Source organism: Anguilla anguilla, chromosome 9, assembly GCF_013347855.1.
Source record: "Anguilla anguilla isolate fAngAng1 chromosome 9, fAngAng1.pri, whole genome shotgun sequence".
Classification (NCBI taxonomy): Eukaryota; Metazoa; Chordata; class Actinopteri; order Anguilliformes; family Anguillidae; genus Anguilla; species Anguilla anguilla.
The window spans coordinates 20,740,093-20,847,592 of NC_049209.1; the positions used below are offsets into that span (position 1 = coordinate 20,740,093).

Sequence of the window (107,500 nt, forward strand, 5' to 3'; positions counted from 1 at the left end):
ACCTCCCACTGGGCCTGAGCATTAGAAGTGCAGGCGTTTCAGTGGCTAATTTAAGGCTGTGGAAGGGCTTTCAGCTTCCACAGTGATTGGAGGTGTTTTATGTTGGGTTATAACGTAATCAGATCAGTAGTCTGATGTACAATTACTATTTGACGTGTCCATCTTTTTTAATGTCTGGAAAAGGCAATACGGTTTCTCCTACGTGTTAACGGTGGTGGTACGATGCCTTTGCTGAATTCACAAGCAACTCCGCAAACATAAGGAAAGAAATCAATAAAACCTCAGACTCAGCCTAAGCAGGGCTGTAAAGTGTGACAATATTGTCACATTTGTGTTTCAAAAAATGTGCTGTGCAAACATGAAAGATAATCCTGCTGCACCCGTGTGACAAGTTGTTTGGTTCAATTGAGTTTTATCTTCTTTATTTCAAACAACCCGTCTATTCTGTTGCCTATGTGAGTTTTATTATTATTAATGTTAAGTCTGCAGGACTCGAGGTTCAGCGTGATTTCTCTCCTAGGACAGACAATTGCCTGCATTGTGGGAGATTTATTTCAAGTTGTCAGCATCATTCCATAACATGCCCCATGAATAGGGATACTTTAGAAGTCTAATTCCCACCTGACAGTGACTTTCAAGCAAATGTTTCTCAGCGAAATCGAAAATATAGCCCTCTCTTTTAAAAAATAATTAATCGTAATTTTGGCTGCTCTGCTTTTTTAAATTAAGTTTATTTTTTGTAATTGAAAATAGTGAATGTTACGATTATGATCATAACACTAAAACTGTGCCCCAGGTCAAAAGTAGTTATAATTAGCCTAAAATGGTCGTGATTTACGTGTTCAAAAACCTGATGCTTCTCTTAAAAACCTGGTAGTAGGAGTAGTATGAGTAGGAGGCCCACCTACAGAGAGTACCCAGCAGAATTTGTGGATGTTAAATTCAGAAAGAGCCACATATACTATCTTATATATACATACTTTCTTTATGCTTGGATACTGATGGCCCAGACATAACTAGATGCAATGATACAGTATAAACTGTGGGTAGACTTTTAATAGAAGAATTTTCAGGCTGATATGCAGACAGATGGTAATATAGCGAAATGGTGTATAGTGAAGTGGTATATGTTAACTCTTGCTGCAGTCAGTAATATGATCTGTGCCCCCCCCTCCCCTCTCCCTTACAGAAATGGCTCATTCCCAGAGCAGCCCGCTGCTGAATGCCTCAGCCTCCACCAAAGTGCTCTACTTCACTGACCGCTCGCTCACACCCTTCATGGTCAACATCCCCAAGAGGTCAGCCCTGTCGCTGTGTGAGTGAGTGTATGCATGTGTGGTGTGGGTGTGCATGGGTGTACAGTATGCACATGCTTGTGGACTCTGTGTGTGTGTAAGTGTATTTGTTATTGCCCCTGGCTGTGTTATGGACTGTGTGTGTGTGTGTAACTGTATTTGTTATTGCCCCTGGCTGTGTGATGGACTCTGTGTGTGTGTGTGTGTGTGTGTGTGTCTGTGTGTCTGTGTGTGTATGTGTGTGTGTGAGTGCATTTGTTATTGAGCCTGGCTGTGTGATGGACTGTGCTCCTGTGGCAGGTTGGGCGAGGTGACGCTGAGAGACTTCAAAGTGGCGGTGGACAGAGAGGGCAGCTTCAGGTACCACTTCAAAGCCCTGGACCCAGAGTTTGGCACAGTGAAGGAGGAGGTGGGTGTGAGGGGCTGGACTTCAGTGCACACACCCTGAGATTAGCCACAGAGGCAGTGACCATAGAGTTCATCTTATTCTTCTCACGTCTGGAGGTTAATGAAAGATTAATAAGAATGTGATGTTATGTATTTGTGTGATATCATGAAGGGAGCAGAGCATCTTTCCATGATGTGTGCAGTATGATGTCATGAGCTGATCTCTGGTGACCTGTGTGCTATGATGTCATGAGCTGATCTCTGTGTGTTTGTGGTGGGTTTTCCAGGTGTTTCAGGATGAAGCGGTAGTACCAGGCTGGGAGGGAAAGATTGTTGCCTGGGTGGAGGAAGACCATGGAGATGGCAGGTACACACAGAGAGACCACACACGCACACAATGATGGATACCATTTATTATGCCACAGACTAGCAAAATGCTACATATTGCTGTGTAGAGTGCTGCAGTGTTCCAGCTTAACACATCTTGCCCAGTGTATGTTGTTTAGCACCAAGTTGATTCACAGTATGTAATGACCTGTAACCTGTACACGAGCTGATCCAAACATAATTCCTTCAATCTAGGCACAGCAGAAGGAGACTAATGGGGGATATGCAATGTAGTTTGAGGTTTTTAAATTCATTAATGAAAAGAACTGCAAGACTTTTCATATTGTTCAGCAATCACACCCTGAACAAAAACACACACTCACAAATCACACACACACATACACAAAAATACAGACGCGCACACACACACACACGCGCAGACTCACAGCTCTGTCCCCTCTCCACAGGACCTAGGCCCAGGCTTTGGAAGGGCCTGCCTCCAGTCACACGAGACAGCAGCGAGAGGGGAGAGGAGGAGCGGAGGCCGTGGACAGGGCGGTGCTCAGTGCGCAGACAGTACACTGTGCTGCCGCGGAGCTGCCTGCCTTCCGCTTGACCCGCACCGGGGCAGCGCCTTTCCCCCAGCTTTGCCCACACCGGGCGCCTCAGGCCCCGCCCCTCCGTCCGCACCAACCAGGGGAGAGCGCTCGCGGTCAGGATACCGGAGGACTTCCTGTCCGCCCGTGCGCAGTTACATCACCTCCTGGAGGACCTGGCTTTACAATGAAGGAAAAACACGGAGAACAAGAGAAAATAACGTGCTCTCATTTTCTGAGATTGTGCCAAATCTTGTAAAGCTACTCACAGCCCATTCTATTCCAGCAAGGTCCATCGGTCTTACTGTATGTTGTGGTGACGAAATGTTTTTTATTTTCGTAGCTCCTGATTACGTGAACGTATTTTTTGTGATGAGCTTCACCTCACATATCAGCGACGACCACTTTCAGAATGTCTTTAAACTGTATCATCACTCCTCCACTGAAGCCTATGGGCACTTTTGACCAAACAGATGTGAACTGACTTCAAACTGTCATTGCAGATGGCCATATAAGTATAACTCCATAAGTGGTAAAGCACAGGCTTTGGGTAAGCAACAAAGATCTGTCTGAGAGACATAAACCCAGCTCTGCCACAGTGTTCATGTAGAGAGGCTTAGTGAGACGGGAAGAAATCCACAAAGATCATTATCTAACCAAGAACAGTGATCATTATCTAACCAAGAACAGTGCTTATATGCCAAACAGGGCTGGGGTTAGTTCTAAACGACAATTGAAAAAAAAAATTTTCAGTATAAATGAATGTACTCGAATGCAATGAAGTATGGTGAGTTAAAGCACTCAGTTCAGGGTTGATTCTTTTTTGTTGTTGTTTAACTGATGGTTTTACAATCCCAATGGAGCTAGATACGAAGCCCAAGAACTTGAAAAACCGAACAAAGGGTTATGTTGAAACACAGAACTGACCCCAACTTTGTAGCCAAAACACAAAATGGCATTAACACCTGACGCAAGGTAACTGAAGAGCCGCTGTATCACTCTGTATAAAATGGAGAAATGAACCCCAGCACTTACAGTGAAGAACAGGTATAATACTGTACTGCCCTCTAAGAAGAACACACTCTCATAATGCACTGTTGTACAGCCAGCCCAAAAAGTCACATGGGTTAAGTTCCAACATTCCAATGGGTACTCTGAAGTACTAAGGTGGAACAGGTCACCTTCAAGAATGTCTGAACTGTTGAATGTTTTTATTTATTTTTAAAGGATGTTTTTAAGGTTTATTTGCACACATCTTCAATTGTGAGTCTTCACTCAACTATGAAGTAATCAAGTGACAGAAAATTGCCATGTTAACCTGCCACGTTCATAGAGTGTTTGCTGTGGTTTCTGTGTGTGCAATTCTATCAGGAGTGTGACTGCAGTAGAGGAAGAGAGGTGCAGTGGGAGTTTACTTTTCAAAGGCATGTACTCTGCTGAGCATTTCCTCCCCACAAGTCACCAGTGTTTCATATCAAATTTGTGACTGACGTTTTTGTCTATTACTGTAAATAAGGTTTATACTGTATATTCTTAAAAAGAGAGGCATGGTGTTTCCTTTTTATTTTGAATGTTTAAGCTGGTACATTGTTATCCTCACAATACTTTTAATGAGGAAATTGCATTATTGGGTATTTAACTACAAGGGATCAATACCCCAGCCATGCTGTACAGTCTTTTCCGTACTGCAGTTGTATTCCAATGTAGGTGCTTGATTAAAAACCCAAGGGACCAATACACATGGTGGCTAGATTCCACATACCCCTGTCTGAAATCGAGACTGTGACTGGAATCACAGCTGGGAGAAACACACAGGACACTGAGAGAGTTTCTTGTTCAGCATCAAATGGAGTGTGATGACGAAATACAGCCTCCCACCCTGCTGGTGGCAAAAGGCTCACATAGCCAAATACCCAGGGCCCAGTATTTTATGTCCCTCAGAGAGGAAGAGACCAAGAGTTGCATGATAGCTGGGGGAAGTGGGACCAATTTATTTGGAACCTGTGCGGTGTTCATAGGCTGACTGCCATACTTTAAAATCTACTGTTTCCTATGGACATTTGATGCATTTAACTGTTGTTTTTTACAGTATGTATTCGAGCCGTTTAATAGATTGTCTCACGTTTAAAAACGTGTTTTATTCCTGAATTATCTTTCCCATTAAACGATGGTTACTGGCTATTGTTAATGTTTTTGTGTGCATTATTATGTAAAAGATTTTCAGTTGTGCGTTTCATTTTAGATGTTCATCTTAATTTAGACAGGAAGTAATGATAATCATTCGGATCCACAGAACACATAACACTTTTACTTTAACTGTCGTTTTCCTAAATCAACGGATTGGACCACAATGACACACTGAAGAATTATCAAGTGACCGGCGGAAATGGCTTCACAACAAATAGGAAGCGTGACAGGTTGCTTCAGTATCCACTGGAGCTATCGAACGACTTCAAATACATGCTAGCTACAGCAGGTTAGCTAGACAAGCTGCTTAAACCATGCAGCCAGTGGCCATTTAAAACGCAAACGTGGAATTACTAAATAGGTAGCAAGCATAAGAAATGTCGGCATAGTGTCGCATGTTATTAGCCAAGACTTAGCTAATACTAAACGTTATGAGAAAAATTTTACAGATGCTAATATTTACACGCTGACGTCTGCCACTTCAGTTACAGACGAGACTTTAGCCTGCCAGCCCATTCAAGAGCTGCAGCGCGAGCTTGTTTTACGATCTTGTTTTACGACAGTGGGCGTTGCCTTATTGTTGAGGTTGCCAGCTAAGTTAATTAAGTTGGTAAATGTTAATCGGAATTCTTGTTGTTTAACTGTAACCAGGCTGCCAAGAATATATTTCTTGCGTGTCAACTGTCCGAGGTTCAGTTACTAAACTGCCACATCCACAACCACTTCCCCCAAATCAGGGGTGTCAGACTCCACTCCTTGACCTAGGAACAATGGAACAATGAGCAACCAATTTTTCTTTTGCAAACCCAAAATGTGTGCATCCGTTAACCAATATAGCGAACATCAATAAGCGCTTAAACACACCGAGCCTTTAGAACACACTGCGCCTGTAGCTCGACTCGACCGTAATGCTGAAGTCGGATTGTGGAAATCTGGCAACCTAGCAAACGGCTTGGAGGGCGAGTGGAAGGAGAGCCGTAAAGTGGCAGGGAGGTCATTGGAAAGTGAGGGTCCTTGATCAACACGGGGGGATAGATTTGCGGTAGCTTCACATAGTTAGCTACTGATAAAAAGAAAACCGGAAATCGCCCGTTTTTAGTACAGGATCGCTTCCCGTATAGATCCTATTGCAACTACGCTTTGTTTAGAAATTGCCAGGTAGTCAGGATGCTACGTTTGGTGGTGCGGTTGAGACAGTCTGCATGTCTCAAACGGTCCGGTCTGCACTCGGGCCCTACTCTGAGCTCGCGAGCCGAACCGGCCACAAGACACCTGAATCGGTACCACACTGGTGGCTACTGTAGGATTAGACCTTTGTCTCATGTCACGAAATTCAGCAACTTTACCAACAGAAATGGTTTCGTGCCACGCGGTCAGGTTGCAAGTATCCACCAGAGCCAACGGTACTACAGTATACCGCCTCATCAAAAGGTAATGATTGCTTGAATGATTCGCAGAGTCTGACAAGCTGGTTGCACTTGACTTTATTTTGCTAGCAGCAACATTGATGCAAAAATAATAATTAACAGCATTATGTAGTGAGCAGGTCATTGCTACTGGCAGAACAGTGAGTACTGTTAGTTCCGACCAACCGAATAAAATTAGCGACGACTATCTCTGCTGTTCTGCTTTTTCGAACCTGCTGTTAGTATTCGAGCTGGTCTATTGGTCTCGGTTTGGTAGATGTCACCTTCAAGATGGCACAGAATTGAGTACAACAGAAAGATATTTTTGTACACACGACTGTCACTGACAGGCTTCTCCAGTCGGTTCAGTTGTTTCTTGCACGCGTTGCATACCCCCAGCACAAGTAGGCGTTTTCGGCCTGCACGAGACCTGTTCACTGTCTTGCCCAGAGTGATTGATTTGCACGGAGTGATATCGCAGAGCTGCTGGATGTTTTCATTATGAAATATGTCGTATTTGAAGGTCCCTAACAAGCTAGTTGCAGCATAAATCATATTATACATTCCCTTATTATGCTGTAGTTCTAAATGCACTCATGTCAGTGTTTTCAAAAGGAAATGGAGGAGATGGGTGTATGGATGTAAATAACAGCCCTAATGTAGAGCACGTTTCAGAGCCAGTTAAATAGTTTAGCTGGCGCTGGTAGGGACACTAACTGAAATCCATTTGTTGGTGATATGCTGACCTGCTTATACTAAAACGAGAAATAGTTGAACTTCTATGCATTACACAAAGTATTTCCTTCTCTGTATGTCCAAATCTAGTTTTAATGTATTAATTTAGAATATATTTCAAAATAGATTGGTAACACTTGTATCTTATTTTGGGTTCCCCTAGCATGTGGTTTTGTTGTAGGTAAATAATTAATGACATTACTGTGCAGTTTACAACAATGCTGAACAATTTGGCGGACGGGCTTCCTTGGTCCCACCCAGTTCTCTAATGGAATAGAATAGAATAATTTATAATTTGTCCCAGCGGGAACTTCATGTGAAGTATCTGGCATACAACTAATTCAGTAATACCTAAATTACAGTAATAAATAAAATTAAAGAAATGGCATTTAGGGGTTTTTAAATTACATTACCATTGGCACAAATGAGAAATGCCGGGCTCATGGGTAACAGTAGCCCCTGTTGCTGCCAGCTTTGAGTTTGGGGAAATTTTTAGTCCTACCTGGTCGTCTGACAGATAGCAGCAGGGGCCACTGTCATATATAAACCAGTTGGTGCATGCTGTTGTGCAGATTACGCTAACCTTGTGCAGGGAGATATGCTAGCCTGTGCAGTCGCTGTTTTTCCATAATCTCTTCTCTGAGTGTTTCCTACCTTAGTGTTTACTGTGGAGGTTCTGAGTTCAGCTGGACATAATAAAACAGTAGGGGTTGTTGAGGCCACCTTGAAATGTAACATGGCCAATCTCAGAATTACAATAATGTCGGCTATAGGCTACCATAGTAGTATATTATAGTATAGCTGTGTGTGTATATGTAGTCGACCATGATGGAGGGTTTGTACTTCAGACGAAAATCTCTGTTTAAAAAAGGCTTTTAAAAGTTTTATTTCCACGCTGTTCATGCTGTAGTCTACAGTGTATAGGGACATGTCTGCTGTGTACTTTGCCACTGTACATCTACTGTGTAGTTTGTGCTGTACTGTTTCGCTAGGACCACTGGATTACTGCTATGTGTGTGATTGTGTTTCATCGTGATTGCTTTGTGCATTGACTGTCAGTGATTGCAATTGATGCATTTGCTGTGCTGTGTCTTATGAAGTGACTGGTGCATAGTTAATGGCCACATTTGATGGTGGATGTTGAAGAGGGAAAGTTTAGAAAAAGTTGACTGGGAATACCAAGATCCTTATGGCTGCTTTAGTAGCCTTCCCTTATATCTCCTAAAAATCAACTGGAGACAAACTTGCATCATTAGGAGCATTTTGCTAATTCTGTGTTCTAACAGGTGCAGCTACCCGCTCTGTCCCCCACAATGCAAACGGGCACCATTGCTCGTTGGGAGAAGAAAGAAGGGGAGAAGATTGCAGAAGGAGACCTGATTGCAGAGGTGAGGAGCCACCTGCCATTGCCCCTCTGATGAATCATGTTCCCACATCACCCCCCTAGACAGCTGAAGTTAAGTTAGCCCTTTTCCTCAACAAAGACTTGCATAAATTAGATAATATAAATGAGATAATAAAGATATTGTATGTAAACCTATGAGTATAAATGAGATTGCCTACTTTTTTCACTTTTGTTCATATAACATCCCGCATTCCGCCATGTTGCCGTGAACTGAGACTGCCGTGGTTACTGTATCCAGGTGGAGACGGACAAAGCGACCGTGGGATTTGAGATGATGGATGAGTGCTACCTGGCCAAGATCCTGGTTGCCGAGGGAACGAGGGATGTGCCCATCGGTTCGGTCATCTGTATCACGGTGGACAGGTCAGCTTATTGGTGCAGTTTGGAGCGCTCCCATTGCCTAAAACGATTGTTATCTCACTGGAAGGACAGATTCACAAGAAGCTACAAAGAGCATTACAGTAGAAGTTTGTTGTCTTCTTGATTCCTTGTTCTAATACCACTCAGCACCACAGATAAGCATTCAGTAATTTAATGGAGGAATTAAAGTTGATTGTGGAGATGTGCTTTTGTGGATCTTGGTCGTAACTGCTGCTTTCTCTTAGCCCCGACCTCATCCCTGCATTTAAGGATTACTCTCTGGAAATGGCTACCGCTTCCTCCACCCCAGCCGCTGCTGCGACCCCTCCCCCTCCCCCGCCCACTCCTGCCGCAGCCCCCCCGCAGGCCCCAGGCAGCTCGTACCCCCCTCACATGAAGGTAGGTGTTGCAGTGCGTGAAGATGGACTGTGCTGTATCAAAGGGATTAGAGTTCATTCCCAATCTTAAACTTGATCCAGCCGTTGGCTGGATTCTTCTCTGATTCTCAGCAGCCTGTCAATTCAGTTGAATTAAATCCAGTTCAATTCAGTTCAATTGAACTTTATTGTTCACTTGGTTTTAACATGGATATAGTCTTTGGCTCTCACAGTACACGTTGAAAATTCAAGGACAAGCCACACTGTGAATAAATAAATGCTGTGTGCCCTCATCAGATCTTGCTGCCCGCGCTCTCGCCCACCATGACCATGGGCACTGTGCAGCGCTGGGAGAAGAAGGTGGGCGAGAAGTTGAGCGAGGGAGACCTGCTGGCCGAGATCGAGACCGATAAGGCCACAATCGGTGAGTCCTGGGCCCCCTGATAACCAGACGGTCGCCGGTTCAAATTCCCACGAGAGGATTGAACCCTTTGAGAATGTAATTTAGCACAATTGCTCCAGTAAGCATCCAGCCATTTTAACAGACAGTGTACGAAGTGCAAAATGACTAAGTCGCTCTGGGTAAGGCCGTTTTTAATCAAATCCACAGCTGATGTAATGCAAGTTGTGATGATGGATTGGCAGCTGCGTGGAGTGGGACTTTGCGGTTCCCCCTCGCTCCTCTGACCCCATTGTGTGCTGGTGTGCGCCGCCAGGGTTTGAGGTGCAGGAGGAGGGATACCTGGCCAAGATCATGATCGCTGAGGGCACCCGGGATGTCCCCCTGGGAACTCCGCTCTGCATCATCGTGGAGAAGGAGGCCGACATCAAGGCCTTCGCGGATTACGTGGAGACGGGCGTGGCAGAGATCATGACTCCTCCTCCCCCACCAGCCCCGGTAGGCCTGCCCTCCCCCCTTCTCTTATCTCTGAAAACGGGATTCTGCTTCTCCTGCTCGCTAGGGAATTTACTGTAAACCAGGGACTGGCCACAGTTTAACAGGGTGTTGTGAGCATTTTTTGCTTAAAGGGACAATCCGCTTGAAATGGCTTTCAAAGTTTTGCAAAGTACAGGCAGTGTATATTCAATCCATGGGTGTTTCAACATAGAGAAGATGTTTAAAAGTGTTTTTTTCTAAGTGGCAGTGTGATGTCACTGTCATGTATAATTGCAGCCAGCTGTAAAAGGGAATTGTTTTCCTTCTGCCAGTGGTGACTGAGGGCAACCAGGGCTGGGGTCAGTTCCATTCCAGTTGAGTCCGTTCAGGAAATGTACTGCAAATCAATTCATATTCATTCATGTTCCATTCCCCCATAGAATATTGTGGCCATTTTCAATTCATGAACTAAACAAATAATTTTCTGAATTGACTGATTTGAAAGGTAACTGACTGCGACCCTGGGGGTGCACATGTACAGGTCGCTTTGGCTGGATAGGTTATGATGTCTTGTTGATCTAAGATTAAGGTGGATTTTCATGTGTGATAATTTGATTGGCTAGCCACCGTCATGTGTGAGCACCATGTAGAAGCAGCAGGTGCGTTTTACCTTCCGATATGATTATGACAATTTGTGCACATAAATTCTCAAATTAGTAGAAATTTAATTGTTGCTTATTATATTTGTACATTTAATTTGTATTTCATTACAAAACCAGGTACAAGATGCTCTACAGGGACAGCATTTCAGGCAGCATGTTTTTTTTTTTTAAATGTCTGTAACAAACAGTTTTGTGGATAGTCCATATCTTTGCAGCAGATAGGTGATATGCTTCTGTCTGTGGTGCCTCTATCTCTTTGTGATTTTGCAGTACAGCACAATGCAGTCAGAAACATCAAATTCAGCAAGCTTTAATCTCTTCTGGGGTAAAAAAAAAAAACGCCATGGGAAAAAAAGGAAAAGGGATTGACTGGTCTAAAAAAAAAAAAAGCTTTTCAAGATCTAAGGTTGAATGTTCAGAACAGCCTAGAATGCTGTTTGATTAAGTTAGAACACTTAACCTTGGGGTCGTGTACACATACCTAGTCTTCTAAAAATCCTAATATTTTTCAGTCATTTCGCATAATATATATTAAACATTCATGGCATAATAAAGTGCAGATGGTCGCTATAGCAGAGCAAACACAAGTGATACGAGGATGCTCTGACATTAGCATGACTCTGTTGCAGGGTCATGTTGGAGTCGAGCAGCACCAGGAATGCGATGCTGGTTGTGAGGTTGTGCCACCTGAATCCCTTTGTTTCGTGTTCCAGGTAGCAGCCCCCACTCCCCCCCCTGCTCCCGCCGTGGCCCCTGGTGCGCCCCCCGCGGCGGCCCCTAAGGACAGGGTGTTCGCCAGCCCTCTGGCAAAGAAGCTGGCTGCTGAGAAGGGCATCAGCCTGGCTCAAGTCAAGGGTAGGTAGAGGCAGATACGTTCTGGAATTGGTATATGTATGGCTCAAGGGGACAAAACTCGTAATTTCATTATTATTCAAAGAAGTCGATATTAATTTGTTATTTTGAGTTTTTTGGTTTTGGCCACCTCCACCCCATACTTCTCAGGATTAGACTTTAAATGAGTGTTTAAATTTTATTTTCATGCGTCCTTTCTTATTGTAGTAAGAGAAAATTATGTGGCACACATTTCTGGAAAAATGGTAATTTTAATTTAAGACATTTCCTCTAAATGACAACATAAAAATAGGTTAAAAAAAAGTGAAAACCTCCAATAAAAGTTGACTTAGTACAGACCTTAGAATGATGAAATACTTCTAGAGCAAGTCTCCAAGTTGTGCAAAGGTCACTTTATATGTAACTTGAAAATTATTGCATAACTAAATACATTTTTGGTTAGAAGAAATTACAGCATTCGCAACGCAATATTTTCAGGGTACAAAAAACACAATTCTACAAATAATTTTACTGTTGAAATAATAATAATTGCTTGATGAACTCACAGAACAATATGGAAATTTAAGTTATGCACATACTTTACTGTTCACCATATTTTGAACTAATATTATTACATATTATTACACGTACAGTATACTGTGCGTAAGTGTTGGGTGTCACTTCAAGCAGTCCCACTGATCTTGCAGTATCCTGCGCCACCTTGTGGTGATGTTTCCCTGCCTCCTTATTGATTTTTCAATTTGTTCTGAAACGGTTTACTTGAGCCTGAATCTACATATCAATGTTTACACAGGATGAGGATTTCTGTATATGTGGTAGCGGGAAAAAAACACCCTCCCCATCAGTGACTCTGACTTTTTATATTGCAGGATGTTTTAGCTCTTTATTGGGGTAATTAAGTAATTAATGGCACTCTGTGCTGTTTAAGGGCATGGTTTAATTTGTTCTTATCAGTCTAAAGCCGTACAGCTTGTAATGTCTGAACAGATAAAGAGAAAATGTGTGAAGTGACTCGGGGGTCAGACAGTAGGTTCCGCTGCTATCTCAGTAGCCATAAATAGTCTGTATAAAGAAACGAATGGCTCGGGAGCTTGGGTTGTCACTGCGATTGTTGGTTGTTGTTCTGTTGTTGGGTTGTCCTCTGCTTCTGTGCCATAACCTGTACTGCCCTATGTTTTATTGTACCTGCTGTGGAAAAACATCCTCTTTCAAGGCCAATAGGCCCCTGTAGAGGTGTTCTTTTAGAGATACTGTTTTCAGCATGTTCCAAGAAGGCAGAAGCTGATTGGCCAGTAGGTGAGAATGATCCTTCCTTTCCTCTTCCCACAGGGACGGGCCCAGACGGAAGGGTCACCCGGAAGGACATCGAGAGCTTTGTCCCACCCAAGGCTGCACCCGTAGGTCTCCATCTGCCTCAAGCCAAATAACTGTCCTTTCGTTCCAAAAATTGTGTGAAATCTTATGATTTATGAGTTTATGATTTGTGTCACCTGCGAAGCAACCCACACCTCTGCCATTTTGACTGTACTTTATAGATGCGTTTATCTGGGTTTTCACTATTTTGTAACAAGATACATTAGGGTATATGCTTTGCTAAAAGGATGATAACAGTGTAGCCACCAGGAAATTGAACCTGAAACCTTTGACTAGCTTTTTTATGTGGTGTATGGATGTCACCACAGACGTTCTGTCTGTGCGGTATTCTGCTGTGTTGGTGTTAGAAGTGAATGGAAACCCTGTACTGGGTTTGACTGTGCTGCCCTCCCTCTGTTCCTCCAGGTCCCACCTGTGGCACCCGCAGCAGCCCCTGCCGCCCCTGCTGCCCCTGTCGCCGCCGCCCCTTCTGCCCCTGCCCCCACGCCCGTCCCTGCAGTGGCCGCCGTGCCCACGGGCACCTTCACAGACATCCCCATCAGCAACGTTCGCAGGGTGAGTGCAATGGTCCTGTGGTTTCACAGACCCCATTTGTCACCTCTGTTCCGAGTCCAGTCTGGTGTAGTTTCACTCTTCTCTCCTCCCTCCCTAACTCCCTGTCTGTCTCTCTCCTTCCTCTTCCCCCCTTCTCTTGCAGATAATAGCACAGAGGTTGATGCAGTCCAAACAGACGATCCCTCACTATTACCTCTCTGTGGATGTTAATATGGACCAAGTTCTGGAACTGAGGAAGGAACTCAATCAGGTGAGGATCCACTGAATGAATGAATGAATGAATGAATGTATGTATGATGCTTGGTTAACGCCTACACACACCTCACTTACCTGCAGAATTGACATACACACACCTCACTCGTTCACTTTCCAGCCTCACACACACACATACACACACACACAGCACTAGAACATGTATTTGACAGTATTACTTGATGTGATTTTTTTTTCTTTATTCTTTTTTTGAGTGTCACTCATCCTACAATTTGTATGTGTTCTCTCTCTTTCTCCCCCTCTTTAAGGAGGTAAAAGTAGACAACATCAAGCTCTCGGTGAATGACTTCATCATCAAAGCCTCGGCCCTGGCCTGTCTGAAGGTCCCTGAGGCAAACTCCTCCTGGATGGACACCGTGATCCGCCAGTAAGTCACACTCAGTGGGCTTAATAACAGTCAGTCATGCAATAGCTTTTATGTGTACTGGTATGCATTGTAAATCCAGCTATGTACATTTGGGCTATGTTATGCCCAGTAATAGCCAACACGTCAGAGGTATTGCCTGCTGGCTATTACTGGTATTCATTGTAAGTCCAGTAAGGTATATTTAGATTTATGTCCAGTATTTTTCATTTGATGTCAAATCGAATGAGTGCTTTTAGTGCTTATATCGCTATGAAATCGGCTGTTTAAATTTAAACCGCTAAATTTAGCTTAATTAAAAGGCTCCGTGCAACTTTGAGGGTATTCGCCATAAATCCCAGACTTGTACTTTGATTTTGAAATGTTGGTTTTAGAATTTAGCTACATTGTTTTATCCATTTCAGAATGACTGAGTTAGTGGAATCTTTGTTAAGGGTATGTTATACATGGCTGTCATTATTTGTTTGCTTTTTTTAATGTAGGGGACCGTGCTTTGATATTTTATATGCACTCTTTTCCCTCCTTCCTGCAGGAACCACGTGGTTGACGTCAGCGTTGCAGTCAGCACCGACAACGGCCTGATCACGCCCATCGTGTTCAACGCCCACGTCAAGGGCCTGGCGGCCATCTGCAAAGACGTGAGCTCGCTGGCCGCCAAGGCGCGCGAAGGCAAGCTGCAGCCGCACGAATTCCAGGTGAGTGACCGCACCCGAAAAACCCAGGTTCCGACTCTTGTGTGCATGCTCCATGCTTTTCGCGTGCGATGTGTTTCATACCAGGCTCGTGTGTTCGTAACGCAGACGCGTGCTGCGTTAACGCGACTGCGTCTGTAGTCTGTGTTCAGGGTCCCAGCGGCGGTTGCTCAGTGCTGTGTTCTGTGCTCTTAGGGCGGCACCTTCACCATCTCCAACCTGGGCATGTTCGGCATCAAGAACTTCTCAGCCATCATCAACCCTCCACAGGCCTGCATTCTGGCTGTGGGGGGCTCAGAGAGGAGACTACTGCCCGCAGACAACGAGAAAGGGTGAGAGAGGGAGGGAGGAGTGTGGAGGGAGAGAGGGGAAAGGGGGATGACAGAGATGAGGGAGAAGAGGAAGGCTGGATGAGGATGAGTGAGAGAAAGGAGTGAGCAAAGACAGAATGAGGATGGTTATCTGTCCCCTTCCTGAAGCTTTTGTCTCCGCCCCCTTTCTTGCACAGGTTCGACGTGGCCAACATCATGTCCGTCACCCTGAGCTGTGACCACCGGGTGGTTGACGGGGCAGTGGGGGCCCAGTGGCTGGCAGAGTTTCGCAAGTTCCTGGAGAAGCCCGTCACCATGCTGCTGTGATCACTCCGGGCAACCACCCCCCCCATTCCCAAAATACTCAGATCAGGGCAACCTACTCCCAGGATTCACACTCCAGCCCCAAAACCCCCAAAAATATACCCACCTCTCTCTTTTCTCCCGGTCTTTCTCTGTCTCACACTCTCACATGCGACTACATGAAGTTTCATTTCAACCATGCCGAGGCTATGTTTAGGGGTTCTCCCATCTGTTGAGGTTTTGAAAACTCCAGGATGGGACAAGCAGAGGCTCCACAGTCAGTGTTGTGCTTTATGTTCCAGGTCTGTCGTAGTTTCTTCTGCAGTAGTCTGCCTGGCTCTGAGATATGAAGCAGATGTTTGTTGTAGTGAGGACAGGGCCAGGTAGGTCATTGACAAGCAAAGCTATCATTTCCATCGCCTCAGTTTTGTGAGGCATTAGCATTTAAATGGTCACAGGACAGGGACTTGTGTGCCAAACCATCAGGGGTCCTCTGTGAAAGTCGTCTTGGCGCATTTCGGGGACCTTCTCTACCTCTACCTGTTCTTTAGCGTTCCTCCAAACCCATCAGACAGGTGTGACTCTCTCGGTTGCTGTTTCCATGGACACATGATGAGTTGTGTTACGGGGCCTTCAAACATGGTGTCTGTTAAATGTACTGTACTTGAATACAAGAACACGGTTTATTTATTTATCTTGGTTAACTTTCACTCCTGACAATTCTTTGCATGACTGTTCTTTATTTTCTAATGGGAAGTGGGGAGTTTTCAAAAAAGAAAAAGGATTTATGTCTTTAATGTCAAAGATACATAACAAATAGGCCTGCGGGGAGCCTTCATTAAGGAACTGTCACAGAACTGAGGGAATGGGCTTTAAAAACTAGGGAAACTTTGCATGTTTGTCAGAGAGGTGTTCCACTACAGACAAACAGGAAGTCCCTGGTCAGTACTTCCTGTGGGTAGGAATTCTGAAAAGATGGCTATTACAAGTAGCAGGACTGGTAATAAATATATTTTACCTTAAGGGAGGTGTAATTATGATACGAACAAAGTGTATGACATTCTGTACATGACAGAAAACTTCACAAGTATTTGCAAATATGTACTAGTTTGTTACAAGTGGGACTGAAAAAAGCAAGGAATGTTCTATATATGTATGTTGCTTAGCCTTAAGTGCATTTGTCCCACAGCTGACCTCATATGTTGGTTTTTGAATGAGAGGTAGGAGGCGTATGAGAGTTTTAGACTGTTTGATGAAGTGAACATGTCCAGGCTCCAAGTTCTCTCTTTACACCCCAAAACTTAGGTCTTATTGGAATTCTCATCTGTAAAATGATGTACTTTGATCTACAGAAAAGACATAGCACTTCCAAGCCATAGTATACTGTATGTATTAGTTTAAAGGCAGACATGTCAGAAAACTAAATAAATTATTTGATATTTTCTCCAGTACCTTTTGAAAATGGTCTGATCCTTTTAATGTTTTCGATTTTTTTTGGACTGATCTCTACACGTGTCAAGCAAAAGTGTGGTTTGAATTTGTAATCAATAGCTCTGTAGTGGAAAAAGGAATTTTACACGGACATAGAGCTGAAGAATGTCTGGTGCTTACATTACCATCCCTCAAGGGTTCAGGATTGATTCAAAGCAGGAGGGACATTCAACTATTTTGCAGCTTGTATGCACGCAAATTCTGTTTTTTTTTTTCCTCCTTTTTTGGTAGAGGGACCCCTGAGCTCTATATTATATATGCGTAGAGCATGTGCTCAAAACTGGTTTGAGAATATAGTTTAGGCTCAGTTCAGCACACAGGATATTGTAGCTCTGGGTTTGGTCTGGAATAGCACAGTTTATATTAAGTCTGCCTGCTTGTCACCTTGCTCAGTCACCCAGCTGTGAACCTGAACGTAAAGCTGAAAAAAAGGCAACAGACCCATTTTTACGTGGATGGTTCCCCCTCTCCTTCCTTTCTTTTCGGTTAACGCCCCATCAGACACAGCCTCTCATCACCCATTATTCAGCCAAAGTTCTGTTTTGTGCACTTTAAAACGCACAGTGTGTTCTTAAGTAATAAAGAAGCAATATTTATTTTGGTCCACACATGCAGCCCTGTGGTTATTTTAACAGCATCAATGGCATGGGTTTGATAATCACGACACCATTTACTGTATGGCAGTCCACCTGTCATATTGCATAATTACTATGAAACTGAATGTACAAGTAATTAATTCATCCATTCACAGCTCAATTGTATCTGCCTTTTTGTATTCAGCGTCCTGTAATGTCAAGGAAGGGCTCCCTCTGGTGGTGGGAGGTAAGCTCATTTGTGAGGAAAACATGAAATCAAAAAAAAAAAAAACAATACAAAATCGATGCGAAATGAAAAGGGTTTATTTTATTTATTTTTTTTAGAATACTGCATAAGAAAAATAGGCTTGAACAAACAGAACCGAAGTATATATGAATGTTGCTCTTCCGTTTCTGAGAAAGAGCTCTGTACATAAATAGTGTATTTCATGAGGTTTCATTTTATTTTGGTGAGGGCGATTGCCCTCCTCTCAGTGTTCTGAAACAAGGCTCGGATTAGACTCTTCACTTCATTGGTGGAGAACTCTAGCGCCAGGGGCCCCTTACCATCCGCCCACCTGCATGGAAACCAAAACAACCAATCAAAACCAAGAACCACAAATCACAAATAGCCCGTTCCTGGTTGTTTCCAGGCACTATAGATTTGCATAAATCTGCAACAAGCACACCCTTCAGCAATCATGGTGCAAAAACCTGTTCAAAATTTTCCAGATACAGTTCATATTTTTCCATAAAACTAGTTTTATAAAATAAAACAACCACTCAGGATTTTAAAATCACAACTTCACTTTGTGTGAGGAACACTGTGTTCCGTCAGTGATATATATATAAATATAATAAAATAATAACTGAAAAAAATAAGTCAGATAAAACCTTATATAATATTATAACGGTGCAGGTTACCTGTCCACTATATCCTGAAGATTAGCCTGCAGCACAACTGACAGCTCCTTAAAGGTCATCCACTTCCTGACGTAGACGGGCACCTCTTCCTGGTACTTCCTATTCTTATTTTCCTCAGGCAGAGGAATGAACACCAGGGGTCCTTCATCAATGACGGTCTGACAGAGCGTGTGCAGGTGGTCACCATCCTCTGTTGAGATGTCCTGAAGAAAGAGACCATGGACATTAGGGAAATCTCCCTAGCAACTACATAAACCTATTAGACCGTTCAAACAGTTATAACATTTATTATTGTAACACAAATTTGAGCCTACCTCCAACATCATGATTTTGGTGATGATCTCAGAAATGGCAGTGTTTAATAGGGTCCCCATTGCTTTGCAGTATATGTTGACTGGCAGTACATCTTGCCAAACCGTGCCCAACCTCTTCAGCTGATGTATGACCTGAAAAAGAAAGAAACCGGACCCAGTAAATAACCTACGAGGCTCGTCCAATTTCACCAAAACGCATGCAAAGACCAGAGAGCCCCAGGCCTCCCCTCCGTCACTCGCCTGTCTCACGGCCTTGCTGGCCGCGGAGTAGTTCTCCTCCACGTCCAGGTTGGCGAAGTTCCTGGCGGTGGACAACCTTTCCAGCATCTCTGCTTTCTGGGCCCTCATCTGGGCCAGAAAACACTCAGTGCCTGGGAGACACACCCACAGAGTCAGTGAGCGGGGACTGTGTCCAACACAGCCTGCGTCCACCTCACCAGAAGATGGAGTTAGTGGCTTAAAAAGATCATCACTTTCTGGGTTTTTAAATATTATTCTTGATATTATATCAGCCAGCTGGTCGTTTTAAGAATAACTGCAACAAATAAATGACTAGCATGGAACTGCCAACCAATAGCAATATGAGCCATTCCAGGTTTTACTTGAATGCAGAAGTCTTCTGTGTGGATGCCACCTGCTGGTGGATTACACTCACTGCACCAACCTGATTCTCTCAAGACCTAGAACGGTTCACGCTGCTACACACCGGGGACTGCCATTTCCATCCCAGAAAAAGCAGAGCCACGTTCACTTTTATCTGTTCTGTCTCCAGCAGCCCGTACCTAGCCTCCGGAAGCCAGGCACCAGGTCGACGAAGGTAGCGGTTCCGTCGCTAAGCGGCTTCGGCAGGTGGTGTCTGAACTGGTGGCCCAGAGTGAGGAGGTGGTGGGCGATGAACATGCAGTTGTTATGGTGGATGGCCGCCAGGTGAGGGAACTTGAGCAGATTTTCTCTAGGTGAAGGAAAGACTGACATCAGCCGGAGCTAATCATTGCTATGAGATGCAAAGTCCATCGTCCATCGTTTTCCGTTTTTTCCCCTCACTTATACATCAGGTTTTCTTCATGGAAATTATTCAACTTCATAGATAGACGGGGGGAATTTGGTACATGTTATACTTGGAAATTTTTCCAAATAGTGTAATATTGCTGGCAAAAAATTTTTGCCTGAAGTTTTTTTTGCCTGAAGACAAAGCACTTGGCCTTAAAAAGTGTTTGATAAAATAAAATGCATAATGTTGCTGTAAAACTTAAAAGGAAGGACTTACTTGTGATATGTTGGTACGACATCATAGAACAGCTGGAAAATATTTCGCACTGTGTAGAAAAGTTGGGTGGCACTGAAAAGGAAAACAGACCATGTATTTACAATATTTAACTTTAACCACTGAAAGTTCATAAGTGTCAGGAGAGAGGGTTCCAAAATGGGGGGAGCCATCAAGGGTAATCAGCTATTCATTCATGAGGACCAATTTGTTTCAACAAATCTTTGATTGACAGCCCACAGTGGCTCCACCCATAATGGGGCTGATGGTGCTTCATTTTTCTATCATCGTCAACTGGTTTCATCACTCCAGCAATTCTTCCTTCTGTGTATCAATAAGCCAACCATCCCCAAAATTAAAACAACTAGACGAAGAACAGCTAATTCACAGAATGGTATTAACGGCAGAGGTATGTAACTTATTTCTATACATTTAGAACTGAATTGTTCAAGAAAGCACAAATTAATAGGCAATTGGTCCAAATTTACCTACATGGCTCTTGTAAAATATAACGTAGGGTGGCTCCATAAAAAATGAAATAAATCCTAGGGAATGTGTTTGGCTGGTCTGTAGAACAGCCTGGTGAAAGCCTTTTACTTGATGCAGCACTGAACAGGCCAAATTTACCCTTAAGCTGGCACCATTTATTTGATTAATGTTGTTTTTCGTTTCTTCAACTGCAGAGTATTTTTTGCGGTTCAGTGCCTGTGCTTGCCCTGAGACCTGAACGCAGGACAATCTGTTGCCCGGCGTCTGTCGCCTAGCAGCAGGGCGTTGCCATAGGGGGGCCTACCATTGGTTGGAGCTTCCCACAGCCTCGGACAGCGTCTGCAGGGCCAGCTCCATCAGCTGCTCCACCGACCGGCTGATGCGGCAGACGGGCAGGCAGAGTGTGCGGCGGCCCAGGTTCTTCTCGTTCTCCAGGGTGGCCGGGGCCTCCGAGCGGGACGCCTTGCGCACGCCCGCCTCCTGCTGCTGGGCGGTCCTGTCCGCCGCCGGGTTTGGGAGCTTGGGGAGGGTCAGTTTGGAGTCGGGCGAAATCTGCGAGGGTAAAGCGGGAGTGGCGTTAATGCACCTCCAGTCCGGGGAAGCAGCCAGAGGAAGTCGACTCCGCCCTGGTCCCATGAGGCAGCGCTGTCCGCAGGCTTTGGTTCTGGCCACGCCCTTCTCGACCCATTTGCCTTTGTATACACTATTAGAGAGACCTCTTCCACATTTCATAAGCAAGGTTGCCTTCCCATGTAAAAGTCTGTGGTGAGGCCTAGTTAAAGTAACTAGGAAAAGCTCATATAACGATGTCTGAAAAATAAAAAGGATGCAATGAGTTTCGTAAGTTGTCCACCCTCTGTGCGCTGACTGAAGGCCTCACCTTCACGGTATTGTGGATCTCTGAGGTCATGAGGTTCCGAGCCGCTACGATCACGTCTTGGCATTTTTTGCTGGCGAAGTGGCAGTTGACGTTCCTGGCGTACTTCAGGAGGTCCGTGGAGTCGCCAGTGAGGTACTGCATGTCTCTTAGAGTCTTCTCAAATGCTTCTGTCTCCTTAATCACCTTCAGGACAAACACAGGAAACTCAAATCAACTTTTTTTTAAACCAGTTTTTTTTTTTTTTTTAAACCCCAATTTTTAAAATGAGTTCTGCTTCCCTCCTCCCTTTTCTCCCTTGTGGAGCAACAATCTGAATTAACAGAATTAACCACGTAACAGTCCCAGAAAAAATCCTGGTGTTGTGTTGAGTATTTGTATTTGAGTAAATGCCCCACACTTACCACACTGTACTGTTCAAGCTGGCTGCTGTTGGCTGGTACTGAGTGCAACAAGCACTCGCGAATAATGCAGTCTGACATTTCCTCCCACATCATGTCCCCCAGAATAAGGGAAACCTTCTTCTCGCCCACTGAAACATCTGTGGAACAGGATTGAAGAAGACCTCGTGAGCCAGGGGTTCCCAACCTATTTAATCTCTTTAAATGACATGAATCTGGCTTGACCCTCAACCCCAATAAAGCATTTAACTTTTGATACCTTCATCCAAAAGGCACCTACAGGCTACAATAGTTTATCATTAACATAATGGCACATTTAATATTGTCTAAACCTTGATGCAAACATGTAACTGGCTATTTTATGAATGTTAACTATTACAATGATTACAATATTGCCAAGGATGAGAAAAAGATTTATTTTATCTGCAAGTGTAAACTATGTAATTTATGAAATATGGAAAAAGCTGAATATTTTATTCCCCATTTTCCTGTGGACTGCCAGAAAACTATTTACCCACAGGGGTCCCTGGATCTCAGTTTTGGAACCACAATCTGTAGGCAACTCCCTTCCAACTTCAACCCTCAACCATCCACCAGGTCAGCACTAGTACCAATGTGACTGTTCTGTCATAACTGGAGGCGGGGCCTACCGAGCAGGTGGGCGTGCAGGGCCTTCAGGACGGTCAGAACTTTGGTGTAGACCTGGGAGGGGGACGGGTGCTCTGCTGAGGTCTGCGCGCTCAGGAAGGAGAGCACGGTGCCCTGTCCTGGGACGTCCGTCAGATCCACGTGCAGGGAGGGGTAGGTTATCAGGGGTTTCAGGATGTACTTCAGGAGGGCCTGACCTGGAGCCAGGGAGGAAGTGGTAGGCTCAGTCTGCGTCGTTCTCTAACACACACAGCTCAAATGACAGTCACATGCGCTCTGTGCTTCTGAATCAGACAAACTCAACTCATAGCCTGTATTAACTCCTAAATTTTTATCTACCCTCAGAAAGACAGGCAAAAAGGCAGAGAGAGAGAGAGAGGCGGTAGGGAGGGGCTTCCACACCGAAGAGTTTAATTCTGTTCTGGAGTTGCCCCTGGATGGCGAGGGCCTGCAGGACGTTGGCCAACAGCGGGAGGGCTCCACCCTCCTCGGCCTCCTCCTTCTGCCCCCTGCTGTTCAGGTGGAGCTCTGTCTTCAGGAAGGCCTCTACACTGGTCAGCTCTGTGGATACACACACACACCCTTACTGCACAGACAGACAAACAGAGAGACAGACATAACCACTGCACACACACATTATCTGCTGCTATGTCATCAATATTTGCCACAATGGCAGTATTTAGCCGTTGACCTGAACTCGAGGCATGCAGACAGCTGAGTGGGTTTATCTAGAATGTGCTGGCATATAGCCCCGGTACATTCCTCTAAGGAACAAATACAAAGATAGTACCGTGAAAAGAAGAGATTACCAACAGCCTATGGCAGTGAAGCCAGGGGTCTGCTGCACCAGCTACAGTATCATATGACTTCTATTACCACGCTTACTGTAAATACCACTGACTAGCACACCATAAAGCCACTGAATGCCTTACTTAACAAACATTTTTCACTTTTTCCCCTTTAGTTTTATTCCATTACTTTGGCATTTCCCATTCTGAGGGAGGGGTCTCACCTTTTGCGGGGGGTAGTTTCCAGATGGCCAGCCTCTGCCACTCCTCGCTGAGGTGGTAGATGAGGTTTTCCCTCTGGATGGTCAGTTCCGCGCTCAGAGCCCGCAGGAGCTGGAGTTCACAACCTTTCCAGGCCTTAAGCGCGTCCACGCTCCCCCGAGCCTGCAGGGGGAGCAAGAGAACAGCTTAATTATTTAATCACCTCCCACCCCCATGTGCCACTCAAACCCCTGCAGAATCCACACCTTCCCCTCTTTAGTGTGCAACAACAAAAGCCAGGGATGGAACCAACAAGCCTAAGGCACAGTACTTATCCCAGGTTGTGACAGGGGCTAACTGTTGAGTGGAAACTGCTTGTTTGTGGTATACTAACTTACTGTAAAATCTGGAATGTCTCATAATCTAATCATCTCAGTTTTGCAGTGGTACCCATGGTGTTGCCTCAAGAGCTAACAAGTAATGTTTGAACAAGTTCTATTAATACTTGTTCTTTTATTTGTGATTTATTTTCGTGGGTACTTGACATTCTGACATCTGTTTCAGTTTTGTGAAGGTTTTCCTCTTGCATGCAAGTTGCTGTTGTGATCACTACTGTGTGAACTGAGGGGGATGACCATTTTTCAAGCTCCTCGCACCTTTTCAAGCTGAGTGGCTGCAACTGTGTACTTCTTTTCCAGTAGGGCTCTGTGATATTCTTCCATGGCAGTGTCAAACTAAACCCACAGCAAATTACAGAGAGAAAAGCAGAAATGAACAAATACAAATACACATACACATTAATTATCATTTACAGTACATCCAATAACAGCATTCAAGAAGAAAAAGTGCATGTGCTTTCTGGGAAAGCAGAGTGGAGTGCTGTAAATATGGGTAATGAAATAGCACAGCCTGCACAAATATTACATTTTTTTAAAGGCTTTTTTGTTGAGACACAAAAAGCCAGCCATTTGATTCCATAACCAGGAACATCACTCAATTCTTCAAAGACAACATGTGACAACCATACAGAAATTTCAATTGATAGGAGATTGCTTCAGTACACAATGGGTAGAGCTCTCTCACACTCCACATCGTGCTGATTTTAACCAATCAGTCTTTTCCTATAGAGGGTAAAGCACTTTGATTGGTTGGAGATAGTGCATCCATCGTAGGGTTTGCCCAATTCCTCCAGAACCGTGTGCAACTCTAAGAACACAGAATTCCACAAGTGTTCCCACCCAAAGTTAAAGAGCCCAAGTGTTAAAAGCATGTCCATTTTTTATACAGCACTTGTGTGATGGTGGTGAAAGTAGCCACTGCAAGATATCACATTTGCAACCGCAGAAGTGAATGTTTCTATACCTCCTGCAACCTCCGGAGCACCCCAATTATAGTAGTGTTCTTCTCTAGCTGCTGCTTCAGCTCAGTATATTCAGTCACAGCCACGTGCAGGTTCTGCTGAACCTAGAGAGCAGAGAGGATCATTGACGTTAGCACTGGGTTAAGGTCATAGCTGTGGTGTCGATCAGTAATTCTTTCCACCTAGTCCAACACTCCTAAACACACAGTAAATTAATAAATACGTACAGTACGTAGGTAGTTGTGATGGCAAAAAGTGACACAAGTCAAAACTGATACTACGGTTTGCTAGTCCAGGGCATGTTGGCGGCCCAGAAAAGAAAAGGGTTTCTCCCCCTGTAACCAATACACACCTCCTTCTCGATGCAGTTTGTAAGGATGTTGATATCTTTGGACACATCCTCAACCTGTCCCATGAGCTCCTCCGCCCCCTGCATGCTGGGCAGGAATTCGCTGTACCTCTTATTGATCATGTTGCATACCTCTTCCTGTGGGAAGGAATGCCAGATTGGTCATAAAAAATGTAGAAAATGCAGCATTTTCCAGTCACGGATTCCGTCCTGAAATAAAGCCTTGCTGTTGGAGATGACAACGAATCACACATAGCGAATGTTTTCATGGGTATCATAATCACGAAGTTCTGTACGGTATATTTATGGGGTTGCAGAGTCATGAGGGAAGGGGCATGAAACTCAGATAGATCCACTGAAAGGGTAACTATTCGAGAGTAAAACCAAGCCCACAGATTGGATAGTACCTATTTTTATAGCCACAAGCCTATTTGGTAAATTAACACTGTGCACCTGATACCCAGTTCAGTCCAAGCACGTGAAAAAGTGTGGTAAGACAAAGATGGCCATGAACTAGCATTAGCCGTCTACCCTACACTGCAAGCTACAAAGGCTTTTATAGCTGTCAAACCACTCTTATTTATTTAGTTATTTTTAGAACCAGCTAATAGTAGTAATAAATAACATCTAACGTACACAGTTAATCAGTTCGCTAATTGCAATCTAGCTGACAACGTATTCCCCTAATGTGGCACTTGTAAAGTTAGTGCAAGCAAGCTGAAACAGAATAACCTCAGTTTTAAGAAAATTACATTAGCTAGCAAACCAGCTCGCTTAGTCCGTGAGGAAACATAACATAATGGCTCTAAGTTTAAAAAGTAAAATATTTCACATTCCACCGCTATTTTAAAATGTCTAAGAAACTTATCTAGCTAGGTGCTAGCTGCAGCAGACAAACAACTCAAACATAAAACCACTCTATGACACGTCATTTCCACCGCTAGCTAGCTAGTCACGCTCAAGACAACTGCTTGATACAAAATTTACTAGTCCGAAGTCTACGATCAAGCCAGACGTCAAGTTTAAGGCAACTAACTAACGTATCAAGTAGCTATAACAGTAAACTAGTCAGACAACTGCCTCTAGGGCACTCAGCTAGCTTGCTACCAAACTTCGTCACGGCTAGCTGACTACTGGTGGCTAGATTGCAATATTGCGATATGGCCAGCGACCTACCTTAGTCTCTTCCACTTTCCGTGACAACTTGCTGATTTTACCACTGAGATCTTCTTTTTCCAACTTTCCAGAGGTTGCAAGCACCTCTGTTACGAAGGAAGCCATATTCTGGTTTTAATTTTCCTCCCCAAGAATATGTGCTTCTGTGCAATCCCCGCCAATATCTACATGAAATAATATAGCCCACTCCTTTCGCCCGCTTTCAAATCTGACAGAACACGAACGACTACTTCCTGTGACAAACGGGGTGTGTCCTGCTTGGATCATGGGATTTGTTGTTTGCTGGGGAATCAGTATCACTTTATCACAACTTCACTGTAAGCGCGTCAAACGAAGACTTCTGACCAAGCAGAATAGCAGATCTATCAAATATTTATCGAAGGAGCGAGTATAGTGGCCACGATGCATGAAAGGATATAAATATTAGTGAATCCGTACATAATTTTGCAGACCATTTCGCTCTCAAACCTTCACTTCATACCTTTCAAGAAAAGTACAAATTGCCTTCAAGGAACACGAAACTGACATCAAAACTGTTAGATAGTAAACTGCATTGCAGCAGTTTTCTGGTGTAAACGAGACCTAAGATATAATGCTGAACTGAATTATACTATTTATCAAATATTCATCCTCCAGTGGGCTTTTTATTTAAAATAAACTGTTTTATAATGGCCTACAATTCAAGCAACATTTGCTGTTGCAAATACAGTTACAGTAATACAGTAAATAAGTAATACAGTAAATAAGTAAGTAAATAAATAAGTAATACAGTAAATAAGATCAATGTTCCTGAAATATCAGATAAAAGTCCATGGTTGTTCACAAAAGACCAAAGGCCTTTCTAAGGTTAAAACTACACCACACTGACTCAGAATTTACTAGAACAATGTGTAGCATTTACTTGAATTAGTTACATATAACTTGCAAAAACACTGCAACCTTTAAATTCAGTTTAATGCAGGCAAAAACCATAGAACGCAATGTGGTGCTTCAAATTTAACTGTACAAGGGCATGACTGCAGGCCATTGAGGATTCAGCATTCCAAGTATGGAGAATATTGATTAAGACATCAAAAATGTCTGATTCAGTGTGACATCTGCACAACTTTTATTTATCTGACCAGGAGCAACTATCTCAATATATTTTCCACAAATCTTGTCAGCTTTATAAGGCACACATGGTTACAGGGCTACACTCAGTAATATAAATACCCTAAGACACCATAAATGACACTATCGTGACACTTACAGATAGGTAAAACACATCATTGCAACACATGTAACTGTTTTATTTATTTAATTTTGAATACATACACTTTATTACACTCTTTTTAATCATTGAACTGACTTCACCAACATAGATAACTGAATGTTGCTGTAATAAGACTCCCACAATCCATGTAGAAATCCTCAAAATTCATCCAGCAGGGGGAGCTAAAGCAAAACTGTTTTGGTTGTCATCACAGCAGGTGGCAAGGTCATGGAATTAACACCGATCCTCTCTAATCACACAGTTCCTTTTGACTGCTGGCTGGATGCAGAATAAAAAAAATGGGTGAGGTGTACATGAGTAAAGCTCCTGAATATCTACACTTCAAAATGTATTTCTGGGAAATTAATGAATTTCTTTAACTTCCCTCCTTGTTTTCTCCCAGATATCCAGATGTGACTCCATGCCTGCCTCAACCCAACCCTCTGTGACTGGATAACTGGATAAGTTCACACAGGCAGACAATGCCACAGGGGAATCCTGTAAAGATGATAAAAATGATCTCTGGGCATTGCTACAGCAAAATTGTGTGTAGCCCTGTACAATTGTCCGTCACAGTTAACACAATCAATTAATCAATTTTTGAAAGCAGACCTAGCAAGCCTAGAAATGAATATAGTCTCTAAAATCACTTAATGTCATTGCTCTCAAAAATTTGGTGCTCTCTCACATCATTGGCACCAGGTGGCAGGAGGAAAGGGTTACATCAACAGGTACAGGAGCCAGCTAAAAAAGCTCTTGAACCTTTCCTTCACTCTTTTCTTTCGCACTGAGGGCCGAGGTCTGGACTTCAAAGGTCTTGTCAAACGCACTGTAGTCCACCCGAAAAGCTCCCTTTTCCAGGGACATGCAGGACTCGAAGCGGTGTCCCCACAGGATCTCGTCCTCCGTGTACGAGGTCCTGGCCTGGCATGTCATTCCTGTCTCAGAGGTAAAGCAACATTTAACATTTCACATGTTTATACCGCTTTAAAATACATTTTTATCTTTTTTTTATTTTATATTTTTTACTTTTATCTCCATGTGGAACATCTTATTGTATTTGTAGGCTGGACTCATAATTAAAACATTCCCAATCCACTTGTTAGAGTGCAGGCAGGCAGTGGCTCTGCTTTGAAACACATGTTGTCAGTCACTGCTTCTCCTTCTGCAGCCCACCAGCAGAGCAGTGCAGTCATTGCAAAAACACTGAATTTCACTCATTAATGCTAACATGTCCAAACAAATACATGTTGTGCAAATGATCTCAATAATAAAAATAACAATATTACAACAGAAACTTTTTTTTATTTTGCTGGAAAACTGGGAAATTAAGCTGCAAATTATGAAAATCTGAAATTGATTCGGATTTTTTAATGTACTTTCTATCTTTTTGTGGGTGGGCTCAAGGAGAAATTCAAAAGGGGTGAATTCCAATGTGAAACACAATGAACACTCAAGACACACAAACCTGATGCCTCAACTATTCCCTCCAGGATGACGATGATCTCGAACCTCTCCCTCTTCAGGGCCATCGCCCCGATATCCCAGAAGGGGCTGCTCTCATTGATGATGTGGGTGATGGTCTGGGGCTCCACCAGGAAGAGTCTATCCCCACCCGTGTCGTACCCCAAGTTTATCTCCGACTGCTCCAGCGGGATGAACTCCCCTTCCTTGGTCTGCCTGGACTTTATGAGCTTGGCCCGGATCTTGGCGTCCACCATGTGGCTCTCCCGCAGGTCTCCGATACGGAAGAGCAGGCACAGCTGCTCGTCCCGCTCTGAGATCACGCAGTGCTTGCTGAAAATTAGGGTCTGCGCCCTCTTCTGGGGCCGGGAGATCTTCACAAACATGCAGCCGACCATGAGCGCGTCGATGATGGAGCCGACGATGGACTGCGCCATGATCAGGACCACCCCCTCCATGCAGTTGGCCGTCACCATCCGGGAACCGTAGCCGATGGTCCTCTGGCTCTCCACGGAGAGGAGGAGGGCGGCCAAGAAGCCGTCCACGTTCTCGAAGCAGGGCCGCCACTCCGGATCGTGGGCGTGGGCCACGTCGTCCCGCAGCCAGGCGTCCAGGAAGTAGATCTCGGCGAAGGCCACCCACGTCACGATGTAGCACATGGTGAAAACGAACAGGAACCACCGGTACTTGAGGTCCACCAGGGTGGTGAAGATGTCCGAGAGGAAGCGGCTCTTGTCCTGGATGTGGCCCAGGTTGACCCGGCACTTGCCGTCCTTGGTGACGTAGCGCTGCCGCTGCTTGCCGGAAGCGAAGCAGGCCTGCGCTTCGTCCCCAATCAGCTTGCACCTCTGCCTCTTGCCCTTTTCGGACGTCGGGGGAGGGGGCCCCGGAGCACCAGCCCTCTTACGTTCGGTGCCGGAGTTCCCGGGGTACCACTTGGAGCTGAGGCGTTTCAGGTGACGCCCTCGGTTAGAGCGGCGGCGCTTCGGCGGCTCTGGGCTGTGGTCCTGGGCGCACGGAATGGGGCCCAGCTCCGGGTCGCTCAGGCGCTCCTGTGCGCTCTGCCGCTGAATGGGGGTCGCTCTGAGCGGGGGAGGGGGGAGGGGCCCGCCGTCGCACTCGCCGCTCTTGCTGGAAATGGTGGAAACCCTTCTGGAGTTCATCACCGCCACCGCCATGATGGCATTGGCTCCTGCCTAGACATCGCAACCAAAACAGTTGACTATGTATGACCAAAAATGGAGTAAGGGAGTCAAACTCGGTTTTAAGCTTCATTTTGGGCCACTGTACCTCAGTGTTTTTTGTGTGTGTGTGTGCAATGCTGGTACTAGAATATGTCTCCCAAATTCTTTCATGTGTACATGGTTTTATTTGTTATCAAACAAACATATTTTCCTGACAAGAAAAATGTCAAATTGACTGAAATCAGTGCACGCACATTCTTGGGGCAGGGAGAGAGAGACAGTACCTTCCTTGGGTTGGGGGTGTACCGGGGCGAGTCTGGGGGTGGCCTAGGGAGGTAGGCCAGGAGGTGCTTGGCGATGAGTGTCTGCACTGGCGGGATGGAGTTCCTCCGAGGGTCTCGCCCGACAGGACTCCTGCGCTGCACATAGGTCTTCCGCAGCACCACTCTGCTGCAGACTGCAGTGGTGCTCATCACCAAATCTTCTCAGTGTGGGGAGGAGGGTTCGATGGGCAAACAGGACCACCAGTTAAGGACCCTGTAGACCACCAGACTGAACCACAGAAAACAGTCATAGACAGTTACTCAATCATCTACTGGATAGCACAGTCTCACTCCCACAATAACAATGCAGTAATAAACGTATTAAATTTGAACTTTAAAGTTTTTTAACTTTTTAATTTTTAACATCAGGGTCAAACACAGCAGCTTATACATCTGTAAGAAGGCACAGTTTCACTCCCACAATAAATATCAAAGTCATTTTTTTATAGGCTAGAAGAAAACAGTCCATTGTCATTCTAAGGCTAGTAAAAGGCAATAATGGCACCTCCAATCCCATAGGAAATAGACTGTTATACAGGCAAATGTAAACTGGGAAACCCAAAGAATGCAGTATTCCTAGTGCATGGCTTAGTTTGGGGCTGAATCCTGATGAGGATGGATGGCTAACGAACAGCTGTCTGACAGACAGGAAGGTGCTGCAGCAGATGGCTATTATTTCACCCTAGTCCTTATCAGGCCTCTCTGTGCTTTGTGACATCATCACCATCCAGGACATCTCATTTCCTGTGATATCATCGCATTTCCCTAAAGCATGCTGGGTCTAATTAAACTCAAGAGATTAGGCTGCCTTCCAAAATTAATCTGAAAAAAAAAAACACACACACACACACATACACACGCACACACACGCACACACACGCACACACACGCACACACACAAACATACACGTTTGGATCCTGCACAGCATGCTGATGGATTTGCAGAGATTACGGCTCTACAAGGGTTTGGGATAATTATTTTGCGCAGATGTAAGTAAATAAATCTATCATCTTCTGTTTCTCATCCACAACGCACGGTCGTTGTCGCTCTCATTTTGCTGTACAGTTTGCCGTACACAACAGTTTGGCAGACGTACAAGTTCCTCATTACTGTCCCAGTGCTGCTGAGGAATTCTGCATGTTGCAATTTATATTTATGCACATTTGCAAAGGAATGGTGTCTCACCTCATCAAACTGATTCACAGAACAGAAACAAATCTACAGTTTCTGAATTTCACAGCTGGCAAAAAAAACAATCTCTCACTCCCAGGAGTGCCAGGAAAAAGGATTCCACAAGGTTTTGCGGCTTTTTGCCAAAAGGAACTGTAGTAAATCTAGAGCTATAAAGCAATTCATGTGGCAGAAACATACTGATTTTCTTCATAATACTGCAACTGAGACAGCGTCATTTGAAATATGAGCGTACCTACATTTCACATTCTCACGCAAATAAGTTCAGTAAGGATCACTTTGATATTTACAGTATAACAATTCCAGGAAAAATTGACCAAAAGAAAAAACAACAACAAAAATCTCAAAATAAATATAATTAAAGACTACGTTAATTAAATTAAGAAGCACTTCACTAAAACACCTACGCTGCCATTACTATTATCTAGCATTACTGATGAAATATAAAAAGCAAAAGACAAGCCCACATCTATGAAGTAAGCATATATAGGGGCAGTAAATATTAAGAATTAACCAACCAGAACAGAGAACCTCCTGTACCTGTGGCTGTCAGTTGCCTTTGCGCTCAGATGAGTGATGGGTGAGTGGAGGGTGTGCCGTGAGCTTGGCGTGCACCCCGACCTCTCCAGCGTGAGAGAACAGGCGTGGACCTGGGAGCGTTGCTGTGGACAACAGGGCTGTCTTCATCTGCTCCAATCCCACGGAAGCAAGGGTCTGCCACTAATCTGGCTCCTGTGTCTCCAAGGTTCAATATGGGACCGAGAAAGTGGGGTCTTTCTGGAGGGATCGCTGAGCAGATGTGATGGATAGACAGATAACACGGGACCGGCTCAGATGAACACATTCTGCCTTCCCTCCATGTTTGTGTTAGAATCAGGATTGTGTAGGAGTGTGTGTGCATGTGTGTGTGTGCGCACGCGTGTGTGTGTGTGTGTGTATGAGAGAGAGGGAGAAAGAGAGAGAGGGAGAATACACACATGCAATGTTCTTGCATGTGTGTGCCCTGAAGAAGGATTAAATCTCAGCCATCTTCCTCAGAGCAATCCAGAAAATAAAGTCTTAACTACAAACCAACAACAAATGTTTAATTACATGCTGGGCAAAAGAAAGGAAATGCTACAGGTATTTTATTCACTGTAAAAATTGAAATGCTGAGAAAAGAAACTAAAAGAGAAAAGAATGTAGACAAAGAATGAAAGGACCAGAAGCAGAAAGAAAGAAAAGACAAGAACTGAAAGAAAAGGGTGAACGTTTATTGATGTTTCAGGTCATGGGTAGATTCCACTGTAGAACAGTGAAACAATTTTACAAATTTGAATGAACAAATTTTGAATTAACAAACGTGAAGGCTGCTGTGACTTTGAATCTCTATAGTCACATTTAAATTCAGACCTAATTTTATATCATTGGTGAATGGCTATGGAAGGTGAAATAAAAGATAAAAATAAACTCGTGGTTTGACTTTCATCCTGAGGCACTTTGGCTACTCCCAGTTTAATCTCTTCAGTACCCAAAACAACAAGAAACAGTAAAAAACAGTACCTCAGCTCTTTAACTACTTTGAGCATGATTTAGCAATGTGAGCCTCAGGAAGTTTACACCTGATTTAATTCCACAATGCACAGACTTATAAAAGAAAATAAACCAGCAAAAAAATACAAGATTAAAACAGGTGCTTGAACACTGGAATAATCCAGTGAGATTCGGGAAACCTTCCTGAGAGGAAGGTTGCCCGACAGGTGGCATCCACGCGGTGTGAGAGGTCAAATGAGTGGATCTGTCTTACTTGACCGTGACGACGGAGGCGTTGTGAATGGACTCCATGACTGCGGCTAGTCTGCTGCACAGCTCATGCAGCGACTTGGGCCGGACCCTGGGAGGCTCTTTCAGGATGACCATCTCTGCGGAACAGTCCAAGATTCTGGGCAGGAACTCGCTCAGCTTCTCCTGCAGGATGTCTTCAGTGCCCAAACCGCAAGGTGGTGAACAGTTACAGGAAAAGACAGAGAAACGCGCATTTGCATGTTTGTAGATTTGTTCATGTGTTTGGTACATTTTTCATTCTCAGTTTTTCACATGCCAAACCATAAGCAGCAAGCATTTTCCATAGTTCTTATTGTTTGGTCCGTGCCCTTATTCAGGGCAGCAGAGTGTACATATTATATTTACAACATAATTATACTGAACATTTTCTGCTAATACCTGAATGCAGCTAATTACATAGGTGCTAAACTAAATTTAGGTACTGCCGATTGTTTAGGTAGAAGATTTTGCACTAGTGTTCTGCATATGATGCTGAATTCCTAAGCATCTCACAAAGGACATCCCACAGGGACAAGTGTGAGGTCAGCTCACCATCCATGTCCTGGCCCAAGTAGGAGCACCAGCGACTCCTCATCACCTCGATGGCGTCCAGGTCGTCCTGGCTGATGTCGTCGCGGATCATGAGGTGCATGCAGGGGATCACCGTGTCGTTCATGATGCCCACGCCCTCCTCCACGTCGCTCTCCTCTCCGCTCCGGAACAGCGTCGCCGCGTTCTCGTTCAGCTCCTGGAGCAAAGGTGGCACATGACTCGTAGGGCACATGACAAAACCACAGGTAAACAGCTCCACCCCATTCGCTAGCAAAGGCACTCAGGGGTGTGCACACAACTTTTAGAGTGCAGGGTGCAATCAAGGCCATCAAGAGAAGCGCTCACCAACCGCAAATGTACAGAGCAGCCATGTTCGAGCAGTTGTTTGGTAGCTCGATCTGCTAATACACTGGGTTCTGGGGTAGTGGTGCGCCACATTGTCTGCTATTAAATCCTTACTTTGTGTGTGCCAACTGCAGTTGGCGGCCATGCAGGATGGCCCATGATTGCCCACAGACTGGAACATTTCGGTTAGCTATATTAGGGTACAAGGCATTAATGGAGGATGCTGCTTCATAACATCATAATTAGGGCCCTACTAAAAATCGCATCATAGACATTGAAATTGAGGCTTTGCCATAAAATTCACAAACTACAGTGAAATATAACCACTGTGCTGTGAACTAAACTTTTTTAAAAACAGAAATGGAATAAACATTAATTTGGTAATGGCCCGACTTTTGATTTTTTTTTATATAGGAGGGAGTCAGATTTTGTCACCTTCAGAATTTGACTCCACCCCCCACACCACCCCCCCATACCCTCCCCTGTCACTACCAGTAATAAAAGCTTGTAAATACTGAAAGCTTATTAAGAGATGATTATGACTGGTGAATTTGGTGATAACCAGGCTTTGCATTTTTAATATAAGAGGGGAGTCCAATCTTGGCAGCTTAAGAATTGCATCTACCAATATTTGACTTCATCCCCTTAAACCTTCCCCTGACACTACTGGTAACAAATGGTTGTAAAAGTTGACAGCATACAAAGAGATAATCATGCATGGCGACTTTGATGATTGTCAGACTGCATTCTTAATATAGGTGGGGAGTCTGATTTTTGCAGGTGTAAAACTGCCTCTATTAGAATTGGACTCCCCCCCCCACACCCTCCCCTGTCATTACTGGTCACAAAAAGTTGTAATTGCAAACAGTACATGATTTTTCATTATGAATTTGGTGATTGTCAGGCTTTGCCTTTTTTTAATATAGGAAGGGAGTCAAATATTGGCAACTTCAAAATTGCACCAACCAAGATTTTACTTCCCCCTCATACTACCAACATTAGTAATAAAAGTCTGTAAATACTGACAGTGTATTAAAATACTAATCTGAGAAAATCACACCTACCAGAATTTGACACATTTTTTCATCCAATTTTATCTGGATGATTCTAATAATTATTGCCATTATAGTACATATAGGATACAAGCTGTCCAAACTTGAAAGATATATGCCTCAAAAATATTTTTACTTCATAGCAATAATTGTTTGGCCTATGAGCACTTACTCATTCAGGACAATTTTTCTTGCATTTTGGAACTATTTGACTGCATTATGGGACTTTTTCCACAGTATTTTCCAGGACAAAAATTGTTTTGAACGATTACTTTTCAAGAATGTTCTAGGATTGTCATGGCTCGTGGGAATTCTGTGCAAGCGATGGGTCACACAGCTTTTAAATAGGCGCGTTTATGGCACGGGCGTACTCACCACCAGACATTTCCTCCTGTAAAGTGCAATAAGTGACTGCTCCACGCCCCTCCTCTCCCCACGCCTCAGCAGCTCCATGTTATTCTGATAGGTGTACGCCAGGTAGTTCAGCGCCTCTCTTATCCTGCAAACAGACGAGAGCACACTGAAGGACAGGCCGTACGTCTGAGGAGATTGGAGGGGGGAAGTGTTGTGGGGGTGGGTGGGTAACGGGTGGTGTTTCATGGGGGTGGGAGGGTGTTTCACTTAGGGAAATGGTTGGGGGAGGTGGGGGAAATGGCGGTTGGTGGGGATTGGGGGGGATGTCATAGCTGACATGTCCAGAGGTTCTTGCATACTTTCCGTTCTGGTAGAGCTCCAGGCCCGTCAGCAGGTACAAGAACACGGTCCGAAACAGGCTGTAATCCTCGTGCCATTTCTACACCCCCCAAAAGAAGCACAAGACTCAGTCAAAGCCAACCTCAAACAGCAGTGCACATTTCAGCATGTTCACCTGCACAGCCTGGGCCCTCTCCTGCATTAAATGTAGCAAACGGAAAGCACTATCCGAAATGTGTGACTTTAACCCCACACCATGTTCAGAGGGAACCAAAGGGTGCGTTTCAGCCACACGTCTTATTCTGGACGCTGTGTATCACCAGGTCCCAGAGAGGCCACACTGCCACACTGGGGCCTTTCACTCTGACCTAGCGTCTGATCACCTGATTTTTCCTACTAACTGACCGGATTTAAGATGCTTTTTACTCAGCTGACACCTCCCAGACTTAATAGTAGCAGTTCAGCAATTCTCCTCAGAAAGTAACAGATTACAAAGCAATAATGCATCATTACACAACATAATAAATTAGAAAAATGCATCATATAACAATTATCATAAGTGCAATAATTGTTATATGGCACTGCTAATTAATTTTACTGCACTACATTAGCAATTACATTAGCATACTTAGTCATTATTACTAAATGAGTTAGGACTAATAATGGCGCAGAGCTGCTCTCTGAGGCCTCACCGTGTACTCCTCCATGTCCATGTCCTCTGGCCTGATCAGCCTCAGTTTCGCCCGAGCCTCCCTCATGATGCTGATTGACCTGGAATATCACGGAGAAAAATACGATCGATGTTTATCGTGTCACCAGCAGGACACCACGGCCGTACATTGTCTTTAAGACTACAGGAAACCCGCAGCATTCATAAGGGTTACGGTTAGGGTTATTTCATTGTTGAAACTCCGCAAATACTGTACTGTACTATGCGGATATGAGGAAAGGAGATTTCTTTTGCCGACCAAAACACAACTACATTTTGAGAAGGAACCAATATAATATTATTGATTCATGTGCAGATTTGTATAATGGGATGTATAAACTGAGTGAAGAGCACTCAGTATTACTCAGGGCATAATAGGCATATGTGAGATTTAGAAAGATTATTTTTTTCTATCACTGTTTTAGTCAAATTACTATAAAATACTTTCACAAGTCCCCAATAACTTTTTAACAGACTGATTTAATGGACTTTTAGGTTATAAGCAACAATTGAAGTAAATTGTATTACTGTATCATCATTTCCTACTGAAATACTAATTAAGGAATGCTAGTCAGAGAAATGGGCCAGTGTGGAAGAGGGCGCGTGCCTTTCATCAAAGCTGAGGTTGCGGTCTGTGAACTGCTCCAGCAGAGTCCTCTCTATCACGCGGTTAGGAGCGTCATTCTGGAAGAAGTAGACCAGCACATGCTGTAGACGGGGGTCCTGCTGGGGCGTGGTTTCTTCCAGGGACAGCTCGTGCAGGCGGGAGTACTCCTCGTGGAAAGCCTGGTGAGAGAGAGAGACAGAGAGAGAGAGAGAGTGAGTGAGTGAGCGAGTGAGTGAGTGAGAGAGAGAAGACATGGAAGAAGGAGAGAGCGAGGAAGGGAAGCTACAGACCTATAGAAACCACAGGGAGAAGCAGGCACATACACTCCAGTTTTTGTCCAGTGTCATTAACTAATCAGTTTACAACATTTGTTTATGAAATCATTGCTAATATCATGACTGATTTACGCATTTCTATTATTACAGTATGGCAGTTATTTGAATAATGATCATTTATATACCTTACTGCTGTAGTTTAAAATGCATTTTTCGCTGGAATTATTATTCAGTTTCTGGAGGAAAATGACAAAGTATTGAAAATTAACCCAAGGAAAAGTTATTCACTGGAACTGCTGACCCTCATTCTTTATAAGATTTTTTTCCAAGGCACATCCACTCAGACACTTTCCTTGGAATTTTCGCCCAAAACAACCAAGTCCAGCAATGTTTGCATGCTTATGTGATGCTGCCATAGACAGACTGTTGTAGCAGGTGTGTTATGGGTGTTGAAGTACCTTTATGAGTCCAGCCTCGGGCCCATCTTTGTCAAAAACCTGCCTGGCTTTGGCAATGGCCATGATAATTCCCTGCATGGCTGGTGTGAGCATCATCTGCCACAAGGGGGAGCAATGCAGCACAGACATAAAAGCAAAAGCCAGAAACAGAGTTGGTGGCATGTCAGAATACATAGCAAACGCAATGTGTAAAATGCAGTTTCCAGACTGAGAACATTCAGTTGCTGCCCTGTCCTGTTCTATATGTTGGATATTCCACTCAAAATCTAAATTTCTGGATTTTACTAGGTTGAGTGCTAGTAATCCACCCCTTGTTTGTCCCCAAGTAAAGTTTCAACATAAGCCTTCAATCAGGGCAAATACAATGGAATCCAAAGGTCAAAACTACAGATTAAAATCACCTTACATTAACTTTCATATTGTTTAACCCTGTAAATTATAAGGTAACAAATGTTGATGAAGTCTGAGAAATCTGAGTGTGCAGTTACTTTGTTATTTTGTCTCCCATCTATTTGGACAAATGCTCTCACTGGACATTGGAACATACAGACTATATGAAAAGCGAATATGAACGTAGAATATCATAGAAATTTTGGATATTTGGGTGTAATAACCCTCTAATATAAGTTTTTCTGAGGTATCAAAACCAGCAGTCCAATACGCAGAATCAGACAAGAATCATCATTCAGAATCATCCAATACTGAATCATCCTATATTGTGTATATATTATTTCGTTAACAATGCAGTATATGCACAATATGACCTTTTCTCTCTAGGGGAAGTACTCTCCAGTACAAAGTCAGTACGTACCTCTTCATTGTATCCATCTGCATCGGAGCGGACCAGAATTCTACCCACGTTGGGGATTTCCACCTCAGACACCTGGTTCTCAGGCTGCCTTTCACTCTCCTCGGGGGGCGTGTCTGTAGATTCTGCAGGCGAATCCGAGGCCTCTGGCTCAGGTTCTGGCTCCGCCTCCTCCTCCTTAGGTTCAGTCTCCATGCCACTGCCCTTGGCTTCCACCTCATTCTCCACCTCCACCTCTGCCTCCACCTGTATGTCCGGCTCGGGCTTTGCCACAGGCTCGGGCTTTGCCACTGGCTCTGGTTCAGGCCCTGGCTCAGATTTCGGCTCTGGTTTCGGCTCTGGCTCCTGCTCTGTCTGGGCTACCTGGGACACCTAAAGTGTGAAAGAGAGAGATAGGTGGAACCATAAAATAGCAGGAGTTATTTTCTGCATGGCCACCCGTGTTTGGAGAAAAGCTTAAGTTTGCACACAATACATTTACAAAGCTGATAATTTATGGAAACAATTCAGGATGAGCTTCCTCAAGGGCACAACTGCAGTGTCCCACCTGAGACATGAAGTTAAAGCCTTCTGGTTCAAGCATAGTTTGGATTCAAGCCCTCCTCACTGGCCTGCTATTTAGGAGGGAAATTCAGGACTATATTTGAGTATGGGGGGGGGGGGGGGGGGGAGAGGGGTCACGGAAGTTGATGTGACAGGAGCTGAATATGTTACCATTATGTACCACATACTAAAATAGCTGCAGATAGCGAACAGCCTTTCAAGGCCGCCCGCTGTGTTTCCTTTCTTTTTTATCCTGGGTGAATGGAGCCACTTCAGCACCAGTTATGTTTAAGTGGATAAAAACACTCCACAGGAACATCTCGCCACAAAGAATCCAATATTCTGACTCTTTCTTAAAGGAAAAGGAAAACATTGTACAGAACTGAAACAGCGAAACACGACAAACCGTTCCACCACCAGAGGGAACCTTCTCTTCAGCTACGGTATAATGGTAAACAAAGATATTTTGTCGTCGTTGTAAAAATGTTATTTGAATGTCATCAATGAGAAAACACATACTTTCCCAGACAGAAACATGAAATTAGATGTTTTAGGTTTTTAAAAAATCAGATTTAAAAAGTCATTTTTATCCCTCCGTGTTTTCTTTCCTCCCCATCTCACAATGACGGTTTTTCAATTTGTATGCCTGTCTCATCCTGCGTCAATTCAGGAGAGCACAGGCTGGAGCGCTCGCGTTCTCTGAAGCATGTGATGGCAGCCGCTGCTTCCCTCACTCTGCAGTCCACTAGCAGAGCCCGGCACTCATTGTGTCAGACAACTACACTTAATGCGCAGCTGGCGCAGGCAGACTGCGGGCGCCAAATCGATCAGAGGAGAGACCCTTTCACAATGAAGATGAAACCCTGCCAACTGAACCCCCCCCCCTCCCCCTCCCCCTCCCCCTCCCCATCTCCCCACAAAAGTGTACACATGGGACCCCCAGCCACAGCTGACACTGGCACAGGCAGCATTGGATTCTAAAGCGTGGATCACATCACCGCACCAAGGATTACAAACAGGGGGCAGGCGAAGGCAACCCTGGTTCAGGGGCGCCAGCGATGTTTCTGGTTTTTTGTTCCATCTAATGCTTGATCACAGGAGATGAATTGATTATTAAAGCTACAGTTCTCTTATGGAATTTTAGTTTTAGTGTATGTTTTTGGTACAGACAGATTTTGTATGCAGTGAAGGATGGCTAGAGGCATTTCTGGTGACTTGATGGCCTCGATTTTCTTTATTTAATTCAAGTAACGCTGAAGCAGTTGTAAGTGTCATCATGTTGGAGGCCCATATTAATTAATTTCATAGCATTTATTCACAATCATCAGTTTTTATATTGCAGCAATACTTGTTTCTTTGACCGTAACATTCTTAGGTTCATGTGTCATAGAAAATAGTTTCGGTCAAAAATAAAATTAAATGTGCTTATCTGAAGAACAGTAGGGCAATAAACATATGTACAACCACTGGAACCATAAATTCACTGTACAAGTTGCTTTGGAGTTACCTGCAGTGTAATTTCTTGTTTTAGACCACAAACCCCTGAATCCCCGAGAACTGCAATTGCAAAGCTGGCAAGCCATCAGAAAATTCTCTAAATACATTAAATATCCTTCATCACACACAAGAACTATCTGGGCCAACTGGTATTCTAAAATTGATATAGAGCCTGGATGGTTAAATGCCGAGAAACTCCACCACATGGTCATTTGAATTCATTAAACCAGATAATTCGGTAGTTTTAGGTTTGAATGGACTGAACCAGAACTTTAGCTGGACTGGCCTTCCAGCTCGCCATTGTTCTGCTGTATTTTTTTACCACTCACCTTTCCTCTTGACTTGAACATCTTTGGTCATAATTGCTTTAAGACTCCCATGACTAAACTAGGCATGTAGGACACACGCCAGAAAATCCACTGTTTTCTTAGTCAGATGAGTCACTGGCCCATTCCTGAGCGACCTCTCTCTTCTTGTAACATGAGGAATAACGGACTCAGGTTCTATATAAAACCTGGCTCGTCACTCGCAACAGCCCCCATCCCTGACAGCCACCGCCGTCAATCAGGGAATGCCCGGAATGTTCCAGAGGGCAGAGGTGTCTAGTGTCTTACTGCTGATAGGCTGGGGTAGGGGGATATAGACACATTGTTCTGCTGTAGCTCATAATTCCAGCAGGGCAAGCCAACTCTGCCCACTAGCCCAAACGACGTCTATACAGTCTATAATGTGTCTACACAGTATAATACTTGACAGCAGCATAGCTAGAAAATGGCTGAATCTTTCAGGCTGAAATCCCAGGTTGGGGTACATCTGTTGTCTCCTTTAGCAAGATATTATCAATCTGAAATACCCAGGTAAATATGTACTTGTGCAAATGGGTAACAGTCAAAATACATTGTCAGTCAATCTGAATAAGGGCATTTGTATATCACATAAACAAAATGAATATATTTTGAACTCTTTTTTTAAAACCATTTTTCTTGTCAATTTTACTAGTTCTCACTTACAAGAACTCAACATATTAAAATAGACCAACGGGCTGCAGAAGTACTAAATCACAGGTGGAGCACTTGCACTCCTGGGTCCAGTTAAACAGTTAACCTGAACTACTTCAAGTAAATATTCAATTTGCAAACATCATGTTCAATGTCACCAGGGGAAGCCAGGAAACATATTAGTAAATACGTCAGTTACTGGGTAGGTCTTGCATACCCTGTGACTGCCTGTACTGATGAAGTAGCAACCGGACCTTTGCTGCTCTGGGCTCTCAGGTGATTGCTGTCTTCCCTTCGTTTACCTGAGTGGGTGCCTCTTGCACCTCGTTAACGGGGTAAGTGGGCGCCTCTTGCACCTCGTCTGGGGCATCACTGATGACTGGAGCCGATTCTACTTCAGTGAGACCAGCCTCCTCTGCTGGCAGCGAAGTGGGCGTCGGCTGTCTTGGGGCAGGCTCTGAGAGGACACAGCCAATTAGAAGGGAGGACTGCTCTGAGGATTTCTCAAACAATAACACCTGATAATTTCAGTGAGGCACTGAATTTCAGTGTGTCCACTGTTTCATACTGAAGAGGTGTGAGGTTAAGTCCAAGATCGAGACTTGCAGTACCTCCAGCTTTGGACTACAGTTCCCATAAGTCCAACCACAAGGTGTTGAAGAACACATAGCCCCTTAAATCATGCAGTTGGATCCATAACCATTCTCTAGGACCTCAGTCCACAGTACGTTGTCTGTATTTGCCGTTCTCTAGCAGGTTCTGACCTTCTGCCGCTGGTCCTGGCTCCGGATTCTCTGTGTTCTCTGTTGGGGGAGCGGCCGGTTCCTCTTGCGGGACCTTGCAGAACTGTTCTTCCCACTCGCGCAGCTCCTGCTGGAACCAGCGGTTGTCCTCCCGCACGTAGTGTCGGAGGATCCGGGGCAGGGAGTCCGTGCCTTGCAGGACTTGCCCTGTCTCGTCGTCTGTGTCCTCTGGGTGGCACGGAGGGGACTAAGTTACAGCTATGTGTATCTGAATCACTCATATCATTCATATCTACTCATGGTCACAACAGTGGGGAACACTGCAACATTTTTAGCTTGGGTACATCATTATTATTATTACATGAGTATGGTGATGGTGATGAATAATATTATTATTAATATTCTTATAATCATATCAACATTTGCGTAATAATAATAATCATCATCGTAACAGGAATCTCCTTTACTACATTTTCTCCTTTACTAAGATATTTATAAATATATATAAAATTATGACCACAAGAATTTACCTGTTATTTGACCATCAACAAATAAAATATTAGTTACATTAAAATGATATATTTTAAAAATATTCTATATAAAATATTCTACTAATATGTTAATATTGATGTTTCAGTGCTGTCCTAAACTAGCCACTAATTGCACTCTATAATGTGCACTCTATAAATGACTTGAATGCTTAGTGTTTAAGCTAAAAAGAGCAGTCAAAGCAGAAAGCACTATGCCTGCCCTAGAGTCACATTCATGGAGTTTCTGAGTGATGCCATTGCAATACATGGCTATAATGTTCTAACTAATGTCTATGTAATGGTTAAATAATGGCACCTTAATATAAAGTAATATTCAAAAGCACTATTTCTAAAAGGCACCTTGGGGAGTAATATGAGAAAATAAATCACCAGGGAAAGTCTTGGGATGGATAAACCAAGCATTTACTAACGTGCCTTGTCAGGCCTGGTTTACTGTTTTTTCCCCCCTTCCCTAGGGTTAATTCTCCCACGGCTTGTGGTTCAAATTAATTTCAAGGTCTGGTGGTTTACATGAAAACAGTATCATAAACTACCACAATTGTATTTTTCAGGGAACATTTGAGGTTCCTTTTGATATATTTTATATACAGTTAAAGGCAAAAGTAGTGGGACAGCGACACCATTTTTGTTGTTTTGGCTCTGTGCTCCAGCACACTGGATTTCAAATACAACAATGAATATGAGGTTAAAGTGTGGACTTCTGTGTGAACTATTGACGCATAGACACACAGCTGACCAAGACACAGCTGAGCAGCCAATTATCCATTTAATTTCGCTCCCCGAAAACGGGGGGATTATGTATGAATCACCGGATATGGATATAAATACCCTCAAATTAAAGCTGGCACCCAGCATATTAACCTCACATTCATTATTTTATTTCAAATCCAATATGCTGTAGTACAGAGCCAAAACAACAGAAAATGTTTAATTGTCCCAATACTTTTGCATTTATGTAACTCTATATATGTAATATATATGATAAACATAATAATATGAAATGCAGCAAGAATATTATCCCTTTCAATCAATTTCAGCACCTAGTTTTTTTCTCCCAACAGCATCCCCAGTTCTGGGGCAGTTTCATTGCTGCCAGATCCATAGTCAATTCAGGAGAGATCAAGGTGCTCTCTTCCAAAGAGCATGATAATGGCCCTCCTCTCTCTGCAATCCACCAGCTGAGCTGCAGGGTATGAGCAGTGAACCAGACTGGGCCAGGGGAGCAACCAAAAATCAGGCCGCAAGACTCAAACCCAATCTGGGGGTCACTTACGACACTGGAAACACAGTGGACACAGTGTCTTAGCTGGATAAGCCCACCCAACCTCGGTCCTTTGAGAAGGACTGCCTTTTTGGAGACAGAGGCGGGTGCAGAGGAGCGGTAGACAGACGTTACCGGCGATGAGGTGGGGCATCTTGTCGTCGATGTACATGAGGCAGTAGGCACTGGCGTTCGTCATGCCGCCGTACGAGTCCCTCTGCAGCTCCTCCCAGGACGACTCGGTCACCGAGATGTCGTTGTACTTGAGCCAGCGCTTGCGGGAGTGGTCGAAGATGTAGGCCCAGTAGTGGCCCGCTGAGGCCTGGCCCTCGTGGACTAGCACTGCATGAAGCCGGTAGGGCACCTGCAACGAACCGTTCCTTCAGCTTCAGGCAATTTAAGTGTTCTGTGTGCAATCAGATCTGTTTACTGTGCATCCGTGGTGAGCAAAGCCATGCCTGACAAAAACCACTTGTTGATAAAAATGTCTCCCTGTGCGCCAGAAATAAAATCAACAATATCCAATTCGGTTCAATTTTATTTCTGTGGGGCTTTTTACCGTCACAAAGATGCTTTACGAGGAAATGGGAAAAACAGGAAGGACTGGGCCTGAATCCCCAAAAAGTGCATGTAAAGCGAGGGTAAAAAACTGCCAGGAGGATGAAGAAGCACGCAAACAGACCCAAGAAGAAACCTCTGGCTATAGGGAGTAGTATGTGCAAACCCGCATTCGTCCTGCTAGCCTGCTCACTGGACATTTGTCGATACAGGACGACACACCTGAGGCGGACAGGTTACCTGGCATAAGCTACGGTCAGCGTACATTCCCTCCAGAGTCTGGCTGGCCCTCTCGATGCTGCTCTTCAGCTCTACACACAGGAAGGAGGAATATACATCGGTCACAGGAAAATAGTGAGTGGGGGCTGGCAAAGAGACATTCAAAACTGCATACAACGTATGCACTGTACACCAACTAAAACGCCCATTCCATGATAAAAAGAAATTGTGAGAAAATACACCCATTAATTTAGATTCAGTAACCACACCATCCTGTAGAGGGCGGTGGTGAGCCTGAGCACGGACCGCACGGAGGGACCACGCCCAGTCGAAGGAGGGCACACGTAACTGAAAACCCTCAGAGAACCCACACAGAGCACAACATGCAAATCACTGACATTTCAACCCAGACCCCTGCAGCAGGTATCACCCCAATGCAGTTTGCTGCTGAGTGACTATAACATTACCGCTAATTCCAAACACTCTGACTTCCCTTCACACGGGCGAGCTGAATGCGAGCTAATGGGGAGGTGGTGGCCATGGCAACAGGTGTACCGTTAATGTCGTTCTCCACCTCTGTCCTCCAGCGCTGCAGACAGCCCTTGACAAAGTGCAGCTCCTCCTCCGTGACACCGTGGGGGGCTGGGTGCATGGGGGTATCCGCGGGGGGTCTGCATTGGGTGAAGGGCTTGTATATGGGGGTTCTCTGTGTTGTGAGTTGTGGGCAGCTGGAACCATCAGATGGGCCTGCATCTCCTGGTTCTGACGGACTAGGGACCAAAACAATCTCTTAACCTCACGCTGGAATAAGGGGAGTACAAAGTGCTTTAACATGCAATTACAGCTTGGTACTACTTAAATAATTTAGGTACAATGCAGCATATGGCAAGAGTAAAACTGAAACATTAACATGAAAATAAGTACATGCCAACCTTTGAGAGAATCTGTGAAAGCCATATAAAAAAGCATATGTTTTATATGGAATGAGCCTGGTGGAAATATTTTGGATGCGAAACGGTTGCGGTGAGAGAAAGCAAGGCTTTTAGAACACCAAAATAGGCCTGGAGTTAATAAACATTTCCTTAACTGTGCATCACGTATGAAAGACAGTAGTAACCAAAATTAACTTGCCATATAGTGTCAAGTTAATTGAGTTCAGACAGTAGCACATGAATAAAAAAAACCACTCCATTTGTTCACAAAAGCCTGAGACTGGCAGGGCATGGTAGGTCCGCCCCATTACGGTGCTCACTCTTCCATCGCTACCAATCAGCAGCAGTGAAAGCCGGCGGTTCCTTGCCTGGAGCCTTCATGGGCGGGGTCTGTGTGCAGGGGGGTGTCGGAGGAGGCTGGGGCAGGTGAGGGCGCGGTCCTCAGGTCCTCGATGGGCGAAATGCTCGTAGGCTTGGTGGTGGCAAACTCCAGCACATACTGCAACATGTCTGCCAGGGGGTATTTGGTGGGCCCCGAGCCATAATTCTTATAGCTGTGGAGAAGGGAAATGCTCAACTGTACCTGGGCACCAAATATTTACTATAAATATGTATTCACACCAGTCATATGTCACACAAGCACCTCCAAACCCTGAGTAGCCCCAATGAAAAGAAACTGAAACGGATACGCAAGGTAATGTAATGATATGAATCTAAGGGATGGCTGGTATTTCAAATACATACATTTTAAATACATATCCTCCTGAGACACAGCAGACAGTATTTTTTTTTTTACATAATACAAGTATATTGAATGACAAAAACATGTTGCGGTGAAAATATATTCAAACATGTACATTTTTATACCCTCTACACAAAACAACAGAATAGTAGAATATATGGTTCCTGAGATTAAAACCAGGGAGACATGTCCCCTGGTTTTAAAAAAAAATTAATTGCTGAGTTTTAGGAGGATATTGGCACATATGTCTGTATTTTATAATGCATGTAAAAGTGGTTTCTCTTTCTCTGCATGATTTATACCTCTCTGCCACCCACTAAGCATCATACGTGTCCCTTATTCTCTGCAGCTTATACCCCCCCCCCCTAATTTTAACTGTTGATACATTTATTTGGGGAAGTACTTAGCAACACAATACATTTTAGTGTATTTTCGACCACTATCCATCAGAATACACAGCATGCAGTGAGGCACATTTCAGAATGTGTAAATTGGCACTTTGTGCAGTACATTCATCATCATGCACATGCAGTACAACAGATTCTGCATAATGTGTACATTTGAATGGAAAACCTGAGAGCTGGAGAATTACCGGGTTCTCACTCGGTATTTTTGTCAAAATGTGTTATCAACACAGCAAGAATGCAATTTGTTCTGGCCTTCTACAATGCAAAAGGCGAAATGCAGGAAATGTCTTTGTGGCCATGCTAACATTAAATACATGAGATTGTATGAGAAAGTATAATATCTCAGAATGGTACTTTTTGAGTACCGAGTGATTTCTGATCCATTTCTAAGGCATATATAAAACACAAACATGAATCTTTTCTTGATGGTCACCAGAGTCTTGCAAAAAATCTAATCAAATTTAAGTTCAAGTGCATCTGCCATAACATTACCTTCAAGAAATTTATAGTCCAGGGGCCTTATTTAAAAAATGTTCATACACACAAATTAGATCTAAATTCAATATTTGATGTCATGTGAAAATTGATGTAGAAGATGTGTGCATATTTTACTTTTTAAAAATATGCATTATGACGATTGACATACAAAAACATTATACAATTGAGAGTGAGCAAAAGAAGGCTTGTATTGAGAGCTGACAATTAAAAATAAATTTAAATTAATTGTAACAAATATTGAGCTATGCAATACTAAAATGTATAACATTAATATTGCTGTAAGCTATCAAAACGTAAAGAAAAAGAACGACGTAAAATGGCTATATATCAATTTTATATCATGTGACAATGGCTTTGTAGGGAGCATATAAGGATATTTGAGGGTGGAATTGATAAGCTTGTTCACTTGCACACAATTTTACGATGATTTCTGATTTATAAACAAATTGTGCGTGGAAGCATTTATTTGTGGGTATGGAGACTTTATAAATTTTTCATAGGAACATTTTAGGAAATAATCACCAATCGCATTCAGGATGAATTCCAAGATTATATTACAAATGAGGCCCACAAATGAGGCAAATGCCTGGACTTTACTTTTTTAAAAGAACTGGAAGGAGTTTGGGACCCTGTTATGTGTTCGGTTGTTTTGGATGATGGCAGGCTGTCCCTCGCACCCCTCCACTCCACTCACCTCTCCAGCTTCTGCTGCAGGACCACCAGCTGCTCCTTCAGCCTCTTCACCTCCTCCCTCCTGCTCTGCATCTGGCCAATGTTCTTATGGAGGTACCTGTGCACACAGAGCAGCAACCTCCTGAGTTTCTCCATTTTTACCTCTGTAACCCGCTTCAGTGTCAGAGGAGCCATTTCAACAACTGCCCATTACATAATGCGAGGCTCCATCTGAACATACTATATATACATGCATGACATGCCAATGCTATACATAGCATTGTGATTTAATGTTTTTCTTTCTATGATGCCTTATGTATACGTATACACACAACAACAAAATGTGAATATCACGCGCACACAGCTCACCTGTCCATGTATATAATTTGTGGGAACTCCAGTTTTTTATGTATTTTCTCTGGACGTCCCAAAGACTGATTGAACTCAAACCGGGACAGTTCAAAGGTCAGCACTGGTGGCAACTTTGAAAACCATCGCTGCAAACAGATAGAATTTGTGTTAATTTTCAGATCAGATGAAAAGTAGCACAGCATATTTTAATTTGTGAGATTTTTCTTCTGCATTCGGTTAGAGTTGGTGGGTGTCCGTATGCAACACAAAACAGAATTTCCAGTGGATTTTTTTCCTGCAAGTGTGAATTCCCTGTTAGTTGGTAAAAGATGTTGCAATATCTTTAAAAATCCTAAGGCTTACTTCTCGCCCTGAGGAAATGGTTTGATCCGAGTGCAGAGCTTCGATCTCCCCCTCCACCATGGCGCCTTCCAGACACTCATCCAAATTGTTGAATCCATTCACTTGCAAAGGGTACTGACCAAACTGTTCAATATTGGAGAGGGTTTTTCCTTGAAATTAGGAAAAAAAAAAAAAAGATGTGTATTGGCTACGTATTGGATAAAATGCGCTTTGGCATAAATTTTGATAAATGCACTTATGTTTGTTACTATTTTGCATTTTATGGGTCATATTCCTTTCCTTCATATAACTGCCAATCTAAGAATATCATGTCAGGACATAGTTTCTGCATTTGGAACTTACAGTTAATGACAAAATACATTATACTTAGACTGAATGGGGGCTAGACTGAATAGGGGCTAAAATTTCTTCTTACCTTCATGCATTCTCTCTGCCACAAATGTGCCATAGAACAGTTGAACCATTGGATTCTTTTGCTTATCATCAGAATTGCTAAGGATTGGATACAGCAGAGAGGAACACCATCTTAGTCTCAAATCAGGCACAAACTGGACTCATCAGAGTAGTAGTAGAAGAGTCATTTTCAAACTGTGTGTCGGGACTCTCTAGATGGTCATGACAGCAGAGATCAATCACAAAAAACAGCACACAGTGCATTCCACACATGCATTCTTATCGGGCCCAGTAAAATCCTGCATGCGTTACAGTTAGCAGTGTGCTAGTTACAGTTATGCAGTTGCTTTGACATATCTTACAAATATTTGAATTCCATATGCCTGGCTGCATTCCAGTATAGGCCGAGTCATAAAAGAAACATGTACTCTTAAATGGGCCCTGGCCTTAGACAGTTAGAGAACAACTGAATCAGAGTTACACATTCTGAGGCATGGACATCCTGAGGGCACGGGAGGCAAAAAAAAACATTAATCTTTGGAAGCATACTAAAATGTACGGCATAAACAATTCCTACAATATTTACTGATATGTCCAAAAGAGTTATTTGTCATGCAAATTTAATTTAAACAACAGGTTTTTCTTGTGGCTACGCACAAATTCATTATGCATGGTTAGTGACATCACCGGCAGCTCAGCTCGACTGAGAGCAAAGACACCGTGATGCTAACATTAGTCCCTCGCTGGATTTAAATAAAGGCGATTGCTTACTTTCCATTAGCTGCAAGTTGAAATGCATCCTCCAGCCAGTCAAGGAGCTTGTGGGTGAATTCGCTTACATCCTGGCAGAAAGAAAAAAGAAACTTATAAAACAACTGCATCACAAACAATGTGGTTTTTTGACTCTGTCAGATGTGAAGCCTGGTCTTCTTGTGACATTTTCTTGTTATGAAAGAGTCAGACATTACGAACAGAAACAGACTGAGCTTTGAGAATGTATCAGGGATCACACTGAATAGAAATCATATTGTATTGCCACGTGAAGAACGTTACTTAGACAGGTTTGGTTATGTCAGCGATTCACAGCACGTGGAAGCCCCACCCATTACTGGGTTTATGAGCCCTCACTCTCCCAGCACAATGAAAAAGCTCTGTGCCATATGCATGCCTGCGCAAACGAGGCCTGTAGATTTGAACCATATATCCCCCGTGTTCTGATTACTTATTAGCACCTGTGAAATGGCGGGCCTGAGTCACATATACCCAGGATGTTATTGGGATTTTAAAGTAATACAGAAATAAAATTTATGCAAAAATACTCCATATATTATCTTTATCTTAATTCCAAACAATACAAACAATATAGTGTATAAATTGTTAATGGTCTCCATTTACCTCTGCTAGACTACCTTTAACAATGAAAGTGTCATTTGTTTGTGATAAAGTTGTGATTTACACAAAAAATCTTCTATAATGAAGGCAAAGGGGCCATAAATCATGTTTATCAGCGACAAATTTAAATGAAACATGGTTTTCATGCACTAGATTATTGGTATTCATTGTTTCAGTGTTTGACATTCTCAATTCGTCTTCCTCTTTATCTGATTATATTCAAAGAAACCAGGCAAAAAGACACTGCAAATCCTGATGATGAACAAAAATAGAAATAGAAAACAAAAACCAAATTTAGTCAGTCAGTTTAGTCACTGGTTATGCAATGCATCTCTCAAAAGCAGCATTATTTTACTAAACATTTAAAATGGGTCAATTTGACTCACACCAGACACAAGGGATATCACAAATCTTCAGGGGCTAATCCTGCATCTTGCATACAACTGCAAAGTTCATCCTGATCGTAACTAAAAAACATGAACTACTATAAACTGTCCCCGCAGCTAGGTCTTCTCTCTTTGCCAACCATCTGTCAACTAGAGAAGACCACACCAAGGAATGAAATGAATACTCCCAGCTTACCATCGAGAACACTGACCTCAATTGATTTAGGATTGTTTTGCCTGTTTGTTCAACATGTTTTTGCTGTATTCCTGGGTACCAATATTTTGAGTCTCATATTTTTGAGTCAAACAAGTCAGTTTCTATCTCAGCACCTCACCACCAGTGGAAACAAAAACAACTAAATTAGCAAACGTAACAGCAGCCACAACAATAAGACAACCACTGCTAGCAGGAATAACCGCCACTGAAACATGAACAACCACCATGTAGGCCTTATGTGGTGAGAGCAGAACGCAAGCATCCGCTCAGGCGCGTGGGCGTGGGAAGTGGGAATGCTGTACCTGCTGGGCCTCGCTGGTGCGGAAGGCGTCCTTCAGGAGCTCCACAGCGGCAGAGGGGTCCACGAACCTGCGGGTGGAGCCCACCATGAGGGCGAACAGACACCGCAGCTCCTGCATGAAAGCGATGTTCCTCTTCTCCTACGAAACACACACGCACGCCCCTCAGTTCTTGCCACCTGCATTGTTTCCCCCAATCTGCTATTTTCAGTTATTTGCAGCATGACTTTTCCCAGGGGAATCAAGAGATGCGCTTTTACTTGTTTTGGCTTTAAACGATTTTCTGGTACAAAGATGTAGGTAAGGTCATACAGTAGGTAGTTATAATTAAGGTATAGAGGTGAAGGGCTCACTGCTAATGAAAATTTGCCAGCACCTACACTCTTCACAGCGGGCAGAATGATTGAAATGCTGATATCTTCTTACCGCTGATTTGGTATGTTTGATATACCTTACACGCCTACTCTGCCTCTTCCCCAGTAATGTGAGTGATCATCTGAGTGTCTGCTGGACACAGTGTCGTTCGTCATGCTGGTAGACAGAGTGTCGTCCGTCACACCATAAAGTCAGCGCAGTTGCCTGAAGATTAGGTTCCTTGGATGGAGACCTTGCACTTTATGGCTTGGTGAGCTAATCTTATCTCTTGGTGAGGTGTGTGAATGGCGAAGGCTGTGTGTGTGTGTGTGTGTGTGGCCTCAGCAGGCCTCGTCTTGGGCTCATTTAACCTTATTTGATGCTGTAAGTAAGTCGGAATGGCAGTGTCTGCCAAATGAATGCGATACATGTAAACACACACACACACCACGTGCAGGCTAGGCCCCCACTAACCGAGTGGCTCCTGCACTTCTGCAGTAGGCTCTCTGTGAGACAGTAGTTGAGGACCAGTCTGCGGAACACTGGCAGGTGGAACAGCGACTGCAATGCACACAGGGAACAAAAGAGACATGCTTTACATTTCAAAGGCGTGAAGACCAGCTGCTGTAAAAGCATGAAGCTTTTACAGGAGTCAGTTCATTTGAGGTCACAGTCATAGATCAGTCATTTCAGGTCATTGTCAATGGCACTACAACCGATGAAAAACCTGGAGAGCCATGTGCCTGTTGCCAATTTCACATGATTAACAAGCAGTGATTTTATGCCTGAAAAATAAAGTTACACATGAGTGAATAAACAATATTTCAGTATGTTTTATAGAACCTGCACCTCACAATCAATACTGAAACTGAAACTGAAACGTCGAAAAATTTCAGCACTGCAACAAAATCAACGACATCCTTATCAAATAGTCATACAATACAAAACAGACAAAGGGTTAAAAAAAATTGAACGGAATATACTTGTTTCATTGCAGGTAATTCATTTCTGTAGTTAAAGCGACTGGTTGCCATAGGAAAAGAGATGGTTAAGTCGAAGGAGGAGTTTGCTACAGAATATATGACTGAATGTTTTGACAGACCAATAAACTCTTATGAATTCCATAAATGCGTAAGCATCCCCCCCACCCCAAATCACTGCTCCCTTTAATGGACCCGCTAACAAGGCCCTGCAGGTCAATACGGCACCAATCTGGATGAAATACAGAAAGATTAGCGTTCTCTGTTTTTCTAACTTTCCGCCATAATCTAAATTCAGCCACCAAAGTTCACGACTCTCCATATCCTCAAAACACCGCAGTATTTAATTACTCCTGCACTCTATCAATACCAATGAGAGTTTGAATTACGACAAGAGCAAACTGATACTCTCCACTAGAATCGAGCTGGAACAGCCTTAACAGAATTAGTGTGCTGAGAGCCTGTTAGGAAAAAAATTATCTATCTCGTCCCACTGTCATAACTGTTTATACAATATACGCTTCATTTTTATCACAATATCCAGACAGGAAAGGTTAAGTGCTCTACATTTCAGGTAAGGTAATACGTGCTCCTGTTAGCACAGTGCTAATTTGATGTTTGATATAACACAGGCCTGGATTCCATCAACTGTCATCCTTTGTCTCACATTAAAATGCAAGCATTAGTTTTATCTTGACAAAAGCAAATCGACAAGCTCACTGTTCACCAAAATTACTTAAAATCACTGTCTGTGTTGAAAAATTGGTAAAAGACAGACATGGTCTTTTGTTTTTTCTACACAAAGAAACATTTTTTTTTTTGCTTTCTGGCGCTTACATCTTTTTTGTTACCATTTCACAGACTCCCTGAAGTACACGGCCTTGTGAGGTAAGTGTTACGTCTTGCCATTCTCAGTTCCCAACAGTTTCAAGGAGCAAAGTGAACATAAAGTATAACCTAAGCACTGCTCTGAGTGAACAAAAAAGGGCAGGTTCACTGAGAGCCAGCGTGACAGCCAGATAATGAGACAGACATGGAAAAAAGTCACAAAAAGCACAGCAGACTCCCCATCGCTACCATCATAGCAATGCAGAGAACTCACCCTGGTCAAGGATGATTTACATTCTACACCACGAGAGTCTTTTTCATATGGCTAAAACCCAAGCTGATTTGTACAACTCTTCAAAAGTGTAAAATATTAAAATCCCTCCCAGGCAAACTCATGATGAGAACATTTCACATGGCTACAGGTTGTGTACATGATGAGTATGCTATTACAGTTCTGGATGACAGATTATATATGTGCTGAATGTGTTACTATATATTGTGTAGCTGTCATGAACACGTTAAGTATGTTTCGACAGTTTTGTTTAGCAGGGCACACATACTCAGTATGTTACTACAGTTTTAGATCGCATTCACATTACCAGTGTGTAATAGTATTTTGGATAGCAGGTTATACATACTGAGCATGTTTCTATAGCTCAAGATGGCAGGTCACATACATGGGGCTAAGATCTTTGTAAATGTGCATGCCACCTCCCTTCATACCAGGGCAATGTCTAATGCCATCTTCAGCATTGCCAGGTTCATATCAAAATCTCAAGGGAACTTGATCTGTCTGCCAAAACAGCCAAAACCATTACGTTGCAGGGGAAATAAAAGTCAGTGACTTCAACACCTGTTCACTGTGGAAAAAGCCAAGAAAAGACCAAGCTGCCATCTGGCCCTTTACAAAAAAAAGAGAGGAATGAAAACACAAGTTTGGTAATTTCTGCTCAGGGTCAAGCTCATCTTGCTTTTTTAACTCTAACCGTGCCTTTGTAAACGCAAGTGGAAAAATTCACAAGAAACCAAAATAAAAAATTAGTGAAAAAGGGGCAAATTGGCGGCATGAGTCATCACGCATTAACGAGGGGAGCCGCGCACACACCTGTATGACGGCGCTGAACCAGCAGGTGTTGCCCACGTTGCGCATTCCCACGGGCCAGTCATCCTGCCGGATCCAGTCGGCCGGGCTGGAGGTCTCCCCCGAGGCCTCGCACCTCCTCCTCTTCATCCGAGCGGCGTTCTCCTCCGCGCTGACCTCCAGCGCCCTGGGGCCAGCCGGGGTAAGGGCCGCGATGCACAGGGAGAAGAGGAGAGAAACGACAGGTGAGGGCGTGGGGGTGCGGGGTCATACACTGAGAGGAACATCCACGCAGATGAGTTAACCCTGAAGAGGCCCATACTCCTAATTAGGGACACAGGCTACTCTTTCATCTGAAAAACAGCAGCACCATACATAGTAGAATTCAAACACAAATCATGCAAGGAAAAACACCCTACAAAGAGTTTAATGATACATTTAAAGTGAAATTTCCTTGCTGCATGCATATTTTAACCACCATGGGTCATTAGGTAGGTCGTTGTCACATGACAATGTGGGAAATGTTATCTTTGTCACACTGCACATAAATTTCACTTCGGTGCATTAAACTGTGGAATATTTTTCAGCAGCGCTGTCTTCTGGATGTATGCATTAAAATACATATTTAACATTCCTGGCATCACTCACACGACTTTCTGGAGGCTAGCTACACACACAAAGACCGTTTATACCTGATAAACTCTCTTTCTTCTGCCTGAGCGTTTTGAGACTCTTGCAAGCTGAGCTCTATTGCCGTCTGAAGTTCATCTTTAGCCCCACCTGGGGTCATGTCAACAACCTCTGAAACATTACAAACGTAATATTAATGAAAACAACCAATTCCCTCTTTAATGAAGCAGTTTCATATACCATTTCAGTACTCCACTAATGAGAGACTTTGAAGTTACAGAGAACCAGCTCACATGTATAAGCTGTCGCAACCATAGCAATATGCATAATATGTACACAGTAGTACTGCAAAATAATTGATATACTACATTTCCCAGTAAGCTATGGTTCAGGGAAAAAAACTAAAGAAATAAACAGCATGGTGCCAACACCAGTGCCACTTCCTTCCTCGATTATATAAGTGGACAAAGGCATCTTCTGATTGGTCCTGCTGGAAGGCCGCATTTCTCCAACCTACGTTTCTGTGTGAGCCAGACGCCCCCCGTGCCGTCTGCAGCAGAGCGCTCCTCCGCCATGGGCCCTCCCTCGGACTGTGCAGTCAGCAGGCTGATGGTCCTGCTCACGTCACCTTGGCTGGCCTGGTTCACCAAGAGAAGACCTCGCCACATGAACACCAACACAAGACACAGGCAGGCCGACAGATGCTAAAATCCAGGGCTGCATTCAGGCTGCAGACCTCAAAGCTCAACTGCCATTTTTTCTTCAGATCGGATTTTTTAGACTGACTGTTTTTATTCATTTTGTAAAGGAACCCAAGTATGGCCAGTGCAGGATTGCAACATTATTATCCTGTTACTGGAAAGTGACATAAAAATCACTTCGCCTGGGTACCTGTGGTCAGGTGGGGAATTCCATTCTGTGCCAAATGGACCCGCACCATTGCCCTGAACATGTATGGACTGAACAATTCCAATTTGAGCATCCAAACGAGTCACATGCAAACTGTGTGGCTCCAATTTATTTCCACATTCAGATGTGGCACAAATCAGAACTGAAAAGATTCCATGTGTTTTTTTCACTGTTCACACTATTCTAAAAAAAATCTGAACTGTGTCACATATGAGGAAAAAATCAAATATGGGCCACTTGTAGCTGCAGACTGAACACAGTCCATGATTCCATTTTACCTACATTGCAGTTTACTAATTATATTATTATATTATGATTTTAAGTTTTTTTCTTGTTACTTAAACAAACATTACCATTGACAAAATAACATTTAAAAGCTGAATAACAAATTAAACAAGTTTTTTTTTTTTTTTTTTTAAAGTAGGCTGAAATAAATAAAATGTACCTTCAAAGCTGCCCATATAACCTGCACATCCTGGATGCCAGTTATTTCCCTCAGCTGGTTGATCACCAACTGGCTCTAAAGACAAAACATTCCAAATCAGCATAATAATGTCTCACTGAACACTAGTTAGCTGGACTCTACAAAATGTTCATGATTTGTGTGGAGCTGAATAAAACACAATAAGAAAACATTTAAAATCATAGCTTTATATTTCACAATTGAATTCCACAGTTCAAATTGCGACTTTGTTCAAATACAATGACCTCAGAACGTTTACATCTTTTGTATTGCTGATGCCCTAGAACAGGGAAAATACTTTTTGTGTTTCTTCGATTACCTTTATTATTTTATTATTTATAATCATAAAATCTTATCCATAGTGGCATAAATATCTCTTTAACATTTTATCCATATGACACAGCTAGACATTTTCTGAAGCAATTCATTACCTTGCAAGGGTACAATAACAGTATCTTGCCTGGGAATCAAACTCGCAACCTCTCTCGCCGTCTCCTCAATGGCTACACCACATGAATGTAACTAAAAACCTTAAGACCTGTAATATGAACGCAACTCCTGACTACAAGTAACAGCTGAAACAGGCCCCAGCTGAAACATCAAACGCATGGCATATTTGTAAACAGACTGACCACTGCGGCCACTCTGTCGCAGCTGTATTGAAACGGGAACTTGCATCCATGATGACTCACATTAACAAAAATTAAAAAAAATAAAAACCCTACAACTATGTGGACCAATTAAGATTAAGAGAAGCAAGTAGGCACGTATGAGGCTATATAAAGCCTAGGGCAAGGCAGGTGGAAATGTCACAGCCACTGGGCCTGAAGACAGTTCGACACAGTAGCTTGGAAGGCATGAGACATATATGGAGAGCTGAAAGGGCCATGGCACTCTGGTCAAGGCCTATTTTTGGCCCCTGACACAGATAACTCCTGTGTTTATCATTCCACTCACCATGCAGCAGGGCTCTGACTGACACAAGCACAAGGGAGCTCAGAAAACAAAATCTGCAGTCTCTCTTTGGCACAAGTTAGGAGAATGGAAATGTTGCCTCTAGTCTGCCAGACTCTAATTATAAAGTCAAAGGGCTACTTTGATATAGAAACTAATTGTGGTCTCTCAAATCCAAATGATAAAAAATAAGGAATAAAAATGCATTCATGAAGATGTTACATTTAATGAAATGCTATAAAGCATATAACAAATTATCAACTAATAATTAAATTAATAATCATTGCCTGTACTTGGGGAAAATACTCATTGTGCACTTTTGCTATCCTTTGGTATGCCATTTGATCAAATAATATAGATTCCCTTTGCTGAGCTCTGCTTAATATTTACATCATGTAAATCACAAAAAATGTAATTGGATGGCAAAATAAATGCCAATAAAAAACAGAAAATATTCCACCAGAGTCTCGTCTGTCCACCAGTACAAAGTTTCTCTGGCTAACACTTGACAGTTTGTAATGGTAAACCATTCAGTAACCATAAATAATCGGGCCGTGCATGTGGCCGCTTTGCTGTGACAGGTGAACTCGGTTTGGCATTTGGGGCGCAGTTGTGGGTGAACGGGCTAAGATACAGTAGGCTACAGTACGAAGCAACAAGTAATTCAGCGGCAACAACGACCTTAATAATCACGATGATGTCTTGACGGTTTAACCAAAATTCAATGTTTTACAGTGCTATCAACGTTGGTAGCAAATGATTATTATAGATTATATCACAGTCCAGTAACTAAATATATAATTAACATTTACATATGGAAACTATGGATAACAATTTCGACACTTCGACTATCCGTTTAAACTTCCAATTTTATGGTTTTCGCATATCAAACAGCTGGTGCATGTATTTACAGCTGACACATGGAAAAGCCCCGTTTGTCTTTAACACTCGGTTTAAAACTTTTCAGTGGTCAAGGAACCCGCATCTGTTCATTTGCTCACCGGATTTGCCGAGGTATCCCCATGCCCGCAATGTTGTTCAACTCTCATAGCTCCGGAGCAGATTCTTTCGTCTTTTTCCCCAAAAACCTCCACCTACTTCGGAGTCACGCCTGCTCCGCTCATCTGCCTCACACACCACAAACACACACACGGCAAGCGCGCACACGCTACGGTCTCACGCACGCAGAAAGCGCGTTCGCCTACCTACACAGATGCTTGTGGCGAGCGCGATCCCTTCCATAACGGTACAAACCGGTGAGGTGGTGTGAAATAACCAAGGACGCAATAGGCCACTAACTGCACTGTGACTAACGTTGCGTTTACACAACTGTCGGCTAACAGTGCGCTTGAGCGGTATTTTCTGAGTAGTTACTCAGAGAACCTCTGTTAGGGTCTAAAATGGCCTACATTTCTTATTTAATACCAACATATGTTCAGTGTTAATTCAACTCTAACAGTGTTTATATGGAATCAAATGGGGATCAAATATAGGCTAATATGTGAAGGTGGAAATTATATATTATTTGTATTTATGTTCTCCTTCCTGTAGCATTATGTTTCTTGAGAACAGATAAACGCCCCACCATCAAATGCTTGTTTATCGTATTAGGGAAAGAACAAACAACAATATGCTCCATTGGCACAATCCATTTCCCATTTCGGGCTAATATCATTTTACCATCATAATGGAAAGTCGATACAGGAGGACACCACAGTTCAGCGCTGCAGATCACTCTACGCTCGCCAGAGAGACAAGCCTACTTCCCCTAACCCTCACAGAAGATGGAAAGGATTGCTACATCACCATTTACGCAGATAAAATAATATCAGTTTTTTAAAAAGTACACCGAACAGAAGCACCTCTGGTTAAAGCAGCGTTCAGGACATACCAGAGTTTATTCAAGAACTGGAACAGTCTTCCTCAGCATGTTAGTAGTGACCTCTCTTTCCCCTCTTCTTCTTCTCCTTTCAGGTAAGTCTCTGCCCACCTGTAGTGCACCCTTGGGACAGTCATCCACTTAAAACTTAACCGGGTTCGTGGCCTTGTTCACTGACTTGTTGTTTTCGCTACCAAATGGGAGGAATTGATTTCAAAGACAGAAAAATCAATTATCAATTGGTGGCTGTTTCTTGCTGATATAGCAAGATGTACACAAGCTAATCTTGCAAGCTTTCTTTCTTTCTCCTAATGCCATAATGTGGGTACTGTGTTATTGTTGTATTTAGCTGTGCTGATGTAACATCCATTTAAGTGTAAATTGGCCACTGTGCATGGAATATAACGTTGTTTTGGGTGTGCTCCCATTATCTCATGCCTTCTTACATACAGGGGAACACTGGATAAGGATGTCTATTAAGTGGCATACTACAACTGCAGCTGCAAAATAATAATAATAATAATACATTTTAAATATGTAAATCTGTATTTGTGACAGTACTAATTGTTAATTCCAATGTTGGTTATTTGTCATCTATGAATGGTATACAATGCAAAAATTGACTTTAATGTGAGACCTGTACAATTCTGCGTGTGCTCTACTTTAGTTCCTCAAGTGGAGCTTTTTCCAGAAAAACCCCGGAGATCTGCTCTGAACCAGCTCACTAGAACTCTTCTCCGTCACTACAACTGCGGGGTCCGGCCCGTTTGGAACTGGACCGACCCGACAGTGGTCTACATTGATTTGATCCTCCAGTCCGTGCTTGAAGTGGTAAAGATAATCTGTCGGGGTCTTTGGGCTACATTACACAATTGATTGCTGCAAAAACACATTACAAGATAGCATATTTTTCTTTACTGCTTTGGATACCTTATGCTAAAATATTTTGGAGTTGTTATACTTAATGGCTGAAGAAAACTTTGCCTGAAAACTTGTGGCTTTTCTTACAGGATGGGCAGACACAGAAAGTGACAACAAGTATGTGGTATCGTCAGGTTGGTGAATATTAATTTTATTTTTGTGTTTCGGTTGCTCTCTCCGTGCGTCTCATGGTGAGATTTAAGTACCAGGCTGCCACATCACGCGTGTGTGGTTCATTTTCAGATCTGGAAAGACGAGTTTCTGGTTTGGGACCCGGCTGAGTTCGATGGGATTAATGAGATCTCCCTCTCATCTGATGCCATCTGGGTGCCCGACATTGTCATCAGCGAATTGTGAGCCTTCCATTTTATAATTGATGTTTACATTATGCACTTGGGGTGAAACATGATAGAACCACTCATGCACCAGAGTGCCCTTTTCAAGCAGTGTCTCAATCACGGCTGTCGAACCTAGTGACTAAAGAGAGAGTGCCCATGGTGTGCCCATGCCAGTCAAACGGCTGGTTGATGGGACTCCATCTGAGGCTCTTGTCATTAATACAGTGATATGCCCCACAGTTGTAAGTTCTGTCCATGCCAGTACTAACTATGAATGGCAGTTCCACAGGACAACACATTATTTTTTCATTGCATTGCCCAGATAAGAAGGGCATTCATTGGCAGAGTATTCCTAGCCTGATCACATGATTGGTTATTCAGGCACTTCTGATCTGTTGCACAAGTCTCTAGTGCAAACCTGTGCAGCTAGGCTGGACTAATGCAGCGTTAAGCAGTGGCTCCTGGCTGCAAATTCAGAGGATCAGAGATCTTGGGGACCCACACTGGTGCTTGTTTTTGTTACAGCCAATTTCTTGATTAATTAAGGCTGTTGAAAATGTGATTAGTACTAGGTACTAATACAATTTAAGACTAATTTGCTATCATGTAACTAATTTTTCACAAATAGTTTTGTTTCAGTGACCAGAGGTCCATACTTTCAGCAAGTAGAATCCCACAGATGTCACCTATCAGCCTATTTAATCACTTTAATATTTTATCTTCTTTCTAATGCAATCCTTGGTCATATAGCACAACCCAGGAAATGAAAGCATCAGACTTATTAAAAGTGCCTGGGGTATTAATATGGAACGTATTATTCACGTGTTGCATTTCTTTTCTTCACATAATGCAACTTTAAAAGGGGACACATTATGCCAGAAAAATAACATGTCTGGAAGAGAACAATTAACAGAGGTTGCAACTGTGGTAGGAACAATAAGCAGCGTACACATTGGGTCCCAAGGATCAAGTTGGAGAGCCCCTGTGCTAGTGTGTTTTGTTGTAACATTTGATATGACAGTACAGTAATGGGACAGGCTTACCATTACCACTGGCCATTTGAAATTGCGGCAGAGAAGAAAAGCAGTGAATGAAAGGCTGTGGAAATAGGGGTGTGACTGGTGCTCTCTGCTGACTCCCCCCTCAGCGTGGACGTCGGCCGATCGCCACACATCCCTTACATTTATGTGAACTCCTCTGGGACGGTGAAGAACTACAAGCCCATTCAGGTGGTGTCAGCCTGTGACCTGGAGATCTACGCCTTCCCCTTCGACCGGCAAAACTGCACCCTCACGTTCCGCAGCTGGCTGCACACAGGTGAATACTGCACACACACACGCACGCACACACGCACACACGCACGCACACACACACACGCACACACACACGCACACAAACACACACACTTTGAAGCACATCTGCATGCCAAAAATTCCACACATATTTACGCAGACATGCACGCACATGCAGGCACACACACACATCACATGAAATGAGACACATGTGCATTACGTAATGGCCACAGATATGCAAACGCACACACACACTCATGCACACGCATATGGAATCATGCGCGTGCATCCACATACGCGCACACACACGTGCTGATAAAAACACACACAGAAACCTGTGTTTTGACACTGCGTTGTCCTCCTCCCTCCCCTCTGCTCTCCCCATCCCAATACCCCATCCAGTTAAGGAGGTGGACTTGGCCTTGTGGAGGAGCGCAGAAAAGATCTCCAGCGATAAGAGAGAGTTCATGGACGACGGCGAGTGGGAGCTTCTGTCTGTGCCCTCCCGATACGAGCAGCTGCACCTGGGGGGCGGGGACTACGCCCAGATCCAGTTCAACGTGCGTAACACAGCACTCCTTATGACAGGGAGATTGGGTGGGGGGGGCGCAGCCGTGGACAAACGCATATCATATTGTATAATGCGCTCCAAAGAGGCACACTCTACTGAAGAATTTGTTCTTTGTGCATATCAATTTATGATGTTTAATTTCACAAGATAAAGAAGGTGGTTTTTTTGCTTTTCATGTAATTTGAATCTCTATTAGCTCATGTAATGCCATGTTATACACCCGGATCAAGCTGCAGTTATGCTTGACACATTTTGCCAGCTGTCCTTGATACCCCTGCGGTGTTCTTGACTCATCTCTTGGATGAGTACAGGATGTGCCTCATGTATGTACTTGTCCCACTAGAGATACTGTGGGGTTTAAGTCAGCCAGAATTCTTTGGGTCTACCATTGATTCACAAGTTTCCCAGTGCCCACTGTCTGCCAGTTATACCAGTCAGTGACATACACCTTTCCTCTAACTGGCCTCACTTTTCTGAACTACTGTGAAGTCCATATGGTTTAGAATAATCCCTGGTTCACAGAAAGTCTTTCAGGGAAGTATACACACCTCCTCATCTACAGTGTGGCTCGAACAAATGAGGGTAGTTCAACAGTGACTTGACATTAACAAATGCCCCAATTCCAGAAAGGGAGAACAATTAACAATTTAACATAGAATAAGTAGCAAGAAAAACAACAATAGCAAAAACATAACAGCATACTTGCAACCACAAGTCTATCCAGGCGTCTCTCTCTCGACTCCTAGGTGGTGATTCGTCGCCGCCCCCTGCTGTACGTGGTCAGCCTGCTGATCCCCAGCATCTTCCTCATGGTGGTGGACGTGATTAGCTTCTACCTGCCCCCGAACAGCGGCACCCGCATCACCTTCAAGACCAGCATCCTGCTGGGCTACACCGTCTTCAGAGTCAACATGACCGACGAGCTCCCAGCAACGGCCATAAAAACTCCACTTATTGGTGTGCCAGCTCCAGAATTTTAATGAAGTACCTGCTTCACTGGTACCCTTTAGACAAAAAGCAAACAGTCTGTGTGTGTGCCTACATGTGTATGTGTGTGTGTGTGTGTGTGTGTGTGTGTATAGTTTGAAAATATTTCCACCCATCACTTAAGACAGAAATATCATGTCATACAAATATGGCATAAACAGAGAAGAAAGTCACTCTTGCTTGATTTATAGCTCATGGGAAACACATGGTGATTCGGAGTGAATGGGAAATCCATACCTCAGTGTAAAGGATAGAGAGCGTTGAGCATTGCGATTCAGACTGAACTGTCCTTTGGTCATTGTCCTCCTAGGCGTTTTTTTTGCCGTCTGCATGGCACTCCTGATCCTCAGCCTGGCCAAGTCCATCCTGGTGGTGAAGCTGCTGCACCATAACGAGGAGGCGGTGAAGGAGATGTCCGTGTCTGCCTGTCTGCTGGACAAATACGGCTCCTCCAGCCACAGCTTCAACGAGAGCTCCTTCACCTCTGTCAAAACTCTGGAAGACATGGATCAGTATGGCGGTGAGAAACATGCTTTATGGGAAAAAAAAAAAAAAAAAAACGAAATGTTCATGTGTCGAGTGTGTAGACTCCCCGAAAGCTAAGAGCAGCTTTGCTGTAAGTGCTTTGTCGGTATAGGACTGAAATATAAGCTTGGTGCGGGCTGCTTGGTAACTCATCCCAATAAAACAGTGTTCCGTTGTGCTGATGTGCGCTGTGGCGTGCTGTTGAATCCTGAACATACCACCGGGGCACAGCATCACCCATCAGTCTGTCAGTCGAACACCTGCAGCCTGCCAGCTGTTCCAACACAACGACAGCACAGCTGGTGGACTGTGGAGCACCTGCACACCAGGGGATGTGCATCAGTGGAGAGCGTCTGCTTGTCTTCTCTGTCCTGTATCGGTGTAGATAAGACACTCCACGTCAGGAGAAAAAGAATCTGTTAAGCAAATAAATAAATGCTTGCTCTGTCCAAGCAACATCCCATGATCCCTGACTTTCATTCTCTCACACTGAAAAAAGTGAAATGTTGGATCAACTTAAAATTCTTCATAACTTTTCTTCAACTGGTCACATTACACTACAAATTTTTATTTGACTCAACTAAGTTTAATAAAATTTAATAAAAACTGATAGGTTCCTTTAATTCAGTTTAACTTAGTTGAGTGAAATGAAAATTTTTTTGAAGATGTGATCAGTTGAAGAATAATTTTGAAGAATTTTAAGTAGAACAAACATTTCACTCGTTGATCCAACATTCCAGACCTGCCTGTTTCCTGTGTTTACAGGCATTGAGCTGGACTTCTCCCCAGAGGAGGACTTCCTCTCTCTCTGCGAGCCCCAGGAAAGCACCCTGCAGCTGGAGAAGGTGCTCCAGGAAATGGTGTCCCTCAGGTACTACCTGCTCCAGGAGGAGAGCGACAGCTCCACCCAGTCGGACTGGGTGGCCCTCTGCTACAAGGTGGACAAGCTCCTCTTCCGCCTCTACCTGCTTATCCTGCTCGTCTACACCACCACCCTGCTGTCCCTGTGGATCTACTGGGGCTCAGCCTAAAACTGCAGGCACGGGCAACATTTCACAGTGTCTGCAATGACATTCTACAGACCACAGCGGGAAGTGTCCTCACAAGCACAGTGTGTAGCAAGGGGAAAAATAAGATTACAGAAGTCTGAGTATTCAATGGGTTTTACTGAGAAAATTGAAACCACATAACTATGGGTCGCAGATGCTTTACTCCTGTAAGGAATAATGTGTTCTACAACTTGGCATAGAAAACATAATGTAGAGTGAAATTAAACATTTGTGCCATTGCTTGCGAGAAATTATTGCTTTGCAGTGCTTTTATCTTTGTAATAAAAAGGCAGGATAAAAGGTTTTGTAATTTACACTGTGAATTGATTTTCATAACGCGAAATGATTAAGGGGTGCCAACTAAAAAGCAGTTTGCCGTTTCATTAAGCCTTACACCTTATTACTTCTCTGCCTTTGCTTAAGGTACTCGTACACTATTTATTACAGTAGAAATAAATGTTTAAATGTTTTAAGCAAATGCATATTAGACTCTTATTTAGTGTGAGAGTTATTTCATGTGTGGACTTCACTTCAAAGAGGTAATGGTGAACATATCAATCACAGGGTACATACCATCAAATAAATAAATTAAAAAATTTGTAGCCCGCGACCCTGCCCAGGATTAGCGGGTATAGATAATGGATGGATGGAATATGTTTTTTTTTATTGTATAGAGGAATCTTTTTGTTTCAACATGGTTGAGTTTGCTGGAAAATGTATGTGCTTAATCCCTCTTGGACCAGAGCTAGACCAGCCCTCAAACACACCAGCTGCGTTTCTGTCTTCAGAAATTACACATTGCCTGAAATTGCATCAGCTACAAAGTCAAAGCGCTACACGGAACATTCTGTTCCTTTATGCACCGCGTTTCCAAGGGCGTTTGGAAATGTGTGCAGCACTTACTGTATGGGTTCGGCAGTGAAATTCAAGATTGTTTTTGTGTTTGCAATTCCATAGTATAATAAGATCCTTTCTTCACTTTGATGTAGCCGAACGAGCGCTTGGAAGGCCAAATTGGTGCAGATAAATTGATTCTCCCGTACCGCTGAAAAAAAATAAAGTATTCAGGTCCGTCAAAGATGCATCTCACTGGAAACAATCAATATAAATGTGCTTTTTCCCTGAATGCGGCTGATGTTTGCTGATCTTGTTTCAGCTGGCCATTTAGCTCCATCAGGGAACTGCGTCAAAAAAGCAGATTTTAAATGCGAGCACAGTAGTCTAGGAACGAGTTAAGGCACTCAAAATGAGCAATGCATTGCGCTTATGCACACATATACACACACAGACACACAAGCACACACACACAAACATAGGCACACACACACCCACACATACAGACACACAGGCACTCACACACACACACACACACACATACACACACACAGACTTCAGAAAGTTGCTGATAACAACCTGTTAAAAGAACAAAACAGGCACTAACACATCTGGATTGTTTTCATTTGAAAGAAAAAGCTCGGTTTTGCCGGCCAGCGGTTGGAAATATACACCTGCAGGCAGTTCCTCTGCTTTGCATGCAAACCGGGTCGCTTTCTTCAGTCTGGATCCCTTTGACTGTATCTTGAAAGCTTGATTTTTGACCTTATCGCCACTCCAGTTTTCTTTGAAGAGCCGTGGTTCAGACCTTAATCAAACCGATTACTTTCTCTTACAGCTTACTTTAATTCCCATTATTGTAGATCTTTATGCCTCGGCTACTGACAAAAGCCAGACAAAGGCTTTACAATCTTATCTCATTCTCATGGAATTAAGGTTCAGGGATTATAAACATTTATTTCCAAGCTTATCTGTTCCGGCACAATAAACTAATTAAAAGTTTTGTTATCCAGATTTAGCTAGCCCTGGTTCTTGTGGAAAGTTTCTTGTCCAACTGAATTAATCTCCTTGTTTTTATACATTGAAAAACCCACATTTTATAATATTCATTACCAGTTTAACATCAAGGAGTAACTATATCTTTACATTGCAAGAAACAATTTATTTTTGGTTTAAATGCATTGCATCTTTTATTCAAGCAGTGCTCTTTAACTGAACCTGACTGTATTACAGAATCTCAGAAATTTCCTGTGCAGTTCCCTAGTATGAAATATAATGCAATTTCATTCTGAACTCAAACTTTTTTGGCAAGCACTGTCTATTTGACTGCACATATTTCTGCATATTTGACAAAGCTAAAGCGCAAAAAGTGCTGTAATTTCATCTTTACTTAGGTTTCTGTTTTTGATTACATTATGGAACAATCCCCAAATTACAATTAAAATGAAATGGTGGCAACAATCTGAATGGTTGAAATGCTAAAATAATTTTTAAAAAACCTGCACCAATAAGACTGAAGCAACCATGAACTGAGTTGTGAAACCATTTGTTGTCTAGAAACATAACCTGTTCTGCATTTGCACTGGGAAGCTCTTGGATATGCTGATGTACAAGGTACTGGCATCAGCATATCCAAGAACCGAGTTAGCTGCCCCTGGTGTTATATTCCTCTTTCATATTGGTCACGCACGGTGGCCCTCTGTCCCAATGCCCCATCAAGTTGCCTCCATCTTTTGTGCACTGCATGTAACAATTTTGTTTTCATTTTTAGCTCATAATAATACCGGAACACATTACACTGATGCACATAGAGACAGTACTGTAGCTCACTGTCTATTTTATGAATGACTGCTTTGTGATATTACATCATAAATTATTCCAAGAATTTGCTCGTGTTTATTTAATTTCAAATGGAGTATGATTTTTTTTTTTTTTTCATTTTGTCACACATCTTGATAACTAATCATTGGATTGGACAGTTGGCCTGAATTTAAATGCATAAATACATTTTGGATAGTGATTTGACACTACTTGGAGCTCTAGTGATATGCCACAAACTGTCAGTCACTCACTCATGTACAAAAACATTGCAGCTGAAATAAGCGCACCAGAAAATGCATATAATTTATTTTCATTCGAAGTAATTAAAATTACATAACAATGTTAATGCTCCACATACTGTTGTTCTTGGTTTGTAGCACGAGTTTAAGCACAGTACTAGTTTTAGTTTTGGCAGCAAAGGTGTAGTAGGCCTAATGAATGCTATGTTTTAATGTCTATTAACACATTCATGCAGACGTTTCAGGGGTTTGCAATAGAATATCAGATTACAGACATCACATCCTGTAAGATAACTCGAACCTTTTCAGCAGGTGACTGCGTCTCTGTTACATACAAGCAGATGCCCTGTCAGGAAATAAACAAACGGAATTAAATTCCGTAACAATTTCCAGTTACATTTTCCTGACAAAAACGTCAGAGGCATCGACTGAGTTAATCAAGAGCCTAACCAACTCCCACCCTCTGACCACACTGTATTATATCTCAGTTTAATGAAATTAGGGATAATGTGGGGCGAGCTGGGCTTCAGATATTATTGCCATCTCAAATGCGTCTGCACACATTCATGACAGATATTGTATTGAAGGGTCATGGTAAAATGTGATAAATATGTCTTTCATGCACCCACTTATCAGATGGAAACTCTTAACCTAATTACTTGTCTATATTGCTGCAAAAAAGAAGGGGAAAATATTGACTTAATTTTCTGTGGTATTTTAAATGCATATCGAATTAAACAGTTTGATGACGAGTTGTGTGTATCGCTTTACTGTTGCTTGTAAGGTATCATAGCTAGATAAAATATTACTGCTTTGAGCAAATAGCCTACACACACGGATGTGCGATGCTTACATAATTCTGAGAATGTCATTCTCTTAAAAATGTAATTATTTTAAAGAGTTTTCATTAAAAGTCAACATTCAATGCAAATAACATACTATAAAACATATAGTAATAATATGTCAAATGTTTTGGAATAAATACTAATTTTATAGAAACTCTTCATCTGATACCATCGTAAGGGCCATTTTATATACAGTAACAGAAATATTTTACTATTGTTTAATCAAATACTCAGACAAGTGGCCCACTGCACTTCGGTGAAGGAAAAAGCAAACAGCATCCAAGGAAAATTGTGAGCGGATCTTCAGAACTCATTATTTCGTAAGCGATTCCCAGAACTGTGTCTTTTACAATACATCATCTTTATTTCATACGTCATCATTCATACGCCCCAACCTTGCTTCCCCCTTGTTTATTGGTTTGGATTTTTAGAGCGAATTGTCTTACTATGGTGAAACGAAAGATTTTTTTTTAAACCATTTTTCTATCGCAATTTTTTTTTTCTTTGTTTCGTAACCTATTCAGGTATTACGATTTGATTTGAGGCAATGTCGTTGAAGTGCGTTAACTCAGCGCGCTCGCCTTGGACACACCCTTCACTACCATGGTGACATCAGCTCTTAGACAGAAGCTTCATGCCAAGAAGCCAGGGCTATTTAATTTATTAATCTATGCAGCTGTGCCTAGAGACTGGAATCTGTTGCTTTTCTTATGAAGCACGAGGTGTCCGATATAGATACTCAACAGAGCACGCCAATACATACTGACTACGGGGAGCCGCTGAGAAGAGTTTTTTTTTTCTTCACAAAATGAAGTTTTCAGGACTTTGGACAGTTCTCTGTCTACTTCTGGTAGACACAGAGCGAGGCTGCTTGGGTAGCTGCAATCCAGGCAAGTAACGCTGTCCTATCATGTGTGCTGGGAAGAAAAACTCGCCTTTAAGACCGACGTTTCCACTAACTGATGTTTTTGGATGCGAAAATTTATTTGAACGTAACCAAGCTAACACTGTGCCTGTAGACATTCAGGTAACAGTTAAAAGGGTATCATTAGTGTTTATGTGATTAACTTTTTGTTTGGCTGACTATTGAGTATTTCATTGATTATATCACAAGTTTTTAACTTTATCATTACTTCTTATACTAATAACGAGACGAACAGCAGCAGCAACAACAGCAATGATTATAACAATAAATGTAATTATTAGCTGAGTTAGTAGTACTTACATTATATAATTTCCAGTCTTTGGAAAAATATTAGCAACCTTACTTGAGTAAATATCATTGTGTGTGTGTGTGTGTTTTAGTGAGGAGAATGGGAAACCCCACCGGACGCTTTGCCAATGCCACTTTGGTTCGCCTTGCTGAGTATTTGAGTGCTGGGTACAAGAAAGGTGTGCGTCCCGTACGAGACTGGCGACAATCAACCATGGTGGCCATCGATCTTATGGTGTATTCCATTCTGAATGTGGTGCGTAGTATAGAAACGTTTGATTCTAAAACAAATGAACGCTGGTCATTTAATTATCTGATTTACCTTCATGGCAGATCATAATTCAGATTCAGTGTTGTAGGACTATGAAAGCTAAACATGAATTTACGCTGATACTGGGAAGTACATGTTGCACTTTCCTCCTTTCCTTCTGTTCTTATACAGGATGAGAAGAACCAGGTTCTGACTACATATGTGTGGTACAGGCAGGTAAGTCAGTAAACCTACTCCAGCTTTGCAAGGCATCAGTAGCAGACCTCATTTTATCCAATGTAACAGGAGTAAAAGCTTCCTCTATCAGCTCCGAAACATCTTATTATTATTATTATTATTATTATTATTATTATTATACATTTAATTGTGTATTTCTGGGGAAATGATTTTTAAAATTATATATATTTTTCTGTATTTTTTCTGCACACTCGTTACTTATGTGGATTTTCCATTAAAGCAATGGGTTGATGAATTCCTTGTCTGGAACCCTGAAGACTTTGATGATGTCAAGCAAGTGTCCATCCCTACCGCCAACATCTGGGTGCCAGATATACTCATCAATGAATTGTAAGTACCGTGTGCCATGTTTTTATCACAACAACCCACATTAGTAATGTAATGTACTCCATTAGTGTGCAGCTAAGATGCTGGAAGCTAGTGTAGATACTCTGAAAGATATATCCATTGATTAACAGGAAGTTTCATCACCAGAACTCTGGACCAATAGGAAATGTGGGAGGCATAGCCTGGCCTTCCAAAAGCTCGACTATCTGTTTCACACTATACCTGCTAACACAGTACACTGACATGGCAGTACTGAGCCATGGAACATATGAACAGTCCATGCGTTTCATTAGCATCTCTAACTCCTGCGCTCTCTGCAGCGTGGATGTGGGGAAGTCCCCGGACATTCCCTATGTGTACGTGGGGAACAGGGGGCTGGTGCGGAACTACAAGCCCATCCAGGTGGTGACGGCCTGCAGCCTGAACATCTACAACTTCCCCTTCGACGTCCAGAACTGCAGCCTCACCTTCCAGAGTTGGCTGCACACCAGTAAGGCCAGTCACATTGCACTGCCCCCTCGCCAGCACACAAACCCCTTCTGTCCTTCAGCCTAACTCCTGGGAGCACTTCGACCTTTTCTGTGGGAACGTTGGTTGTGTTTATGGAGTATATTTTCCACTTGACAAATTTTCATTTAGTTAGATATTTAATGTTAGTATTGTCATTTGGATAATTATATAATGATGATTATGATGATGTTTCTGGTTTTACATTTTGTGCGGATATTATAATTATTATAATGTTATTATTAACAGTGGTACTTAACAATACTGTAATAATAACCAGAACAACAACAATAATAATAATAAGCATCATATTATGATGTGAAAATCTCAGAGTTTCTGAGAGGCTAGTGAAGAGTAGGAACTGGCCGAGGCGAAGCGGAGTTAAAACCCCCTGTGTGCGCAGTGATGAATGTGCAGTAATGGATCTCCTCTGTCTCCTGCCCTGTAGTTAATGACATTAACATCTCCCTAATGAGAACACCAGAGGATGTGCGGGTGGACAAGAACGTCTTCATGAACCAGGGAGAGTGGGAGCTGTTGCACGTCCTGACAAAGTACAAGTCCTTCAGCGTCGACGGGAACGACCACTACGCGGAAATGAAGTTCCACGTAAGCGCCTCCGAGCCCTTCGGCGAACATCTGATTCCGTCTCGCTTTCGGGGGAATAGATAAGCAAACGCACATCAGTTAAAACTCTGATATGAGCGCTATGAAAACAAGAGCTGTAGAAGGAGGTTCAACTTTGCCTTAAATGCCCAAAATCTGTATCCTTTGCATTTTTCAAGGCTCAAAAAGAAAATCTACGTTCTTTTCATAACTTTTGCTGCATCTTTGATATTATTGATATTAATTTTATGTTTTATGTTGACTGCTGAAATCGAACACACACACACACACACACACACACACACTCACTCACAGACACACAAGCACTCACACAACAGAATACTTTGAAATATAGTTACACAAAAGGATTTAAATACAGGCTGGTCTGGATGCTGATATCTTGTGTCCCTTTTGAGTGTGTCAGCCAATGTAGCCACACACTTAATGAGAGTTTTTTCATACACACAGACAAACATAGAGCAGAGTATATGTCTGTATAACGATTAATGGACATAATTAGCATTAACATGTGTTTTCCAGGTTGTGATTCGACGGAGACCTTTGTTCTACACAGTCAACCTCCTCCTGCCCAGCATATTCCTCATGGTGATGGACATAGTGGGTTTCTACCTACCCCCGGACAGTGGAGAGAGGGTCTCCTTTAAGATCACTCTGCTCCTGGGCTACTCGGTCTTCCTCATCATCGTGTCCGACACACTGCCAGCCACCGCCATCGGCACCCCGCTCATCGGTAAAGCCCGAAGAATTCGCTACTTTACCATTCACATGGTAAAATAGCCAATTCTGATCTCGTTCGGTCTCACTCTTTTGAAGTTCCGGGTTATTGGGACTTTATTCACGGCGACACAATCGCGGCATTTAAAACGGATTCCTATTAAAATTGTGTGGCAGCAAAAGATTTCCTTTCAGCGGCTTATCCTTTCGAATCACATTGTCTGTGATCTCATCTCACGCTCGCATTAGAAATAATGACACAAAGGTATTATCAGATTTTACATTTGACCTCATTTTGGGTAGAAAGAGATATTTCTGGCTTCTGGACTGTCTCATCGGCCTCTCAAGGCCCACAGACAGCAGTAGCACTGTTGATGCTCCCAAAACAACCTTCTCATTGTGAGACGGTATTGGTCATATAGGCATGCCTTCACTGTGGCTCGAGATCATCCTGTTTTGTGTGTGCTTAATGTGCTCATTGAATGCCATTGTACTGCCTGCCATGAACGGCTCATTAACTGTGTCAAATCCATCTCAAGTTCAGGCCATTAGAAAAGAGGAGAAATAGGCAGCCAGGTAGCTCATCCTGCTAACTTATTGGGCTCCAGTGTAGCGATGTACGCCGCGGTCTATTATCGATCATGTCTGTGCTGATCTGCCTGCCGACGTTCAGCTCGTGTAAGCTGTCACATGTTTAGCTGTTGCACTGATTGGGAATTCCCAGCTGAAAACTGGTTACAGTACTGCATAAATAAATAAATAAATAAATAAATAAATCAGTCTCTTCCACCCTATCAATATTTTATCAAACAAACTCCTGAGCTGCCACAGGCAAGAACTAACCCTTTAGTGTGGTGTGTTTGGAATATGCTCACTGAGTGTTATTTTACAAACCGTGGGTCAGTTGCATGTCCCTGCCCATAGAGGGTGCTGTAACGCTCCATCTGTGCTGTCTCTGCTCCGGCTGCAGGTGTCTACTTCGTGGTGTGCATGGCCCTGCTGGTGATCAGCTTGACGGAGACGGTGCTGATCGTCCGCCTGGTTCACAAGCAGGACCTCCAGCCGCGGGTCCCGGAGTGGGTCAAATACCTGGTTCTGGAGAGGGCCACGGCCTTCCTCTGCATCCGGAGCCGGCGCCAGTTCTGTCCCGTCCTGTCCCGAGGACCTGACCTGCCCCACTTTAGGGAGAACAACATGAATATGGGTGAGTATGGGGTTAAAATAAATCATTTCAGCACATTGTGGCTCAGTTCCTGTTCAGCTATGGACTTCCTTATTGTTAAGAGCACGATGCTATCGGAGCTGCTAAATGGCTCATCCTGCCAAGGCAGTGCAGTGACATATAATCCGGTTGCTACTGGGTTCCAGTCATGTGATAGATGATCTGTTGTAGTTTGCTCCTTCCATTCCTACCGATCAGCTCTAAGTGCTTAACTTACATTGATTTTGAATGGAAACACTGATGTGGAACCATGTCATTGAGTGAGACTGGGGTCCAAACATTGCATATGACTGTGTGCCAGCAGCAGAATCTAACTTGGCCTTGGCCTTGGGCATTTTTCCCTCTGGGCCAAGCAATAAAACCAATCCCCCAGTGCAATGACAGGGACACTGTACTGTAGGAGGTTCTGATGCAAAATCACTGCCATGCATTGGCCAAGTGGGTGCTACATGTCATAGGTGGTTGGAAAGGCGCTATATAAATTAAATTCATAATTACCATGATGATGATTTTTGAACACAAAGGCCAAAGCCTCTCTTCTGTCTTGCGTGCCCTTCTATGCCACCCCCCTCCTCCTAGTCAGATGCAATCACCGCAGCTGTGAAAGCACAAAGGACACGGAGAGGGGGCTGGGCATGGGCCTCTCCGCCCGGGACGGCGTCCCCGTCCTGGACAGCATCCTGCGGGAGATCTCCTCCATCCGCCAGTTCCTGGACAGGCGGGACGAGTGCCGGGCCATCGCCAGGGAGTGGCTGCAGGTGGGCTATGTCCTGGACGTGCTGCTGTTCCGCGTCTACCTGGTGGCCGTGCTGGCGTACAGCATCACCCTGGGGACCCTGTGGTCCGTGTGGCAGAACTCCTGATAGGCTGACACCTGCCCCCCCCCCCCCCCCCCCCAACGCTAAAATAACTTGCAATAACCGCATTTACACTCTATGCTGTAAGAACGGTAAGCGGTGATCATTCGTGCAAGATGGATGGTTGACAATTCAGTTCATTCAACTGACAGTTGACAATTTGACAATTCAATTAATCCACTATATAAAATGCGTTAATGCTTGTACTGGAAGAAAAAGTCAAGCCAGTGGTGTTATGAATAAGGTGTAGATTTAAATAAACTGCAGTTAGTTCATTTCAGTAGAGCATAACTAACAGAACGCTCACACACATACACACACCTCATTTTTGTATGCCTTGTTATGTATTATCAGAGCAAACCTACATGACTGTCAGATTGCTGTCACTATGCAGACTGATTCTTTGGACAACTGAAAGGTTTAAAACGACCTGAAATCTATACAAAATTTGTTTACAAATAAGCTAGTGAAGCAGGCCACAAGACTGTATATTGCCAGGACCTTTACATCAAATTGCTTGTGCATGTTAGTAACAATTAGTCTAAAAGCTTGCTACCATACTGCCCAACCCTATTTGCAAAAAAGAAGGCCCCATTAAGGCTACAGTATTCTTGATGAGAAGGAAAACCAAATTTGAACCACAGCCAAACATGGTGCCACAGTTCAAGAAAATGGTAAATAAATATTATTCTGCAGAAGTTTTGTAAATGAAATGAAATGAAATGAATATATCCTTACAACATGTATCCACACCAACACACATTTTTCAACACACACAATGTCCTGTCTCTTTACAGTGAAAGCTACTCTTTCACAATTGTATTTAATAAATTATTTAACAAACTATATATCAGAATCCTATCATTTTTACTGTATATGTACAGTACACATAACCTCCAGTATAAAAGCACTCATAAGGTATACATTCTCTTTACAGTATCATTAAATATCTCTGGTTTTAATGGCAGTTTTAATTAAGTCAGAGAATAAAAAACATTCAGCAATCACCGACAAGACTATTTATTTAAACGTCTTTGCTTGGCAGACAGTTCTACCCAGGGTACCTTCTCCAAGATCGTTATTTATTTATTATTTTATTTTGTTTATTTTACACTTGGTCTTGTGTATAGAGGGGGTGTCCACATTGAACTGGTAACCTTTAGGTTAAAAGCTGAGCATTGTAATCATGATGCTGCAGTGTCCCTCTTTCATTTAAGATCCACATATAATGCTTAAATCACTGATCTACCACAATCCAAAAAATTAGCAGTATAACATATGTTCAGATGATCATTCACTGGCCTGAATCATTTACAGTCTTGGGGAAGAAATAGCTGTCCTCTCACCTGTCTCATGACACAGGATGTCAATGAAAACTTGGAGCAGGGTTTTCAAAATGCAGGTCCAGACCCAGTGCGTGGGGCATGAGGAATGTGTGTCTGCAGTCTGCAGTTGAGCACGTTAAACTAGATTTCAGTGGAAGTGGGTCACGAGGAGGGCTGTAAGGTTTGGCAGCCCTTGTGTTAGTATCAGGGGAACCTTGACCTTAACCACTGCACCCATGTTATTTTGTTGACCGCCTCACATTTCATGTTATTGCTGATATGTAGTAGTATCTGTTTTTACATTTTTACCAAAATAAAACAATGTTGTTCTCTTGGTCCTCCTGTGTGTATAGTATGTTCTGTGTTTACCAGCACCCCTTTAAAGCACTGTGATAATTGTGAAAAACCTCAGTTAAACACACTCCTGAGTGTACATCAGAACACTGAAATTAGACAGGGAACAAAATACAAGAGCAAAATACATAATGGCAAAATAATGGCAAAGTTGTAATCAAAACCATACCCCTCAAGACCGAGATCCAGACCAAGACCAGACTTACCAGGTCTTGCAATCATCTTTGGAGTGGTGGAGATGCACCAGGGAATCATGGGATGGGGATACAGCATATACTGTATTTATCATTTATCACGGCCATAATTATTCCTGCCTCCTCACTGACACTAATGTACTAATTGTAAAGATTTTTCCATGCTGAAAAAGCACTCAGCAGGTACGCGGTGATTGAATAAATGCCATTGACACCGTACATAATTAAAGCAAAAATCAGTTAGACAGTAAATGGGACCATTGATCCCAGTGCGATCGATGCAGCACCGCGGTCCCCATCTGAAAGGCTGCTAATAACCACAGACAGATTTTCCTTAGCAGGCTGTGACAAGACTCAAAACCAGCTTTGATTCACGTCTCTCAAGGAATTTTAACGCTCCCAACAAAGAAGTGCTTGTGTTATATGTTGACATGTAGTAAAATATGTAGGCTACCTTAATTTTAGGGTACATATTTTCAAACACGTCACAGAATTTATTTTAAATATATGCTACTGTTAAAAATATGCAGTTTTTAAAACACGTTGAATAATGTATTTTTTAATACTACCTTTCCCCTAAAGCAGGGGTTACCAACCGTTGCTGATCCAGGGACCCAGGCTAACCACCATGAGACACCCAGGATCTACGAGGTTGTCTTTTGCAAGAAAATACCTGATAATTTTTCTTATTGAGAGCTCTCAATAAGGCTACAATAGTGTGTAACAGCTACTCACGCAAGTATTTAAAAAATTCAAATTACCCATAAATATGTTTACAATGAAGATACAGAGCTGTCAGATAAAATGTTACTAAAGTAGAAAAAAGTAAAACAAAATCAACTTACTTGGGCGGTTTAAAACAAAAAAGAAAGGTTTTTTTTTTTTGTTGTCAATGTGTTCATAACAAGCGCAAATTAACCATATATTAGTTTTAATGCAGTCGACCATATAATGTGTTTATGCAAACACATTGCGGATTGCTAGCCTGAAATTCTGTGCGCTCTTCTAATCCTACATCCTGCTTCCAGCTACACGTTTTTGAAATGTATCAATTCATAAAGCTGCAGAGAAGATCTAATTAAGAGTGTTCTCATTTCAGACATGAATCTTCATCCTTGAGATAAAAGACGCAAAGTGCTCTGTGTCCGTGCCAACAGCGTCTCTCTGAGATAAGAGCCAACATCAGGCTGCGCTTTGAAACGCGTTGGCTCACTACTGCTCTGTCCTCTATTATGAACTCACTGGGAAGAGAACGGCGATTCTTTAATGTATGCTATGATCTCTCGTTATCCTCACTGACACCAGCTTGAAATAAATAAGAAAGGGTCGTGGGATCTTAATTAAACTTAAATTTATAGAGAACCCACGTGGCTAACTCACAGGAAGAAAAAAACGTTTTTTAAATATAAGAAGCAGTCTTTGAAGCGGTTTACGGACAACCTGAACTGATTTATATTTAGCAATGATGAGGCGGTTCCAGTTAACAGCGCAGCTGTTGAATGTGAAAATGAAACAACATATTACTGAATTACTTTCCAAATATATCCACAAGGGGGCCCCATTACTACAGTTCACAGACTCTACTTTGCCCGTTAAATTATTCGTTATCATTAATGCCTCTCAGTCTAAAATCTTAAACACACCTTCCCTCTGTCTAATTAGGGCATATACTACAGATATTCAAATATGTCTTTCATTTGGTATAGAATCAATCCTAACCATGCAAATGAAATGCCATGCTATTCAAAATATTTTTAAAAATTAACATAATTCATCAGCTATCATGTCAAGTAATCTTTTTGGTTATAGGTTACCATTCACTCACACAGTAGCGACATTTTGTCACACTACATGAACAAAAGAGAGAGGCGGTGTCCATGTAGTGCAACAAAATTATAGCGGGTCAAATGATTATAATAATGTTTAAAGTGAATGGATCTGGAACAGTTGAATCCTTCTTTCATTTAAAGCATGATAGGGAAAAGCTACAGTCACCAAGATTGCTTTTTCCTCCAAACCTGTTTTGGAAAGCAAATTGGAGGCAGACAACATATTTGTTTGGCGCTTGTTAAAGAGTTCTTACAGCTTCTTTTGGTCATTTCAACAACATATCCGAGATTTACTGTACATTTATTCTCATCCACGCAACCGTTTGTTTAGAAACTGTTAGGGTCAGATTTTTTCTGTGAACTACTCCACACTAAAATGTTCATGCATGTTTGAGAAATTATGATACACGATATTATCCATTATGCACTATCGTTGCGAGCAGAAAGTGTTTCCTGAGTGACGTAGAAGTTCACATGCAAACGGAAGAATCGTTTGAAAGAAGGTTAGCTTTAGCGTGCGGAAACACAGCCATATTGGTTCAGGGCAGAGTTACGGCCGGCATAACCTCCCGCAGCCCTGGGTGAACAGCGAATACAATTGCGGGGTTTTGGAAAAGACCCATCCCAATTCACTTTGCCGCTGAATCCTTTCCCATCCACGAGATCATATCTGGGTCAAAGAGCACATCGATGACGTGACCTCCGTCACTGTCGCACAAAAGCTATTGAACGGCATAAAAAAAAAGCTATTGAACGGCATTCACCTCCTTACAACTGGTGCCTCGCAGTCACGTGGTCCATACCAGCTGGGGATGCCATCTGATGCTTTTATTTATTTATGAACTTTTGTAACAGAATCAAAATTAAAGAATATAAAAGAGGACACCAACACCCACCCCCCATCACACACATGCATACATACACGTGTGCGCACACACAGACACACGGCACACGGCGCACACACAGACACACGGCAAAGTTAAGTAGGGAATAGAGAGTGAGGTGGACTTCAGAAATGGTCTGATTAGGAGCTTATAAAGACATGCAACCTGTGAAATCAAGAGTCTTAATTTTTTTTTGTTTTTTTTTTATCAAACAGGGCCCACTCATTGTCAGGAACCGAGGACGTGTACTTATTTTATTGCAAACTGCCACTTTATGGACCAGCTCCAACAACTCCCTGGTAAGAACATAGACTTTCTTTGTTAGCCATTCTAGAATCGAACCCTCTATAGGGTCCACCACAGAATAAGTGTACTTGTTGCTTTCTCACGCCAAAGACGAATTCTGGGGTCAGGACGTGTGCTTTTGGGGCCCATTCTTCTGAGCATTGTGGGAATTGGCGGGTCCCCTGGCTCCTCTCTTTACACACCGAGCAGAAGGCAGAGCCCCTCATGTCTTCATTAACCCTGTCAGAGCTGCTCGGAGCGATCGCGTCGATGATGCCCATCTTTGAACTTGCTCTTAGAATTCTTCGCGGTTATTTTCGGGGCGCTCAAACACAAAGTATGTCATACTGAATCTGTCGTATTAATCACGAGTCTGGCTTCTTTCTGGACTGCTCATATGTATGTCTCATACTGCAATAAATCCACCCTCAGGTATATTGTTCGAGTTTATTTCAGGATTATGGTCACTGCCCCAAAGCTGAAGGAGAACTAGAGGCCATCTTTAAGCTAAAGCATCGCAGGCCCTTTAAAATAACTGCAGCATACTGAGTGTTACCACCCCCAACTCTCACTCAGACACATTTATCCAATATCCACTACAGGCTGCAATGCAGTGACGATTTAATGTACTAATACATTAAAGCATGTTTTATTCGAGATGCAGTTAAATCACAGAACTATCGTAAGACATACAGTACAGCTATTCTGTACAACATATGTACTAAATTGTAAGTAGGCCATGGCCAAAAAATGACTTTTTAAAAATCTAAGACTTAAATCATATAAACAGTATTATATAAGTATGTGATTGGTCATAATTGTAATTCAGGAAACGTATATATACTATTTAAAGTGGAAAAATATTTTTCTGAGGATCTGCTGGAGCTTCCTTACAGGGGGTCCCTGGAGCCCAGTTTAGGTTCAATTCCCTGCTATAACATCCCCACCATTTTTATTTCATCAACATTTTCCATGCGCCTGCACTACCTGAGTTAAGAAAGTTCTGGAACACGGAGGTTAAAAGACAACAGAAAGAGAAAAAAAACCGAGCACACAGAAATGAACAAAACTGGGAGCGTTTTGTATGCCTCCCTCATCGCCCAGCCCCTCCCTCTGATCACCACAAGCCGAGCTGCCTTTGTTTCCCGGGGAATGGTAATCGCGTCGCGCGCATCTGAGCCCTGCATATCTAATGATGCTCTTTATCACCGCGGAAATGAGAGAGGAATGCAACGCCAGGTCAGAGCAGCGGGTCAGACTCAAATGCACTCTGACAAGAGCACATTTTTGTGTGTTTGTGTGTGTACATCTGTATTCATGGCATCAAATAATATAACATTTAAATTCACTTGGTTTCTGTGAAGGGTGTGAGCTGTGGGCACAAGCATTATTAATTGTGAAATGTTTTTGTAACATGGTGAAAGATATCAACATGTACTGCAAGTCTGAGGGAGGTGGATGGGCAGTGGCAAATTATTTCAAAGCCTGAAAATCAATACTTTTACTTTACAATTCTTAATTATAGTGTAAGTTTAAAAAAAAACCAATGGTGACACAGTGAGGTGCACCATGTATCGTATTTAGCCATGTCACCACGTTACCACTAAACAATCATCAGGGCAACAGTCCACCCCCGTCATGCTTGTGCACACACACATATGCACACATACACACACGCACACATACACACACGCGCACATACACGCACACGCGCGCACGCAACACACGCAAACCCGTGCACACACTCACACACAAAATACTGGCAGTTCTTTTACACAAGGATCAATTAGGCGTTTTTTCTTTCTTTCTTTTTTCACTTAATTGAAGGTGATAGCTTCAGCCAAGATGGTATTAAAGAGGATTAAGAGACTAGATGTAGAGGTGATTAAAAAAAGATGCTGATAAAATATTACGATGCTGAAAAGGTTGGCTTTCTGCTTGAAACCCCAATGTCTCACCAGGCTACACCATAAAATATACACATCAATAAAAATGGAAAACACATTAGAGAACAGTCAGACAAACTGGAGTTCATTTTTTATTTTTTTTCTAACTGCAGATTTCAGGTATACAACTGAACATTATTATTTTCTTATGAGACTTATAAATAAAAATACAAAAAAAAAATGTTCACTACAAAACAATCTACTGTTAGTAGGATGTAAAAAATATTTTTTCCGCTATTGAAGGCACAAACTTCACTTAGTGACAACATGGAGAAGAAAACCTGCAGCATTAAATCTCTTTTATTTATTTTTTTTCACACTCCATCAGAGAACACTGAAATGTTACAAAGAGATGTGTCTGATCCTACACTGAAAAAGGGAAAAAAAAAAATTCTAAATCAAAACCGAGAATCTGATGCTGGAGTTTGCAGCCCTGGTACAGTAAGAGCAGCGCTGCAAAACCCCACACATCGTTTCTGTGCCGGAAAAGACAAAGGACCTTGCAAAAAAAAAAAATAAAAAAAATAAAAATAAAAAAAAGCTCTAATGCAAATTAAGTTTATACAAATGACAAAAAAGAAGAAAAAAATTATAATTGGGCACCTTCTAAGATTAGGCTAAGAACAGGTGCTGAGGTAGACGTAACTATAACAATTCAAATAATAATAAAACACTATATTCTTAATACAGAGCAACTGGACTGGCACTTGTGCTGTCACAACAAGGAAAAAAAAAAAAAAAATCACGGACAAGCCAAAAAAAATAAAAAATAAAAATCAAACGACAAAAATGAGAAAAGCTTTGTTACAATAAAAAGCTTGTTATACTTGGTCCGACAGGGCAATTGGTCCTCAGTGCTGATATAAAAAAGACAGAATGTCTTGGTGCTTTGTTACTCAAAAAACAGTTTAGTTATAGACCTCGATGGCACATGCATGTCAACACTGCATGAAATGGCTACTCGTTCTAGAACACCACATGGGAGCACAGTGGTCCAGCTGCAGGGATGCCATGACGACACAAACCACACTGCTGTCGCTTATTTTATTTTTTTTCATTTTCCATTGAACACACAGTCACGACACAAGCAACTTGCACACACAAGTGTGGGTACCGACCAGTAGCGGCATGTCGCGCCCTAAACCCTGCAAAAAAAAAATGAAAAAATATGGATTTCTCCGGAAAATGAGTGGTTTTTTTCCTCTCCATTTTGTTTGTCAACAAACCTGATGCTGACAGTAACATCAACAAAAAATTCTCAGTGTTTTGTCAAATGCACAAAGTGTTTCAAACAACCCATTTATCGATAGAAATGCATACCTCTTTCATGGTCAGGAATGTTAACTGTATCTATTGTCGGACAATTAATGTACCTTTTTTCTTCTCTCTACTTTTAAAAAAGGTATTTATGCATACTAGAGCATACATTTTAGAGATGTCATTTGACTTTTCTTTGGGTTGTTAGTCACTACAAATTTAAGTTTTGTTTAACCAGGGAGATCACCTGAAAGAACCGGTTTTGTCCTTTACAGCGATGACCTGGGGAAACTCATTACGTGAGAAAGCAAATCACAGTCATAATGGAAGGTTTACCCAATAAACTATTCCATTCCCCTCAATCATTATAAAATACTCATCCTTTCTTAACGAAATACAGTAGGAATGCTTCCTTAAATCAGTTCATTAAAAAACAAAAAAAACAAAACAAAAAATAAAAACAAAAGTTGCCTAAACCTCGTCAGGCCATCAAGACATCCCTGGCAGTCTGGTGACAACCATTTATTTTCTTTGAAAATACAGAAACTAAGTAGATATAAATGGACATTTTTTGTAGAACATTTTCATTTTAGGCACAAAGATAGTACAGATACATCAGAGGAACATTGTGGGAAGAACTATATCAATGCCAATGTAAGCCGTAGCGCGTCCAGAGAAAAGTGGCATAGAACGCTATTTCCTTTTGTATCTAATTAGTGCATTTGTCTCAAACACGCGCGCGCACACACACACACACACACACATAAGCACAAACAGCGACACGCACAAAGGGGTACGCACGCAACTTACACACACTGCTCGGCACAAGCACGCAAAATCAATGACACAAAAGCAGTAAGCGCAGCGAGCGTTTCTGAACGAACACTCCGGAAAAAAAATAAATAAATCCTGCCGACAGAATCCCTCTCATAGTCTGTCTTTAGTGTGATTTGATTTAAAAAAATAAAGAATCCTCTGGCTTTCATCTGCAACTCATATTAGTAAATAAAGAAGAGAAACTTTTCTGTCTTCCAGAATTAGTTATTTGCATTTGATTAACATCTCCAGAGGGAAACCCTCAATTCACAGTGTTTTCAGTGTTCAGAATACCAAGTTAAGAGATGAGACAAGCACTCACTGCGCCTGTTTCTCATTATCCCTTGTTTTCTTTTTTTTATAATTCATTTCAAGTAAAAGATGTTTGCAATACATTTGATTGAAAAGTTGTTTGTAAAAATATAATTGATCGCTGGCGGCACCCTTCTCCTAACTGAATTTTCGTTAACACATGGATTTTGTGGCATGATAGATTTAGTCCTTCGCCTACAATGCATTGACATCCAGAAAAGCAACACTTAGCACTACATCTTAACACACATTTATGTCCCAACATTACAAAAGGAGGCACAGGGCAAACAAAGTCAAACAAGTTTAAAAAAAAAAAGAAAAAAAAAAAAAAAAGATACAAACTTTGCCCTGCTCAAAACTCGACAAATGGAAGGGGACTGACACCTAATACAAAAATATCACAATTTTATATATCAAACTGCCTCTGTGGGCTCCTGTCCGGGAATATGCTGATGTCAAGAAAACACTATTGACCAACAGCATCTTTCTTTTATTCTTTTTGTTTTTCTTTAATTACCACTTGCAGTCCCAATTGTCCAACGCACTCATCATCACTGCATATATGACCTGCTCTTGGTGGTTCAGTATTAATAAACCTTTTTTTTCACATTACAAAACTACAACTCTATTCACATATTTTTCAAGTTTAACATTTTTTTTTTCCCAACTCTCTTCAAAGTACGAGACTTTTACTTCAACAAATGCCTCCCAGGTCAACCCCGTCCCAAATGCCTCCCAGGTCAACCCCGTCCCGCGCTTTAAGGCTTCAAAATCTTTTCCACCGTTAAGTTAAAAGGGAAGGAGGGGCCAATACACGGAAAGAAAAAAAAACGATTTTCCTTTTTTCCTTACCAACCACTACCTTTCCTGACCCTTTATAACATCGTTAACAGACACAAAAAAAATGCAGGAAAAAAACAACACAAAGATAAAGCATGAGATGAATTTGCCATAATGACACAATGCAAAACACAAATTAAACAAAATGTGCTTTTCCATACAAAAAAAAAAAACAAAAAAACAAAAAAAACTTAGAGGTAGCTTTTACAACAATGACCAATACCCTGGCTCTTTAAAAAGCAGGGTTAATTAAAAAATACCAAATTTGGTAAGAATAACGCACAAAATATACAATGATGAAAAAAAAAAAACAAACAAAAGAATGCTATTCTCACTGTGGCACTTAACTCCTTAATTCCCCAGTATATATCAACTTTCCACCTCACCCTCTTGCAAACACAGCTTTCAAATGCGCAAATTAAAAAGGAAATAAAAGATTAACAATAAAGGAAAATAAAAATAAGCCCATGAGGTCACAAAAAAGAGGTAATTCAAGTACAACGTGTCTTAAAATAAGAAATTCACACAAAGCAACGGAAGAAAACGAAATTATGAAGAGTTTGCTTCTTCATGCGTCTCTGACCACCAGGCGGGGGAGGGGCTGGGCAGACAAATACCTTGCACTGTCAATCAAACACGTCTGAAACACTTACCATGTAGATATGTGGTTACAAATACTTCTTACACATTGTCAAGTGTCACAATGTTTCAGAGCAAACATGATATGGCAATTGTAGCCATTTTGGTCTCTGACTTATTGGCATAATTCATGTATATCACTATCACTGATATAGATTAAACCCCAGTAAGCAATGACGGAAATTCAAATGAATAGCAGACTACGCGCAACATGGGGAAAAATGCAAAAACCGGAAACTTCAAAATCTACGTACGAGACGTCCTCTTTAAAAAGAAGGTAGCGGTGAGCTACCCGACAGTTTCAGACAGAAACACCAAACAGAGACTGTCAACGTTATATGTGTATACTGTGCAATGATCCATGATAATATACTTTACTATGACACACCAGAAAAGATGGAAAGAAAGACTATGACATACTGCAGTGTGGACTCCTTGTCTGAAATCACAATTCCCCCCCCCTAGGGGCGACTCCGTTTTCCAGATAAGCCCTTGTCAAGTGTCAAAAAAAACATGTCCTCCGTGGTAAGGTGTACAGTATGTGGAAGTTGTGAGATTTGAAGATATAGTTAATAGATCATTCTGTAAGTGAGCATGTACGTATGTATGCGTGTGTGCGTGTGTATGTATATATATATATATGTATAGACACACACACGCACATATAAAGAGAGAGCGATATCTCCATATCCCTGTTCACTTGTTAGGCAGGAATATGATTCATATCAAAACAGAGCTATCCTTTATTTCACTCAGGGTTCTTAGGGTCTCCTTCCTGAACACTAAACTTATCTTCTTTAGTCAGTTTTCTTTTTTGTCAATTAACAGGCATCTGACCTTCGACCCCCATGCGCTCACATGGTTGGCCACTAGAAATCGCCACTGAAGATATCCGGTCTTGCCCCTATTCCAAAATGTACTCAGTGGCGCGCCTGGCTACGTAGAGCCAAGCCAAATGAAGGATGCTTTTTTTTCTTTTTCTTTTGTTTCTGTGAGAACATCTTGGCCCAGACCATTTGCAACGGCTCTAAGTGCTCTGTGCACCCTCGTCAGGCTGTACCTGAGGGGGGAGTGTACGTTTAACATTTAATCTGCGAAAGGGGGCGTGTGTTCAGGGAAAATGGAGCCTTTGATGGGTTTCTAGAAGGTACCACGGAGAAAGGGGGAGAGGGGGAGGAAATCACCAATCAGGAAGAGGCGGTCTCTGGTCTCCCAGAATCTAACACTTGGAAGATTAGAATCGGCCCCCATAGCGCCCCCCGGCCCCTCGGTTTCACCACTGCACAGAACGAGGGATTCGACAACAACACCTCTTCAAAGGACTGTGGTGGTGAGGGAGGGATTCAGGTCTGATTCCAGTCTAATGCAGACATACCCCATAGAGTATAAAACATTACAGGGTCCCCCCCCCCCCCCCAAAAGCACCTCCTCTCCCACTGCCTTCTCTACTCATCCTCCCTCCCTCCCTCTCTTTGCCTTGCCCAGCCCTTCAGCAACCACACCTCCTCTCTTCCTCCTTTCCTGTATCTAAAGGGGCTGTTTTTCCTGGTACCGTTTCTCTGTTTCTCTTTTCTCGCGGATTCCCGTTTTTTTTTTTCCTCCTGGTTCGTGCCCTTCCGTGTCCCCGCCCTGCCCCGCCCCCGCCCCGCCCTGCCCCGCCCCCGCTCAGACGTAGCACAGGTACAGGTAGGTCTTCTCTATCCTCCAGTCGGGCGGGATGTCCTCGGGCTTGTGGCCCTTCATGTGCTTCTGCATGGCCGACAGGCTGGGGCAGTACTCCAGGCAGATGGTGCACTGGTAGGGCGAGGCCCCGTTGTGGGTGCGCAGGTGCTTGATCATGGCCGAGTAGTCCCGCGACCGCTGGTGGCACAGCTTGCACTCGAAGGGCTTCTCTCCTGCGCGACACACAGCCACACGCTCATCAAACCTGCCCTCAAACCGCTCTCAAAAACTACGAAAAAAGTCTATTAGGCAGGACTTTCCTCATCCTGAATGTGATTTGGCCGTGCGTATTTTTACAATAATCGCCACCTTAGCGAAGGCCGCATAGATAACAGGTTTTGGAATGAACTGTTTGAAAATCATTAGAAGGGGACATATTAAGGGCAGACTGTGTGTCAGTCCCCTGCCATGCCACTCTGTACTGTGATCACATCTCTGTCTGTACCCCTCTCCACTTCCCCCGCCTGAACAAAGAGGAAAAACACATCGGGAGGGCAGACTGTACACTCTCCTTTTAAAATGAACACATAAGAGCTATTCCTGTGATATAAAAATACAAAAGAAATGTTTTATAGCAATTTATCAATGTTAAAAATGTGATTTGGAAATCCCAAGCAGCTTGGCGTAATGTAAGCCTAATCAAGCTTCTCTGAACATTTGTACTGTTACATGAGCAGAAGCTCTCACTAATGTAAAAAAGCACAGCTTTCATCTAATTACCAAGCCAGAAACGGACCGCCTGGCACCTTAAAATGAGACTTCTGGAAACCAAGACACTAAACTGCTGACCTTTTCAAAAGGACAGGAAAATAACAGGAGTATCCGGGTTCACTGTGCACAGCCGGCCCCCCGGCCAAAAGAAAAACAGACCATGAGGGGGGGACGCTCGCCGCTCGTCGGGGTGCGTCTCGCTGCATTAACGCGCCGCAAACTGATCTGAGACCGAGCCGGGCTTCCGTCTCCAGGGTGACGGCGGCGGAAAGCGGGCCCCGACTGAGCGTGTGCGGGGCAGCTCCTGAGACCCGGTGCGCGCGCTCACCTCACTGTAAACGGGAGGCGGGGGGCTCCGTAGGGGGGGGGGGGGGGCCCTGAATGAATTGCACATGCGGCCCAAACATCGATCGGGCATCGACAGCGGCCTGCCGATGCCGATGAGTCACCCGCCCCGGGTTCCCTTCCGCGGGCGGCGCCCTTTGACCGCGGGCTATTCAGCGCTCTCGTTATCTGAGCTGGCGCTCGGCTCGCCGGAAAAGCCCCCCTCCCCTCCCCCCGCCATCCTGACAATGAGGAGCCAATCATCCGACGGCTTTCCTCGATAGCGCAACTTAACAGCTGTCTTGCTGAATGGGGGAGGGACCGGGGGGGGCGAGGGGGGGGGGATCCACCCTCGCTACACTTCACCCTGAATGGCCTGGACAGTGCAGTTCACCGCCCCTCCCACCCCCACATCCCCCTTCTCCTTACTCATCTAGCCCCCCTTCTCTGCCTCATGACAAAATGTCATGCTCTGCCATTGGTGTAATCCCAGTGTAATATTCTACCCAGTGTATCACTGTGCTCTCAAGCATAATACTGTCCTCTTCCTCCTGTACCATTGCATTTTTCATTGCAGTATTTCACTCCACTCAAACTTACTCCAGCACTTTGCCAGTGCAATATTGTACTCTTGCCAGTGTATCGTCAGTGCTATACTGAACTCTACCGAGTGTAACGTCAGTGTTATACTGAACTCTAGCGAGTGTAACGTCAGTGTTATACTGAACTCTGTCGAGCGTAATGTCAGTGTAATATTGTACTCTTGCCAGTGTAACGTCAGTGTTATACTGAACTCTACCGAGTGTAACGTCAGTGTCATACTGAACTCTGTCAAGCGTAATGTCAGTGTTATATTGTACTCTTGCCAGTGTAACGTCAGTGTTATACTGAACTCTGTCGAGTGTAACGTCAGTGCTATACTGAACTCTACCAAGTGTAACGTCAGTGTTATACTGAACTCTACCAAGTGTAACGTCAGTGTCATACTGAACTCTTCCCAGTGTAACGTCAGTGTTATACTGAACTCTACCGAGTGTAACGTCAGTGCTATACTGAACTCTACTGAGTGTAATGTCAGTGCTATGCTGTACCCTGCCTGGTGTCGGGGGGAAGCTGCACTGACCTGTGTGCACGCGGTAGTGCGTCTCCAGCTGGTGCTTGAGGCTGAACTTCTTGCCGCAGCCGTTGCACTCGTAGGGCTTCTCCCCCGTGTGGATGCGCTTGTGGCCCTTCAGCGTGCTCTCGTCACGGAAGCAGCTCCCGCAGAACTCGCACTCGAACGGGTGGTCACCTGCGAGCACATGACCCGGTCGTGACATCACTGAATGACAGAACACCAAAAACCCTGACATGGGTCTGAAAAAAGTGAATGACATTAGGTATAATATGGAAGGGTTGTGATGGCAGACTACACCGAATGACGGCATCTCCAACATTGTTCAGTGACTTGTCAAATGTGTATAGGCTATATGGATATGATATTTAATGCCACACCCTAAACTGCCATCAGCTAGTGACAATTTCCAGAATAACTGCATATCACTTCAGTGTTGTATGAAATAGTTTTATCATATGGAGTATGTACACACAATAAGACATTCTTATTTGTCTGGTCGCTGTAAGTTTGGTAAAAAATAATTTAGCTGTTATGTGAAAAACTCCTTCCGTGATTTTTCCCCCAAAAAAAGCGTTCCTTCTTTACGTCTTGTTTACAATTGCACATTGTCACACAAACATCAAAGACGTAACAAGCATAGGTACAATTGCACAATAATGTATAATCTAATGAGAAAAGCGTGGAAACACGTTTGTGACAAGTGCTTTCTTTTCAAAGACGATGTGCAGGGGAAGCAGCTGGTAACCTCCACAGGTCTTTCATACCCCAGGTAACAGCCCTTCCAAACAGCCCGCAGCCCTGCTTAATCGCTCAGAAAAGAAAACCGTCCAGATAGTTCGCACGATCGTAAAAACAAGCAAGTAAACAGAGAGCGAGAGAGAGGGCGAGAGAGAAAGAGAGAGAGGAAGGAGGAGAGAGGGAGAGATAGATAAATACTCTAACCTAAAAATGCCAGAAATGCCTCTCCTCTCTTTTCTCTGCGAGGCGACAAAAAACGGGCGATTTACGGTGTTGTGCAGCGATCGCGCCCGACAGCCGATACGGATAGCTTTCACGCCGCTCTGCCAACCCCCACAGCAACAGCGCGGCTAACAGATAACTGACAAGGGGGCAACAATACGTCTTTAGACCATAATTATGCATCGGTTTCTTTCTCTCTCGGAGGTCAAGAGCACTGTACCCTCAGACAGGGCACACCTCTAATGGATATTCAGATGTCAATAATCAGCGATAGGATGATACGTTGAGGCTCTCTCTCTCTCTCTCTCTCTCTCTCTCCTGCCTGGCACTAATTGCTTTCCTGTGTGTGAGTAGCAGACGGCCGTATATCATTTACTCCCTGTACGGACGCGGGACGCTGCCAGGCGTGAAACGTTTCTCGATATTTAATGCATTTCGCTCCGCCGCCGAAGGTTTAAGTCATCAGCGATGACCTACGCGTTTCATTATCTGGCTGTCCAAAGCGCCGTCCGTGCCGGGGAATAAATTGCGTTTCTCGTTATGTACTGTCATGCTCAAGCTCCCCCGCTCGCCGCGTAAAAAAAAGGAGACAGTGTCAATTTCCTCAGGCGCGCGCTCGGGAGCGCCTAAATGCTATTCACGTCTGCGCGCGCGAGCGAGCGTCTGTCTGCGTTCCAGCCGTGACCACCATTACACCTGCACTGGCGGAAAGGACAGAAAGGAAAGTGAGGAAAACGAGAGGGGGGGGGGGAACCAGAGTAGACGTGTGTGTGTGTGTGTGTGGTTCGGGCGGGCGAATCAATGAAAGTGACAGTCCATATTTGTCTGCATGAAGTTATCAGGGGCTCCTGCTGTAAGACACTGTGCTCCCTCTACCATTTCAACCACCGCGGGGATCACAATCCATCACCGAGCGGGCCCGGCCGCCCGCACGCGGCGGGAATAACAATCCCGCCACGTTCACCTGACTTCAATTAGGGCTAGTCAAGCGCTATAATAACGAGCTCTTTTAAATCGCCAAAAAAACAAACAAGCACATTTATGTCGGAGCGTAAGGAGTATGATATGTCGGCGAGAATTCGCACATAAATTCTGGTCGGCGGTGTTTGTCATGTCAGACAATTTCTATCGCTTAGCCGACCGTGAGATTTGACATTCTGACATTCTCTGTAGTTTACAGCATCACGGAAGGTGAGAATTTATTAGAGCACCGTAAAAAAAAAAAAAAATGTCATATTAACATTAACTGCGCACAACACCTTCCCTTTCTTTATTCAAATGCAAAGTTTGACTTTTACAAATGTAAAGAGTACCCTGTAATTAAATTTCACACTGATATGCAAAGGAGAGGGGAAGCATAATCTTACTGGGAATACATTATACCCTAATGCAATAAAGATACAGTATCATAAATCAGAGCAGTGACACCATTCAGACAGCGAGCACCTCTCCCGCTCCCCCTCTCTCTCCTAAGAGGAAAAACAGCCTCAGCTGGGTGGTGTTAATGGTGGCAGGGCGCAGCGAGCTCGAAACGCGCGGAGATGCAGTGACATTTTGCGTGGGGGGCTGTAAGAGCGTCAGGGGACTTCCACCTGCGTCGCCTCTCCCCCCCCCACCCCACCACCATGCCCAGGGCCGGCAGGCAGGGCGTGCCCGCTGCACCGGCCCCCGGCTCGGCCACGTGCCCGTCGGCGGGTGGGGTTGAGGGACGCCTCCAGCACGCGGGGCTGGGGGGGGGGGGGGCGGGGGTTCATTATGCGATAAGCAGCGCAAATCAGGGATCCATCAATGCCAGGGCCCAGGGCTGGCCTGCGCTATCAAACACAGCTGCGAACACAAAACAGCCCTCGCAGACGGAAAATGGGCTCCGAGTGAAACGCAGGCGGGGGACAACAGCGGAATATTAAGGAGGCCGGGCCGCCTCTGCGGAGCGGGGAGCGGGGGGAGCGGGGAGGGGAGGGGAGGGGAGGGGAGCGGCTGGCTGGCTGCGCTGATTATCAGCCCATAATGTATGCCAGCGCTCTCTTCCCTGCTCCTCTGTCCGTGTGCGTGCCTGCGTGTGTGTGTTTGTGCTGTTGTGTCCATGTGTGTGTGCGTTTCTGCTGGTGCGTGTGCTTGTGTGTGTGCTCGTGTCAATGTGCTTCTGTGTGTGTGCGTGTACGTGTGTGTGTGTGCTTGTGTGTGTACATGTGCATGTGTGTGTGCGCGTACGTGTGTGTGTTCTTGTGCGTACGTACTGTATGTGTGAGTGTGTGTACGTGTGTACATGCACATACGCAAGTGAGCAAGTGTGTGTGAGCAAGCCTGCATGTGTGTGTGTGTTATTGTGCCAGACAGTGCTGCAGAAGATGAATCACTGCTCTCTCTTATTTTGTTTTGTCTAAACAGGCACGTTGCGTCTGTGCACAGGGCTCAGGCAGTTTTGTCTGATACCAGCGCTGGCACATATCAGTAAAACGACTTTCCAGAGCAAAGAGAGGGAGCCTCATTCGTAAACACGCCGGCATTAGGCGTCTTCTCCTCACAAAGCCACCCCCCCACCCCCCCATTTTATAAAAGGAGATATCTATCAAGTCTCCACATAAATCTAGGGATTTAAAATATATGGAGTCCATGCCATTTAAATGGGTCATATTCAGACACTGAAGAAATGGTACTGCGGAGCGATTGTGGCTAAGAGCTGCGCCACATAAGCGAGCAGAGAGATCAGATTATGGGCGAGTAATATTATCTGCTGGCCCAGTTCGGCGCTGTCATTTTGCCTGGGAGAAGGGAGCGTTTTTGTTCTTAATCTCCCTTCAGCAGAAACAAGCGGAGACCTCCGCCGCCACCCCAGAGCACAGCGCGGACGGCGCGAACGCGTTCCGGTATCAGAGATCCGTTTACGGTGGGACGAGAAATCGGGGGGCTGGCGTGGCACGGATCAGGGGAGAGCAAACGCCGATCTGTCCTGAGACTGGTAAATAAACCTTTAAAAAATAAATAAATAAAAAAACAGTGAAAGTGGTGTTAAACGGAAAAAAGGGAAAAAATAATAAAACGGCGCCGATTGACTGTGACGCAAACTGAGCTTATTTTCGGATAGTCGCCGTTTTTTAAAATCCCTTGACAAAAGCCCCCCCCCCCCCCCCCCCCCCCCCACTTGCTCGGCTCATTGCGATGTGACGCACGCCTGCCGTAGGGCCGGGGTTCGAAGGAGCGCGACGCCCCGCCTGACCCGTCAGCGCCCGCCGGCGTTTGCGCGGGCGTCCTCTCTGATGTCCCGCTCGCAGGCGTGACGAGGCGCGAGGCTCGCCCCGTCCCCGCTGCACCTCCCCGCCACACGCGCGGTAATGGCGGCTGCCTGGGCTGCAGAGAGACCGCTCGTCACGTCTCCCCCTCCCCCTCCCCTTTCAAATATTTATTTTGGAGTCTGGATCTCAACCGGCTCTGCGGGCCTGACAGTTATTTAAGGTCACAGACGATGAATATGAGAGCGGGAACAAGTGCCGCACAAAACGGGAGGGGCCCCGCATTTTGCGCCATCTAGAGGTGAAATCGAGGTACTACAAGTTATACTGGGGGAACCAAACACTCGATGGGGAGGGGGGGGTACAGCTATTTCAGCACTGCACAGAACAAAAAGAGCAAATGTCTATTCGCAAAAGGCGATTCGCACTTTCCTCATTTTTGTTTTAAACTTAAATTGCATCTGAGAACAAAAATGACGAGGGAATCTCCTCCTGGCTCGCCCGCTTCCCGTACCTGCCGCTTGCTTCCCGTAAACAAATTAGCGAACGCGTTTCATCTCAGTAACATTGCGGGAGCGCCTCAGGCCGCCTGCCAGAGCTGTCAAGGTGGAATTCACAGCGTAAGCAGTTAGCAGATAATTATCAACCATTTTGTCTTCTTTTTTAAAAAAAGCATCTTTTAATGCCGCTTTCAGTCGCGACGCCTGGGGTCTGCCTGCCTCCGCAGCGAACGCGGCGATGCTTCAGCTACCTGAGGAATCAGAGGAATCACTACAGGATACTCGCTGCAGGAGTATCCTATCAATGAAAACTCTCCTTCCCTAGGTGTCCTATTATGCACCCTGACGGTGTTCAGCATTTCCATGCGCATCCCAGCTGTGTTCTTTCCTGGACAACAACTTGTCCCTCATCTGTACAATACACGTAGTAAATGTGACTAAGATGACTTCTGCAATGCTACTACGCTAACTCTGCCCACATCTCGCACATTTGTCCAATGAGACGGCTGTGTGGTCATCTCCTGCTCCTGGCCTCAGTGATTGGGTTAAACATTCTCCCAACAAGATATCAGATGCCAACACCTTCCATTAGCGCGCCCCTACCACCAAAGCTCCAGGACAGCAGTGATTAATGCGTGATGTAGTCCCTATATTTCAGCCCTTCTATCAGTCAGGCTATTCTGCGCCCCCTGCTGGAGGGGGAGCTCCCTGCACTCGGCACAGGTGCACAGCGACCCGGCGCGTTTCCAGGGCGCGCCTGCCGGTTTCCTGTGGACGCGCGGACCATTGAGAGGCTGAGCGGGCAGCGAGAGGAGCCACGCGGTCTGGCGCGATGCCAGGGGGGAGAGAGAGAGAGAGTGCGCTGGGATTATTTCCTCAGGAAAACAGCGGGGCCTGACCCCGTCCCCTAACGGTTTCCAACCCTGGACCTCTGCCAAAGCCAGAAAGGCCCGATTGTGTCCCACCATCCAGACCGCAAATTCCCCCCCCCCCTCAAAGTATCAATGAGAGAGATGAGGAGGGATCACTGCAACTAATTGCTGACTTGACCCCTCCCCTATCTTTGAATTCCAGCCAATGTGTATCCAAAATAAAAGCCAGAAGACAATGTTTTCCAGAACCAGCAGATTTAATGGGGGGTGGGTAGCTTTGTAAAAGCTTAAAATATTGGGATCTCAGACAGTATTTTTTTCAAGTCAATCCAGTTCTGATTCATTTTGCTTTTTTCTGAAGGTGTACACTCCAACGGTTTAGTTAGTCTCAGCTTTGCGCTGGGTAGTAAACAAAAGGTTTTTTGGGACCTGAGGTTGCTGAAAAGGGGCTGGGTCTGTACTCACCTGTGTGGGAGCTGAGGTGGGAGAGGGCGGGGCCTGTTGAAAAGGGGTGGAGTCTGTACTCACCCGTGTGGGAGCGGAGGTGGCGCTTGAGGGCGGTGTGGCTGGGGAAGGTGCGGTTGCACTCGCTGCAGATGTAGCTGCGCACGCCGGCGTGGACCTCCATGTGCTGCTGCAGGGCCGTCTGCGTCTGGAAGCGCTTACCACACAGCAGGCAGAAGATAGCCATGTCTGAACCTGAGAGAGAGAACATGTACCGTATGAATACTCACATACACACATACACACTCACACACTCACACACTCACAGACATGTCTGAACCTGAGAGAGAGAACATGCACAGCATGAATACACACATACGTACACACACACTCACACACACACTCACAGCCATGTCTGAACCTGAGAGAGAGAACATGTACCGTATGAATACTCACATACATACATACATACACTCACACACTCACAGACATGTCTGAACCTGAGAGAGAGAACATGCACAGCATGAATACACACATACGTACACACACACTCACACACACACTCACAGCCATGTCTGAACCTGTGAGAGAGAACATGTACAGCATGAATACACACATACGTACACACACACTCACACACACACTCACAGCCATGTCTGAACCTGTGAGAGAGAACATGTACAGCATGAATACACACATACATACATACACACTCACACACACACTCACAGCCATGTCTGAACCTGAGAGAGAGAACATGCACAGCATGAATACACACATACACACATACACACACACACTCACACACACACTCACAGCCATGTCTGAACCTGAGAGAGAGAACACGTACAGTATGAATACATACACACACACACACACACACACACTGAACCTATGAGAGCACGTACAGTACGATTACACATGTAACACACACACATATACGCTCGCACTAATTTCCGAATCAGAGAGTAACCAACATTAATATACAAGCAGATGGTCACATCTGAACTGGTGAGAGAGAGCACACAATACAACCTGAGTGGCAACTGCCTTTTCAACATTTGGAGGGAAGGTTATACATGCTTCTGAAATCACTCAGTGTCAGCGGACACAGCACAAGTGTTTTGTCTGCACTGCAAAATGGCACATTCCACTTCACTCACAGCTCCAACGCGAGCGTTGACGTGGGAGCCTCCAACAGGAGACTGCTTCAATGGTCCTTCAAAAAAGGCCTCAATGAGAAAATAAATTCCAAAGGAGCAATTCATCATCAAAAAAGAAATTACACTTATGACAGGCCTGGAATAAAAATAGATTTTGTTCAATTTGACTACCTTACACATCATAAAACACAAATGTGTTAAGTATCATGTTCTCCTGACACTATACACAACACAAAGTCCTCTCCTATAACTAATGTGGATAGTACACATCAAGTGAGCAAAACTAATCAGTTAGATCTCTGTCCACAAGAGGGCAGCACCAATACAACACCAATTACGGTGGTTACTCGGAGTGCACAGGACAGGCAAACAGGCCTTTTATAACAGAGTCTGGGAAACAAGATTCATCTCCCCAACACATAATAATTTAATTACAATCAAGCACAGCTCTCGGTGATCCTTCTTTATATTAAATAGTCCGCCCCCCTCTGGCTGGGAACTGAGCTATGCCAGCCGTTTTCTTTGGTTCCATTTTCACACCACGAACACACCAGCTCACGCACGCACGCGCACACGCACACGCACGCATGCATGCAAATTCGCACTTTTTCAATTACCCAGCTCCTGAAAACTCAGGGGGGGAAAGCGAGTGTTTAGAGCTCAGCTTCTATTTCATCGGTCAATAGCGCATCTTTCCAGCAAAGCTGCCGCTAATTTAAAAATCCATGAGAACCCAGGGCCACATGCTCATAAACGCGAGCGGGGGAGAGAGGGAGCGAGAGAGAGAGGCAAAGAGCCAGCTATCCCTCCCAAATCAATCAGGACCAGCCTCTGCACAGAGCAAAGAAAACAAAACAACTAAAAAAAGCAGGAATACAGGAACAGTGGGTCCTCTGCTTTAATGTAACACCGTGTATCAGGAAGTCCAGTTCAGCACAGTACACAAGCTAGCAACAGTCAAACATTTCCAGAGTTCTGCGTGCGCATGTAGCTTTCAATGAGCACTTCTTTTTCTTTTCCCCCCACTTCACCAATGAAAGACAGCCATTGATTGGGAAGGGGCGTTTGACAGGGCTGGGGGGGGAGGCATTGAAGCGGGCTTGAGTGACAGGCGTGTGTCTTTAATGCATGGGTGACGGTTTCAAAGTAACGGTTACGCGATGGCTTCTCACAAAGAAGGAAGAAAGAAGAACCGAGAGAAAGGCAGAGGAGAGAAAGGAGATAAAAAGGAAATGGGAGACTGACTGGACATACTGTACTCTGGTAGGAAAAACAGAAGCCCACTTGAATTGTAATTCATTTGTAAATAGTAAGGTACGATTGGACATCTGCACATGCTAGAATATTACTGAGGATAAAAACATTGACACGTTGCGGTTCTTCAAATGACCTAAACCTCCTTAGGTCCCCCCCACAAATGTTCCACTAATGTCCTTTCTGCATTTTGAGAACCAACTGCCTCAATAGAACACAGGTAATATGCACAGCAGCAAAAAAAAAAAAAAAAAAACCCTTCACTGAAGGACTAGCTTCAGCTTGACTGCATGGCCGAACCTGAATCCCCAGAGCAATGCAATACAGTAAGCAGGAAATGGGATGATGGCCTCCTAATGCGTCAATTGCTGTCACAAATGATTAAAGAGAGGCCCTGGGGGAAATGTTCAGTTGGACACCCGCAGTGATGCACGGAGCATCCAGCTCAACACCTTTCCCGGGTTTCCTACTCATGAGGCAGCAGCCTTGGGCACGGCCGCTGAGCCAGGGGTGGCCGGTATAACCTCACGTAAGCAGGGCCTCGTGGCCGGCGGCACGTGCCGGGGACGCGGCCGGGTGCGTCTCCCCCCGCCCAGATGAGGCAGCCCTGCCCTTTCACCTCCGCTACCTTGGCGCTTCCTGTAATTCCGCGGTAATACAATAATTCAGATTCGTTCCTGTTTTCCGCGCGCGGGATTACGCAGGCGCCCGAGGAGCGCAGATATCCTCAGGAGAATCGGCGCCCGCGTCCACAAAGACCTCCGGCGGACCTGAGATCTTCTACGCGGCGTCATGACAACGAGCAGTGTTTTATCCCTTATTTTCCCCTCACAATTTTGGAGTGGTTAAGCAGTCATGAGCTTGTTTCATCGCTGCAAAGCCCCCCGTCTGTTTGTGAGGGACATGCATTTACACCCTCCCTCCCTGTGGCTGACTGCGCCCTAACACAGCCAGGATTACGCACTACGCCGTGACACGCATCGCCGCGCTGAAACCCAGGGCCTTAGCCGAATGAGCCACCTGGCCGCTCAGCTTTTATGATTTTAGACGTCTTGACTTTTTAGAGACTCGTTTTCCAGAAAAGGCCAGCAGCAGGCGCGGCCCCTCAGCCAAGCGGCTTCTTTCCTGCACGCGGAGCAGAAACGGTGCCAAAAAAACCTTTTCAATTTTGTCCGTACCCGAGCTACGAACGGAACGATCCGGAACAGTACGTCTGACGGCACGCATCAAGAAAAGGCACAAGAACGGTGTAGCCACATACAACCGTTAAACTTCAGAAAGTACGACTGTTTGCTAATAACGGCACCGTAGAGCAAATTGTCCCCCCCCCCCCCCTCCCCGACGACAGCTTAACGCGCGGAAAGCACCTGCTGTACCTCGCGGCGGTGCTGACGAAAGCGTCTGTTCGGCTGTACCGAGCTGTTACAAAACGAGGCTCGTCTTCTCTCAAAAAACAGCCGTCTATTCTTGCTTGTTGTTTCAATCTCACAACCCCCCCCCCCCCCCCCCCATTCTCTTTTTTACGCTCGCAGTAGTCGGAGCGCAACTTTCTTTGTTGGTTTGGGGCGGGGCCGCACCGGCGCCGGGGTCCTCTGAAGTGCTTTCCCTCTCCGCGGCCCACCGGCCGAGCCGCGCGGTCGCTGACCCGGACGCCCGCGCGGCTCAGGCAGCTGGCGGGGGCGACATCACGGGCGCCCGACCGATCGATGCGGCGCGACCGGGGCGGGGGGGCACCCCAACCCTTCCAAACCCTCGCCCCCTGAACGCTGCTACGGCCGCCTAACGGGGACAGCGTGACGGGGTCAACGAACACGCCGCCAACGTCCAGCGTGACTAAAACAGGGCGCAAACAAATGGCGGTACGTTCACTCATTCATGTCAAACCAGAAAGTGAAGAAGCCATGTATAAATAATAATAGGGCCACTGCCAGTAAGTGGGTACATCACAGGTTAGCTGAACCCCATTCTAATGACCCCGGTGCCAGAAGAAGAGCAGTTGCGTGCAGCCAACTGGAGTTCAGGTCTGGCGCAGAGCGTGTTGGAATGTCTCAGAACGGGGTGTCCTAACACCCCTGGTTAACACCAGGATGTGCACTCTACAGCTTCGCGCCTTCAGATCGCAGCCAGAGGAATTAGGAGCAGGAGAACACAGCATCAAGCGAACTGCGGCTGAATGACTTCCTGGAAATGCCGGAGCATAGCGAGACTTTTAAGAATGAAAGGGGTGGGAGAAGCGGAGGGAAGAAATAAAGCAGCTGACCTGGGAAGCCATTATGTTATAAAATGGAGTCAGGCAGGGTGACACAAGAACACCGCCACCCGCTCCTGTGTTTCGGCATAATTTACCTCTCTCCCACCCCCCACCCCCCCAATCTATTTATAATGCTGGCGGCCACTACTGAGGGAGGAGGGGGGCCCTCCCATCCACTTTCCCTTCTAAAACATTAACTTAATGGAGCTGAAGAGGTGGTCAGCGGTATTTAACCATGCTGAATAGGGCCTGCTAATGGAGAGGGATGCTTCCAGATAGGAGGTGTCACCACACGTAGGGCCTGTTCTGGGGGGGGGGGGGGGGGGGGGGGGGGGGCTCGCCTTTCCGTCCGGCGCCCTGGCGGGGTTGGCGGGCGATGCCGCCGGGCGCGAGCCTCCGGAAAAAAAACCCTCGCAAAAACACGGCCCCCGTGGCGCGTCGGTGGCATCCGCGACCGCGAACCGAAAATCTCGCCGCCGCGGCGCGGGACTGAAGTGGAGCCGGCGAAATATTATTAGAACAGAACCCATCAATTTCAGCAAATAGCCATTCATCACTCTCATTCCACCGTGTGATTTCATGTGAGCGACCAGATATGAACTCTGCAGTACAACAGGGGGGGGGGGGGGAGGAAAGCCACCGCGCAGCCAGAAGGTCGGGTTACGCGGCTGTGGAAACGTACGTTAGTACACCGCTGTTTCATCCTGCTAAGAACCGGCCATGCGCTTTTCGCAATGCTAACACTTTCCATTGAACCCTAAAAGGGGAGGGATTAAGTAGGAGGGGGATCTCCAGCCTGATCATGTGACTCACTTCGGGCGATGCAGCAGCTGCGGTCTGCCTGCCGGCTGCATCAAGTCTGCAGAGCTCGAACGCATGCGCAGCGCAGCCGGCTACGCATGTCTCAGAGGACGCGCGCCCTCGGGAGTGGGGCTCGCGGATCGATGGAGCGTGTTCGTGCGACGGGACGGCCCTGCCGCCCCAACTAAGCTTTCTGAATTTGGGGAACGAGAGAAACGGGGGGAGTGAAAAGCGGTTCAAATCCGAAACACCGCTAACGTTGGCCTTGGGCTACTCTGGATGCCGACACCGAGCACCGTGAGATGTGAACGGTCAGACAAGAGCTGCACTGCGCTAAACGCAGAGGGGATTCCAGCTTTCAGCAGCAGATGCATGATAAATGACGGGCTCACACAGTATGTTTATCAATACTGTCCTCCTGGTGGGAAAACCCTTCAGTTTTCTCTCTCGCTGTCTCTGTCTCTCACACACAGAACGGAAAACCAGGGCCTTCACCTGTAGGTCCTTTAAATTTTACAACTGATAAAACTCTCCAGCACTTTTGAAACACCGCAATGTGTGCGTGAACGAGTAACGGATATCTGTGAGCATGTGCATGCGGTATGTATATATGGCGTGTGTGTGGGTACGCGTGAGTGTGTGTGAGCGCATGCGTGTGTGTGTGTGTGTGTGTATGTGTATGTGTGTGCGTGCGTGTGTGCGCGCGTGTGCGTGAGAGTATGTGTGAGCGTATGCGTGTGTGTGCGTGCGTGCGTGCGTACGTGCATGTGTGTATTCCTCGCTGTGTGTGCGAGTGAGTGCATAAGGTCGCGTTCGTGCGGATCTTTCCATCTCGTTTAACGCGCGCAAAGACAAAAGGAAGCGAGCCCCGATACGGTGCGGAGCGGCGGCCCCTGGCGCCGAGCCCGCCGCTCCCGCCGCTGTGCGCCGTCCGACCCGCGTCCGCGCGAGCTGTAATTATAACAACCGCACCGTCGCTAAGAATAACAGCCGCGATATCATCGCGGCCGACACGATGACAGCCGTAATGAAAATACATATTACTGCACCGGCTGTAGCGACAATAGAGGCGGCTGGCTTCATGACCTGTGGCTCCTTCGCGTTGGGGGGAAAAAAAAGAGGAAAAATTATATAATTGACGGCATCCAGCAGAGCTCTCATAGTGTCGGCGCTGACTGCTTCTGAAAAACTCAGCAATAAAGAGCATGATTGACAATAATGCTTAAAGGTAGCAGCCTCTGTATTATGTGCTCAGGTCAGCAGGTTGAAGGTGCGTGTTCTGAACAGTTTGATGACAAAAAGCATGTTTACCAAGTGCCTGCTATTGGGTATAATAATAACATACTGTAACATACAGTACAGCGGCAAGGTAATCATTTACGATATGAAAAAACACTTTCTGAAAAACGTCCGCCAACAGACCCCACTACTGCTACAAGGTCTTTCTCTTTCAACGTCAGATCAGCAGGAAAGTGTTCATCATTCCCGGGCAGGATGAGAAATATCCATCAGACTGCTGTCGATAGCCTGAGTCAGGACTGCCTCTCTGACATGCAAAGCTAAGCAAGCAAAGGGTTAATGAGGCAGGAGAACTCACTGAGATGAAAACAGGCAGTAAAATCAGACACGATTAAAGACCACTACCATGCACATCCCCGTTTGCAAGATTTTAAAAAAAAAAGTTACATTTTTTTATCCACTGGATGGCTGCCAACCATGTATGTATGTGTGTGAGCATACGTGTGTATGTGTATACACGTGTATGCATGTGTGTGCGTGTGTGTGTGTGACATCCGTCACATATGTGGGAGAGGCAACATACTTGCAGATGCCCTCTCACGGTCGTAAGTTGTGTTCTGTTGTACAGTTCTTGGATTTTATTCCTGTAATTGCTGTGGTTGCCTCGATGGGCATTTGTCTTAAGGGGGGTGATGATATGTCCTTGACAGGCTTGTCTTGCTCCATCTGCTGAGTTTCAGGTTTGCCTATGTGGGTGTGGCCAATCACCTGTGATGGGTGCTCAGAAACACCTGGTGGGAGCTCTATAAGAGCCTGACCTGCACCACTCTGGTCTCTCTCAACACTGAAAGAGCAGGGTCTTGCTAACCACCACTTGTTCCCTTTTTTCTTTATTCTTTGGATTGTGATACATCCAAATGAATAAACCCATTTTGAATCAATCCCATGGTGTGTTTGACTCCCTTATGTTATGGTCCTTTTGAGTCACGGTTATAACAGTATGTGTGTGTGTGCGCGTGTGTATGTGTAAGACATAAGATACAAGATGGAGACTGTGTGAGAGGTGCTGTGCTGAGCTCTGTAGCTCTGCTGTTTGAGAGACTGCGGCTGACCACAGGAGGGGGTGAGAGGTCGGGGGGGTAGGGGGGTGGAGGGGGGGGTCTCAGGGGGGATGGGGTTTGTGAGGGGGGGCAGGGCCTTGGCAACCCTGCTGAGCCGGAGGACAATGGGTGCAAGCAGGGGCTCAGAGAGGTGAAACAATGCAGTCCTCTCTGGTGCCAAAACTGGACGGGCTTCTTCATACCCCCCTCTGGCTGAATGGCTTGGAAACCTACAGTGCTACAAGTACGAGTGCATGTAGAAAAAATTAACACACACATACGCACACATGGACGCGCACACACAGACGCACATGCACATGCACATGCAGACGCACATGCACACAAGCACGCGCACACACACACGCACACACACACACACAAAATAAAAATCTAATTAACAGACAAAACATTCACGAAACATAAGCAACATTGTAGTTCACGCAAATTTGGTAGATGCACTTACGTTCTCTTTCATCGCGAGTCACTCTAGATAAGAATCTGGTAAATGAATGTCATTTGATATAACACACACGCGCATGCACGCATGCACGCACGCGCAAACACACTCATCTGTGCTTTTCCCCAAAACAACTGTATTCAACAAAAATTTTTGAACAGATGCCCCTAGTAAAAATTCACAAGCACTTATCCAGGAGGCCTTCCTGAAACAAGCCGTCGGTGAAAGCGTCTGAATGACACAACGCCGATGTTTTCAGAAAGGTTCCCCAGGGCTGCACCCTCCCGCTTCTCTGCTGAGGCTTCAGGGACGTTTGGGAGTGGAAAGGTGCCAAAGCCGCGCGGCTCATTCACTCCCACAGAAGAAGCTAAAAGGAAGCGTCTCTCTCGTATTGTAACCTCACGAAAAAAAAAATCTTTTTGAAGTCGGCGGAAAATGCTAACTGTGACATGAGAGTGGGGGTTGTGCAGGAGGAAGGCAAGACTAAGGGTGGGAGGGGTGCAGCTGGGAGGGGGGGGGGCTTTGTACCTGACACGAGGGCTGAGGGGAGACGGGCAAAGGCTTACTGCACAGCGCTCTACACTTCCTCTTTACAGCAGCCCTACTGCACGCTGCTCTACACTTCCTCTTTACAGCAGCCCTACTGCACTCTGCTCTACACTTCCTCTTTACAGCAGCCCTACTGCACGCTGCTTTACACTTCCTCTTTACAGCAGCCATACTGAAGCTGCTCTACACTTCCTCTTTACAGCAGCCCTACTGCACGCTGCTCTACACTTCCTCTTTACAGCAGCCCTACTGCATGCAGCTCTACACTTCCTCTTTACAGCAGCCCTACTGCACGCTGCTCTACACTTCCTCTTTACAGCAGCCCTACTGCACGCTGCTCTACACTTCCTCTTTACAGCAGCCCTACTGCACGCTGCTCTACACTTCCTCTTTACAGCAGCCCTACTGCACGCTGCTCTACACTTCCTCTTTACAGCAGCCCTACTGCACGCTGCTCTACACTTACTCTTTACAGCAGACCTACTGCACGCTGCTCTACACTTCCTCTTTACAGCAGCCCTACTGCACGCTGCTCTACACTTCCTCTTTACAGCAGCCCTACTGCATGCAGCTCTACACTTCCTCTTTACAGCAGCCCTACTGCACGCTGCTCTACACTTCCTCTTTACAGCAGCCCTACTGCACGCTTCTCTACACTTCCTCTTTACAGCAGCCCTACTGCACGCTGCTCTACACTTCCTCTTTACAGCAGCCCTACTGCACGCTGCTCTACACTTCCTCTTTACAGCAGGCCTACTGCACGCTGCTCTACACTTCCTCTTTACAGCAGCCCTACTGCACGCTGCTTTACACTTCCTCTTTACAGCAGCCATACTGAAGCTGCTCTACACTTCCTCTTTACAGCAGCCCTACTGCATGCTGCTCTACACTTCCTCTTTACAGCAGCCCTACTGCACGCTGCTCTACACTTCCTCTTTACAGCAGCCCTACTGCACGCAGCTCTACACTTCCTCTTTACAGCAGCCCTACTGCACGCTGCTCTACACTTCCTCTTTACAGCAGCCCTACTGCACGCTGCTCTACACTTCCTCTTTACAGCAGCCCTACTGCACGCTGCTCTACACTTCCTCTTTACAGCAGCCCTACTGCACGCTGCTTTACACTTCCTCTTTACAGCAGCCATACTGAAGCTGCTCTACACTTCCTCTTTACAGCAGCCCTACTGCACGCTGCTCTACACTTCCTCTTTACAGCAGCCCTACTGCACGCAGCTCTACACTTCCTCTTTACAGCAGCCCTACTGCACGCTGCTCTACACTTCCTCTTTACAGCAGCCCTACTGCACGCTGCTCTACACTTCCTCTTTACAGTAGCCCTACTGCACGCTGCTCTACACTTCCTCTTTACAGCAGCCCTACTGCACGCTGCTCTACACTTCCTCTTTACAGCAGCCCTACTGCAAGCTGCTCTACACTTCCTCTTTACAGCAGCCCTACTGCACGCTGCTTTACACTTCCTCTTTACAGCAGCCATACTGAAGCTGCTCTACACTTCCTCTTTACAGCAGCCCTACTGCACGCTTCTCTACACTTCCTCTTTACAGCAGCCCTACTGCACGCTGCTCTACACTTCCTCTTTACAGCAGCCCTACTGCACGCAGCTCTACACTTCCTCTTTACAGCAGCCCTACTGCACGCTGCTCTACACTTCCTCTTTACAGAAGCCCTACTGCACGCTGCTCTACACTTCCTCTTTACAGCAGCCATACTGAAGCTGCTCTACACTTCCTCTTTACAGCAGCCATACTGAAGCTGCTCTACACTTCCTCTTTACAGCAGCCCTACTGCACGATACTCTACACTTCCTCCTTACAGCAGGGGGCATGAGCGAACACCGGGGCTCAGCTTTGCGATTGGGTGTGGTGTTAGCCTCACGCGGCTAGCAGGGGAGTGGTCAAAGCCCGGCGCTGGGCCTGTCGTTACACTTAAGGAGCACTCGCGTGCTAACCTTCGCTCTCGGCCCGTCTGATGGCCAGGACTGTGAGGCCGTGGTTCGGTCTCGTCTCAGTGCACGTGCCGGGCACCTCCCGGCTGATAGGTCTCTGTCCTATGGGTTCTGCCCCAGAATACTGAACACGGGGGTGCAGAGCCTGGTGCCTGCCGTTTGTTCAGTCAAAACTGAGCACTGGCTCTGGGCTAAAAAGCCGAGATCGAAGTTTAAAAAACAGCCCTGATGCATTGTTTATCGATCTAACTAAGAGAAGGAAAGAGACACACTCGGGGAGAGAAAGAGAGAGAGAGAGCAGTAGGATAGAAGGGATAGAAACAGGGAGAGAGGGGGAAGGAGAGGGACAGATAGAAACGTAGAGAGGGGAAAGGGAGGAAAAAAGTAAATAAGAGGAAGAAAGGAAGAAGGGGACCGATTACAAATGAATATTCGAGAAAACTGAGGAAAGGAAAATAACTGCCCATTTTCACAGCCAAAAAAAACTATTCACAACTTTAAGGGCTGGGTTTAAAAAGCTCCACCCTTTAATATTAAAGAATCCCATCTCTGCTACCCCACACATCATATCATCAATATAAACCAATATAAACACACTACAGTACATATAACAGACTTGACTTATTCTGAAAATAAAAGATAATAAAAAGAGTATACTCTGCTTTCTCCTTGCCTTCAAAACAAGGACACAGGCTGATTACCATAATTCTCTTTTCTCTCGTCTGACTGTGGTTGCAAAGATGTGTCGTCT

The 107,500-nt window shown here is 44.3% G+C and overlaps 8 protein-coding genes across 18 annotated transcripts in view; 4 read left to right on the plus strand and 4 right to left on the minus strand.

Annotated features, from left to right (window-relative positions):
- dixdc1b (DIX domain containing 1b) overlaps positions 1 to 4,793 on the plus strand; it is a 35,943-nt gene extending 31,150 nt beyond the window's left edge. For all 7 annotated transcript variants that reach the window (XM_035434005.1, XM_035434007.1, XM_035434002.1 and 4 more), the window contains 4 exons: positions 1,190 to 1,298; positions 1,596 to 1,704; positions 1,970 to 2,049; positions 2,477 to 4,793. In XM_035434005.1, the coding sequence (XP_035289896.1) occupies positions 1,190 to 1,298; positions 1,596 to 1,704; positions 1,970 to 2,049; positions 2,477 to 2,483 (305 nt within the window). In that variant the 3' untranslated portion in view covers positions 2,484 to 4,793. The remainder of the gene's footprint in view (positions 1 to 1,189; positions 1,299 to 1,595; positions 1,705 to 1,969; positions 2,050 to 2,476) is intronic.
- A 951-nt stretch (positions 4,794 to 5,744) lies between these two features.
- On the plus strand, positions 5,745 to 17,435 carry dlat (dihydrolipoamide S-acetyltransferase (E2 component of pyruvate dehydrogenase complex)). Its single transcript, XM_035434818.1, has 14 exons — positions 5,745 to 6,223; positions 8,220 to 8,321; positions 8,577 to 8,701; positions 8,944 to 9,097; positions 9,373 to 9,499; positions 9,792 to 9,973; positions 11,328 to 11,469; positions 12,796 to 12,863; positions 13,246 to 13,395; positions 13,538 to 13,645; positions 13,917 to 14,035; positions 14,565 to 14,727; positions 14,920 to 15,056; positions 15,233 to 17,435. Exons 1-14 carry the CDS (start codon positions 5,960 to 5,962, stop codon positions 15,360 to 15,362), a joined length of 1,971 nt encoding a protein of 656 aa, XP_035290709.1. The 5' UTR covers positions 5,745 to 5,959; the 3' UTR covers positions 15,363 to 17,435.
- Positions 17,436 to 17,708: 273 nt separating this feature from the next.
- Positions 17,709 to 26,421, minus strand: zw10 (zw10 kinetochore protein). The gene is made up of 16 exons (XM_035434393.1): positions 26,196 to 26,421; positions 25,023 to 25,157; positions 24,673 to 24,774; positions 23,967 to 24,044; positions 23,334 to 23,493; positions 22,724 to 22,882; positions 22,324 to 22,518; positions 21,677 to 21,813; positions 21,276 to 21,458; positions 20,700 to 20,947; positions 19,910 to 19,981; positions 19,425 to 19,594; positions 18,883 to 19,013; positions 18,643 to 18,774; positions 18,329 to 18,531; positions 17,709 to 17,982 (listed from the first exon to the last, which is right to left on the minus strand). The coding sequence occupies exons 1-16, from the start codon at positions 26,298 to 26,300 to the stop codon at positions 17,862 to 17,864; spliced, it is 2,331 nt and encodes a 776-aa protein (XP_035290284.1). The 5' UTR covers positions 26,301 to 26,421; the 3' UTR covers positions 17,709 to 17,861.
- A 1,043-nt stretch (positions 26,422 to 27,464) lies between these two features.
- On the minus strand, positions 27,465 to 32,715 carry LOC118236216 (G protein-activated inward rectifier potassium channel 3-like). Of its 2 annotated transcripts, XM_035434394.1 has the most exons (4): positions 32,151 to 32,715; positions 30,380 to 30,647; positions 28,916 to 30,107; positions 27,465 to 28,385 (listed from the first exon to the last, which is right to left on the minus strand). In XM_035434394.1, exons 2-4 carry the CDS (start codon positions 30,566 to 30,568, stop codon positions 28,192 to 28,194), a joined length of 1,575 nt encoding a protein of 524 aa, XP_035290285.1. In that variant the 5' UTR covers positions 30,569 to 30,647; positions 32,151 to 32,715; the 3' UTR covers positions 27,465 to 28,191. The 2 variants fall into 2 exon arrangements, with proteins under 2 accessions (XP_035290285.1, XP_035290286.1); XM_035434395.1 differs by lacking the exon at positions 32,151 to 32,715 and having other exon boundaries at positions 28,916 to 30,103; positions 30,380 to 30,486.
- A 127-nt stretch (positions 32,716 to 32,842) lies between these two features.
- Positions 32,843 to 59,318, minus strand: usp28 (ubiquitin specific peptidase 28). Of its 3 annotated transcripts, none has more exons than XM_035434390.1 (26): positions 59,135 to 59,318; positions 57,162 to 57,236; positions 56,325 to 56,445; positions 55,870 to 55,978; positions 55,202 to 55,364; positions 52,763 to 52,849; positions 51,938 to 52,075; positions 50,412 to 50,482; positions 49,663 to 49,739; positions 49,248 to 49,396; positions 48,903 to 49,030; positions 48,556 to 48,651; positions 46,583 to 46,768; positions 45,838 to 46,052; positions 45,304 to 45,374; positions 44,641 to 44,869; positions 42,715 to 42,921; positions 42,253 to 42,407; positions 38,916 to 39,284; positions 38,105 to 38,200; positions 37,372 to 37,550; positions 36,748 to 36,826; positions 36,076 to 36,155; positions 35,738 to 35,861; positions 33,966 to 34,161; positions 32,843 to 33,568 (listed from the first exon to the last, which is right to left on the minus strand). In XM_035434390.1, the coding sequence occupies exons 1-26, from the start codon at positions 59,180 to 59,182 to the stop codon at positions 33,393 to 33,395; spliced, it is 3,624 nt and encodes a 1,207-aa protein (XP_035290281.1). In that variant the 5' UTR covers positions 59,183 to 59,318; the 3' UTR covers positions 32,843 to 33,392. The 3 variants fall into 3 exon arrangements, with proteins under 3 accessions (XP_035290281.1, XP_035290283.1, XP_035290282.1); XM_035434392.1 differs by lacking the exon at positions 59,135 to 59,318 and adding an exon at positions 57,611 to 57,690 and having other exon boundaries at positions 33,393 to 33,568; XM_035434391.1 differs by lacking the exon at positions 57,162 to 57,236 and having other exon boundaries at positions 33,393 to 33,568; positions 59,135 to 59,317.
- Positions 59,319 to 60,047: 729 nt separating this feature from the next.
- htr3b (5-hydroxytryptamine (serotonin) receptor 3B) lies at positions 60,048 to 66,111 on the plus strand. Its single transcript, XM_035432653.1, has 9 exons — positions 60,048 to 60,107; positions 60,680 to 60,843; positions 61,023 to 61,067; positions 61,177 to 61,286; positions 62,419 to 62,588; positions 62,966 to 63,123; positions 63,881 to 64,091; positions 64,432 to 64,641; positions 65,412 to 66,111. The coding sequence occupies exons 1-9, from the start codon at positions 60,062 to 60,064 to the stop codon at positions 65,675 to 65,677; spliced, it is 1,380 nt and encodes a 459-aa protein (XP_035288544.1). The 5' UTR covers positions 60,048 to 60,061; the 3' UTR covers positions 65,678 to 66,111.
- Positions 66,112 to 69,864: 3,753 nt separating this feature from the next.
- htr3a (5-hydroxytryptamine (serotonin) receptor 3A) lies at positions 69,865 to 75,434 on the plus strand. Its single transcript, XM_035432652.1, has 9 exons — positions 69,865 to 70,324; positions 70,740 to 70,903; positions 71,090 to 71,134; positions 71,376 to 71,485; positions 71,803 to 71,972; positions 72,438 to 72,598; positions 73,136 to 73,346; positions 74,301 to 74,534; positions 75,132 to 75,434. The coding sequence occupies exons 1-9, from the start codon at positions 70,243 to 70,245 to the stop codon at positions 75,413 to 75,415; spliced, it is 1,461 nt and encodes a 486-aa protein (XP_035288543.1). The 5' UTR covers positions 69,865 to 70,242; the 3' UTR covers positions 75,416 to 75,434.
- Positions 75,435 to 87,746: 12,312 nt separating this feature from the next.
- zbtb16a (zinc finger and BTB domain containing 16a) overlaps positions 87,747 to 107,500 on the minus strand; it is a 125,714-nt gene continuing 105,960 nt past the window's right edge. For both annotated transcript variants that reach the window (XM_035435136.1, XM_035435137.1), the window contains exons 5-7: positions 96,055 to 96,225; positions 89,971 to 90,138; positions 87,747 to 87,985 (exon numbers count right to left, since the gene is read on the minus strand). In XM_035435136.1, the coding sequence (XP_035291027.1) occupies positions 87,756 to 87,985; positions 89,971 to 90,138; positions 96,055 to 96,225 (569 nt within the window). In that variant the 3' untranslated portion in view covers positions 87,747 to 87,755. The remainder of the gene's footprint in view (positions 87,986 to 89,970; positions 90,139 to 96,054; positions 96,226 to 107,500) is intronic.

Bases quoted from the DNA above. Each gene is read 5' to 3' on its own strand.
- dlat (XM_035434818.1), top strand. From the start codon at position 5,960: ATGCTACGTTTGGTGGTGCGGTTGAGACAGTCTGCATGTCTCAAACGG. The intron at 8,322-8,576 runs GTGAGGAGCCAC...TACTGTATCCAG, and splicing joins AAGGAGACCTGATTGCAGAG to GTGGAGACGGACAAAGCGAC. The intron at 13,646-13,916 runs GTGAGGATCCAC...CCCCTCTTTAAG, and splicing joins TGAGGAAGGAACTCAATCAG to GAGGTAAAAGTAGACAACAT.
- zw10 (XM_035434393.1), bottom strand. From the start codon at position 26,300: ATGGCTTCCTTCGTAACAGAGGTGCTTGCAACCTCTGGAAAGTTGGAA. The intron at 25,158-26,195 runs GTAGGTCGCTGG...TCCTTCCCACAG, and splicing joins GGAAAGTGGAAGAGACTAAG to GAAGAGGTATGCAACATGAT. The intron at 21,459-21,676 runs GTAAGTGTGGGG...TTTGTCCTGAAG, and splicing joins AGCTTGAACAGTACAGTGTG to GTGATTAAGGAGACAGAAGC.
- LOC118236216 (XM_035434394.1), bottom strand. From the start codon at position 30,568: ATGAGCACCACTGCAGTCTGCAGCAGAGTGGTGCTGCGGAAGACCTAT. The intron at 30,108-30,379 runs GTACTGTCTCTC...TGCGATGTCTAG, and splicing joins ACACCCCCAACCCAAGGAAG to GCAGGAGCCAATGCCATCAT. The intron at 28,386-28,915 runs GTTTGTGTGTCT...CCTCTGAGACAG, and splicing joins GGGAATAGTTGAGGCATCAG to GAATGACATGCCAGGCCAGG.
- usp28 (XM_035434390.1), bottom strand. From the start codon at position 59,182: ATGAGAGTTGAACAACATTGCGGGCATGGGGATACCTCGGCAAATCCG. The intron at 52,076-52,762 runs GTTAGTGGGGGC...TGTGTTTCGTAG, and splicing joins AGAAGTGCAGGAGCCACTCG to GAGAAGAGGAACATCGCTTT. The intron at 37,551-38,104 runs GTACTTCAACAC...CTCTCTCACCAG, and splicing joins CCGAGGCTGGACTCATAAAG to GCTTTCCACGAGGAGTACTC.
- htr3b (XM_035432653.1), top strand. From the start codon at position 60,062: ATGTTAGTAGTGACCTCTCTTTCCCCTCTTCTTCTTCTCCTTTCAG. The intron at 60,844-61,022 runs GTAAAGATAATC...CTTTTCTTACAG, and splicing joins TCCAGTCCGTGCTTGAAGTG to GATGGGCAGACACAGAAAGT. The intron at 61,287-62,418 runs GTGAGCCTTCCA...CTCCCCCCTCAG, and splicing joins GACATTGTCATCAGCGAATT to CGTGGACGTCGGCCGATCGC.
- htr3a (XM_035432652.1), top strand. From the start codon at position 70,243: ATGAAGTTTTCAGGACTTTGGACAGTTCTCTGTCTACTTCTGGTAGAC. The intron at 70,325-70,739 runs GCAAGTAACGCT...TGTGTGTTTTAG, and splicing joins CTTGGGTAGCTGCAATCCAG to TGAGGAGAATGGGAAACCCC. The intron at 71,973-72,437 runs GTAAGGCCAGTC...CCTGCCCTGTAG, and splicing joins CCAGAGTTGGCTGCACACCA to TTAATGACATTAACATCTCC.